Below are 144179 nucleotides of genomic sequence, written 5' to 3' on the forward strand. Positions count from 1 at the left end.
ACAATCAACACAGAGCTCTGAATCTACCAGTATGCTTCTGTAAAACATGACTTGATTGCTTCTGAGGAAGATCTGCCTTCCTGTTTACAGATTTGTCTAATGAAGCTGAGAGAAAACCTGATGGTCCAGAACTGAAAAAAGTGCAAATATTACAGTATTTCATAAGTGCAAAATGATACAACATTTGGTGCATGAAAAACAGAGAAAGCTGCTTCAATAAATAAGATATTTCATAAAGGGCCAGATTTAATCGAGCCCCCATTCTGAAAACCTGCAGTTTTAAACCAAAGAAATTGTAGTGCTTTTTTTTTTTAAGGCTAAATTACACTAAAAGAATCAAGCACTTGAGATGTGGGTTTGTTGATGTGTCTTCTGTGACATTGCATTGGTGTAAAAATGTGTTCAAAAGACAGCCTTCCAGAGAAAGATCATGGATGAGAGATGACCTGTGAAACCAAACAAACATTTCACACATTAGAAGCAAAAAGACTAACCAGAGACACTACATTATGATAAAAGATTACAAAAACAAAATTTGCGTTAATTGTACACAATAAACATGTATTAAAGGGGCAGTTCACACAAAAAATGAAAATTATCCCATGGTTTAATCACCCTCAAGCCATCCTAGGTGTATATGACTGGTGTATCTTCTTTCGAGAAAAAAAAACAACCCTATAGATTGTTTTTCAACCACCTTATTATGACCTATATTTACGTTTTAAAGGTGCCCTAGAACTTTTTTTAAAAAGATGTAATATAAGTCTAAGGTGTCCCCTGAATGTGTCTGTGAAGTTTCAGCTCAAAATACCCCATAGATTTTGTTAATTCATTTTTTTAAATGACTATTTTGGGGCATCATTATAAATGAGCCGATTCAGGGTACGCGGCCCCTTTAAATCTCGTGCTCCACGCCCCAAGAGCTTGCGCTTGCCTCAAACAACATAAAAAAAGTTCAAACAGCTAATATAACCCTCAAAATGGATCTTTACAAAGTGTTTGTCATGCAGCATATCTAATCGCGTAAGTACAGTGTTTATTTTGATGTTTACATTTGGTTATGAATGAGTTTGATAGTGCTCCGTGGCTAAAGCTAACATTACACACTGTTGGAGAGATTTATAAAGAATGAAGTTTATGCATTATACAGACTGCAAGTGTTTAAAAATGAAAATGCGATGGCTCTTGTCTCCGTGAATACAGTGCACATGCATTCCCTGGGATCAAACCCACGATCGCATGATCACATGATTGCATATTGTTATATATTGCAATGCTCTGCCATTTGAGCTACGCGAAACCCGAAATATGACGCAGATAAAAGGGAACAATGCATTAAAATGAAAGTGTCCTGTTGTTGATAGGGGCGCAACTTTAGTAAACGCTCCTATGGGTCGTATTTCAGGGAAGTGACAAACGACCTATATAGGCGTATTGGTTGGAGAACATGTTGCTTCTTTCAGACGAACACAATCAGAGTTAAATTTAAAAATATCCTTGCTCTTCCAAGCCTTATAATGGGAGTGAATGGGGCTCAAGATTTTGAAGCCCAAAAAAGCACATCCATCCATCATAAAAGTAATCCACACGGCTTCAGGAGGTTAAAAAAGGCCTTCAGAAGTGAAGCGATGGGTTTTTCTAAAAAAATATCCATATTTAAAACTTTATAAACTATAATCACTGGTTTCCGGTCACAGCTAGTTCTGGCGGAACAGTGACCTCTGACCCAATGCATGACGTATTGATGAACGCAGAAGTGCAGCGTATAGAGCAAAACAAAACACAGGTCATGCATTAGTGGTCTTAAGAATTAGAAGTCTAAAGCAAAAGTTTTTAAAAGAGAAATGTCGAAAAATTTCAATACAAGAGAAGAGGAGCTTGAGTTTGTTGCACAGCCCTACTTCTTTGAACCGTGAGAGGCTTCAGGAGCTTAAGCTACACCTACATCCCGCGTCATGTGTAGGGTCAGAGGTCACTCTTCCGTCGGAACTAGACTTACATACGGAATATGCTGCTGGAAGCCAGTGACTATAGTTTAGAAAGTTTTAAATATGCATATTTTTCTTACAAAAACCCACTGCTTCACTTCAGAAGGCCTTTATTAACCCCCTGAAGCTGTGTGAAGTACGTTTATGATGGATGGATGCGCTATTTTGGGCTTGAGCCCCATTCACTACCATTATAAAGCTTGAAAGAGCCTGGATATTTTTGTGTTTTTCTGAGAGAAGAAAGTCATATACACCTAGGATGGCTTGAGGGTGAGTAAATCATGGGATAATTTTCATTTTTGGGTGAACTATCCCTTTAAGAAAGCAAATGGGGTTAGTTTTGATTTCATATCTTCAGTTCTGATCTGGTAACTCACCTCTTCAGGACTCCACAATGTCCTAGATGTTCCTGTAGTGCTAAATCTGCAGATTAATAAACGGAGCGAATCCCACGACGTCCTGCAGCAGCACTAGCGCCCTCTGCAGGGGAGGCTCCACATCGATCTCCACATTACGCCGGCGCAGGACACCCAGACTGGACTCGGTTACGTTGTGACAGTGGTTCACTTTGAGAGACTGCAGCTTGGGGCAGTACTCCGCTAACGTCCTGAACACACAAACAAACAGTTATTAACAGGCTCTGTTTTCATAATGTACTGCGCTGCCTATGTAGACACCATAATGAGGCATCGCATTTGCTAAATTACTCTTGTCTAAATGTTGTTACTGAATTTACACAGGCCAAGACTACAGATATCACATAGGGCTGTTATCAAATCGCAAATGCTGCAATTTAATTAAATAAATATATGCACTGCATGTTTCAGAGTGAAGCGCGGTGCTGTGTTCATTCACATGTGAGCAGCTCATGGTCTGGTGTTTGTAGCGAGCGTCTCGGTTCACAGTAAATGCTGCTCAACACGAACTTCATTTGCTTTGAATCTGAGTCACTTATGCATTTGGGAACAATATGTGCAATCATCTTCTCAAACTTGTAATGAGAAGCACTTATAAATCAGCTGTTTTCAACAACAGAGAAGCTTTAAGAGTCCTTGTTTCCACTAAAATACAAATTATAAATTGAATAAAATTAAGAAATTAAGACAATCATACAGTTTTACTGTAAAATAAAATTATTATTTTATTATAATTTTATTATAATATTTTATTATATTATAAAATTATATTTTTCTTAAATACTTAGGTTTTTTGTTGTACAGTGAAATACTGCAATAGTAATATTTCTTATTTTGTTTAATCATTTTAGCAACAATATTTAAATAATAAAAAAAAAAATTTAATTATATATAATACACTTTTTTTTTTCTTAAACAGTAGTTTTGTTATTTTATGGCGGAATACTACAGAAGTAATATTTTTATTATATTATATTTAATAATTGTAGCAATAATATATTAATAATACTATATATATATATATATATATATATATATATATATATATATATATATAATTATATAATTTATATAATTATTTATATATATTAATTATATAAAATATAAACATATATATATATATATATATATATATATATATATATATGTTTATATTTTATATAATTAATATATATAAATAATTATATAAATTATATATATATATATATATATATATATATATATATATATACACATGTGTGTTATTTATAAATATGACTACATATTATTGTTATTATTATTATTATATAATCATATTTATATACAATGACAATTTTTGGCCAAAACAAGCAGGATCTAGAGATTTTATTTTATTTATTTTTTCTATTTTTATTTTTTATTTAGATTTTATTTTTATTTTATATCTTTCTTAAGTACTTGAATTTATTATTTTACAGTAAAATACTACAATAGTAATAATGTTTAATATTTTTATTTAGTTTATTTAGTAATAATATAATATACAAATAGTAATAATTTTAACAGTAGTAATAATCAATTAATAATAATATTAATTAGGCCTTTCAATAGATTAAAATTTTTTAATCGCAATTAAATTTGTGTGATTAAGTGCCATTTATCCGGTTTAACACGTTTATTTTGTCATCATTTGCTATATCAAGCAAAGCAAACCATCAGATTGAGGTGTGATTCTCAAAAAAAAGGAATTTTCTAAATTTAGATGCCTTTCAAAAAAGGACACTCCAAAAAAGGACACTCCAAAAAAGGAGACGCCAAAAGGACACCAAATAACCAAATGATATAATGAAAAATAACTAAATAAATAATTTACAACTGGATCTTTTCCCCCAAAAACATGCAGCCCTATTTAGATATGAGCTTCTAAACAAACTCCTGCAACTGTCTGCAACTAACCACAAACACAAACACACCTGATAGCTTCGTTTCGTACTCGCAGGCACCCCGTGAGGTCCAGCTTCTCCAGCTCTCTGCACTTCTTCGCCACTTCCTCCACCGCTATGTCCGTGATGTTGGCATTAACAGCCACTGAGAGCGACCGCAACGCCGGGCACTTCCCCGCCACATAGCACACGACCTCGTCCTTCAGCTGTCTGCAGGCGGTCACATCCAGCGAGCGCAGGTCCGAGCAGTGATCCGCCAGGCTGCGCAGCGCCAGGCTGTCCACCCACTCGCAGTGCGCCAGGCTCAGGTGCTGCAGGCGCGGACAGCTCAGAGACACCGCCACCAGCGCGTGACGGCTCAGATGCACACAGCTACGCATGTCCACGCGCAGCAGGTGCTGGTTCTGACCAATCACGGGCAGCAGCTCTTTGTCAGTGATCCAATCGGAGCAGTTGGTAACGCAGAGATGGTGGAGAACTTGATTGTGGCGAAGCATGGAGCAGAAGGCTTCTTTAGGAATGTGAGGCCCCGTCTGAGGAGAAACACAGGAAGGATAGGGTGCAAGTTTGATGAAATACAGTGCAACAGAGATATTCCAGTGTCTGTACATACAGTACATTACCGGTCAAAAGTTTGGAAACATTACTATTTTTAATGTTTTTAAAGTCTCTTATGTTCATCAAGCCTGCATTTATTTGATCGATTGCTGATACTGTGCATGCGTATCAAAGGTTTTTTCCCCTCACCTGTGCAGGGTCAAACTTACGGCAGTTGGCCAGGTACACCTGAACGAGAGAACGAAAGCTCTTGCTGACGCGCTGCAGGCTGACCATGTGACGCAGCGGCAGGTAGCAGAACACGTGTGTAACTAACACATCCTCCCAGGGAAGGTCCAGCAGCTGACACCTGTCACAACATAAAACATCATGTCATGCCATAAGACATACGGTAAGAGGAGAGTTAGGTAAGATACTTTTACAGATATCGACTACAATCGACTAAGAGATTCTTCCCGGGTTGTGACATCACAAACCCTAAAATTTACATAAACCCCACCCCCGAGAACACACAACAAAGGGGGCGGGGCCATGTTGGGCTGCTTTAGAGAAGAGGAAGAGTTGTTGTAGTAGAGTGTTGTTGACATGCCGTCATTTTACGCCGGACTGCTTCACAAACGAGGGTCAATTCAACACAAAAGATTAACATGACGGCACATGCTAGTGGATGAGTTGAATAAACTCCACAGCAACTACATCAATTTATCCACTAACCATTCAGAAACGTCTAAAAGTTCTTCCTGAGTCTCTCCATCAGTGTCGACTCCGGTTTGAACAATGTAAGGCTGAACAAAATCGTCATTTTGGCTGCGTGAGATTCTCCAGCTTTGTTGTTGTTGAGCTGTTAAAGCTCCGCCCTCTTCTGGAAAGGGGGCTGGGAAAAGCAGCTCATTTGCATTTAAAAGGACACTCACAAAAACAGCGTGTTTTTGCTCACACCCAAATAGGGGCAAATTTGACAAGCTATAATAAATGATCTGTGGGGGATTTTGCGCTGAAACTTCACAGACACATTCTGGGGACACCAGAGACTTATATTACATCTTGTGAAAGGGGCATTATAGGTCACCTTTAAATGCATGCAGCACGCATACAAAACAACTGAGAAACTGACATACTGCTATCAACATTGACAGTATTTGTACAAAAGCCCTGTTTTAAGTACGAGCAACATGCATCCGTTTTAAAGACAATGTCATGAACATGTTAACTACTTCAAGTGATGACACAAACCAAATGCTTCCTGTTTTTAATGTGCGTGCATGCAAACTAGTGCAGCCACTGTCTCATAGAAAATCAGTGTTTATATGGACGGCACAGATAGAAAAATACAACAGCAATGTTCTGATGCTTTTTGCATGCATTGACTGGCTGCATCTCTGAATGCAAACGTGTGTTTGTGTACATGCAAGCCAAAGGAACGCGCACGTTTCTCTAAATCCATGCACACCTGGATCTCTCTTTATGAAATATACCTGTGGTTTTGCACGCGTTCATCGGGATTTTGATCCATGCTGATACTGCCCTCTGATCCGCGCACTTTATTTATCATGATTGATAAACAGCTGACCGGCTCATCCGGGTTCTATTGCTGCAGAGGATGATAGGGATTCAACAGGACGCCGCTGACTCACTGCTGCCATCTAACGACCCGGAAGAAATCAGAATAGACAAACATCTGTTTGTTTGAACCGATGCACGTCTAGATAGATAGACAGACAGAAAATAACAGACAGACCGATTGTTATGTATGTATGTATAAGAAATAGATCCAACCAAACAAACAGGTCTTCAAACATCCACATAAGTTAATTTAAGCTACAAAAATACTAATTTATTTCTAATATAATACCAAACACTTTCAGTAAATGCATGCATTTTGAATGTTTTATTTATATGGCAGTCATATATAATTTCTAGATGACTCCTAGAAGACAAACAAAACCCAACCTGATTCATCGGCCGTGAGCAGGAGGGCTTCTGTTGGTGAAATACACTATTACAAGCACCTGGCCATTGAAATGAGAACACTCACATGACCATCAGGGTCAGCATACCTTTGCAAACCTGGGACAAAAAATGAACGGCTCAAAACAATAGAGTCATCCATGCAGAACCTCTGCTGAGCCAAGAGAGACAGAACGCTGAATGAAACGCAGCCGAGAGCCAGGGGATAGAGCGTAAAGTCACTCTGATACACTAGTGCAGAAGAACTGAGAATTTACAGCAAATATGGCTGCAAATTCAGTTTATGACTTCACTATGGAGACCCTGGAGGGAAAAGCCGTCCCACTCAGCATCTTCAGAGGAAAAGTTCTTCTCATTGTGAACGTGGCAACCTTCTGAGGGTCCACCATTGAAGAGGTAACTATGCCTAAAGTTTTTGTTTCATTAAGTAGTACAGTTTATTAAATCATTTATTGCATTTGTAGGTTACAGTAAATGTATAGAATTTTTTTTTGAACTATTTACAACAAATGTTTTAAATTTAAAGGCACAATATGTAAGATTTTTAGATTAAAATACCCCAAAACCACTAGAACAATGTTATATATTTTGTTGACTTGTGTGCTTACATTATCCCAGATGTTTCCAAGAATGTTTAAATCCAGAGAAATAAGCAACCCTTACCGTTACCCTTGATATTTTGTAGAAACCAAAAAGACGCTTTAATATATTATGTGTTTATTAGACAGGTGAGCAACTATTTGGATACATTCACCGACAGAGAACTAATCATGTTATATAGCTCAACACAGTAAGTCTTAGTCTTGTTTTCTTGATTTACCGCGAATACTTACCATGCCTAATATCAATCTAACTCACTGCAGTGTGCAACAAGCGTCTCATAGCAGCTGCCGAGCGAACGCAGAGCAGCATTATAACAACTTTCAACACACTCAAACGTATCTAATATGATAAACAGTGCTGCGTTACCCCACATACTCATGACCGGAAGAAGCATAATAAAAGAATGGCATAATAAAAGCTCCGCTGCTCTCGAGCCGTGTGTCGCGCTCGTCTCTCATTAGCAATCGCTCCAGCGGCCTCTTTCAGCTTCAACACCCTGCTTTATACTACAGTAATGTTAATAAATCTTTAATGCATTAGCTCATCCATGAATATGATTTCTGCCCAAGTCCTGATGGATTCTTTTCCACCGGATGTAGACGTGAAGACAACAGATTCCGCGAAATCAAGCTACGCCTTTGTTTTGAATAAGCGACCTCTAGTGGCGAAAATTACATATTGTGCCTTTAATGTGATGCAACTGTCAATTAAAAAACATTTAACTTATTTGTAAAATAGTGTTTGTAAAATAATAAATAAATACAAATTAATTAATGTAAATAATCAGAACTGAAATAAATGCTCTGTACAGTATCACAGGATGAATGCACTCATGGACATGTATGGAGGACTGAACTTCACTGTGCTTGGATTCCCCTGCAATCAGTTCGGCCTACAGGCACCTGGTGAGACCTGTCGCCTTACTTACTGGTTCAGATGTCTGGAGAATCTAGTGTTGTGTGCTTATTAATTAAAAGGGAGACTGGGGCAAGTTCACATCTGTATGCTGGTTTTGAACATTCTTCAAAAGATAATTCAACACCATTTTAAAGTTTGGGGTCAGTAATATTTTTTCTGACCCCAGTAATATAATTTCACCCACTCTTCCACAGAAGAGAACCATGAAACCCTGAATGTTCTGCAGTATGTGAGACCTGGAGGAGGATTTCTCCCAAAGTTCCCCATCTTCAGCAGGATTGAGGTGAACGGCGCTGATGAAAACCCTCTATACGCCTTCCTGAAGGTACTGCGTTTATCTCAATCAATCAAATGTAACTCTGTAGAGCAGCGTATATTGGAAATTATAATTTGCATAAACAAAATAAAGTCTATTTATTTTATAAGGGACATGATTTTCATCACCATTATGGACATTTCTTCCCCACAATTTCTCATTTTAAATGTTTTTTCTTTTTCTAGTTCATCAGATCTGAGAGGGTTAAATTCCCAGTAAATGCATAAACTGATGTAATGTATACCTTGAATGCAATGAAATTCGCTTCATATAAAAGCATCTGCCAAATGCATAAATGTAGATCTCTGCTGTAAACATAAAGTGGAACAGATAATGTTTCAGTTTAACTGTCAGTCCCAGTTTTTGAGCATAGTCCTGAACATTTTGAACATAAATTGTTAAAAACCCTTGAATACTTTGAAGCACAGACTTAAGTTGGTCTCTTTTTAAGGGAGATTCTTGTAGAAGTGAACTGGGAAAAAAAAAGTCAGAAAAGCAACATTTTATATTTTACAAAACAAGTTCGACTCTAAAACAAGGAAATTAAAACTATTAATCTGAACATGTTATGTTCCAAATTTTAGGTTCAATAAAAGATTTTGTTTGGGCGTAATACCAAATTTTTCCACTAGATGACATCCAGACTCTATTGGTGACCATATAAAGATATAATATTTCCATATATGGTTTGAGTGATCTGACTGAACCTTACAGTATTTCTATAATGTTGCTACTATATCATATTCAGAACCAGTATGGGCAGAATGGCAGTATTTGATTTGAACAAAACACATTGAAAACATGAGGAAAGAACCCGTATGTGCGTTACAGTTCGCTACCGCATCACAAATAACTTCTCTAGCCTATATTTAAAACATTTCAACCTTTTTTCTCATGCATTTTATGTTTCACGCTTCAGAAATGTGACATCATTCCTGGTAAGGGAGCATAGTGAGCATCAACGCTTTCTGGTTTTTGTGGTGCATTGTGGGATTTTTGGCCAACTCCCTGGTCAGTGCCCTGAGCTCATTGAGATGCATCCCATGACTTTGTTCTTCCAGGAAACTCTGCCGTTTGTCAACCCTGTCATTGGAGACATCAGGAAGCTCTACTGGTCTCCCATTAAGGCAAACGACATCCGATGGAACTTCGAGAAGTTTCTCATCACTGCAGATGGACTTCCTTACAAACGGTACCAAGATATGCTCACAAATTCACTGTCCAAAATAAAAGAAGACAAGTGTGGATTAAGCGAGACATGAAGTTAGCAAAACTACATGGCCTATTATACAGTTTAGTGTTCACTATGACCAATCAGAATCAAGTATTCCACAGAGCCATATAATAAACAAACAATTACAGTATCATGTGACTCTGCTGAATTGTCTATTGCAGGTATGATCTTCACTGTCCATTTGAAGATGTGGAGCGGGACATTGCAGCGCTTCTGCAGGGAAGACATTCATCATAACACATTCATAACCAGCTCTCTGATTATGATTCAGCTCAGCTGCAACTGTCTGTCTGGATCCATTCATAGACATGAGATCTGTGCTTAGAAGTTATTGATTCTGTCATTCTAATGTTTTAAAGTCTGTATGAGTGAATCTCGTGAAAATGTCTCAGACATATTTCACTTCAAAATGAATTGAAAAAATAAGGATATATATCATTTTCATTTTATTATTTTGTTCATTCTGACATCGGTTTAATGACGAATTAAGAACATTTCCCCCAAATTCTCATGATTGTAATTAAAAAATAATTATAGTATTTTAAACTGTAAAGAATGTTTACATTGTGGTATTATTTGTTATGGTCTTTAATTGATGCCAATTTAATAATAATAATAACTTGTATAACAACATAATATTTTGAGTTTCTGTTGATTAAACCAATTGCCTTCATTGTATTAACTCAAATTTTTAATTTCAAAAAACTAAAAATTTTAAGGCAATCAGGAAACTTACTTTTTTAAGTTAAACCAAGTCTTTTTTACAGTTTAAATAATAGTCCTAAATATATATATATATATATATATATATATATATATATATATATATATATATATATATATATCCCACATATATATTCATTTTCTTTTTAAAATTATATATATATTTAGTTTTTTGGGGTGAAAAATGATCTTGGATGGAATTTTATTGTTTCATGAGATTCATCTCTTCACAGCCACTTGAATCAAAATTCTGCACAAAATTCTAAATTCCGAAGCTCTCAGAATTCCAGAACACTGGCGTGAGAAACGCTGGTTCACCTGCCGTTATGGCTCTACAGGACGGGTTCAGGTTGTGCATCTCTTCCTCAGTGAGGCGGCACAGTGACGATCCCTCAGGAAATGCCATCCGGCAGCTGAGCTGGATCTGATGGGGGAAGAGTAGATCTGATCTTCAGTGCATTCACTCAGATCTCCTCCCGACCCAAGAACCGCCCGCTGACACCAGAGACCCGCAGAACGCCTCACTGATGTCACTGTTACCATGACAACTGCAAGAACAGTAAAGATGTTTTGAACTCTACAGGTGTTCCATTGATTTATTTGGATGCTGAAAGAGAGAAAAACTCAGTCATATATCCTGTTCCATGAGATTCATCCCTCCACAGTCAGACTCATTAAAGGGGTGGTTGATTATGATTTCACTTTTTTAACTTTAGTTAGTGTGTAATGTTGCTGTTTGAGCATTAACAACATCTGCAAAGTTATAACGCTCAAAGTTCAATGCAAAGGAGGTATTTTCTTTTACAGAAATTGCTTTTTAAGGACTACAACAAATGGCTGGTAGAGACTACAATGAGATTCTTCCTGGGTTGGTGGCATCACAAACCACAAAATTTACATAAACCCCGCCCCTGCAACAAAGGGGGCGGGGCCATGTTGGACTGCTTTAGAGAAGAGGAAGAGTTGTTGTAGTAGAGTGTTGTTGACATGCCGTCATTTTCAACGCTGGATTTGCACAAAAGATTAACATGACGGCACATGCCAGTCAATGAGTTGAATCAACTCCACAGCAACTACATCAATTTATCCACTAACCATTCAGAAACGTCTAAAAGTTGTAACTTCTTCCTGAGTCTCTCCATTAGTGTCGACTCCGGTTTGAACAATGTAAGGCTGAACACCGTTACTGACAATCCTCATTTTGGCTGCGTGAGATTCTCCAGCTTTGTTGTTGTTGAGCTGTTAAAGCTCCGCCCTCTTCTTGAAAGCGGGCTGGGAGCAGCAGCTCATTTGCATTTAAAGGGACACACACAAAAACGAAAAAAAAAAAAAAATTGACAAGCTATAATAAATGATCTGTGGGGGATTTTGAGCTGAAACTTCACAGACACATTCTGGGGACACCAGAGACTTAAATTACATCTTGTAAATGATGCATAAATGGATCATCTTTAAATTAGATGAATGCATGATAAGAGATATAACATTTTCAGGTTTTTAATAAAATCCCATTCTGTTTTTTCAAGTTTTGGCATTAATTCTCCACTAGATGTCAGTATTATACAGTCAGAGTACAGCACTGATTTAAAGAGATTAACAAAGAGGTTAAATTATTTAAGCAAATGTAAATAAAATAGAGCTGTGCTTCTCAAATCATAACAGAAAATCTAATAACATTTATCATAGTAGCTAGAAGTAAACCTTTAACTTTTGTAGCAGTAGGTCTATAGAATACACCCCCATTATATTAATTATGAACTGTAAAATACAGTTGCATATGTTTGATGACAGACTTTAGAATTCATACCATACCTTTCAACCATGAAATCTCTTTTGTGGCCTTTGCACGGGCCTACCGCTCTCCGCAGAGACAGACGCCTGATTTCCTGCTTTCTTAATTGCATCTGACTGTCGATTTGAGCAGCTTATAATGACCTGCTCACTAAAGCACATGTTTTAGATGTTTCTGCTGTCAGTACAGGAGCATTTGCATGTTTCTGGCTGGGAAATGTGTGGAACTGCATTTAATGTAATTGTTCTCTTTGGTGAAATATCTCAATTGTAGTGAAAAGGCTGTAATTGCTTCATATGCCATCGTGCAGGTCAGACAGCTCTGAATATTGGGCCTAAACTTGTACGCTGTCATTATTTCTGCCTTTATAATTAAGGCTTTTGAAACCTGTCAGTGCTTCATTAGGGCTGAACTACTGCTGTGCGTTTAGTGAGAAGACTATAGAGAGAATACAGTATTATAATCGCAAACAATAATTGGAGCATATCACATAATGTAAATTTATACATTCTGAGTAGGTTAAAGCTTAATTGTTTTCATTTTTATACATTTAAAATAATCATTTTGATCAAAAACAATTGATGTAGCCTAATGGAAGTCTACGAGGCAAGATATTTTGAAGAAGCCTAAATGTGCAGCTTGTAATTAAAAGCACTTATTTTAAATGTCAAGGTACTTATATTCGTTATTCTGAACAAAATATGTGCTATTTGAGTTGCAAATGTTATCACGTTTCACAAAATTATGTGGTTATACTTTCAAAACAGTGTGTATTTTTACATTTATGCCCCTTAAACTTCCTTTGACATCCAAGTGTACCATTAACAAAGTTTTGGCTTGTTTTTACAAACAGAGAGACTAATTGAAATTCTTTTTGTCCATCAGATGCTGTCTATGGAGCAAATATTATTTTTAAATAAATAAATAAATAATGATTCAGCAGTCCTTCTTCCAAAACTCGTTTTTGTCTTACCCTGATTCACTATGGTAAGCCTATTACACGTGTTTATATTTTTGACCTGACGGGACGGTTTTCCCGGGTAACTGAATACGTATGGGCCTACGTCAATCGCCCGTGAGTGTCTCGTCATATCCGTAAACAGAAAAAAGTTGCTCCGGCTACTTTGACTTGCTTGGTATGGGAGCGGCATAGGTTAGTTGTTAAAACGAGCGAGAAAAGTTGACATGGAGCAGCTAAATCTCCACCTTCCGGGGAATTATCCGTTTTTAACAAACGCCGAAAAGAGGAGAGTCTGCTGGCTGAAAGAGAAAGCGACAGAGCTCGTGATCAGCTTGGCTTTTCGGAGATTGCGAGAACTGACGGATTTAAAATGTTGTAGGCTAAAAGTGTGGCGGACATTAAGTTTTTATTACTCAACAGGTGAGTAAGGTATTTTTTTGAACAGATGAATCGCCATATGTAGCTCTCTGACAGAGTTCATTGTGAATAGTCATATTCATCCGCATTCCGCACAGTCAAGCAGAGCCGAAGCACAACCAAAACAATGTTCTTCCGCAAGATGCATTTAGTTTGTTTTTTTAACTGCTAGAGCGTCAAAAGTTACATAGTGTAGGCTAACTTTAAAATAACCATAATTTCTTACTAAATTGGCATTGCAAATTGCTGTTTAATAGTTTTCTATAGGTCTACTTTGTTAATCATCTCAAGTAGTAAATAAAACATGCCAAGAAGACTTTTATCAAGCCATCAGAGCAGCTGTAGTGACCACAATAGCAGGTTAGATTGATCTCAAAGCGTTGTGAGACAGATTTATCTCCTCATGTTCGGACATCAGCCCTGCACCTCACTGTATCATCCGTTTCATAACCTCAACACAACCTACGAAGAGTTATAACCGCATCTAACACAGAGCGAATGATGTATCCTTGTGCCTGAGATGTGATTTATGAATCCAGAGCTGCCAGTGCTGCTCAATAGTGATGTACGATGTTGGAAAATTGACATGTTACTGTTTATTCAAATATTATTACAAATTTGTTAAAGATTTTGCGTAGTTGTGCTTGGAGTCAATTGCTTTATTTGTGATAATGCAAAGAAACATGCCAAATTGTGCGGATATAATTTTTGGCCAGGCTGTCATACAAAGAAATTATGAATGCATGCAAAAACAAGAGAGAACCAACAACCTTTTTGTTTCCTATGCATAGTAAAATAAAACCTGTAGCTGTAGTTTTTTAATTTGATTAAAATGATTTAATACCGCAAGTTTAGTGTTTTGTTCTTCCCTCATTTTTAAAATAATTTCCTCATAATTTGATTGTTTAATTGGACTTGTTGGGTCATTAAAAACAAATATCCCCTCTGGACATCACTTTTGGCCACTACTGTATGTATATTATCACAGAAAAAGATTTCACATAATATTTTGAGTATTAAGCACATAACATAAATGCTTTGATATGATGACATTCAGACCTTCAGTGTGCAAATGCTGTTTTGCAATGCTATGAAAGATTGGCTTTGCAGACTCATTTATAGATGTGCATGTAATGCATTTCTCATATTATAAAAGCCTCACAGCAGTTGAGCATATCTGTGCAGAAACCGAAGGGCCCTGTAAAGCTGAATCTCTGCGAGAGCTAAAAACCCAGTGAAGTTCATCCATCATCCGTAGTCCTCTCTACATTTCCATTGATCTACACTGAGGATAAAAATAACATGCTGTTATTGTTATATCCCAGCAAGCAATTTCTCCAGGGTGATGGAGTGCACGGCTGCATCTGCCCTGGCGTGGACACACAGTCGCAGTCTGTCTTCCTGTCAATAACATGGCACTTGTGCAAATCACGGATCAATCACGGCTGGAAGCGTAATGCAGTTGACCCCTAAAGAAGATATTTGGAACAGGGCTGTTATTATAAATGAAACTAAAACTAAAACCATTTCCGTTATACCTGAAATAAAATAAAATATTAAAAGTTTTATTTTCTTACCCATTTTCAATTAGTTTAACTTGATGTAGGCTACTAAAATAAAAATTAATAAAAGAAGTATATACAATTTTTTATACACATACACACAAAATTACTAAAACTTTTACTGAACTTAAAATGAAAACAGAAAATATAAACCATCAAATATAAAGTCTAATTCAGAATATTAAAAATAATAGTATCTCGATGATAACACTGAGTTGGACTCATCTTGCTTTTTATTATCGTAAAATCATAGTATTCATTAATTTCTTACTCATATATGAACGTTTCTTCAACTAGGGCACTTTTGGGTTGATTTTTTTTTATTTTTTTTTTTTTATAAAAAACTAATATATTTGGACTTTTCTTATGCAATATTACATGAAGGTCACATTGTAAATGTCTTGGAAATGCATTGAAATGCCTTTTAATATAGATTTTATTGTTTTTGTCCTAGACTCAAATCTTTGTACTACACGTTTAATCTCAAACTATGAAAATCTATAATAAAAAATATTAATTATTGCATTTCATCTCAACAAGCAAGAGCATTAATCAGTCAATATTTGAGTAAAAAAAAAAAAAAAATAATAATAAAATAATATATATATATATATATATATATAATTATTATTATTTTTTTTTTAATACATAAGTCAAATCTGTCTATTAATTGTGGCATAATTTCAACAACACCATAAAAAATAAAAAATCAGAGCAGATGTGTGGACAAAAAAAGAGAGAGAAATCAAGATAAATATCACTTGTGAACAGAATATTTATTGCATATGATTCCCACTCAAGCTGTTATTTTGCCAAATTATGCAAAAACTGTGAAAATAATATTATATTATTTTTAAAATATATAATGCAATACAATACAATGATGATTGAGAGATGAACAAATAAACCTGATGATCATATTTGAAACTCTATATGGTTTATATGATGTATGGATAATCAAGTAAACTGAAGTTGCTTCAGTCCAGTAAGTGTTCATCTTGAAAAATTACTAGCAATACCAAAGTTATTCTTATGTTTACTTTATAAAAATCAGTAAAGTTAAAAAAGCCTTAACTATCAATCAAACGACAGAAGGCATAACAGATTTTTCAGCAAAGTTTTAATCATGTTGATCATTTAGAGGCCTTAGAAATTTGCATATCAAATATATAGGGTTTTCTTCTGAAACTTTAGAGGAGATGTGTAAGATTATTGCAGGAGTGCAATTTGCTCTCCATTTAATCTCATTACCATCTAGAAGAAACTGTTGAGATATTAAAGAGATTGTGACTTTTCCTCCATGTGTACAATTCCTTATGCATTTCAGAAATCTCTTTTCAATCCCAATAAGAGTAAATCCAGCTGACTCTGTGAAAGTTTTACAATGAACAAGCCTCACATAAATTATAAAAGCATTATCATCATGTAAGCAGTGCTTAACAGTCTAAATGAATCCAAACAAATTACAGTCTACACACACACAGATTAATTTGCACCAAATAAATAATTATTATATTATGAAACACACTCAGTCGAGAGCTGACGGCCCACATGTACGCCAGATGTTTCTTCTCATCTGACAGGAATCGCTCCGTGCTTCTCTTCCCTACAGTCACACACTTGAGTGAAACTCGAAAAAAAATCCCAAAATTAATCCATTACATATGACATGGAATAATCACATATATGGGTGTTTCTTTTAGAAAATGAACACTGTCATTTCTGCCGCATCTCAGTGTGTTTGATAGCGTTCTGTGGTTTTAGATATTATTTATAACCATTATTTTAAACTTCATCCTACTAAGGCTAATTTCATTGGAAGCACTTTTGTACACTGTAAAAAAATATTTTCATGAATCATCACAACATTTTTTCTTTTGACAGAACAACTTAGATAATTCATGTGGTTGAGATAGCATAATATTTTTAGTTTCTGTTGATTAAATCAATCGCCTTCATTGTATTAACTCAAATTCTTAATTTTATTCAACTCAAAATTTTAAGGCAACCATGCTTTTTTTAAGTTAAACCAACAATTTTATTTTTTTTTGGCCGTATAAATATCAACATCTGCACCAAATTGCATGTCTTTGAATAAAATTAAGCCGTTTTTTCACCTCAAGTATAATGCATCAGTGATACAAAGCATAAAACACAAACTGCACACTTTTAAAAAAAATGTTTTTGTTCAATAAACTGTTCCATTTATTTTCAATTTGTCAGGTTAATAATGTTTCAAACTTTGCTCAGATTGACCAAAATTCTGCGTCTAAAGTCTGAGATCTCAATATGAACTCAAACATTTAAATGAAAATCTAATTCATCCACACTGGTTTTTGTTAAAATAATTAAATCAAATATTTAATATAATTATGGGGTCCAGAGTACCTTCCTTTAGCATCTTTCTTTGCTCTCATGTCCGGGTCATGTGGTCATTTGTCTTCTGTCAGTTCAAATCTCTTAGCGTCTGAAATGAGAAAGACCCATCTGGTTTACCATAAACACATAACCATAAACGGATAGATCTAAAATGTCAAAGAGTTCTTCAAACAGCTTTGCTTCAAGTTGTGTTGAACATTTCTGGTCAGAGTGAATCTCACGTCACACTGATCAATGTCACAGGTGCTTGGTCCATTTTCATATTTCTAATTAACTGCCTCTAACCGTCTTCAGTCGACGGGCAGCTTATATGATGTGTTTTTATCTTCAGACAGCACTCGCTCAAACCCTCTGTGGTCCGGGGGGAGGAGCGGCCAGCTCTCCGATTCAGCTTTTGACCACCAGAGAAGCAGAACTAATGACAACATTAGTCCGCTTTTGTGTACGAGGCCACCGGATATGGATTAACCAAGCAAGAAATAATCTAGGATTCTACAGTATGCATGAATAAGCACATGGGGTTTTTAAATGTTTCGTTTTCGCCCCAAAATGTGTTTTCCTTTTCTCTTTTTGGACGAGATCCTGCGCTTTGTGGCTCTGAAGATGAAGAGGAACTCAAGCAAGTGTGCTACTCATTAAATCGTTGATTTGTTTAATCTGCAGACCTCACACCAGACAGCTTTTCCTCATGTGACCTTGTCTCTCTGTCTGTGTCTCTTTGTCTTTCTCATATAAAGAGGTTTTGAGCGAGTATTTGACACTGGAACACAAAGCCTCCAGCCTGTGCTGTCTAACTAAAATGACATTGGTTTCTCTGTCTGATGTGTCTAATGATGTGTTCATTGCAGGTCTGTGGTCAGTTTACAGACTTTCACAGGCGTTAAAACACACTTTCCCAAACAACACGAAAAAAATGCTGGTTTAAAAACAACCCAAGTTGGGTTGAAAATGGACAAACCCAGCAATTGGGTTAAATGTTTGCCCAACCTGCTGGGTAGTTTTATTCAACTCAACTATTGTTTAAAAATGACTGTATTGCTTGCTTAAAATGAACCCAAAAGAAATGAACATTTATTAATATGCTTAATGAATGATAATTAAACAATAAACATTCATTAAATTGCTTATTAATAAATATTCACCTTTTGATTATTATTGTTGCCTCTAGTAACTATGTGTGTGATTTTTAATTTTCAACCTATTTTGGATTTTGGGCTCATTTTAAGATAGCCATATAGTCATTTTTAAACAATAGTTGAGTTAAATAAAACTTGTTTTATTTATTTTTAACCCAACTTGGGTTGTTTTTAACCCATATATATATATATATATATATATATATATATATATATATATATATATATATATATATATACACACAATTATTTGCTTGCAAAGTACAACAAATGCTGCTATAATATAGAAATTTATATATTTTAACATATCTTCTTTATTACATTATTGTAATTTATTACATTTTTTTATCACAGTAATGTGATTTTTTTTTTGCATTATGTTAATGAGAATTGAGGGTGAAAATGCTTAATAATCATGAAAATAATGTAACAATGCAATATAAAATGTTTAATTTCCTTAAAACAAAAAATATATATATTTCTTTCTTTTGAATTCAGGGTGAAATGTGGCATGTACATGTTTTGTGAGATTCATTTCTTTCAGTAGTGTTTGTTTAATCTTTAATGACAAAGTACATTGTGACATTTCCAAAATTATATCACATAACTATTATCGTCACATGCATACCTTTATGATTTTTCTCTTTATTTGATGCAAACATTTGATTTGTAATCAGAATTCAGATTGCATTTCAGCCCTTTGTGTTCTTGCTATGTTAGTTTAATCAAAATCAATATCTTATTTTACAAAAACACATCTGACCTAAATCCTACAAGACTTTATAATTTAATTAAATATTACTGCAATCAGAGTAACTTGACCGAAATATGCAATGCACAGTAATGAGAATGCACACTTATTTATGAGTGAAACTGTTTGTGAACTAATTAATCTTTTTGATTAAATTATTTTCTCTAAGGCAGGCTAGTTAATTATTTTCGACCAGGGTCCTAATGATCAAATCAGACTAAGAAAATTAATATAACAGCAAAATAGAAATAACAATGCTTAGATAGATAGATAGATAGATAGATAGATAGATAGATAGATAGATAGATAGAGGTCTTAATATACTATTCTAAAGTTCTGTAAATTAATTTATGTTAAACATTTACAAGTTTTTACTTTTTTCTGTTTCAATGTTTCTCCGTGGCTGTGAAGTGGATTAGTGTTGTTCACATGACAGCTGTCTCTCTTTCTCTCATGGCTGCTGAGTAAATGGCACTTGAGAACAGTTCAGCAACACAAAACATTCTGACATTTAGAAGTGTGTGAACAAGAGCCCCGAGGCATCAGACAGGCTTAAAACAGGAGTGTTTTCATAGTGGGAATCAATGACAGCATCCACATGTGATTTCACATCACACCCTCTGGAAAAAATCACATTCACTATAGGGAAAATGAACTGTAATTGACTCACTGAATGATAAATAAATCAATGAATGAGAAGTGAAGACAAGTGAATATGAGAATGCAAACACCCTCAAATGAAACTGAGATCTCAGTCGTTTCTCATAGTTTTCAACCCAAGGGCTGGCTAAACAGGACAGAACATGTTGGATTTTGGGTTGATTCATTTTTACTACAATACTGGCTTTTTTTTACTTCATACATGAATTAATGTTTACGGATTAACTTAAATCCTCTAAACGTTTTTTAAATGCTCCACAACCTCTAGTTTGCATTATAATTCCTTTATTTTCAATCATACTGCATATTTTATATCGTTATGCCTACATTTAAGCTCGTTTAACAAATATTAGAAGTAAAAATTAAACATTTAGAAGTAATTCAAGTGTAATGGACGTCGTGTTTCCACCGTAACGCCGCTGGATCTCGTACCGGAGATGACTCGCGTTCGGCGGGGAAACTGCTAACTTCAGACCGCCGCCTGCGTTTCACTTGTAGCCTGAAAATGCTGTGACTGATGCAGGTTTTTGAGCCCGTAAGTCACGATTTCAAATCACGACTCACGACTTTGTAGCGTTCCAGGAAAGTCACGCCAAACTGCGTAAAAGTGTAAACAAACCAACATGGCGGACCGTAGCCTACGGGGCTTATGCTCATTAATTATTTCTATCGCCAAAGGTGCTTACTCCTTGCTTATTTAAGGGAAACAGAGGAGGAAAACGGCGCATAAGGCAAGAGAAGCTGTTATACCTTTTATTTTACCGTGCACTTGCATAAACACGGCATCCGTAGGGGCTGCCATTGTTGTTTCACGGGCTATGTGACGTCAGAACTCGTAACTGGGAGTACGTCGATTTGGTAGGAGTTCACGGGTGGGAAGTCACGGTTTTGACTGCTGTTCCAGTGCACTTTCACGGGTAGAAGGTTGGAAAAACGGGTTACGGGTTGCCTGGAACGCGGCATGACTCCGTAACCTGTCCATAAATAACAAGTGTACCAACATCCTAAGTATAGTCTGTATCTTTTTTAATACAATTTTATGCAATGCATCAGGCGTTTTCATCACGTTTAGGTGTCTCATATCGCGCTGTATGTTAAATTAAACGACATACAGAACCATAACGAATTTTTAGATAAAATAAAACATACACAAACCTGTAGTTTACCGAAGACAAGCACCAATTTGACGGAGCTGCACTCGGGATAAATAACTCAACCTCTGGGTTATATCTGACCCAGAATCTGGGTAACACAAAAACTACCCAAACACTAGAAAAATAACCCCCAAAAATGATCCAAAAGGCTCAACCCAGGAGATCCGACCACAAGTGATCATTCACTCATCTTTGCCTCATACTGTTCTGATGTGAACTTGTGTCCTCCAACAAGCAAAGGTCAAAAATCGCCACTGCGATTTCTCTCTTTTATATGTAAACATGTTTTTCTTTCTTTCTAAAATCAAGGGATATAAGAGACTGGGGCTAGTTGTCACAGATTTTACTCCAGTAAAATTTCTCTGAAACAAATCTCAAAGTTTTGTCTTGTACTGTATTGTCAAGGAAAATGAAAAATCCAGTTCATTAAACACACAGAAATACTGTCACACTATAAGGAATACATCTGTTACTGACAACAATAGGACTTTAGCTTGCTAATATATAAAGCAACCAAATGTTGTGAATATATTCATGTCTGTTGTGATTTTGCATGTGTGTTTGTGTGCATGTGCGACTATGAAGGGCCAGCACACAATAGCTAATGATTCTGATCTTTGGGTTAATGACAGATTAATGCTGGTTTAATTAGGGCCAGCAGTTTAACCAACACACCTACATACAAAATCTGGCCCAATTCATCTCATCTAAAGCAAATACACACAAAATGTCAATGCAATAATCTGAGCTGTATAGTTTTATATAAATAAGTATGTATATAGTAGTGAGTTGTGCACATATATGACTGACGTTTAGTGTTTCGCACACACGCGGTCTCTGTGGCGGCAGTTTCTCTCATTAATTCATACACAGTGATGCGTGTACAGCGTGATAGTCCAGTAATCACACAGACACGACTGAATTCTGTCAACAACTGCCAAAGCATCTGTCTCCAGCAGTGAGTGTGTGTGTGTGTGTGTGTGTGTGTGTGTGTGTGTGTGTGTTCTCACAGCAATACAGTGATACTGAACATTTCTTGTTATTTAAGGTTCACTGAATTTTACTTGTAGGTTCACAGTTGATGATGTTATTTCTGGAATTATATTTCTGAATTTATATGGTTGGAAAACATGGTGAAGAAATCTGTGTTCTGTGAAACTTCTTTCTTTCTTAAGTCAAAGTTGTTTGTTGTCGTATGTACAAGTATATACAAAGTACAATTAAACTACAATTACTTGAATGCTTCTCCACAGACCATAGACAAGACAGAATACAGGAGACAGTATTGCTTTGTATAAACATATACATACTATCTATGTAGAGATAAAAAATAATTTATTTAATTACAATTAATGCAGTCCTTATCTGGCACAAAAACAATATGAATCTCAACAGCAAAGCAACAACATTTATTTTACATATAAATAAAATAAGACTTTTTTTTATTAAATACAACTAATAAAAATATATATAAATAAAATAAAAAACAGTGTAAAAATAATAAAAAAACTAATAAAAATAATAAAATAAATAAAACTAATTTATATGACTGAGTCAAGAAGATTATGAAGAATTGCAGCATTTCACTAGATGCTGCAAAAAAAGATATAAAATACTTTTATCAGTGAGTACACACACACATATAAATAAATATATATATGAATACATTAACAAATGAACAAATGAATACATTAACAAATTAATATATTAAGTATAACAATAATTGCTAACCTTTATGTGATGATGCAGATAGCAGTATAAAGTTCAAGGCCATGTCCAGCAAAAAATAGACATAAATTAATTTATAGAAATCATATAAATATGGTTATATAGTTGTTGTTTTCATTGTATATCTTGGATGTAACCAACCACTAACCTTAAATGCTAAAGCTGACGTTTCGCCATTGATGTGTGAGTTATGAAGTTCTCTCAGAGGTGAGTTTTGAGGTCAACTGAGGTGTCCGTGTGGAAAGTCACATGACTGTGTCCATGTTTCGGGGGGAATCTGCACACGTTTCATTAGCCTGCAGAACTGATAAAGACTCATTCCAGTGAATCAGTTTGTTTAAACAATTTGTGGTAACACTTTACAATAAGGTTAACATTAGTTATGAACTAACAATGAAAAATACTTCTAAAGCATATATTACTCTTAATAATAATAATAATAATATGTTTTATTTAGCGCCTTTCAAGAACCCAAGGACGCTTTACATGAAGTTGATAAATAACATGAATATATATACAAGTATACAGTCAGTATACAACACGTACAACACTGTCTTAGTTAATGTGATGTCATCATTTACTAAAAACTATTTAAATCAAAAGTTGTATTTGTTATTATTATTTACCTGAGTTGACATGAACTATAGCAACAGTTCTATCTGTATAACGTTAACAAAGATGATGAAATGTTGTAACAAATTAACTAATTTTGCTTAAAGGGGACCTATGATGCCTCTTTCACAAGATGTAATATAAGTCTCTGGTGTCTGTGAAGTTTCAGCTCAAAATCCCCCACAGATCATTTATTATAGCTTGACAAATTTGCCCCTATTTGGGTGTGAGCAAAAATAAGCCTTTTTGTGTGTGTCCCTTTAAATGCAAATGAGCTGCTTCTCCCAGCCCCCTTTCCAGAAGAGGGTGGAGCTTTAGCAGCTCAACAACAACAAAGCTGGAGAATCTCACGCAGCCAAAATGAGGATTGTCAGTAACGGTGTTCAGCCTTACATTGTTCAAACCGGAGTCGACACTGATGGAGAGACTCAGGAAGAAGTTACAACTTTTAGACGTTTCTGAATGGTTAGTGGATAAATTTATTTATTTATTCATTCTTTTTACACATTTAACTCCAAAAAAATAATTGTATAAATACAGTAAATATGCAAGTAAATAAGCCACTGATTTGTTCAATTCATGATCAACTTGCTTAGTTTAATTTGTGAATAACTTCATTAAAAATCTTTTTCACTATATGCTGCACAGGTGCATGTGTTTAAAAAGTAAGAGTAAGTACCTCAACTTCTGCCTTAAACGAGGTTGACAGGGACCCCACCGGATGATCGTTGTGTGTTGGTTAAAACAGAAGACGGGGCACAACATCATTCATTGACTCCTGCTGTGTGAGGAATCCCAGATATGAGCCTTTTTAAAAGCACACATTTATCTCTCGCTGTGGTCTTTTGCTCCTGTTGGCAATTAGTTTTAGTCATGAATGGGTTCTGTGACTCGAGCTTTAAATATTTCGTTGTCTTGAACACACAAAGCGAATCCACTTACTCCAGCGGATTAGGAATGAAACTTCCTGCTGAAAATCCCAACGACAAAGTCTACAAGCTGAGAGGAGTCGAGCAAACAGGTTTACTCACAAACAGAGTCAGAGGAGTAAGCCAGAGGTCCTTCTGTGAGGAGATTTAACCCTGTTTATGTCACTCAGCACTCATTAAAAACACTAAATGGTTCTCAGGAAGTGGCCCTTCAGAAAAGAGGCTCCATTCATCCTTTATATAAAAAGGGGAGGACTGCACAACACACTCTCAACACACACACACAGAGTGACACCAGCTGATTTGATCTGTCGGGGGACGCTGCCATATGGCTCGATTCGGCTCCAGCTGAGGCCTTTGGGTTCCTCTGTAAAACGTCCCAGTGATCTGAGACACTTAAAACTTCCTTTATTGCTTTTAACTGTTTTGTGTGCACGTTTATCCCATATAAAACAAGAGCCACACTGAAATGAGTATGAGGAGCATGCAGTACCTTCAGTGGCCAGTTGAGGACATGCTTTCCTCAGGATGAGTGCAGATATGAAAACCACACAACAAAACACAAGCAATGACTTTTCACATGTCCCCTGCTTAGGTTTCATTCAACCACATTGATTGTTACAGATCCTGTTATAAATGTATTTGCATAGCAGATGTTTTTTATCCAAAATTACTTTCATAGAGGAATATAAGCAATTCATCACACAGCCAACAATGTCCTTATAAAATTTTTACTATTATCTAATGAACATATTGCAATTTGATTGTCGCTCATTAAGCATTAAAATAAAAATTATTTTTAGGATACATGTTGAATTATGATACATATGTTCTTTAAGGACTTATGGTGACCAGATTTGGTGGAATATGGGATGGGATGGACAGGAACCCCCTACCCAACCCGATCTAACGGCAATTCGTACGTATTTTACAAGGTGGTCGTATGTATTTTATGAGTTGCCAAATTCACATGAATTCGTAGGAATTGCCTACCTCTAACCCTACCCCTAAACCTACCCGTCACTGGAGATTAGACAAATCGTATGAATTCGTACAAATTAGCCACCACGTAAAATATGAAGCCTGATAACGATATATATCATATAGTTATTTTATTTTTGTTATATAAAAAATAACAAAGAAGCAACTTACAAACAATAGGCCTATGACAAATACGATAAAAGTTACAAATTAAATAAACTATGTTTTTTAGGTTTATTTAGCATGTTTACATTAATTTAACATCTCATTTCAGAACACAAATTAAGATATTTTTGATAAAATCTGATGGTGCATTGCCAGCAAGATAATTAACACTTTCAATGCCCAGAAAGCTACTAAAGACATATTTAAAACAGTTCATGTGACTACAGTGGTTCAACATTAATGTTATGAAGTGACCAGAATACTTTTGGTGCACCAAAAAACAAAACAAAACAAAAAATGACTTTATTCAACAATATCTAGTGATGGGCGATTTCAAAACACTGCTTCATGAAGCTTCGAAGCTTTATGAGTCTTTTGTTTCAAATCAGTGTTCGGATCGTGTATCAAACTGCCAAAGTCACGCCCCCCAGTGGTGAACCATTGAAATTTCAAAACACTTATGACGCAACGAAGACTCGTTTACTGAAATCACGTTAGGCTACTTTATGCTTGATATGAGCTCAAACCACGATGATGGACGAAGGTCGTAGGGGTGTGGAACGACATGAGGGTGAGTAATTAATGACAGAATTTTCATTCTAGGGTGAACTAACCCTTTAATGACACAAACTGGTATTTTAGGCTGCTGTCACTTAAGCCATAACCAATTGTATTTACGTGAGACACACATAACGGCCATTTTGACAACAGTGTCAGTATTTGACGATTCACGAGATAAGAGAACTGAATTCGGGATTGTGCGCTACCTGAGAGTGTTAGTTTTTCACAAATAATAACTTGATCAACTCTTTTTTTGTAGATCCTCATTAAATGTACACACCATATACTGTAATAAAAGGTAGGCTACACACACTTCTTTGACGTCTTGAACTTGATCTCCTCCGCGCTCTCTAATTTACCCGCCTTCACTAACGGCAAGTTAACCCAAAGACTATAGAATAACACAAGACGTGTCACTCGTATTGTTTTGAATGGGAGAAATATGGCGGAATAAGTCCCGCCTTCTAAATAAGAGCCAATCACCGACTGGTAAAGTCGTCGCGTCACTTCAGCGGCCGTTAGAATCACCGGTTTCTATAGAAACAGTCAGACGCGCGCCTCCGAAGAGAGGCTTGATCCAGCCTGAAAAATAGTTTTTTTTTTTTTGTCATGATTCGAGCGTTTAGAATCTAAATTTATGAGTCGGTTGTTGTTAGATTTCATTGGTGATTTCAAATATGAAATTTAATCGTAAGGTTGGCGAACAGTTTTGGAGAATTTGATGTTTCCCCATTCAAAGAGATTGCATGATGCCCAGGATGCCCGAGAGGCGTTTCAAGATGACCGCCGAGTGAAATGATTTTTCTTAAAGGGACTTTGGTTAACCATAACGAATTGTGATTGGATGGTAATTTTGTTCTGTCAAATATACTATGACAAGATTGGCTGCCATTGATTAGGCTATTCTCGCTTGACAAAAGACTGCTGCTAGCTTTTAAATGATCACATACTAGAGACAGTTTAGGAAAGAAGAAATACGGGACAAAACATGTTTTGTTTGTTTTTTTCATAATAAGTCACTAAAAATAGAGCTGAAATAGAGCGTCTGGTCATCCTATCTTTAAAGACTGCATCTTTTATGAATATTAACAGAGAGAGAAAGAAATAGGAAGAGAGAGAGATGGAGGGAGATATGAGCTCCTCGCAGGTAATGGAGAACCCTTCACATTGAGCTTTAAAGACTCGAAAGTCTACACAAAAGAAGTCAAGATCTTAGACCACCCAGAAACAGGTAGAGATACACACACACTCAGGGCTTTGTAGCTCGTGTCTCTGTGGGGAGTTGCTGAATGTCTGGCATTGGAAAGTCATAGGTGGATCAGTGTTACACACACATACACAAACACATACACAGAAAATTAGACATTTAGCAGAATGAAAACAGACTGTGACCAGGGGCTGTCAAGCTTTGAAAAGTAAATAAAACATTCATTTGTAATATATATATATATATATATATATATATATATATATATATATATATATATATATCAGACCTTTTTGAAGAATTGCTTCTCTGTTTTTAAAGCTTTGTTAGAATGTCCTTTCCTAACATTTTCAACTTTTTCTACTACAACAAAAGCAGCGCAGTGGTGCATAAAGCAGTGGCGTGTGTGTGTGTGTGTCATGTGGGGAGGCTGGTGTTATTCTTTTCTCTGCGCCAGATCTTTATGAGTCATATAAACACAGCCTGGTCAGAAAACTTTGATAATTGGAGAGTTACATAAATGGCTAAATCCTCTGAAAGGGATTTTTTTGTTGGTTTTGAAAGGGAGGCCCCACAGAGATCCTCCAGCATTAGCGGCTCGCTAAAGAAAACTCGCTAATTACTTCCCGCTGTGGAGTTTCAGAGGAAGGTGTTTTTACAAATTAAATCCCAGCCATCTACTGTAAGAACCAGAGAGAGAGAGAGAGTGTGTGTGTGTGTGTGTGTGTGTGTGTGTGTGTGTGTGTGTGTGTGTGTGTGGTTCAGGTATACCCTACATTATGGGGACTACATTTTTTGGTCCCCATGAGGAAAACGGCTTATTAAATCATACAGAATGATGTTTTTTGAAATGTAAAAATGCAGAGTTATCTGTGATGGGTAGATTTAGGGTTAGAGGATACAATATACAGTTTGTACTGTATAAAAATCATTGTCTTATGTCCCCATTTGTCCCCATTTTAACTATAAGTGGATTTAAATGTTGTTTGGCTCAACCAATCAAGTTAATTTGGTGTGGGGCTATCTGTTTATCTGACCAATGATGAAAGGAGGAGGGGCTGCCTTTGGGAAACCTGTTTGAGAAAGTCATTATTTTCATTATTCCGTGTGGTGCCGCTACTGGTCATTTAACCTTTTCTAAATCCTCTCTTCTCCTCAAGTCTTTTCTTCATTGTGTGTGTGTTTTAGAAGGCCTGCAGCACTGGTTTCCCTCATGCATAAGATCCATGATCTCTTCAGACACAGATATAGGTCAATCGCCAACACCACCTTCGTCATGAGTTTAATTTTATAGTTCCTTTTTATCTGTAAATGAACAGTAATAATATTACATTTCCTTACATGTATTCATTACACACTGTACGGTGCCACCAAGAGCTATTTGTATACTTAAAATATCTTCAAGTAACTGCATTAGAAAACATAATATCAAATTTCCCACAACATATTTCACAAAAAGGAGCTAATTAGGTTTAAAATGATAAAACAATAGATCTAGGGCTCATACATCCAGTATAAAACACGAGTTGATTCAAATACAATGAGCAAAAATACAAAAAAGAAAATTTCATTCTGAGAAAATATCCCAATGCAATGACATTTTACCTTCTTAAATGTCCAAATACATTTTCAGGCCAATATATATTCTTATTCAACGTGGATTAAAGATGAACATGGCATTTTAAACATGCAAAATCTAAAATAAACCAATAATACTAAACCAATAATACAAAGCCATGCATATTTAAAACTAAATATGCATGACTTTGAGTTTGTCCTGTCAAACTGGATCAGAAATGTGACAAATGTTCAAAAATATTGAAATGTGACCTTTGTCTGTAGTTAATCAGTCTTGTGTGTCTTCCCTCTTTCTCTGTCTTTCCATCCTCTTTTCTCAATACTCGTCTGGTACTAAGTGTGTGTGTGTGTGTGTGCCTCAGGCATTACGGTGTGTGTGTGTGTTTCTCTCCAGAGACGCAGTGGGATACCAGTCAAACGTTCATGGTGGGTTGTGAGATTGTATTTGGTTTTACTCAGTTGTTTTAACGGATTTTAGGAGACTAGATCCTATTACTTCAGAGGCCGGCCTGCGGCACTGACTCTCCACAAGACCCCTAATCTGCCATGCAAATTAAATCTTTCCCTCGTGTGTGTTAACATTTCCCTATTACATGTTTTGACTTATTTATGTCCATTAGTGCAGGACACGTGGCCCCTGGCATATACAAAACGTGTGTGGCAGGTTAAGTTTACACACAGAAGGGCCATGATTTAACATCATATTCATATAGTAACATCTTAAATAATTTATTTTATGATCAAAAGAGACTGTATTTTTTACATCTTTAAAAATAACTTATTTTGAAGTTTTGCTTTTAAGTTCACAAAATCTTGGAAAAGAATTTTTTTTTAAAAATTATTTAAAAATAATGCAGTATTTAATATTGTCATATTTATCATATATATTAATAACTAAATTTCTGTTATTTACTCATCCTCATGATGTTCCAAATCCATATGACTTTTGTGCTTCTTTGAAACACAAATGGGAAAATGTGGCAAAAAAAAAAAAAAGAAAAGAAATAAAAATAAATCTTAGGAATATTGTTCTAATTTTTGATTATTTTTGAGGTTTTCTTGTGTTCTCAATGTGTGTGTGTGTGTGTGTGTGTGATATTCCTTTAAAGTTCCTCAGTGACATCATGCACCAGGATGTGACATAATTTTAGAGGGAACACAACAGCACAAACTTTTTTTTTTTTTTTTTTTTTTTTTTTGCAGAACTTTATTGAACAGAGAATTTAACAGCACAAACTTAGTAAGTGTATGAGATTGCCATCATGAATTCTGTGCTATTGTTTTTCTGACTCTTTAAATGATCCAATTTTGATTGATAAAATCAGCATTTCAAAGCATGTTTTTAAATATGAAAGTAAACATGAAAAGTTGATTTCAGTCCCTCACTGAGAAATGGCTAACTTTACCTTTTATATATGTCTTTATTTATTCACATCCGGTCAGACATCCTTCTTGTCATGTTCCTGGTAGATATGAAGATATAGACGAATCAATAAATTGTGAACTGTACATGTAATGGAAAGAGAGAAGTGGTTTGTGTTTGTGTTGTGCATATGTTTATGTCTGTGTTTGATCAGGCTCCAGCAACGTGTTTAGTGTTGAGATGTGTGTGAATATGCGGTTACGTGTGCGGTTGTGCTGGTTAGGCTTAATTAGAAGATGTGAGTCTCTGTAAGGTCATCATTTACCAGTGTTATTCTTGGTATTATGTGTATATGCTATTATATTATTTATTACTATTTTTGAATGAGCTTTTATTGTTATATTTTCAGTTTTCACTTTTAATTTAAGTTTAAAGTTTTAGTAATTTTAAGCCTTTTTTGTTTTATTTCTATACTTTTTAATTAATTTTAATTTTATTTCATTTTATTTTTTTATTAATTTTCATACTTCAACTTAAACTTTTCTATTTCAGTTGACAATAATAACATCATTTATATCCTTATATCATTCCAACTTGCATTTCTTCTGTGAAACAGAGTATCCAAGCTTTTTTATAAGGTTTTTCATACATGTAAATGAAAATGGTGATTTATACTGCCAAATTTTAAAAAGTTTAAAATGCATCTTACAAGCACCATAATATTAATCAATATGATTTTTGCATTATATTTCAAGTCATTTGAAGCCATATTCAGTAGCTGTCAGGAAAAGCACAAAATACACATCTTTATTTGCTGAAAATCAGCGATACAGATACATTTTAGTTTGTTCCTCGAATGACTTGAATGAGTTGTATGAAACACTTTTATGCTGCTTTTTTTTAATAATATATCTACAAACCCGATTCCAAAAAAGTTGGGACACTGTACAAATTGTGAATAAAAAAGGAATGCAATAATTTACAAATCTCATAAACTTATATTTTATTCACAATGGAATATAGATAACATATGAAATGTTGAAAGTGAGACATTTTGAAATGTCATGCCAAATATTGGCTCATTTTGGATTTCATGAGAGCTACACATTCCAAAAAAGTTGGGATAGGTAGCAATAAGAGGCCGGAGAAGTTAAAGGTACATATAAGGAACAGCTGGAGGACAAATTTGCAACTTATTAGGTCAATTGGCAACATGATTGGGTATAAAAAGAGCCTCTCAGAGTGGCAGTGTCTCTCAGAAGTCAAGATGGGCAGAGGATCACCAATTCCCCCAATGCTACGGCGAAAAATAGTGGAGCAATATCAGAAAGGAGTTTGTCAGAGAAAAATTGCAAAGAGTTTGAAGTTATCATCATCTACAGTGCATAATATCATCCAAAGATTCAGAGAATCTGGAACAATCTCTGTGCGTAAGGGTCAAGACCGGAAAACCATACTGGATACCGTGATCTAAACATGATCCAGAAGCGCAGGCGTATTCTCTGGGCCAAGTCTCATTTAAAATGGACTGTGGCAAAGTGGAAAACTGTTCTGTGGTCAGACGAATCAAAATTTGAAGTTCTTTTTGGAAAACTGGGATGCCATGTCATCCGGACTAAAGAGGACAAGGACAACCCAAGTTGTTATCAGCGCTCAGTTCAGAAGCCTGCATCTCTGATGGTATGGGGTTGCATGAGTGTGTGTGGCATGGGCAGCTTACACATCTGGAAAGGCACCATCAATGCTGAAAGGTATATCCAAGTTCTAGAACAACATATGCTCCCATCCAGACGTCGTCTTGTTCAGGGAAGACCTTGCATTTTCCAACATGACAATGCCAGACCACATACTGCATCAATTACAACATCATGGCTGCGTAGAAGAAGGATCCGGGTACTGAAATGACCAGCCTGCAGTCCAGATCTTTCACCCATAGAAAACATTTGGCGCATCATAAAGAGTAAGATGCGACAAAGAAGACCTAAGACAGTTGAGAAACTAGAAGCCTGTATTAGACAAAAATGAGACATAATTCCTATCCCTAAACTTGAGCACCTTGTCTCCTCAGTCTCCAGACGTTATAAGAGAGGATGCCACACAGTGGTAAACATGGCCTTGTCTCAACTTTTTTTGAGATGTGTTGATGCCATGAAATTTAAAATCAACTTATTTTTCCCTTAAAATGATACATTTTCTCAGTTTAAACATTTGATATGTCATCTATGTTGTATTCTGAATAAAATATTGAAATTTGAAAATTCTGTTTTTATTCACTTGATTTTATTCATTTGTACAGTGTCCCAACTTTTTTGGAATCGGGTTTGTAATAAGATACAAAATGGCATGAGGATGAGTAATATTTTCACTTTCATGTGAGCTATTCCTTTAACTCTAGGCTTCTGTGGATGGTTGTGAGCTTCTTAGTAGGTTGATCTGATTTTTGTTTTTGCATAATTACATTAATTGCCATGTGGGAATATCTGTAATTGCTCCGCACATTTCAGATTGTGTTCATCTGTACTGAATGAATGAATAGATAAAAAACAAAACACAGTTAAAATTTCCAAACAAATCAATCAATCAATCTGTCCATCAAGGTTTCTTATGCAGGTAGACGTGTGTGTGAACCTCATTTCAAGGACAATTAAGTTGAAATGAACTGGTGAAGGATCAATAACCTCAGGTTGAGCCCCTTTAGCTGTGTAGAAATGGCACACATATGCTGATACTGCCAGCTGATCAGCAACACATCAGATTTACTGTCACTGCCTGAATGACAAACAGTGGGACGCCCCTCTGGGACTCACGCTCTTTTGTTCCAGCCACAGTTCATCTTCAGGTGGAGCGAACCATTTCATGCTCATCAAGGGGGCATTAGAATTGTATCTCTTTCCAAATAGACTGATGTCTTTTCATTTTTTTTTTTCTTTCTGGCAGTGTATTTTATTGGTTTCACAATATGCTGTTGCTAATAACTTAAACTGTGGAGCAAATAAATCAATCTATTTGTAGTTTTGATGATTTTAAAGTCTTAAATGGACATTATCAGATAGTTTGACTATACATTTTGATTGAATAAGCCACCTTTGAATTTCTAAATATAATATAATCCTGAAAAAAATGGTGTCATGGTTTCCACAGCACAACAGTGATAATAATCATAATTGTTTCCAGAGCAGCAAATCAGCATATTAGAATGATTTCTGAAGGATCATGTGACACTGAAGACTGGAGTAATGATGCTGAAAATTTGGTTTTGCATCACAGAAATAAATTACATTTTAATATATTTTCAAATAAAAACAATTATTTTAAATTGTAAAAATATTTAACAATTTTTTACTGTAAGCAGAAGAGACCTTCACACTTACCCCACACCTTTGAACAGTAGTGAATGTCACTTGCTGGAAATGTAATATTTTTTTTTTAATACATTAAGCTATTTTTGAACATTGGTGTCTTATCCTACTGCTTTTGACATTGTTTTATTAAATCAATAAGGCACTCAAGGCTGTGTGTTACACTCAAAAAAAAAATATTTTTTTGATGCTGTTCAGTTTATTTAAACAATTTATTTTGATGCAACACCATTGAATCAGGTTTCTGGTTTAAATGTGATTGATTCATGTTAAATTGACTTGAAACGATTACTCTTTGACTTAACTTGATGTTTTCATATTCGAATAACATGTTTAAATCAAGTAAACCCAACCAGGACTCAATCAAACAGGATTTTCGCTTCCCATCATGCTTTGCAAAGGGGCTGAACTAGGAGTGTAAATGTTGAAATAAAGTGTTATTTTAAGCAGTTTTTAGGAAGATGAGAAAATGGAAAGACTTTTTAATGTTTACTGTTCTATTATGTTGGTATTTAAAAGTTTCTGTTAATTAATAGTTTTGGGGTTACCATTGTGGTGAATTGTTGCACTTGTGCTTGGGTTGAGGACCTGCTAACAAACCTTCAAATTACTTTAATAAGAAAGTAATCGCTGTGGTAGAGCTCTGGGTTGCATTTCCCAAAAGCATTGTAAGCCTATGTTGATTGTAAAACCATTGCAACCAATGGACTTATGATCAATTTAGGCTTTACAATGTTTTTGGTTAAGGCAGTTTAGGATGAATCCAGTATCACATCTAGATTTCTAACACTGAACATCATGAAAGTTATGTAAATCACAAAATTAAACATGAAGAATTAATTGTAAAAATCAATGTATATGAAAACAATTTATTATTTATTTATTTATTCATTTATTGCTTTTAATTTATTTTCCAAAACATTGCAAATTAGTTGGGCTGACACTATTAAATTAAGCTGTGCCCAACCATAGTAAATAAGTTGAATCAACCTTAATAAATTAAGTTGACCCAACGTAAGTACATTAAATTGAAATAACAGAATTGCATAATGCTGAAATAAAGCAACTTGATCATGTGGAAATCCTTTCCATGATTTTTTTATGTTCGTTCAAAGAGTTATTTTTTTGAGTGTACCCTGATTTTCATGCCAAAAGCACTTTTTGACCTACAGTAGGTAAAATCACAGTATTGCTTCATATAGTACACTTTACATAGCATTATTTTTAGGGTCATGGCCATTTTCCACTCTTACATTGTCCATCGGTTCACCTTATCCTGTTTTCCATGATACGTCCCCTTTAAAAGGTTTTATAATGAAACTGACTTTAGATATTATCACATTCGCAGTAACACTAAACACATTTTCCTGTGTGTGAACGTGTGCCTATATTCCCAGCCCGGTAGTTCCATTAACTGAATCTTCCTGTTACATTTCCACTGAGTTCAGAATTCATCCTCTCGGCTGAAATGAGAAGAGCTGTGTGAAAGAGACTCATGGGAAAATCTGCCCCGTTCCTCAACACACGCTGCATAATGTCTGTCTGAGAGGAAAATCTAGTGAATCCAGCGTCACCTCTGCGCTCTATCAGACGCAGCCTGATGCTCAGAGAAAAGCCTCCTGAGAGGACATTTCAGCTCAGCATCAAGCTCTCTGATGCAGTGTGAGCGAGAACCAGTTTCTTTTAGATCATAGACCTATCACTGACAGTGAGGCCCTATAGAGATGCAGTTTTAATAAGTTAAAGCCTGTTTGTGTGTGTGTGTGTGTGTGTGTGTGTGTGTGTGTGTGTGTGTGTGTGTAAAATATTATAGAATTACATAAAATATTCAGAACTGTAAGAAAATCATTTAAGGCAAAACACTAAAGTATATTTGAATAGGGGAAAATTTAATTTTAACTGATAGATTAACTGTTTATTTATCACAGTAAGACAATTGTATTACAAGATTTTTTTATATGTTTAAATATGCACATGAGGCATTGCTTAATTAAACATGCAATAATTTGAACAAATTTCCAGGACAGAAATATAACAATCAGAGAAAGCCATGTTCAAAATTCTTGTTTTATTTTGTTAACATAATAGATTTTTAATATTTTACAGAGGGGATTTTGGTTCCATACATCAGAAAATACTTTTACCAGCCAGAGAAAAAAAATCACCATGTGTTTAGGAATAAAATGTTATACAAATCAAGTAAATGATATATGAACAAACCCCTCTGGAAAAAAAACCTTCAGAATATCCCCCTACTGGGCAAAGTTGGTACCACAAGGTGAAATATTTATTTTAAAGGTGCCGTAGAACGTCTTTTTAAAAGATGTAATATAAGTCTAAGGTGTCCCCTGAATGTGTATGTGAAGTTTCAGCCCAAAATACCCCATATATTTTTTTTTAATATTTTTTTTAACTGCCTATTTTGGGGCATCATTAAATATGCGCCGATTCAGGCTGCAGCCCCTTTAAATTCTCCTACTCCCCCCCCAGAGCTCGTGCTTGCCTTGAACAGCATAAACAAAGTTTACACGGCTAATATAACCCTCAAAATGGATCTTTACAAAGTGTTCGTCATGCAGCATGTCTAATCGCGTAAGTACAGTGTTTATTTGGATGTTTACATTTGATTCTGAATGAGTTTGATAGTGCTCCGTGGCTAAAGCTAACATTACACACTGTTGGAGAGATTTATAAAGAATGAAGTTGTGTTTATGAATTATACAGACTGCAAGTGTTTAAAAAATGAAAATAACGACAGTCTTGTCTCCGTGAATACAGTAAGAAACGATGGTAACTTTAACCACATTTAACAGTACATTAGCAACATGATAACGAAACATTTAGAAAGACAATTTACAAATATCACAAAAAATATCATGTTATCATGGATCATGTCAGTTATTATTGCTCCATCTGCCATTTTTCGCTATTGTTCTTGCTTGCTTACCTAGTCTGATGATTCTGCTGTGCACAGATCCAGACGTTAATACTGGCTGCCCTTGTGTAATGCCTTAAACATGAGCTGGCATATGCAAATATTGGGGGCGTACATATTAATGATCCCGACTGTTACATAACAGTAGGTGTTATGTTGAGATTCACCTGTTCTTCTGAGGTCTTTTAAACAAATGAGATTTACATAAGGAGGAGGAAACAATGGTGTTTGAGACTCACTGTATGTCATTTCCATGTACTGAACTCTTGTTATTCAACTATGCCAAGATAAATTCAATTTTCAATTCTAGGGCACCTTTAAGGCTGGATTGAAAATATCTTTTATATAGATTCTCATTTTAATGAACTGAAATTGATCTTAAATCCCAAGAATCAATATTTAAGTCTATGCTGTTTTCAGTTTTCAGCGCAAACAAAACTTCTCTAACCATTATTTGTCATGCCTACCATCTAAAAAATTGCGGTAAGCTTTGTGCTCTCTTATTTATGATATGAAAGAAAAAAAGTCTCACCTTTAGCACTCTGTAAGTTGTATTATGAAATTCAAACAATAAATGTCGTTTTGGATCCTCGTGAACTTATCATCTCTTCCGCTTTACTACCAGCACAAAATAAACATGAATGAACATCAGAAGGTATGTTTAAAAAATACAGCACAACTTACTGAAATGTAATCTATCAATCAGTGTTTCAACCGAGGAAAGACGTCGATAGCTTGTAAACAATACATTTACCTCAGAAAAGCCATTCAGTAAACATATAGCCTTAGCATTAGCTAGAAAAATGACCTCTAGAGAGAAGCATTTGGCTAAATATATGCACTGCGTTAGATATTAATTATATTTTTACTTAACCTGTTCTTCAAAATTGAATGTATATTTGAATAAATCTGTTATGAAAACAAACCACTGTTTAAATGCTTATATTTCAAAAACAAATTGGAGTGAAAATATAGTTATTAATTATAAAAACGTACTTATGTACAATTTAAATGTTTGTAGGCTATACACATCAGTTGTTAATTTTAACCTGTAGCCTAATATTACTGACTGACAGAAAATTTCACATGTATTGTACCTGATATGTATCCAAATTAATCGATATCAAATCTAAATTGAAATTATGGAATTGAATCAAAATGCAAGCTTGTGAATCGAAATTGAATCATGAAATTTGTGTCAATACCCAGTGTTAATTTTTTAGTTTATCTTTACATGCATGTAACCTGAACTGTCTGGATTCAAGTCATCTAGTTTTTCATGCATTCACTGGATCCGCTCGTGTCAATAGCATGACCTGTTTTAGGAGTTGTTGAAATTATATTACATGTTTCTATTTAGACACAAGCTGTTGAAATGTTCTCTATATTGGGTGTAGAATTATTATTGTCCTATGATGTAAAATGAAGATAATGCAATCTATGGTATGTGATCATATAGCTGGAGAGATGCTCTCATTATAGCAGACTGCTGAAAACTTTACAGGAAATGGCAGCTGTTACTGTGGCTGAGTGATTTTACCCATCTGCCAGTGGCTACAGGAGGAAACGCACTGGTTTGATCCCTCCGTGGTAGTTGCTTTCTGTGTATTCTTGCGCAGATACTTGGTTGTGCATTAGTTGTGTTCGCATCAAAATAAATGTCTCCATTTTGCCTGGTGGTATATGATTAAACATGCATGCAATGTAAAAATCTTGCTATATTAATCTTTGCTAATCAGAATTGTTACAGTAAGTGTCTGGCTTTGACTTTGAAATCTTATTAACAAACCCAAACAGCAAAGGATATGCCCTTATTCTGTGTACTTGTGTGCATGGACACTAAATTTATCAAATAATTAAGAGAAAAACTGAGGCCATTGATGTAATTAGGAGTTAACAGTAGCTGAATGTGATTTGAGTGTATGATTCAGTTCACTTAAATAGGCCTCCTGTGGTTCAAACAAAAAGGCAAATGTGGGTGTGGCCTACTTCTGATAGCTTGATTGACAGGTGAAAGGAAACAAACAGCAGGGTTCTCCAGTCAAAAAAGACAATTTAGAACGTGAAATGACAACATTGAATCCTAAAATCGAATATGCACTTAACTGATGGTTAAAAAAGCCATTGTTTGAATAAGAAAAAGAGAGCATTTTGTCATTGTGTTCTTCTCTTAAACACAAAGAGATTGGAGGCAGAATGTTTAAAATGGCTCTTTCCAAGCAACTTAAATTGGATGGAGATTTATACCGCAAAGCTCCAAATGAAAGGTGTTGACAATTCTCAGTAAAAATGGGCCATGTGCAAAGACAAGCCATGTTTTTCAAACTTTGTTAAATTGCCGCTTCCAACTCTTTGTAAGTTTAGCATATAAATGGCGATTGCCTAAAGGGTTAACATGAATGAAATGCAAACTGTTACGTGTTTAAATAGACGCCCACCTACAGAGACCAGCCATCTCTCTGCTAGTTCTTATCAGAGTCAGCGGAAAATACCGAGCAACATACAGCCCACCCAACAGGGGGTAAATTAGACCTCCGAGATGAATTATCAAACAATTACACAGTCAAGACTGAGCCAAAAAAGATGGGGCAAAAACATTCTGCCGTTTATTAGAACGGAGGCCTTCGCAATTCTTTCTTTGCACGTCTTTGAAAACCAGAATTACTCTAAAATTGAAAACTTTTCAATTAAAGTTGAACTTCTGCCAGATTGGAGCTCAAATTCAAAAAGGTTCAATTGGCTTTTTGATACCATACGGAGTCGGCCCTTAAGTCATCAGTGCGCACAATGCTGGGAGCAGCCATTGACTTTATAATTCGCAGCTATTTGTTGCCATCTGCCTTCCTTCCACAGTCACTTACGTTCTCCTTCCTGGTCGTATTTATTTTCTTTTCAATTAAAGAGTCTGAATGTGCGACGCTAAAATTGCCAGCCCTTAATTAGCTCTTTTCGTGAAGAAGAGAGTCCATGAATGCAATTGTTACTTTCCCAATCTTGGCCGCCGTTTCATTTTGATAAAGCAGGGATCCCATTTCAGGGTGAAGGCTGAATGAGGACCGCCTCCATTTACACTTTTTCGCCTTGATAAATGTGCTTTTTTCCCCCCTCACTTCCTTTCACCAATGATGGAATGATATTATCAGTATGTTTCAAGCCCTCACGTTTCATGTGCTCTGCTGAATTGTGGGTTTGCCCTTGTGTGTAACGTTCATGTTCATCTGAGTATAACTTTTAATGTTGTAAACGAGTCTATGGGAGTTAAGTTGTGTGTTCTTGAGCAAAGAATTAAAGCTTTGGCTACTCGAGGAGGGCTGTCTTTCTATTAAGTTTTAAGTCATTTGCATATTTTTAAAATATTTTGTTGAATTTAACCATGCTATGAGCTCTATTTTAGAGAGCTTGTGCACTAGTGACATCTTTAAGCAAGTGTTTAATGGCCTAAAATTAACTTGCGAAGCGCCAAATGTGAGTGTTGGCGAGTATGTGAAATAGTCTCAATCGCCAGTTGGCCGGTAATATTTTTATGAATTATAACAATGCAAATTTGTGAGAACATGAATGTGACGCTGGGGATGGTCGGTGCTGCATCGTCACAAAAGTTTAAGCCTTGACAATTTAAATATTAAAGTTGAGTTCCAAGAAATCCGAGTCTCATACGGCACGTGAATACTGAATTGAGCTCTCTTTTACAGCGTCTTGTGCTTGAACAGACATATTCAAACAAAATTGTCAAAATGCCTTCTTGGCAAGTATCCTTGTAAACATAGTTAGTTACTGTATGTCTTAAAGCGTTAGTTCACCCAAAAATGAAATTTATGTCATTAATTACTCACCCTCATGTCGTTCCACACCTGTAAGACCTTCGTTAATCTTCGGAACACAAATTAAGATATTTTTTGATGAAATCCGAGAAATATCTGACTCCTCCATAGACAGCAATTTAACCACCACAGGGCTCAACGCTAAGGATTTTTTCTGCTGGCCCGGTCTAGCCAGTGGTTCAAATTATTACTTGCCCTGCCAGAATTTTCACTGGCCCCACAACAAAAAATTTATACAAGTAAAAGACAAGAAAATGGGCCTATAAAATAGCATAGTTATTGTTTTCGTTGTCTTTGTTACATTTAACCTCAATAGGTTTATGACACCAAAAGCTATTAGATTAACTCACTTATGTTTTAAATATTGTTAGACAAATAAATAGTAAGTAATAAAATAACAAGTAATCAAATTATGAGTAATACCACAAATAAATACAACAGAACAAAAATATAAATTAAATAAATTGTGCTTTTCAAGTTTTTCATGTAGGTTTAAACTAGATTTTCAGGTACAGAAATTGTAATCTAATGTATAGCTAAATATATAACTATAGATTAAACGTTATTAAAGTTAATCAGTCAAGAGCAGTTACAGATGCATAAAAATGTTTTTAATGTTGAAAATATAAAACGTTAAATACTGTTACTTATAACTAATTATTAAAAAAAAAAAAAAAAAAAAAAAAATGAAGACACTTTAAATGTGAAATTAAACCCGTCAGCAGGTGGCAGTGAATCACTGTTAATGAGCGAATCATTCAACCGTTCATTCAAACGGCTCATTCAGGAAGTGTTGCTCAGAGACACAAAACAATTCTGTGGACTTTCGAACTATTTTCGTTGGCGAAATACAGCGAAACAGACGATTAGGTGTGTAAAATGTAAGTCACTTGATATTAAGTTCTTGTTCATTAAACTGTACACTGAATAAAATATCACATTTGTAACTTAGTCATGCTAATATTTGGAGAAAAACCGCGTTCTTTGTGTAATATTTGTTAACTATATTAAATGATATATGAAATGTATACAGGGACATTTTTGCCCCTTATCTTGAATTCTGGGGGCATTCTAAATGTATTTTAATAGACTAAATCACGCAATGAATGCGTGCATCTAAATATTCACTCGCACTAGTCTAACCTACTAACGTTACGTCACGTAGTGCATGCGTGCAGTCAATGGGTATTTTTTTGTTTGTTTTTTGTAAAGTGAGGGACATAATCGATAATATCAGATCGCTAAATCAACAATTACGATATCATAGACTATATATATCGCACACCCTACAGCACTGGCCCGATCGGGCAAGTGACCTTTCCGTCTGCTGTCCCGAGCGTCGTTCACACTGGCCCCAGGCCATCGGGCAGTCCTTATTGTCGAGCCCTGCACCACTTTCAAGGTCCAGAAAGGTACTAAAGACATCGTTAAAATAGTCCATGTGACTACAGTGGTTCAACCTTCATTTTATGAAGTGTTGAGAATACTTTTGTGCACAAAAACAAAACAAAAATAACTACTTCATTCAACAATTTCTTCTCTTCTGTGTCATTCTCCTACGCTGTTTCAGCGCTTCCAGGTTCTAAATCAGAACACCGGCTCGTTATTGGCCGACGCTGTTCACGTGAGCGGCACCACACATGCGTGTGATGCTGACGTAGGAGCTGGCCAATAATGAGTCACCGTTTTGATGTAGAACCTGGAAGTGCTGAAGTCTTATGGGTTTAAAAGGACATGAGAGTGAGTAATTAATAACAGATTTTTAATTTTTGGGTGAATTAACCCTATAAGGTGATGATACACGGGGCAACTTTTTGAACAATGTTGCCGAGCGATGTTACTTTGGGCACTTTCCCATTGAGAATGGGCAATAAATTTCGATCTAAATTTTCCAGATAGAAATTGGTTGCCCATTCTCACAGTGTATCATCACCTTTAGTGTTTTTAGCTCATTGCTATGAAGTCGCTAGGATGTTCTGGGTAGGGTTGCAAAGGACGGAAAATTTTTGGTAAATTTCTGGAAACTTTGCATAGGAAGTTCAGATGGGGAAATTTTGGAAATATTCCAAGTTGGAAACTTAACAGGAATAAATTAGAAATTTGCGATAAATATAAACATTTTGTTTGGTCATAAGCAGACATGCATGCAAAGTAATACATATTTTAAAAATTAAATATTTGACTGATTTAATTTATTTGAGTAGAATTATTATTTTTTTTTTTTTAATTGAAAAACAAAAAAAGCATGAATGTTGAATAAAATAAACATATTCCCTATGGACCAAAAAAAAAAAAAAAAAAAAAATCAATAAAAAATGGAAAATTTGTTCAAAAGCAGATTCAGGGGGAGTGGCCTCAATAGCACTGTGCTGTGATTGAGGAATGCACAGGGTAGAAATTCAACTGAATTTGTATTAAATCTGTTTCTTTTAACCAAGCTCTTTCCTCAAGATGTTTCTTTCCAACTACATTTAAGTTCCCTGTCGTAGGCGAACCTGCAATTTTACAAATTTCCAGTTTATTCACACTAATTCCTATTAATTCTCAATGAAAGTTTCCAATTTTGAAAATTCCTGAAATTTTGTGACCCTAGTTCTGTGTGCTTGATAATGTGTGTGTGTGTGTGTGAGCATCAGGTTTTAGCGCTCTGTCTGATCGTCTTTTGAAGTGTGGCCTAGGCCTTCATCTTTTGGATGTCTAATCTCTATAATCGTTTATTAATGCCTTGTCTCTGCGTGGCGGCCGTATGTCAGGCCATGAGGAGAATAAGGGAAATTAGCTGCACCTGAATGAGAAAGCAGGGACTCCCACTGGGACATTGACTGGGGCACAAACACCCTTTTAATAGACTTACACCTCATTTTGCCCCTAAAGCCGGCTGAAGGGTCCCTGGGGGGAGAGAGACGGAGCATACGGATGGAGGGGAGGTGGAGGTCAGCTCTCTTTTACCTCCTGAAAACCAGCTGCAGAGAAAAACAGGCATTTGATTAGCCAGGCCTTCCCGTCCAGAAGGGGACCGTCCGGAACAATGCGGCGTTTTCCCTTTCAGAAACAACAGGGGCATTATGTCGGAGCTGTCGCTGGTGTGGCAGGGGAAAAAATACACTCCGTGCATTCAAAGAGAGGTTGCCTCCGCTGACCCGACCAAACACTCTACTTATCCCAGACTGAAATTATCGATCTGGTAATTAGAATGAAGGCAGATTAATAATGCATAGCTGAACATCACTTTCACAAGTTTATAATGATCTATCTGAGAGCAGGGGACACTAGTAGGAACACAGAGGGTATTGATATGAGCATCAATCAGAATTAGGATGCATTTACTATCAGAAAGAAAAATGATAAATTACATCCTTTTAATGTCTCTATAGTTCCTCCTAGAAGGCAATGAGATGAAATATTCCAGGATTTTTCTCCATATAGTGGACTTCACTGGGGTTCAACGGGTTGAAGGTCCAAATGTCAGCTTTACATGATCCCAGACGAGGAATAAGGGTCTTATCTAGAGAAACGATCGGCCATTTTCTAAAAAAAAAAAAAAAAAAAAAAATGTATATACTTTTTAACCACAAATGCTCGTCTTGCACTGCTCTGTGATGTGCCACGCATTACGTAATCATGTTGGAAAGGTCATGTGTGATGTAAAAGCAGAAGCAATATTTTTCACTCTCAGGAGGTTGAGCTAAGGAGGCTCATGTTTAATTTATGTATCAACTTTGTCTCGTATTTCCACCTAAAATTCATTTTTTTAAAATTTACATCTCAAACAGTTGCGATTATTGAAGAGATCCCATTTTTGGTTTGTGATTTGAAGTTGTTCCTTCACATTGTGGTAGCTGCAGTATTTGTTCAGACGTTGGAATCTCTTCTAATTCCGTGTTTTCCCTCTCTTCTCCAGTTCACTTGCCTGGAGTTGAGGCTTAATTATATCTAAAGAGCAAGTGCGCATCGCCTGTGTTTCTTGGATGACACGGGCCCTGGTGCTGCGGGTCCCCTTGGGTCCCCCATCTTTGCATTTTAAGCAGAAATCTGCGCAGACAGACCCTGAACTCCCGGAGTTAAACTCCCGTTTAGGTTAAGTGGTCCCCAGGCTCATGACACATATCTCTGCCCAGACGTGACAGCTGGGGACCCCACTGTTGCTATGGAAATCATTGACATTCGCCAACTCCATTCCCCCCAAAACAAACACACACAACACACACACTTCAGATTGATAATGCACCTTCCTGCTCATGTAACAATAGCACATGAGGGTCCATATCATCTTTTACTGCTAACAGGTCTGCTTTTCACTGTGAGTCTAGAGGGTTTCATAAGGGTTTTACTGCTAAAAGGAGAGTGTTTGGACTCTTCAGCACTGCTATGCCAGTCTAGATTGAGAAGAGTCTTTCTCTACTTGTCCTATCTTGATAATCAACAAAAGGGTGAATTTTGTAAAAACATCCTGGTCACATTTCACCTCCAAAATGAGTTAGTTAGCATTTATGTACGCGTGTATTTATGCATGCATGCATTTATTTATATATGAATTAATGCATGCATTATGCCTATTTTCAGGATCATGATTTTGGATTTTTAGATTTTGGATTTTTTTTTTTTTTTTTTTTCATAATTTTTATTTATGCATTTGTTTATGAATTAATGCATGCATGATGCTTATTTTCAGGATCTTGATGCATTATAGATTTTGGATTTTTTTTTTCATAAAATGTTCTTTTTATTTATACATTTATTTATTTATGCATTTATGAATTAATGAATGTATGATGCCTATTGTCAGGATCATGACGCATTTTAGATTTTGGAATATATTTTCAGAACATTTATTTATTTATTTATTTATTTATGAATTAATGCATGCATGATGCCTATTTTCAGGATTATGAAGCATTTTAGATTTTGCAATTTATTTTCATAACATTTATTTATTTAGGCATTTATGCATTTATTTATTTATTTATGCATTTATTTATTTATGAATTAATGAATGTATGATGCCTATTTTCAAGATCATGAAGCATTTTAGATTTTGGAATTTATTTTCATAACATTTATTTATTTATTTATTTATGAATTAATGCATGCATGATGCCTATTTTCAGGATTATGAAGCATTTTAGATTTTGCAATTTATTTTCATAACATTTATTTATTTAGGCATTTATGCATTTATTTATTTATTTATGCATTTATTTATTTATGAATTAATGAATGTATGATGCCTATTTTCAAGATCATGAAGCATTTTAGATTTTGGAATTTATTTTCATAACATTTATTTATTTATTTATTTATGAATTAATGCATGCATGATGCCTATTTTCAGGATTATGAAGCATTTTAGATTTTGGAATTTATTTTCATAACATTTATTTATTTATTTATTTATTTATTTATGAATTAATGCATGCATGATGCCTATTTTCAAGATCATGAAGCATTTTAGATTTTGGAATTTATTTTCATAACATTTATTTATTTATTTATTTATTTATTTATGAATTAATGCATGCATGATGCCTATTTTCAGGGTCATGACACATTTTAGATTTTGGAATTTATTTTCAAAGATTTTTTGTTGTTGTTTATTTATTTATTTTTCCAAAAATGTTAAAAAAAATATACAAAAATATTAAGTACAATATTTTCTATTTTCCTATTTTGCATTTCAGTATTATCTGGACATGATCTTGACAGGTTTTGTGAGATTTGTGACATGTTCTTTCTTCTGCCTACAAAGTTTTTCTTTTAATATTTGCTCTAAACATGCTATATGGATGTTTTTTTTAACTAATACAATGTGTTTTGCTATTTTTTCAGCATCAGGTTAAGACATTGTAATGTTTAAAGCATTGTAACATTTTTAAAAACATGTTTCAAGACCACCAGTTGTATGTTGTATGAACTACTTTTATTATACTTATATGAAGCTTTTTGTCCACAGCCTAATAAGTCCACATTTACCTTCATGGTATGGAAAAGAAGAGCATGCCAGCATCTCCTTTTGTGTGAAGACCGAAAAGTCATACAACATAAGGGTGAGTAAATGAGAGAATTTTCATTTTTGGGTTGAACTATTCCTTAAATCCCTGAAGCTGAATTCAACACAAATATATGAACAGGCTGTTATGTGTAGGCACATGTGGGCTAGTGTTCTCAAACCTCAAGGGCAAAGTAAAGCACACAACAAGGGCAGCACAACACTTTTCTTGGCCAGGTTGATCAGACATGCGGCATACACAGCAGGGGTTTGACTGGCGCATCAGGTATGCCGTGATTGGACAGAAACTTCCCCGAAAACAACACACTGTCACATAGTCAGAGATACTGGATTTGAAGATGAATGTGTGAGTGTGTGTATGTAGAGCAGCAATGACACAGAAGAGTCCACCTTCCTCCCTTGAGTCCCACCAGCAGGTTCACATTAGGGGAAATTTGTTCCACAATATTGCCGCCTCCTGTTTCTCTCCGAGGCTGGCGGGCCGCACAGAAGGTGGAGGCAGAGATTTGGGTGATGGCCAAACGTTTCACGGCCGTTTCTTGTTTTTCGCAGCGTGTGTCGGTGACGGGTTCCCCGCTGCTCCTCCTCTCTCCGTGCAGACTCCCCGCGTATCGGAACAAATGCCGGACGGAAGAAAATAAACCTATCTCATTCAGATGACAACACGTTCCCCCAGGTTCTGATAACGCGCCAGTTTGAGAGTAGCAGCCGGGGTCAATTGCTCATTTCTCGCACAGGGAGGGTGTCTATCGCTGGTAACGACGCTTCCCTGTGTGCGGCTGAACGGAGTGGATCAAATCTCTGCTTTTTGCCAACTGTGGGAACCACGATCATCTATTCTGCAGCTCTGCCACTATGTGAGAGAGCAAAACAAACTATTACAAAGCGGGTGTATTAGATTTCCTCACTAATGGTAGTTTATTGACCATATAGGCTACAGGAAAAATATCCACAATATCTTCACACTTCACACTTACAACTTCATCTCAATTCAGTGGAAAAACAAACACTCTTGTTAGTGCTATCTGTTGATTTACATAAACACACTAAAGAATGCTGGGTTAAAAATGCACAAACCCAGCAATTGGGCTGTTTTAACCCAGCGGTTGGGTTAAATGTTTGCCCAACCTGCTGGGTAGTTGTATTTAACTCAACTATTGTTTAAAAATGTATTGCTTAAATTGAACCCATATGTCAGAAATTAACATTTATTGATATGTTTAATATTTAAACAATTTAGTTTAATGAATAAACATTTATTAAATTGATTATTATTGTTGTCTTGACACATTAATTATGTGTCTGATTTTTAATTTCCAACCTATTTTGGGTTCATTTTAAGCCAGTCATATAGTCATTTTTAAACAATAGTTGGGTTAAATAAAACTACCCAGCAGGTTGTTCAAACATTTAACCCAATTGCTGGGTTTGTCCATTTTCAACCCAACTTGGGTTGTTTTTAACCCAGAATTTTTTAGTGTAGTTCACTTAATAATTCATAAATAAATAAACTGTACCGTGCAAAGATTTGGGGTCGGTACGATTTTTTTTAAAAAATGTTTTAAAAGAAGTCTCTTATGCTCATCAAGGCTGCATTTATTTACAGTAAAAGCAGAAAATACTGTAAAATATTTTTACATTTCAAAATAAATCTCTTCAATTTTAAACTGTAATTTATTCCTGTGATCAAAGCTGAATTTTCAGCATCATTACTCCAGTCTTCAGTGTCACATGATCCTTCAGAATCATTCTAATATGATGATTTGCTGCTCAAGAAACATTTATGATTATTATGAATGTTGAAAACAGTTGTGCTGCTTCATATTTTTGTGGAACTGTGAACTGAGAAAGTTTAGATTTTGTAAAATTATTCTTTAATCCAGAATCAAGGCTGCTAAAAATGTTGTATTCAGGGCTTGACATTAACTTTTTTGCTCACCAGCCACTTCGGCTAGTGCTTTTCCAAAGTTACTGGCTACAATTTTGACATTGATACCATGGGAAAAACTGACATATAGATATTTTTAATATCATCTCATTATTTGGCAACAGGTTTATTAGGCTGCTGTCACTTTAAGACCTGACGCACGGATCCATTATACTGTTACACATGCGTTTTCTTTCTCAACAGTTTACATTCACTTAAAACAACTGACTGGTTTACGTGAATACTCGGCAAGACCAGCATTTTGACATTATTTTGTGGGTATTTGACTGTTTAAGCGCAATAAGCAGTGAAAAATAACTCAATTTAGTACTGAGAGGCGGCTTTATGCCGATATTTTGTCATATTATGTAGATATTTTTGACTCTACATTAGACTTAGTTTATGATTTCAGATGCCTTTTTAAAAGACTACAATTAAAAAATATATATAATATATATAAAATTCAGCCCACCAAAGTGGCCCACCAAAATCCACCCACATTTGGCGGGTTGGTCGATGTTAATGTCAAGCCCGGCTTATAGTGTATTGCTAAATTTTAGCATTTAAAATTCACTGTCATTAACAGATCCTTGTGGAGCATTACTCTTGTCTCCCGTTGCATCAGGGGTTCTGCAGATATGATATGTAATCAGAAATCTGATTATCAAGGTAAAGACCTGCACTGACCATTATGTGAAGCGCAAATTTGACCCTAAATAGTCTGTAGACGAACCCATCGTCTCACATTATTCCCCTAATAGACCAATCTGATCACACAGTTCCTATTACCTAAAGATCTGCTTTCATCTCAGAGCAAAAGTGAGAGAAAAGACAAGTGCAAGTCAACTAAAAAAGTGAAAGGGAAACAAAAGGGACTTCATTAAATCTCCATTAAATGTCCCATGGGCCTCAGCCGCCTCTTTCTTGGAGAAACTCACAGGTCTTTAATTGCGTGATCACCTCTATCTACAGTCTCATTTCATTTGATTTAAAGAAATAGAGCTCCCAAAACGGAAACTTCTGTATTATCTACTTGCCCTCGTGTTGTTCCAAACCTGGAAATCACAGAAAAACATCACTCCTCTCCAAATTCAGCCAATCTCTATTCTCTTTCTCCAGCCCTGAGCAGAGATGCAGGCCTGGAAAACTCTTCCAAATTGGCAAATATGTAAATTAATGAATCAAGAGTGTTTTGATTGCGCCCGAGGTGTGTTTGGAGAGCTCTGCTCCTCTGGATGTAATAGACAGAACATCATCCGCCTCCAGTGACCCACAACATCTGAGGGCCCTGGGATTCATCAGCAGAGTTTATTTCTGACCAATTAGCAGTTTCTGGACTTGAGAACCCCTTAGAACCTAATCAGGATTATAAGAGGTTTGTTAATTAAAGGCGTGTTTCTTCATTAAGGCATTAGATACAGCCGGTCGTGATTGTAGATTTGAAATCCATTGGGAAATTCTGAGATGAATCCGCCCAGTCTGAGAGGATCAAGTCTTTAGATGCATGATAATGTGTTTTTGAATAGGTGTCTTATGAGATATGAGATAATTTAATGAACATTTGTTTTGTTTTACAAGACACATTTAGCTGAATCTTGATTGAAATTGCAACAACTTTAGGGTTGTTGGACATTTGTAGTAAATCCCTAAACTTAAGCATTGAACTTTTTGGTGTAACTCATCCTGTACTTTTTGTGGTACAAGAATGAAAGATATTTCAATTCATGTGGCTATTTTTCTGACTCCTCAGACTCATTTTTTTTTTGACTAAAGAATATAAAAAGTCCAATAGATTTATGCTGAAGCCATATCTACACTGTAGTGTTAAGGGGCCGTTTACACAAATAGACAATGTTGTCTGAAAATGCAAAGTTTTGAAAACGGGTTTCAAAGTGCAAGTTTTTGAAGCAATACCGTTATTGTCTCTGTGTAAACTACATACAGAAAAACGTGAATTTGTGAAAACGGTGAGCATGTGTATTACGTGACATCACCATCTACTGGCCTGGCAGCAGAATACAGTGTTTTTAGTTGTTTTCACGGATCCGTGTGTACTGGGATTGTTTTGACGACCTTATCGTTGTACGCAAAAAACACAAAGGAAAAGCTTTTACGTTTTTAGTACATTGTACATAAACATACCCTTAGTCTCATTAATATACTATTATACTTTTGTTAATATTTTGAATTCAATTTTATTTTATTTTAAATTATTTTTATATTTTATTTTTATATTTATAATTTTAGCTTTAGTTATTTTAGCTTAAACTAAATGAAAATGAAAAATGTTGACTTGGCAACCAGCTGAAATAAAAGGTTTATTTTTTTTTTTTTTTATATTTCACTTAGTTTTAGTTAGTGATGATTATAATTGCACAAAATAATTTTCTTAGTATTTTTGTCTTTCATGACAAATATCTAAAGATTCTTTTATCAAGCTACATTTACTTGAGAAGGAAAATTACTTAAAATAAGTCTTGTTTTCTGAAAAACTAAAATTAAGTGAGATTATTAAAACAAGAATAAGAACTTAAGAAAAATATTTTCTCTTTAAATTAAGTAAGTTTTTCTTACCCCAGATATTGACATTTTCTTGTTTTAAGCAAAAAATGAACTTAATTTAAATTTTAACTTTCCCTCCCAAAACAAGACTTAATACATTATCATTTTGCTTCTCCATCGTAATGTACAGTATTTTGATTTAAGAATGCTTAAGATATTTGTACTGGAAGACAAAAATACTGAGTAAGAAATTAAGAATTTCAAATTATTATTTAATTTTTTTTGCAGTAGAGACCAAAATATAATTGAGTCTCGAGTTTGTATGCAACATATTAAACATTTTTATTCAAATTATGTAAAAATCGAGTTCTTAATTGTTTTTCCCACACATAAGACAGGTCCAAAAAGGAATAGTTCACAATTCATTCTGTCATAATTTACTCATGTCATGTTGCCGGTGACCTGTTTAACTTTCTTCTGTGGAGCACAAAGATGCGTCTCAAGATTTGTTGCATCAGGCCCATCTGAGCCCTTTCTGGAAGAAAATCATATGGGTTCGAAACAACACGAGAGAACAACATGTGTAAACGATGACTGATTTAATTTTTTTTGGGGGGGTAAATGGTTACTTTACTCCAGGCCTAAAGCTAAAGCACTGGTAGTTTATGTATTCCTGATATGAGTCATTGCTGAGGTGTTGAACTTCTGTAGTTAAGAATTCTCTACCTGAAACGCAGGATTGATCCAACTGTCAGCAAGCACTTATTTCGTTCTGCTGTGCACACAAATTGTTAATGGTCGTCCACTCCGAACGTCAGAGAAAATGGCACATCCCTGACTTCTGCTCTCCGTCTTCCTTCTCCTTCCTCTCTGGGTTAACAGGGTTTAATTTAAATCCAAAAGGCCTGACAGCACACTTTCTGACGGTTTGGCCGGAATGTTCTGCATGGCTGTTCGGATCAAAGCTCGACCATCTCTCGTATTGAGCTGTTCTAACCTCTGTCTGGGCTGATTAACAGCGGCTTGCTCGGAGAGTCCTGCATAATCAGGAGCAGCATCAGGGAGAGTCACACACACTGATCATCAATATGGAGAAAATGCAGAGCTTCGCAGAAAACGCCTGACAATGAGCGTAAATCATAGTTGCAGCACGTTCTGAGGCATGCAAATGATTCGGGAAATGACCCAAAAGATTCATTCAGATTGTTTGAATTTGACACAATGTGCTCTCTGGCTAGAGAATAGCAGACTACTCTGAATGCATGCTTACATATTTGCCAAAGTACTATATCCCACAATGCACTTGACTTCATTGAGGTCATGTGACAACAATCTTGCATTGCATACTTTTTATTGTGAAATAATGCCTACTGTTCGTGTGAGAAATAGTCTGAAATTTTAAGAATGATTTATGATTTTAATGTTTTTTGTTTGATTGTTTCTCAGTAACATCCAAAAAACCTTAGATTTATTTGGAAAGCAACATGGCATTAGTGTTTTTTGTTTTGTTTTTTTTTAGTATTGTTTGTATAGAATCTATTAATATTTTGAATGACCTTTTTATATTGTCAATTTTAGTTTAGCTTTTTTGTTTTTATTTTGTTTTTATTTCTTTTTAGCTTTGTTTTTTAGTTTTAAGCTTTATTTAATTTAATTTAAGTTTTTCGTCAAATATTTTAATTTTTTATTTTTAGGGGTTCAAGAACGTAGCACTGAAATCCTATTGTAATTGGCTAAATTTCCAAGGATCAGCATTCTCCCCTAAAACTGATCAGGCAGACCAAACCGCAAGTCTTAGAGACTTACACCATACTACTCACACCGTCTACAACGTCACCAAGGCTCGCCCACATTGGCCTGACGGGGGCGCTACAGCTGTCAAAAGTACGAAATGGCTCATAACTCCTGAACCGTTAGGCGTCGGCTCAAGTCTTAAATCATTGGAATCCTTGTTGGAATCTGAAATTTTTGGGGTTTTTTGGGGATTTTTGAAAAACTTACTTTTGCGAGCTAGTCCTAGGTTTTTGGCCCGATCGGAACCAAACCAGTGCAAGATTCTCCAGAGTCTGATTGTCAATGATTATCAAAAAAAAGTTTTTGAATTGCAATTCACTGTCTCTAAGGGCCACCAAAACTTTCAAAACGGGTGGAGCCACTAAAATGGCTATAACTTGTGAATGGAAAGAGATATTTTCACCAAACTCAGCACACCTATGTATGAGCTCATTCTGTGGTCGTGTGAAAAAGGACGTGGCGACAGGTCCTAGGTGTCATGATTGTCTATGAGGACATTGATGTATCTCAAAAAACATGTCCGCCATCGACCAATGAATTTTGCGCAGCTATCAGACAAGGTTAACGGAGACCGATTGGAATGAAGCTTGCTGGGCCTGTTTGACTCACAGCTCTAGAGGCCTGTGAGAAATTCTAAAGAAATCAGCCACCGGAGGCGCCTTCACATTTTGTGCGTAAAGGATAATTTGTCGTGTGATTGTTTTTTTTTTTTCTTTTTTCTTCGTGCACGCCCATTAAATTTGTACCACATGGTAGAACTCCTCATTAAGAGCAACTTTGCCTCTAGTACCACCTCTGTCCACTGAATAGTTCATTAAATATTGGAGATTATTTCAAAAACTAACTTTGGTGAACTAGTCCTAGGTTTTTGGCTCAACTTCTAACTGTTAAAAAGCTTTAAAAACTGTATATTTACTATGGTAAGTTGCCTGTAAATGGTCTTTTCCATCTATGATCGAGATGGTTACAGGCTTAATTAAAACATAATACCTTTAAATATTAAATATTAAATTATTAGTTTTAGTTAACGATAACAAAACTGTGCCGAAAGGTATATTTTCACTTATTTCTAACTTGTTAATACTCTAAACAAGTCACTGTCAGAAAAAAAAGGTATGGTGCTTGTCACTGGGGCAGTACCCTAAGGTACAAAAGTGAAAAGGTACATCTTTGTACCTTACTTACCCCTAAATGGTGCATATTAGTACCTTAAAGGTACAAACCTTAGGGTACTTTAGGGTACTGCCCCAGTGACGAGCACCATAACTTTTTTCTGACAGTGTGGGGAAAAAATATACAAGTGTAGTAAGACTGAATATACTTGCATTAAAGACAATTTTTTTTATTTTTTTTGCATTGACATTATTGTCTCTCTGCACAAAAGTTAATGCACTAAATTTCTTTCTATTCTTCACACAATTCTGTCGAATGGCCTCATCTCTGCATATTGCGGTTAAAGCTGTGAGTCCTTGTTTTTTATATATTATTTATAATTAAATTCCATGCATAATTCAAACACGTCATAATACCTAAAGATAGAAACGACTTGACTCTGAAAAACTCTGATCGTTTTTTTTAAAATTCACTCCAACAATGTTTCTCTTGTGAAGCTGCCGTGCGTCTCAGTTTCAGCTCTTCTGCTCCTGTAATGCAGCATGTAAATGTTCTTTGTATTGTATATTGTAATTCTTTGGCTTAATACGGCCTATTCAAGATTAACAAGAGCAGAAAATGGAACTATAACAATAACTGGCATTTTAATTAGGTGGTGGATCAGGTCTGAGTTGTAAAGCGTTAGAGCACATTGATATCGTCCCCACAGGCTAATGATGGTCTGGCCGCTGTGTTCGAGGGTTCAGGGGTTGCATTGCACGGTTCAGGAGGTTAGAAAGGCTGTGTGAGGAGTGGGTCAGTTTAAAGACTGAATCACACCAGCTGTGTTTATGACTCTGCTGCACCTGTGGACGTCAAACACACACAAATCATACAGAATAACAGTAAAGCTTAAGCAGAAAGAATGCTTTGGTTTTCTGTTTGCCACTACATATTGTGCACAGGATGTAAATTTCATCATTGTGCATCTTGATGTCTGCGTTTGCATTTGCTGTGAAATTGTCTAAATATATATATACTTTTATATATATACTATTATTAGTCCCTACACTGTAAAAAACCCAACTTGAAAAAAGTTCAAATAACTGGTTTTGTTGTGTTGGCTCAGCAAAAATCTATGAAAAAGTCAGTACAACTATGTTTAATACACTTACTCAACACAATCCAGGTGTTTTTCCATAAACTTAAAATGATTAGTTTTGTGAACAAAGCTTTGCAAGTTCAACCAAAAAACTTCTGCTAACTTATTTATTTGAGTTAAGTCAATCTCGTTTAGGGAACTGCCCTCCCATAAGCAAATGCAAATTTTAGAATAAAATGCAACCATTTGGTTATGGGACAGTGAAGAAAAATTGGTGTTTAGTTATTTTACTTATTTATAACTTAGTTATATCATTTAACGTAGTTAAATGAGCTTAATGTATAATTGTAAATTAATAGTAATTGAATACTATTATTGTAAAATAATGATAATAATAATTAATATTAATAATAATTATTTAAAATATTATATATAAATTATTTATGTTGTTATTATTGTTATAATTATTATAATTTAAAGTATGGATACTGTATAAATAATATTATTTTACAATGATAATAAAATTAGTATAATAATAATAATAATAATAATAATTATTATTATTATTATTATTATTATTATTATTACTACTACTACTACTATTAGTAGTAGTATATTGTGCTCAATTGTGAACCCTTGGAGGAAGACTTTTACTGTGAAGTTTCGTTAACAAGTGTAGTGGGCGCCAATGCTCTCATCCTCTTTTACTGTCTATGCTCTCATCTCAATAGTTTGCGAACTGAGTATGTGGACTGTTAATTTTTTATTGAATTGTTAAATTTATATCAGCAATTATCAGCATGTTTTCCGATAAACGTTATCATTTCCTCTCGCGCTAAACCACGCCCCCAGTAACGTATACTTTCTAATGCGGGAGATATGGGAGAAACATTTAGAAGAGGTTAGCAAACGGCCGAAGAAGAAGAGACAGCACGTGGGTGATAATAATCCAGAGGAATATTTATGGTGAGTGCTCTTATTTGGTTTTTGATGATTGTTGCTCTATATTCCTAAATTATTCAGTTGGATAATGTTCTATATTCCTAAATTAGTCGATGGTAAAAATAGAGACACCGCTGCTTTTTCTTTGTAAGTTATCAACATTACTGCATATTTAAATCTAGTTGTATTTTTAATCCAGTTACATTTAATAATTAAGTTTTTGTCTTTTGTTGCGATGGATTTTTCTGCACAGTTAAATTGCACGTGGAAGTCGTGCATATGACTTGAGTTGCCTCGTTGGAAAAAATGGAAAAATGGAAACTACATTCCTCTCAGGAGAAAAGAAATAGTCAATGAGCAACCATTGCTGTCATCAAAGAAAGATGGCCTGGCCTCGTTTTGGAGGAACAAGTAACAGTTAAGTTACATTTTGTCCATATATTATTTTGTCCTGATTGTATATGAAGACTTCAGATGCAAAAGCCTCTAAGTGCCATCTGAAATTTTCTTAATAATAAGCTTGTATGTTTATGTTCAGTTATTTCACTTTAATGGAAATGAAAAGGACCTATTAATTGCCATTAAAGTGAAATTACTGAACCTAAACATACGAGTTTGATAAAAATGCTCATTTTAGAAGAAAATTTCAGATGGCACTTAGAGGCTTTTGCATCTGAAGTCTTCATATAGATTTAAATGTTAACAGATTTTTTTTCCGTTCACTTCCTCAGGTTTGCACAGAGTTCCAAAGGATCATCAAAATGTATCGAGCAAAGAGTAAAGACCTTGGAGACGAAATGAAAATGGTCCTGGACCATTTTGATGAGCAGGTATGATTCCTATACTTAAGAATCTTTTGAAATTAATGGTTATACAGTGCGTGCAGACTTATTAGGTGCGTTGATTTTCTGATCATTTATTTCCAGGCACATTTTACCAATTCCAAACCACATTAATCTTAATAACTACTATTCATTTTGTATTTAATAACTTATAAGTGATATATAATTGTGAAGGCTGGAAATAAAAAAAAAAATGCCTTATATTCAGGTGTGCATAATTATTAGACTTAGACTTTTTTGTATGTTTGTTTTTTTACATAAAAATATATATATTAAATGTCCATGGGAAGGGTGCAATACTAATGCAATACCAGAAACTGCAGTTTAAGGCATGACCATTGGACAGTGAAATGCTCATTGGGTCAGACAGAAGCAGGTAGAGAAGAAAAGAAACCTTAACTGAAAAGAATTAAGAATTAAAGTGAAGAATTAAGTGTGAAACCACCTGGAACAATTTGGTCTCCAGAACCACCATTTTCCAGAACTGCAACCACCTGGAGTCTCCAGAAGTGTGTCAGGATCTCAGAGATTTAAGTTGGATGAAGAATCCATATTTTTTTATGGGCTTTATAGACAGATGTTTGAAGAATTCATCTTCCAGAATCTGGCAGACTAAAAATGAAAAATTCTGGAAGATGAAAACTTAAGTCTCTGAGATCCTGACACGGAGACTCCAGGTAGGTTGCAGTTCTGGAAAATGGTGGTGCTGGAGACTAAATTGTTCCTGATGGTTACACACTTAATTCTTCACCTTAATTCTTAATTCTTTTGCAGTTAACATTTATTTTCTTCTCTACCTGCTTCTGTCTGACCCAATGAGCATTTCACTGTCCAATGGTTAGGCCTTAACTGCAATTTCTAGTATTGCATTAGTATTGCATCCTTCTCATGGACATTTAATTTTTTATTTTTTTTTTTCAGTCTGAGTTAAATCTCTTTTTGCTAATTGTATCAGTAATAGAAAAGGGGCCTCGTAATTATGTACACTTGAATATAAGGCGTGGTTCATTTCCAGCCTTCATGAACAATTATATATCACTTATAAATGATTAAATACAAAATGAATAGTAGTTAAGATTTAATGTGGTTTGGAATTGGTAAAATGTTACTGGAAAAAGAATATGATCAGAAAATCGAAGTGCGTGCAAAATTATTAGGCACAATCTTTATACTAATGTGACACTTTTGTGACAATTATTTACTCTTTTTGAGTAACCAAAGATATTCTATATATTTTTGGGTGCTCAAAGACAAAATAATTGCCACAAAAATCTGTCACATTAATTATAAAGATTTAAAGATATAACCACTCATTTTAAAAGATTGTGAATGTATAGATTACATTTTAGGCTTTTTGTAATCAGTTTTTGTGGATTATTTTTTGTTGTTGTTGCCCTAAGCCCCACTTCATTTCTGACCCTTTGCCCATCCCTAATACACATTCAGTGACACTCAATGATCTTTAAAGGGTTAGTTCTCCCAAAAATGAAATGATTTACTCACCCTCAAGTCATCCTAGGTGTATATGATATTCTCCTTTCAGATGAATAAAATTTGATTTGCATTCAAAAAATATCCTTGCTCTTCCAAGCTTTATGATGGCAGTGAATGGCTGTTTCTGTTTTGAAGTCCATAAAAGTGCATCTATCCATCATAAAAGTGCTCCTTTTGAAGTGAAGCAATGCTTTCGTTTGAGAGAAATATCCACATTTAAAACTTTATTAACTAAAATAACTAGCTTCAGACAGATGGCCATATGACAGAATGTCATATACACCTAGGATGACTTGAGGGTGAGTAAATCATGGGCTAATTTTAATTTTTGTCTATCCCTTTAAGTAATCATGCAGAAGTAAATCATAATTAAAATGATTTATTTCTCTCTTACAGACAACAGACATTGTATCACACAGATACTCTACGGCTCTACGGGGACTCCCCTTGTACCTCAGGGAGCGAGATGCAATATCAAAGACTTGTGTGGTAGGTTTTCAGCTTTTTGTTCATCTCATATTTTCATTGATTACTGTTATTTTATTAAATGCGTTGTTATATTTAATAAAGTTCCTGATATGGTTTGCATGTGGCTTGTTTTCATCAAGTATTTACGTCAGGTTAGCACATAATGCCATGCTTTGTTTGCAATTTTTATATTTGTATTTCACCATTTTTCATGACATTTATATAATTTCTAAGGACACTGATTTAGAGGAGACGTACACAAAAGGAGTGAAACTGGGCATTCTTGAAGTCATGGAGGACAATCTCTCGCAGGCAACAAAGAGATGTCAAAACCTCGCCATCATCCTGGAGGCAACTGTGGTTGTGGAGGACGTACCTGACTTTCCCACTGCTTTCATGGTACTCTTTGGACTTCTCTATGCGCTAAACATTGAGTATCCAAAAGGACTCAAATACACAAATTTCATTTAATTGCCTTACACATGCTTGTGAAAGTAAATTGCTGTTTGGAATAAATGCTTTGTTGTGTTAACTGGCTGTTTTCAGTTTTTGTCTTGGGCAATGCTATTTTAGTTTCCACCCATAATGTATTATTTCTTAGTACCAATTTCCAATAGCATTTTTTTGTTCACTCAACTTAAGACATTGAGTTCTTCAGACAAAAAATGTTGAGTTGGCCCAACTTAAAAAAGTTTGTTAAAGAATAGTTGGACCTCTCCAGAAAACTAACAATCTTAAGTTAACTCAACTAAACATTTTTTGTATGACTGACAACTTAATTTCAGTCAGTTTAACTGTTATTTACAAAAGTTGAGTAAACAAGAAAAAGCTAGGGGAAATTAGTACCAAGATTTTTTTTGTTGTACTGGCTTAAAATTTTTTACAGTGTATGCAGAAATTGAATATTCCTAGTAAAAGCTGACAACTAGTCCTAGTCCCCCCCCCCCCATTTTTGTTTTTAATTTTCCATCTTATACATGTGAATTCTATGTTGCATGAAAAGTTAAATTATTATTCATGATTTTCTTTATTTATTGTTGTATTGATTTATTTAAGTTTTATTGTTATTATGATTATTTTAATTTCTGCTACTCTGAGTTTGCCATGAAAATAGCCTTTACTGCTGATATGGCATTCAATAAATAAGTAAATAAATCTATAACTAGTTATGCTCTTCAATGAGGACAAATCATTCAATCAGATGTTGGGGGGAAAAAGCCCTGCCGCCACCTGGAGCCAGCTGTTTTCACCAGAGTTTGCTAATTCATGATTAAAACATTGACACTTTACTCAGGATTAACCTGATGACCGTAATTGAATGTTAAAGCCTCTAGTTCAGCATTTCACATGATCAAAAGAGATGGATCAAGACAGATGGATGTCAAATTGAATACTCCTCTCGTTCCCCGCGCTGCTAATTGTGCCGTTTACCTCAGCGAAAGCCTCTGACTGTGGCCCTTCAGACAGGCTAATGATGATTCACGGTGTGAAACATCCCTTGATAATTAAAAGGAAAGAAAAAACATCAATGTGAGTGCTAGCCACAACTGACTCGCACACTCAAAAAATATCGAGCAGTTTTTCAGTGCAGTGACTAGTCTAATTGCTTGTGGTTGACTTTATACTTTAAGGTCTTTTTTTCTGGTGCTTGCCTGTGCAAAAGTCACTATCACAATGATGTTGTTATGGTTGCTAGGCTGTTCTGAGTGGTTGGCAGGGTGTTGCTATGTAGTTGCTATAGGTGGCTGGCTAAGTCTAATGACATTCTGCTCCCTAGATGTGCAAGTTTTCTCCAGCTTTGGCAACCGAAGCGTGAGCTGTTGAAGCTCCGCCCTCTTCTGGAAAGGAGGCCGGGAGCAGCAGCTTATTTGCATTTAAAGGGACACACATAAGAAGGCGTGTTTTTGCTCACACCCAAATTTGACAAGCTATAATAAATGATCTGTGGGGTATTTTGAGCTGAAACTTCACAGACACATTCTGGGGACACCAGATACTTTTATATTACATCTTGCGAAAAGGGGCATTATAGGTCCCCTTTAATATTAACTTAATTTTTTTTTTTGTGTTTTCCAAATCAAATAGCCTATATATTTCTTTAGTAAGCAAGCAGGTTGTATTTCTTAAAAAGAAAGGTAATTGGCATTTCTGCTTCCATGAAGAACCGTTGGAACACCAATGGAACCTTCCATTCCATAAAAGGTTCTTTAGACTATTTAAATGTTCTTCAAGCAAAGAAAAAAAAAAATGGATATTTTAAGAACTGTTCGCTGAGAGGTTCTTTTTGGAACCAAAAAATGTTCTTCTATGGCATTGCTGTGAAAACACCCTTTTGGAACCTTTATTTTTATGAGTGTCTAAAAAGAAAGTCTATGGCCTCTGCAGAAAACTCTCTCTCTGTTTAGCTATTCTGCTCAAAGCACACTCATTCTCAGATATCAGGCCTCATTATTGTCATCACATGCCACATTTGTACTCTGTTAGGGAGCAAATTGTGATAAAATGGAGCGTGGCCTCTCTCTTAGGTGCACTTAAACAAACTGGACTGTCTCTTAACACACAAAATACTCTCTGTCACCAGCTCTCCTTTTTTACTGCTCTCCCTTTTCAGCTGAAAGACTGCAGAGAACCAAACTTCTTACAGTCAACATGAAACGTCAACTTGCGTATATTTGGTAATATTACACTTTTTTCCCATTTGGATTTACATGCATAGATGAATCAAGCACAGTAAGCACAGGAATATTTATTAAGAAATAAATTAAGGTCATTTTAAGTATTCACACCGAGTACTTTCAGTAACAGGGTCATTTACAATGAGAGTTGATGATTTGAGTTTGGTCATTGATGTGAGGGAACATGTAGGAAGTATTTTTGTTGTCGTTTTGTCATTTTTGTTGTCATTTGTTGACAAGAAGTCTATAAAACAGAATGTGAGATCAGAGAGAAGACCCCTGTAAAACCTCATGTCAATAATATCAGAAAAAATTACATTTTATGACATTAAAGGGTTAATTTACATTCTCCACTGTCAAAAAGATAAAACCCCTAAAAACATTATATTATTTCCATGATCCTTTGTTTTATCATTGTACCTCTTTCTTGATGTACAAAAGCAGATTTTTTTTGTATCACATTTTGGTAACTTTATAATAAGATTAGTTAACACTAACAATGAAAAAATACTTCTAAATTATTTTCTAATCTTTGTTAATGTTAATTTCAACATTTACCATTACTTAACATCAAAAGTTGCATATATATAATGGTGATATAATTAATTTTTAAGTTTTATTAAGTGTTAACAGTGAGATTATGTCGTTTTTATAAACAATTAACATTGATTTTGTCCTTTTTTACAAGATGGACAAAAAAAAGTCATTTGGTTTAACCAAAATTTCGGTTTTACCGAATGACACTTGTGGTTATACCAAATGATGATATTTTCAAAAAATGCTAACAGGCTGATATCTAGCTAGCTAGCAAAAGGACAATCAAACATTTTATATTTAGTACAAGTTTTTAAAATATTACAACATTTTCCATGTTTTATAGCGGTTGTACCAAATGACCTGATGTTTCATGGCATGCATATGAGTGAAAACATGAATTTTTCAAATAATTAAGAAAGAGTTAGTTACTTTGCTTTATGACCATGTGATCCTTTGCAGGTGTCTGAATGATGTCACATCCTGTCATATGATATTGACCACATGACTTGATCCAAAATGGTCCCTTTATATTGGTTTCTCCAAATGACATCAATGAAATTCATTTTTTTCTGACATTTTTCTCATAACAAAGCATCGACTTCTACACAATTTTAATACCATTTTGCACTATGTTGATATATGATGTTATAAAATCATGACAGAATAAAAAAATTATACATTAATCACAAATGAAATGGCTGTATTGGCCTTTGGACGGTTAAACCGAATGACCTTTTGACACTTCAAAATCTTTAAAATACCTTTATATGTAGCAAAATATAATTGAAACCTTTTGGATTCAATAAAAGAGATCTAGTTGTACTACCTTACAGACTTCGGATGTCATATCTTTGTTTATTATTATTATTATTATTATTATTATTATTATTAAGGCCTTTGGACAAAAAAATGACCCGTCACATCATTGACCCATTAACTAATGTTAACAAAGATTAATAAATACCGTAACAAATGTATTTCCCATTGTTAGTTAATGTTCGTTAATCCATTTAATTTAACTATTAATGGGATTTTATGTAAAGTGTTGCATTGCACTGAATGTGTAGTTACTCTAGTGTAAATTCTCTTTGAATTTCATGAATGACAACAATCAGAAACTTTGTTGAAATATTTGACCAAAACATAAAACTTTACAAAAGCATTTTAACTTAAAACATTTTTAACTTCCTAATTTTTTCATAAGGCTTCATGTACACCAGAAACTTAAGTCATTATACAAAGAATAACAATGACAGTCTGTAGCACCTGGCTGGATGATGGAACGCAAACCTCTTGAGAAAATGTTGCATCATGTTATGATCAGTCGAGCTCTAGCAGCCATCGCGATGTTGAGCATATGTGTGTAATGATTTGAGGAGCACCTCGCTAGCGCAGACGTGTATTTAACGTGCTTCGAAACCGTCTACAGCTGACCCGCATGTTGCCGAGGTCTTTTCTCTCTGTCATGCTGTATTCCTCTGAGGTTTCACATGACAAACTACAGAAAGTTGTTTTGTCACGCTGTACCTTTTATACGCCGAGGTTTTTTCCATCGGCAGTCGCTGTGCTGTCAACCCACAGTCTGCACCTGCTCTCACATTCCTAATTAGACTTGTTTAATTAATTATATTCAGCAGCAGAGCAGCCTATGAGCGCACATTGTCTTCTTCTGTTCAGCGGCTCTACAAGTTGTATTTTTTGCCTTTTGATCAGCTGGTGTAACAGTTAAAGTATTGAAGGGAATATTAGCATTCAGCAACATTAGAGATAGTCTGCAAGAGCTGTTTCTGTAGTTAAGAATGAAGTTAGCAACATCAAGGGTTTGATTTCAAGGAGACACTCATAGGTCTATCGCAAAACAGCTTAAAATGTAATTTATTTCTGTGATCAAAGCTGAATTTTCAGCATCATTACTCCAGTCTTCAGTGTCACATGATCCTTCAGAAAACATTCTAATATGATGATTTGCTGCTCAAGAAACACTTCTGATTATTATCAATGTTGTGCTGCTTCATATTTTTGTGGAAACCGTGATATGTTTTTTTTCCCCAGGATTCTTTGATGAACAGAAAGTTTAATAAAACAGCGTTTATTTGAAATAGAAACCTTTTTTGACGTTATAAATGTTTAGAAACTGTCAATTTTGATCAATTTCATGCATCTTTGGTGAATAAAAGTATTTATGTATTTAAAAAAAAAATCTTTGTGACCCCAATATTTAGTTTGGGGGTGCATTTCTAAGTGAAGAAACTGGATATGACTTAATTGTATCCATTAGGAATTAATTGGATTGTGAAAAGTGGTTGTTAGATACCAGATTTGAGAATGATAATACATTATTAAAGTACGCTCCCAGAAAAAATAAAAATAAAAAATAAAAATAAATAAAAGTGCAAAAATTTTACTTTTAGGAATACAACTGCTTTTTTCTCGGGCAGTACCCTTAAAGGGACATCTTTGTACTTTATTTACCTGTAAAAGTTCATAGTAGTGCCTTAAGAGTATATAATACCAAAGTCCCTTTAAGGCAAGTCATTTCATTCGGCTGCCATCTTTGAAATGTCTCTTGGGCAGGTGTTTCAGTCATGCAAGTACTGGCTCTTATCCATTTGAATGGGGAAATCTCAAATTCTCCAAAGCTGTTCACCAAGCTTACGATTAAATGTTAGATTTGAAATCAGCAATGAATATATATGCTAAAAAAGCATTAAAAAAGCTCTTTTGTTCAGGCTGGACCAGCTAATGTGCATGTGCGGTCATAAGCGCACGTCTCGGAACGCTGACAGCAGCTGCAGTGATGCGATGACTTTACCGATTAGCAATTGGCTCTTTTATTTAGAAGGCGGAGCTTATTCCGCCATATTGCGCGTTGCACTTTCACCCATTCATAGTAATATGAGTGCACCATCTTTGTATATCTTTGATATTACTACTCTAAGGTACTAAAATGCACCTTTTAGGAGTTGATTTAGATAATTATTTGGCAATTAGTTTAAATTATCCCACTTTGTAGTGGTAAAAGAGGCAAAGCAAGTTATTATATTTTCATGAAGGATTAAAGACATGTTTTTTCAATGTGTACTGATGAATCACAACAAGAGCAGGAATGCATATTAATAATTTACAGTAAATGGGGTCTGTTACGACATTTATTTAATGTTGACTTTAAGGTTTAGGGTTGTACTTTCAAAATGGTGTGATAGATTGTTATGACCACCAGTTGGAGTGCCCCAGTTAACCACTAGAGGGCACTCCAACACGGACTTTTGTCACCTTTCGGAACTTCATTTCCCATAACCCACTTCCCGGACTCATTATCCTTCATTGCACCAGCTGTTTTGAGTTTGTCATTAGTGTTCTGTCTATTTATACTCAGTTGTTTCTGCCTTTGTTTGTGGTTCGTTGTATTGTGTTACATGCACTTTGTGTCTCTGGTTTTCTGTTTTTGTGGACTGTTTCTGTGGAGTTTGACCCTTGCCTGTGTCTGGATTACGTTTTGGATTACCCCATTAAAGCTGCGCTTGGATCTTACCATCTTGTCTGTGTGCATTTCGTGACATAGATGCATAATCATCTTTCCCTGTTTCATTTCTCTGATAAATGTTTGTTAAACCTACACTGTTAACCTAAACAAGTTGGGCTAACTCAAAAAAGTTCAGGTAAAAAAAAAAAAAAAAAAAAAAAAAAAAAAATGTAAGCAGAACTATCAAGTTCTGAGTTTGCAGTACTCATGCATGTTAATTTCTCCTAACTTGAAATACTGAGTTAGCTAACTCATACATTTTGATAGCAATTAACAAAAGGTTTAGTTAATGAACATTTTTTATTTTGAGTTTTTACAAATCAAATGAGTTATTTACTTTACTGTAAACCCTAATAAGTTGTCAGAACTCAAAAAAGATAAATGAGAATTTAAGTTAAGAAACTCAAAGTTTAAGTATGATTTTTTTTGTACTCATACATTTTTATTATTCTTAACTTGAAATATTTGAGTACACTAACTTATACATTTAACTTAAAATTATCAGGTTATCTCAACGTAAATTTTCTGCTAGATATAACAAACCTCCCTTAAATCTCCCTTACCATTAATCTTGCACAATACATTATACATTATAAAACACTTAATTTAGCTTTTACGCTTCCTTTCAAGTGCAAAGCAAAGCATGCTGAGAAATAGAAATCCTAGTTAAACTTAAGTTCGTCTAAATTAAAAGAAATGAGTTCATACAACTCAAAACAATGAAACAGTTCAGTTTACTTTAAATATGTCAGTGCTGTGAACTCAAAAGAAAAAGAAAGTTCTAAATACTCATAACTGAAGTAATTTGTTTAATTTAAGTTTGTCCTACTCAAGCCAATTAAGTATTTTGAGCGTTAGGGTTTACAGTGTAATATTAAACATTAAGTTAGAATATCCCTTACACTAATAGTCTCCCAGATGTAAAATGAACCGGTAAAATGTTCTTGATCTCAGCGACAGAACCCATAAAGAGGTGGAGGCGTCTGTAATCAGGTGCAGCGTCTCCACCCACCTGCTCCAGGTAAAGGACACCTGTCACACTCAGCTGCCTTCCAGCTGTCCGATCGCCCCGTAATCTGCAGGAACAGAAAAAGGAGCCATGAAATATTCACTCCCTGATCAGCCTCAACACAATAGAGGGGAACTTACTTCAGGCAGCACTGTTGGACAACAACCCTATTGAGTTTCCTTCTCGCTGGCATCAGCCATATGGAGGATGGAAGCTCATGCAACATGGTCCTGGTTATCACACCCTGATAGTGACCCTATTTGAGTTCATGTTGAGTGTGAAACATTTTTTCCAAAGCACATGAGGAAATTTCCCTTCTTAAAGTGAGTAGGATGGGGATGAAAGTGACAGAATCTGTGTTTGGCTGTGGGACGCCCCCGCTCTGTTCGCTATAATTAATAAAGGCAGTGCCAGGGGACTCCCGCGATACTGTCCGCTATGACAGGACCTGTCTCCGGTGCACTAAAGCATTAAATGACCAACTCCTGTCAGGCTAACTTCCATTGCTGTCCCTAGAGACCACTGGCTTTTTTGCAATTTTCTTCTGAAAGAGCAACACTTGCTAGTTTTGTTCTCTGTTCCTTCTCTCCTCTTTTTCTTTCTTAAAGACCACAGCTCCTGGTTTTCGCTCTCTCTCTCTCTCTCTCTGCTCTGGGTTTTTCTGTGTCTGATGGCTCTAGTTTATTTCTGCTGGATTAATTGGTCCCTGAATGAATTCAGTTGACAGGGTAATTCATCATGAGTTTACTCTGACAGAGAGAGGGGGAGGAGAGGAAAGATATACAGGAGGAAAGAGTGGGAGGATGGAGGTTGATCATTCTGCTCTTTCTCTCCCTGTTAAAGGGATAATTCAGGCAAAATTGAAATTAAAATCATTTTGCTCACCCTCATGTTGCTCTAAACCTGTATGATATCTTCCTCCATGGAAAACAAAGGTAGGATGTTCACACCGCTGTTTTTCATTCGTCAAAATGAATGAGGATGGACACTGTTGAGCATCAGAAAAGGGCAAAAAGTAGTAAAAAAGGATCTTATTTTTCTTTTTCTCATTTACACCAAACACAACATGCCAAAATGAATATGCAGGATGAAGAATGAGATTTGAGAGCTGCAGACTGCAGTAATATAATCGTTTGGATGCATTTTATGAAACTTTTATTTAAAGGGGGCCTATAATGCTCATTTTACATTATGTAAAATAAGTCTCTGGTGTCCCCAGAATGTGTTTGTGAAGTTTCAGCTCAAAATCCCCCACAGATCATTTATTATAGCTTGTCAAATTTGCCCCTATTTGTGAGAAAAAACACGCCGTTTTTGTGTGTGTCTCTTTAAATGCAAATGATCTGCTGCTCCCGCCCCCTTTCCAGAAGAGGGCGGAGCTTTAACAGCTCAACAACAACAAAGCTGGAGAATCTCACGCAGCCAAAATGAGGATTGTCAGTAACGGTGTTCAGCCTTACATTGTTCAAACCGGAGTCGACACTGATGGAGAGACTCAGGAAGAAGTTACAACTTTTAGATGTTTCTGAATGATTAGTGGATACATTTATGTAGTTGTTGTGGAGTTGATTCAACTCATTGACTAGCATGTGCCGTCATGTTAATCTTTTGTGCACATCCAGCATTGAAAATGATGGCATGTCAACAACACTCTACTACAACAACTCTTCCTCTTCTCTAAAGCAGTCCAACATGGCCCCACCCCCTTTGTTGTGTGTTCTCGGGGGCGGGGTTTATGTAAATTTTGGGGTTTGTGACGTCACCAACCTGGGAAGAAGCTTGTTGTAGTCCCTACCAGCTGTTTGTTGTAGTCCTTAAAAAGCGATTTCTGTAAAAGAAAATATCTCCTTTGCATTGAACTTTGAGCGTCGTAACTTTGCAGATGTTGTTTATGATTAAACAGCAACATTACACACTAACTAAAGTTAAAGAAGTGAAATCATAATCAAGCACCCCTTTTAAATTGTTTGTATTTCACAGTGCACTTTTTTACAGTACTTTTTAATGCATTAGATTTTTGTATTTCATATAAGAGATGGATATGGATGGTGAACTATTTCTTAAATTTCAGTAATAAGACTACAAACCGAAGTTTTCACTGTGACCGAAGCGATAACTGTGAGAGTTCTCTGGAGAGATCACGTGACTGGACGATTAATGCAGCACGCGTGTTGACATTCAGGACCCCTGACTGCCTGTCATTCTGCCTGCGGTAATCACATACGTGCATAACATTAGCTTTTAATTGCATCATGTATCACACAATAGCCATTAGGGCTAATTATTGAGTGGTGAGGGAGAAACGTTTGGCACTGGATGGACTGGGCAGCACGTTGGCAGTGCTGGAGTCATTTAATTCTCTCTCCTTCTCTTTTGCTGTATTGACTGTGAACAACTTTCACCTGTGATGATTTGCTCCATTTGGAAATACTTGTCTATGTAGAGTGTTCAAAGTCAAGTTACTTGAGGATTCATTTTAGCTATAGGATGCAGTCGACAGCAAAGCAGCTCAGAGCTTTTTTTTTCTGGTTATGCATTGCTTCAGATGGTCCGATCATTGAATGTTCGCTCATTATCTCCATCCTCCTGGAAGACCTCGCATCTCCTCAGTCAAAAATCATCCATAATTGTTGTTCAGCCATCAGGCACCTGGGACGCCCTGCTAACGCCCAGCACCATGCGGGGCCACGACTGGGCATGATGGTTCCTTAAGAGGCCCATTATTTATTGCCAAATCCAATTAGATTCTCAGTATTAAAGTGACAGCTCTGCTGTTGGGTTATTCCTGATAGGAACACATGAAACATGATTTTCTTTGTTTCCGTTTCACAATGAAAATGAGCTTATGAGATTCACTGAGAGGACGAACCTGATAACGAAATCTGTAATTATGCCGTAACGGTGGTTTATTTTAAACAAGCTGTGGATAGACGTTGTTAACTGGCGGTCGGTGTGCACTGGGTTGTGAAACTGAGACACATTTATGACCTGATGGGAAACTAATGCTGCTAAAATGACATTGTTTGAATCATGCATGGCTTGTTAATTCATCAAAATGACACCTTTGTTAGACTGTCATTAAAAAAAATATGAAGAAATGTTCAGACATTTATTATAATTTACACCTTTGTAAGATAAGTAGAAAGTAAAAATAATATAAGATCTTATATAATATAATTATATAAGAAAAAATAATCAAGATTAAATTCTTTAATTAACTTGACCCTCTCTAGATTGATTAGATTGATCTTTTTAGTACAATTTATGGTATGTTTGTATGTGCGCTGGGGAAAAATGGTGTACAGAAATTGCTAGTAAATTATGTTTATGTATGTATGTGGGTCATTGACGAATAAGGTTTTTTTAAAGTGTAAAAAAAAAACTAATGGAGATGGAGTTTTGTTAAGTGTTAACAATGAGATTATGTGGTTTTTATAATCAATTAACACTGCTTTTGTCATTTTTTTTTACAAGATGGACAAAATTTGTCACCAAAAAAGTCATTCGGTTTAACCAAAATTTCGGTTTTATCGAATGACACTTGTGATTATACCGAATGATGATATTTTCAAACAATGCTAACAAGCAGATATCTAGCTAGCTAGCAAAATGACAATCAAACAATTTATATTTAGTACAAGTTTTTAAAATATTACAACATTCTCCATGTTTTATAGCGGTTGTACCGAATGACCTGATGTTTCAAGTGAAAACATGAATTTTTTGGTTAAAAGAGAGTTAGTTACTTTGCTTCAAAACCATGTGTTCCTTTGCAGGTGTCTGAATGATGTCACATCCTGTCACATGATATTGACCACATGACTTGATCCAAAATGATCCCTTTATATTGGTTACTCCAAATGACATTCTTTCTCATAACAAAGCAACGACTTCTACACAATTTTAATACCATTTTGCACTATATTGATATATGATGTTATAAAACCATGCCAGAATAAAAAATATATACATTTATTACATTTTAACATATTTTAATCACAAATGAAATGGCTGTATTGAACGGTTAAACCGAATGACCTTTTGACACTTCAAAATCTTTAAAATACCTTTATATGTAGCAAAATATAATTAAAATTTTGGATTCAATAAAAGAGATCTAGTTGGATATCATATCTTTGTTTTTTATTATTATTAAGGCCTTTGGACAAAAAAATTGACCCATGTATCTATATGTATTATGCAGCTTTTTAATGCAGCAGGTTCTCAGATCATTAAGCTGTAAGTTTTTAAGGTTTATAAACCCATTAAGTTAATGACATATCTGATGAGCGTGTGAACACAATGACCAATCAGAGCTGTTTACGAATAATAGCGTCACATTTTTTCAAAGTCAGTACCGACGTGGTATCAAAGTCATTACTTTTGACACTATTCCAGTTATAGCCTGTAGCGACTAATGAATCAGAAGTTCACGTCACACACAAGAAAAGAGCTTAGCGTATACTTCCACATTGCAAAATAAGGTGGAGAGAGTGGCAAATGAATTGGAAGTCTCACACGTTCAGATAAAATATCTTACTTCCGCATTGCAAAACAAGATGGATAGACTATAGATAATCACAAGGCAGCTGTCAAACAGTCTATATGATATTTGTGTGCATGTGTGTGTGTGTGTGCTGCATTTGAAAAGCTCTGACAGTGGCAGGTGCTTTTTTTTTCCGTTCTGATGAGAGCCAATCAGCTCGCACCTCTCTCCGTATCGCCGTCATCTGGCATGCTGAAGTAACGCTCCGTTTGATTGACAGCTGCATCCAGGTTCACAGTTTACTGGTTTCAGTGAAAGAGCCAGAAATGCCAATTTAGACAGGAGTGACAAAAAGTTTCCATCTAAATGGAATAATTTTACCACAGGGAATTCTCCGCTCAGGGAGGGAAGGAGTCAACAGTGGATTTTTTCTTCTCCTAACAAGGCCTGAATGACAAACATATACGACAGTTAGAGGCTGACAGAATGGTCATGTGAGATGCTACACAAGGGAGCGCAGAGATAAACACCAGCTGAAGAGATGAGACTACAAAGTAAACTTGCAACTATCTTGTCTGCTAAACCCTTACACAGATTTACCATGGTAATATGGGCACTTCTTACCCTTAATTTAAAATAATAATTAAAAAACATTTGAATAAAAATTGTTGTATGGTATTTTGACTGAAGTATATAGTAGGTATATAGTGTATTAATAATTAAATAGTATAAGAAAACCTTCCAAATTGTAAAAAAGCCAACAAAAGGCTTCATCTTTTCTAAGAGGAAGTAGTTTAACGGTCATATTTTGTTGACAAATAAAAATATCTCTCCTAGGGCTAGTGATTTTGTTCAAGTGGAATGAACTTACCTCAGTCATTCTGCTCTTTTCTCCTTTATTCATAATCAATAATGAAGCGCAAAACAATTCTCCATAAGCCTGCAGGATTAAGAAATGGGATAAACTTATTTCCAATGAAAATTCATTGCATCCTGCATGTGTGAGAATTCCTGCAGAACTGCCTCAATGCATCTTTTTGTGAGGTCTCCGCTAATTGAATTCATCCCCATTTCTCGAAATAATACTTCTGCTTTTCAGGGCCTGGAGAAGGTTATACATTTTATATGCTCGGTGATCCAAATCATAAAGAAAACATTCTCTGGAGCTCTTCCCAGCCACATTCCGCGCTCTTAAAGAAGTTCATCTTTAAATTTCCTAATTACTTTTTTTGTGAATAAACAAAATAGAATTCAGTCCATTAAGCACTGAGGTGTTTATAAAGCCTCGAGGGGATCATTCTCAGGAGAGCCTCAAAAATGCTTCTGAAAGTGAATTAATGGTAAATTTTATTAACAGACTAACACACGGCCTGTTCTGTAATTGCACATTCTCATAGTTGTCAACATTGTTGGGGGAAAGTTACTTTTAAAAGTTGCAGTATTGCATTACTACCAGAAAAAGTAACTATTTGTGTTTATTTTTATGGAAAGTAATGCATTAAAACCTGGGCTAGGCTTGCTTGTGTGTTTTTTAACAACAAATAATTAAAAGATCGATTTTTGGCAAATGTAAAGGCCCTTTCACGCCAAAAGTGAAACGAAACCTCAGGCTGAAGGAAATGCAGATTCACACCTGTACAGTAGAGGGCGCAGCTCAAACCTTTCGCAGAAGAATAGGATGCAGGAGAAGAACGTTCAACATACTTCAATAAAACCAAACAAAATCTAAATTCATTCATCTAAATTCATTTTTGCTTATGGTTGAATTGGATCATCGAAGTTCAGCAGCAAAGACATTGGTTCATAAAGTGAGATTAAATACACAAAGTATATTTGTGTTATTTAATTATTGCTGGTTTTCGTAATATTCTGAGTTTGCATTTTACTGTTTTTATTCATTTTGAGGAATACTGAATCTGTTTTTGTGCAAGTGAGATGAGTAAATGCATGCTCACAACAACAACAACAACAACAACAACACTACACAACAATCATGTTCACACAGCGTACTCCAGATTTCTCTCAACATGAGGACAGGAGAGCTGTCAGTCAATAAATAGGAAAACAAAGTACCTTGCGTTATTTGAAAAAGTAACTCAACTGTAACTGTAGATATTTTGTTGTAAATTTAAAAGTAATGCATTACTTTACTAGTTACTTGTGTTAACTTGCACTGTAATGACTAAACTGCAATGAAAAAAAATTGCCGGTGTTTCTGACGTCACAAACTACCTTGTAACCAATCATGTCAATGTGTGGGCGGGCTTTAGCATATCATTAACAGCGAACTAGCAGGGGAGTCTCGAGAGAATCCAAGTTATCCCACTATATATTTCTGTTGATATGAAAATTCTGGTAGATTTAGCAATATTGCGGGTATGTGATGTATATTACGATGTTATGGTTTTTTTGTTTTGTTTTTTTTGTTTGTTTTTTTTTCTCCATTTTAACAACTATCTGCCACTTGTTTGCCACCTGATGTCACCTGATGGAGTTTGGGTTCCTTGCCGCTGTCGCCTTTGGCTTGCTTAGTTGGGGACACTTGACATTTGATATTCAATAGTATTCTTGACATTTATTCAACAGTGCTTTGATCTGCCTGCATTGACACTATTCTTTAAGAGCTGCTGTGCAGCCAAATTATGTACCAGTTATCAATGTAAAGCTGCTTTGATACAATCTGCATTGTAAAAAGCGCTATATAAATAAAGGTGACTTGACTTGACTTATGATGAACTATATGCCTTTCTCTACCGACGTTCTGAGTTGTTCAAAGCATTTCTAAGGATATTGATTGTTAGCATGCAGCTTTCTTGACTTGTGAATGTGAACATGGTTTGTGTAACATTAGCAACACAGTATTAGTTGTTTGATAACATAGTCAAGCAAAAGGCTAATCATATTAATTGCCTTTGTGTCCAACGTTGTAAAAAGCGATAAAATTGTGCAGCGTTTACCTCAGTAAGTTGACCGAGTGGATCTCTGAGCTGCGTGTGTAAATTGAGGCGGGGCTAATTTGCATATTCATTGATCCACGTATAAAAAATGAGGCAAGGGTGTAGAGTTTCATTCAAGCTATTTTAAGGCATGCATTTTTTGTCTAAGAGTGTACTGTACACTAACAAATAGGATGGATGATAGATAATTGTTGTAAGAAATGACTGGTAAATCTTGTAAAATTCCTGCAATATTCCCTTTTGCATTACACATTGTTATTGATTGTGCTATAGTAGTTCAAATACTAAATACTATACGAGATAATAACGAGAAACTAATTTTATAAATAAGCATTACAAGGCATTTGTTTCTGAAGTCTGGGATATTTTTAAAGTGGTTTCTGGTTGTCAGTAATTTTAGTGTTCATGTTAGACATCAGAGTCTTCCTGTTTGTATTCAGCCCATGTGTGTTTCACACTGTAAGTTATTTTAAAGATGAGATGCTTGATGAAACCAGAGAGACGGACCAGATTTGATCAGAATGTATTTACAGTACAGAAATGACATTTCACACAAAATTATTTTAAAAATTATTATTTCACAAAATAACATAAATAATGAACAAAACAAACATGTCAGTAGTTTTATAGTTTATGCATACAACAGTTTTTTCTTTGCTCTGCATAGGATTTGTACATATATTGAAGATGTTTTACTATAATACTGTTTGTACAATGCGACAGCAGACTGTAAATAAAAAATACACATCAACAAAAAGTCTTTGGCAAATGTAATACAAGTACATTCTCTCAACTGTAACGTATTTGATGAAAACGAAAGTTGTTTGTCAGAACTGGAGTGTACAGTACATGATTATGAAAAATGTTTTGCTGAATTGCACTTGTTGTAAAGCATTGAACTGTAACAGCTTGACGATCCCAAAATGTATTTGAGTTCTGAAAAGTAAATCATAAAGCCGATAACCAGTGACCAACCCATCTGTTGATTAATTGAACAGCTGCTAACTATTCTGTAAACACGTTTGGAGGTTTAAGTGCTTCATCTGATCAGTAGTACATGTTTGTTTTTTTTCTCAAATGCTTTAAAAACTCGTACCGAGCATCCAATCTGACTGAAGAGTGAGTAAGTTCACTGAAGATATTCATAGCCATCTCATAAAGAGCACAACCCATAGTGCAAAAAATAACACTGAGGGGTGAATTCACTAAACCACTTTTGCATCTGTATTTCAGCACCTGTCAAACCACCTCCAAACCAGGTGCTAAATGTGCTGAAATACTGTTTTACAGTACAGTGTTTCCCGATTCTTATAGGCCATGTACATACTGTAAGTTTCAGGAGTGAAAACCGCATTTAAATGCGGGAGTGAATCCCCTAAATTATCGTTACATGTGTGTACGGAACACGACTCGCTCTCAAAACTGCGATGATTGACAGCTTGGAAACCATAGCGACGTTCTGCCGTCTGGCGTGTTTGGAATCCGTTATTGTGACCAAAGTGATATTACAGTGACAAAACACTCCTTATTTTCAGCAATTTAACTAAATGTTAAACACTGTTTATGCTTGAGCGTCATGATCAAACATTATAAGTGTTTTTGGGCTTGTTGTTTAAGCTCGCTCATAAAGCGATTGGGTTTATGTAGTTATTAAAGTGAACAGAAATGAGTCGTGATAATTTGGTCTTATTTTCAGCATAAAGCATTTGTGTTATGCCGAATGCCTGCGCGTAATTTCGCTGGCTTCCATGGCAGATCACACTATAAATAAACGCGTAATCACTTACTTTAATGCCCTCCACAGGGTTGCCTGGTTTTCAAAACAAAACCCACACAATTGCCCCTCAAAACTAGTCCAATCACATTTCAGGGGGGTCCCACGGTAAAAATTACTTACCGGAGGGTAAAATTTGCGTTTCCAGGGGATAAATATTATGTTATTTTGGGTCGATTCAACCCGCGGACATGAAAAACAACCCGTGGCAACAGTGTAAAAGTAGCCCAATTCTGCGCGAAAACCGCAGACTTGGCAACACTGGCCCTCTGTGTTTACTTCAGTATGACAGCACGCTGTGTGTGTTGCCAAGTCCACAATTTTCCCGCACAATTGGGTTACTTTTTCACTGTTGCCGCTGATTGTTTTGCAACTCCATGGACTGAAGCGATCGCACTAATGCGGTATTTAACTCCGCGAAAAGCGATTGGGCTAGTTTTGGACTAGTTTTGAGAAGCAATTGAGTGGATTGTGTGGTAAAAACCTGGCAACCGCGTTTGTATCGTTCTTTTGCGCATGCAGATCAGTTCAGAACCATGATCTGTTCACATTGGAAATCTGATATTGGCCACAATACAGCTATACAAAAAAATCTGATCTAAGGCTCACAGTGTGAACATATCCATAGAGACATCTCTGATGCATGTTAAAAAATGTCATTAACAACTAGCAGTGAACACTGCATAGAATTTCAGTAAATGCAGTTGTATTTTTCGGGAGTTAATTCGGCTGTAGAATGCGTTTGTCACTCCTGTATTTTACTGAAGTGTGTGTACAGAACAGGATTAAGCACTAAAAGGTGAACTGACAACCGCAGTGTGTACGTGGCCTTAGTGAATCAGGTGTAAAACTATCATATAAGTGGTCGCGATTCAACTCCCTCCTGAGAATTTGATACATAATTTGATCTATGATAAACATTAAAAAATGCATAATGAATGAAAATAATCCATGCATACTGTAGTGTCCTTGTCATTATAAAAACGACATACAAAAAATGCATCTTCGAGTATTTCCACTTATAATCAAATCTGGTCTCAGTAGTACCAGGATTGACAGCAGGTCAGTTTTCTCTGTTTGATGAAATATTTGTCTCCTCGCTTCTTCTCTTTCAAGTTTGTATCTGATTGTTTCTCACAGAAGTGTGCTAGCAATCTTCTGCTGGCGTTGAGAGGGAGGAGTAGGTCTGCTTTTATTTCCATGCTGAGTTTGAGTACACACTGTATTGAGTAATAGGGAGTGGAGTCCGTGTGAGTTTTACTGTTCGTTTTTGCGAAGTCCACAGACACACACCGAGAGAGAAACCTGTTAGGAGAATCTGCTACCATGCGTTGGAAAGGTTTTCCTTGTCAGAGACTCTCCAGATGTGTTCGTATTGTAGGTATTCGTAAATGAAGTGTAGGTACATAGACATTTTTTTTACATTTGGATAGACACTGAAAAGTACATTATCAGCACACTGACAGCATCTGAAATGCTTTTACAAATGAACAAGACTTTACGTTTGTAATACGGCGATATTGTTCATTTCAGTGTCTATCCAAACTAACAAAAAGAACCACTTTAAGTATGAATGCCTATGAATATAAATGAGAGGACAAAATATAAAAGTGTTACAAAAGCAGATGTTAATTCCATTGTACGTTTTAAAAATCATATTTACCCTCAGTCCGTGAGATATACATTTATTGTTCATTTTTTAAGAGTTTTCCCTCGTCACGTGTGTGAATGGCTGAATTGTCGTTGAGATGTTTTTGTTCCTGATTGGTCTGTTCTTCATCATGTGACCGCATGAAACCACTCTGTCCAATCAGCTCCACTGCTCACACTGGCAGAATATGAAGTCCGAGTCCATGGGCGTGCCGCCTAATTTGGTTTCCGTGGTAACTAGTGGCGGTCATATGCAGCGGCAGCAGTTGGGGGGGCGGAGCCTCTGGATGCACTATAATAATAGGGGGAACCTGAAAGTTAATAAGAAAGGAATGTACCATTTCAATACACCATGAAAGTGACTGCATATTTGCTTTAAGCATGATATAGTTTTGATTTCATGTATGCCAGTCCTTCACAATAATTAATAATTCCACCAATTCCTTCATTGTTTGCAATAACTTGCAATTTTGTCTTATTTTTGCATATAACATGTACTTTAGCATGATCCATGAATTACAACACAATCAAATTGAACTGATTAACACAATTGTGAACACAAAGTGCTGTTTTTATTTACAGTGTTGTTTACACAAATATATTTCATGTTGTTTCAACTAACATTTAATGGCTTACGACATTTAACTTGTGCACTAAAACATTCACACTGACATTAATTACGCAATGATTGGTGAATATTCACTGCATAATACCACAAAAAAAATTAGATTAAATCGATTTAGACCGGAAAATCAATAAGATCCAGGTGGGACTGTTAACTAATTTCTAACAAATAAATAACCTGTTAACCAGTTCAAGTTACTACAATTATGGTTAAATTCATTTGGGATCTTCTTTCAACTGCTTAGCTTAACTATCTATGTATATTATGTATTACTGTTACGTTACATTATGTTACGTAATGTTATGTTACGCTGTTATGTTAACGTGTTACGTTATGTTGTTACATTGTTGTTACATTATGTTATGTTATGTTATGTTACATTGTTATGTTACGTTACGGTACATTGTTACGTTAAGTTATGTTACATTAGGTTATGTTATATTACTTGGTGTTACGTTAAATTCTGTTACATTACGTTATGTTAAGTTATGTTACATTATGTTATGTTACGTAATGTTATGTTAACTTACATTACGTTATGTTATGTTGTTACATTGTTGTTACATTATGTTATGTTATGTTGTTACATAGTGTTATGTTACGTTACATTATGTTACATTGTTATGTTACGTTACAGTACATTGTTACGTTAAGTTATGTTACATTAGGTTATGTTATATTACTTGGTGTTACGTTACATTATGTTACATTACGTTATGTTACGTTGCATTGTGTTACATTACGTTATGTTACGTTATGTTACGTTACATTGTTCCGTTATGTTATGCTACGCTGTTATGTTAACTTGTTATGTTATGTTGTTACATTGTTGTTACATTGTTATGTTATGTTGTTACACAGTGTTATGTTACATTACATTATGTTACATTGTTACGTTACGGCACATTGTTACGTTGTTACATTAGGTTATGTTATATTACTTGGTGTTACGTTAAATTGTGTTACATTACGTTATTTTACGTTATGTTACATTGTTACGTAATGTTATGTTATGTTATGTTAACTTACGTTACTTTATGTTATGTTGTTACACTGTTATGTTAAGCTGTTATTTGTAGTGCTGTAAAATCGATTCATTGTGATTTAATCACATCTAACATAAGTTTGTTTACAATAATATATGTGTGTGTATACAACGGATATATACGGTATTGACACGACATTTTTGTAAGAGACAGATGGTTGGTGACACTCACTCAGTATTGCTGGGTTGCTGAATCTCCAGGCTTCATTGTAGGTTGTGTATTGTGGATGGCTGTAGGGATTCCCTGAAAATTCACTCCCTGAAACGGCAACATACAGGCATTTTAAAATAATGCACCAGATTTTAAATCACATTTGCTGTTACTTTGGGAGTTTATGATAAAACCTCAAACTTGTTCAGAAAATGTAAAATATATTTTCACTCACATCGTAATGTCTGATTTCTAAAACCCATTGTGCCCTGTTGCCCTTTTTTTCCTCTCAAGTTTCTTTCTCTATTGTGGAATTTGATTGTGCAGGAAGAAAGGCAGAGCTTTTGTGTTGGTATAACACTGTTTCTCTTTTATGGGATAATAAAGAGGTGTTTTTATATGCTCTGGCTGAGGGATGTGCACTGAGGGCTGTCAGTAAATCTCTCTCTGAAGCAGCAGGTGTAATGGACACGTCTGCCGAGAGCTGCTGCTGCTCCTAATACATGGAGCTGCTAAAAATAATGCAAGATCGAATCACATTTTACGAATTAGTTTGAGCTCAGTGATCACAAAATGCCTTTCGTCTGGAAGTCTGTTGGACCAGTTAATTCTTTAGTCAATCGAGGTTTGATGGTCAATAGTTAAAGGTTTCCTGGATTCACACACCAGTGAAATGCTATGAATGTCTGCAGGCTGTTGTAAACACTACAGGACTTCATTTATTGGTATTGGTGTCTGGTCAGTTCATAAATGTAAGTCACACTAATATTTTATTATTTGAGCTTTCATCAATGTAGAGATTTTAAAGTGAAGTGTAATGTTAAAATACTTTATTGTGTTCCAGTTTAATTTGCATAGACAGCTAAACTATCATTCAAAAGTTTGGGGTCGGTATGATTTAAAAAAAAATGTTTTTATAAAAGTCTCTTTTGCTCAACAAGGCTGCAATAACTTGATCAAAAATACAGTAAAAAAAAAATATTTTGAGTATCTCAACACTAGCTGCATTTCCAAACTCCCATATATCGCAAAAAGTTTTTATGCTCGAATGAGATGGTTTTTCAGGCAACTCGAAAAAGGAATATTGCGCAAAACTACAATGGAAGCAGTTTTTCCACATTTACAGGTCACCTGGTGTCCGTAAAAGTCGATATGTTTGGACAGAAGACGAAACAGAGTTCTTTATTAAACTCATAAAAGAAAAAGAATTATGGGAATACTGGATTCTAAATGACAAAGAAATGCCACAATTTATCAAGACCTCGAAGCGGATAGGAGGGAGAAACACCTCATACTTGGCCGCTCCCAAGTATAAGCGGCTTTCCTTTCCATTAATTCTTGGATAACACACCTATGTCTTCTTCGATTTAAAATAATGGCGATATACTTAAAGTGGACCTATAATGCCCCAAGATGTAATATAAGTCTCTGGTGTCCCCAGAATGTGTCTGTGAAGTTTCAGCTCAAAATCCCCCACAGATCAATTATTATAGCTTGTCAAATTTGCCTCTATTTGGGTGTGAGCAAAAACACGCCGTTTTTTTGTGTGTGTCCCTTTAAATGCAAATGAGCTGCTGCTCCCGGCCCCCTTTCCAGAAGAGGGCGGAGCTTTAACAGCTTGTGCTTCGGTTGTTCAACAACAACAAAGCTGGAGAATCTCACGCAGCCAAAATGAGGATTGTCAGTAACGGTGTTCAGCCTTACATTGTTCAAACCGGAGTCGACACTGATGGAGAGACTCGGGAAGAAGTTACAACTTTTAGACGTTTCTGAATGGTTAATGGATAAATTTATGTAGTTGCTGTGGAGTTGATTCAACTCATCCACTAGCATGTGCCGTCATGTTAATCTTTTGTGCAAATCCAGCATTGAATTGACCCTCGTTTGTGAAGCAGTCCGGTGTAAAATGACGGCATGTCAAACTTGGCTAGTGACTCAACTAATAGTATTAGTTGGGGTGGGACTATGTTTGCTTGACCAACGACAGATTGAAAAATTGGCACATGGCACGAAGACATCTTTCACAAAGCTGAATCATAATGATTACATTTGTTTTTAATGCATTTGAAGGTAAATATAAACTCCATAGCATTGTTTTTGTACTGTGCATTTAAAAAAATAACATCTTAAGCAGTTTTGTCAATTGCAAAAGATACTCACCAGGAACCATTCCAGCCAGTGTGGACGTGGGGTAGCTGCCCTGCCCGGTGGGTGGGACGTGAGGTGGATATCCAGGTAAGGTTGTGTTGGCCATATCCCGACCTGCACACATAAAACACAACAACACTCACTAGATGTTCCATCCATGAACAAGCTGACACTAAACTGATTGCAAATGCATTTTGAACTTGCTGTAGAAATATAGAACAGAATCCGTTTTTGGTCACATATAGTGAGTGCAACTTTAGCAACTAAATTTGCAGAAAAGAAAAAAAAAAATGTGTATCAAAGGATTTATTCTTGTCCTTTCGAGGTCAGAACAGAGAACAGATGTAAGCCTGGGTCATACTGACCGGCCCATACCGGCCTCCATTAAACAGTCAATGTCTCTTCTTAGCACCAAGAAGCTCCACATTCAGAGCAGTAATTGGGACTGACGCTTGGCTGTCCTACCCAACAACGCAAAGCCCGGACCCAGCCGAGCGCTGAAGCCTGACACCCCTCACAGACTAATGTTTTTGTTCAAGAAAGGGGGGCTTTGGAGGGTTTACTGGGGACGCTGGGGGAAACTTGGCCAGCAGTTCAATTCTAATGAGCAGGACAGTGTCCATCAAAGCTCAGCGAGTGTAATCCTGTGTGGACCAGGATGGTTTGCCAATGACCAGAAATAACATGCAGGCTAAACAGCAGTTAAAAATGAACTTAAAGGGACAGTTCACCCAAAAATGCCATCCTAGGTGTACATGACTTTCTTCTTTCAGATTGACACAATCGGAGTTATATTAAAAAAAACAGTGATTATAGTTTATAAAGTTTTAAATATGGATATTTTTCTAACAAAAACCCATTGCTTCGCTTCAGAAGGCATTTATTAACTTCCTGGAGCCGTATGGATTACTTTTATGATGGATGGATGCTTTTTTGGGCTTCAAATTCTTGAGCCCCATTCACTACCATTATAAAGCTTGGAAGAGACTGGATATTTTTTAATATAACTCCGATTGTGTTTGTCTGAAAGAAGATAGTCATATACACCTAGGATGGCTTGAGGGTGAATAAATCATGGGATCATTTTTGGGTGAACTATCCCTTCAAGATTGAATCTTTTTTTTTAACGTGCAATTATAAAATGGATATTATTACTCTAAAATCTGAAATTCATGCTACTTAAGCTACAAACCATGAAATCACCGTAAATAGCCTGTAGTTAGGCTAACAATGTTGGATTTATTATTCATAATAATCAATTATTTCGTGAATGTTGTTGTCTTAGTGATGTGTTGAATGATGTGTGTTTGTTTCAAAGATATATTATGGACAACTTGTGAAATGTGTCAATTCATAATGCAGTGTTAAGTATGCATTGCATTCTCGGAAATTGCCAAAAGGGGACCGTTAGCATAAACTGTCTTCTTATACTGTATGTTTTCTCATTTATGGCAGAGAAGCAGTTTGAGGAAGATCTTGCTGAGCAAATTTGTTAAAGTTAGTAAAACATTCGACATACAGTAGTGTATTTATTTATTGTTACGGCCAAAAGCATGCACATTAAAGTGCCCCTGTTATGCTGTTTTAAAGGCTCCTAATGCTGTTCTAGAGTCTCCTGCCACAGGTTTACATGCATCCAAGGTCAAAAAACACTTATATTGTCTTATATTATACAGCAATAATGCAGCATCAGCTCTTTTTTCAGAGTGTCTGAAATGATTCGATAAGGATTCAGTCTCTCTAAACCCCTCTGCTCTGATTGGTCAACTGCTTACAGAGTGTGTAGGAAACAAAACGCTTATTAGCATATCTGAATTTAAGCTTTCCCTCAGCACTTGATACATAGTGATATGAACATAAACGATGGCGTCGGAAGTGCATCAAAGTGGATTTGCTTTTGCATCGCAGAAAACAACGTCTTCTCAACACAAACAACATGAACCAAACTCTTTAAGTCTCAGCTACAACTACAGTGTTTGAGGGTGGGGCAAAGTAGACGTTGTTCACCGGCAGCCAATGAAGACCATAGGCTGGCATTATGCAAATTTGTTACAAACCTACATAGATATGGAACAGGAAGTTTCATTTCAGGCAGTTCAGAATTGCTTCTTTCTTTTGGGAGACAATAACTCCATTTATCTACACTTTGATTTTGACAAAGAGCCATATTACACACTACATGAAAGGTAATATCCCAAAAAAGCATAATAGGGGCACTTTAAGTATGTAAAAGAAAGCCATGCTTCAATGCATTGGGAAAGCATTCAGGCTTAAGAACTGCCGCAAAATTACACAGCTAGACTTGAGCTTTTTACCTTCCTCAATAATCTGTCAACATACAAGAAACACACAAAGCCTATTGAATTTTCCTTAAACCGCTATGCTGAAAATCAGGGTGACCTTAGTAATATCTGAAAAAGTCGAAAGGGTTGAGTGCAAACACTTGCTTCAACATCTCTGTATTAAATTCGCCACGACAGGGACACCTTAATGTTCCAACAACGAGGCTACGGGAAACGTTTGACCTCTATTTTCTACATTCAGGATGCAGCAATTTATCACCAGCCAAAAAACACGGCACCCTAATTAATTACAACTAAGCAAAGGATGTTTGGAGAGCCAAATTGCCCAAATTCCCTGGATGCACAGTGAAAGTCGTTTGTTATCAAATGTGTGCTCAAAGGTTAGTTTGCTTTTTGTGAAGATGGAATAAGCATTAATTTGTGTGACTAGGAGCGTGGTGCCCTCAGGTGCGGACACGGATAGCCAGTGTGTCAGGAGAGAGAGAGAGAGAGAGATACTATTGCTTCTTTTAACGGTGACAAATTCATTGCATTTCCCAGAAGCTTTTTCCATATAACTGTATATATATATATATATATATATATATATATATATATATATATATATATGGTTGATTGATTAGTTTTTAATGGGACAAGCCAAGGACTTAAAAGATGTCTATCTGTGAGGTATTCACAGTTCACCAAGAACTCACATCTCCTCTGGCACAGACTGCTTCATGAATCATTCATTTTTAATAGATTATGCAAATTTCTTTGCATAAAATCAACAAGATCAATAACTGTGGGCATTTTAATTGGGGTTGGAAAACATTTTAAGGATGAGCGTAATCTGTGTTTCTTTTCCGTTAAAGAAACTATTCAGCTGAACACTGGATCTCAGCCTAACCATTGGAAATCATTTAAATATTTTTGTTTTGGTTCTATTTGGCAAGTCTATCGTGCATGTTTAAACAGGAATACATTCATATTTAGAGGTAGTTCAACCAGTTTGTTCCATACTTGTGCATTATAGTCACTACTTTTAATGTGCTTTGGCGGTTTTGTCTTCTTTTTTTTTTAAGATTAATATGGGATAATAAGACTAATTATATAGAAAAGACTATGCATATTCTTCCTAAAATCTCTTTTTGTGTTCCACAGAAGAAATAAAGTCATATGGGTTTGGTTTGAGGGTCATGAAGGTGATTAAATTACGACAGATTAGCATGCTTATTATATTCATACTTGATTAATACGAACAATGCACAAATCTGTTGTGATTTGAAACTGCCATGAAACAGATAATCAGTCTGTCAACTATAAACTCACATTCTCTCTCTCTCTCTATTGCTTTCTGTCACCAGCCAAACACACAAACACAGTAATGGCCATAATGGCTTCCACATAATTATGTGAATTTTAATAAAAGCGGTGTATATTTATCTTTGACCTGAAGACGATCGTAAAACTGTCAGTAAACTTCACACATTTCACATTAATAACTGGCACAACAAGCACACTACGTTTTAATTAACTGTCCCATCATTTATTATTAACAAGAGCACGCTAGCAAGCGAGTGAGAGAGAGAGAGAGATACAGAGAAACAAATACCCCACGTTCCCTGTCTGCCATGAGCAAATGATGAATTTGTTTATGTAAATGTTAATATTTGGTATCGTTTTGAAGCTCAGCTCTGTGATGGAGCAGTTAAGGAACAAACATCCTCTGTGCAACAGCTCGTTAGTCTGAAGTTGGTTTAATTATGTCCGTTATAAGACCAACATCACTACGAGAATTGAATCTTCTAATACATGCATGTAAATAAAACATGATTTACACATAGCGGCAGAGTTCAATTTCACTTCCAATCATATTCAATATTTATATTCAATTGCAATACATAGACACTGGCTTTACTTTAGATTTTAGAAAGGCTTCAGGAACAGTTGCCTAAATAAATGACTATAATTGACTATTGGTGAACATTAATAGGTCTATAAAAGCAACTGGCCAAAAAGCAAAGCCATTTCAGAAGTGGAGCAAGTTATTATTGTTTTTTGTGTATATTGCAAAGACCAGCACAAACCCTCAGATTGACCAGTTTATCTCATTTTTAAATGCATTTAGTTATGACAAGGCCGCAGGATGAGAATTTGTATTCTTCATAAATTAAAGGGGACCTATTATGTCCTTTTTCAAAGCTTTGGTGTTGTTTTTGGGTCTACTAGAGTAGGTTTTCATGCATGAATGTTAAAAACACATTACTTTTCATTGTTGCAGCTGCTCTCTTTCTAGTCTGTCAGTAACGCTCTGTTTAGTTCCTGTCTCTATGAAGCCCCTCCTTCTGAAAAGCACAATGTGCTCTGATTGGTCGTCTGGACCAGTGTGTTGTGATTGGTCAAGCGCTTCTAGCATGTTTGGAAAATGTCCTGCCCCTTACCATAACCATGAGTTTCAACACACTACTAACTCAACCAGGCCCCGCCCCTTTATTTAGCAAAATACGAGAAATATTGTGACCGGAAGAAAACTCAAGACTACAATGGAGGCGTTTCGGGAAACAGTGACACTGATATAGAGAATAACTCCTGCTGGAGGGACTTTGGAGAGCTTTTTCAAGCTCAAACAGCAACATTACACACTAAAGAAAGACGAACATGTAAAAAAGCATAATAGGTCCCCTTTAATTAGCCATTTGAGCTTAATGAGGGGTAAACTGTCATTAAGGTTGGTGACATGGATCATGTGATCTTACCTACAGGGTAGCTCTGCGACACGCTGGCACCCAGGTCAGAGGTCGTGCTGGAGGATAAACTGGGTTTGACTTCGTCCAGGCCTGCGTTTAATGCAGGGAGGCTGTACTCACTCGCCTGCAGATCAAGAACATCAAGATCATGTCAACATCGCTCAACCCAAACACTGCATGTACAAGCCTTTGTTACGTTACTGACAGACATTCAAACAATTTCCTCTGTAAATTAATGTTCTTCCCTCTTTCAGATCAAACTAAAAACTCACTATAATATGTTTATATAAACATATTTCAGTCATTTGACAAGACAACATCTCTAATTGTTCATCTAATATTTTTATTTTAATTTATTTCAGCTTTATTTCAATTAACAAAATTTTTTTAATAGTTTTAGTTAATGATAATAACCTGGCAACCTCTCACAGCATCCTAGAATATTTGTCAGAATCCTTTCTGTCTTATAAAATAGGGGATAAAATCATTTTGCAACAAGCCATCGTTAGAGACGGCTGCATTTCCCACGGGCAAAATACAATTTCTGAGACTAAAAATGATGATATATGCTGTTGTTATGAATTTAAATGAAGGCCTTACTGATTAGTTCACTTCATTTTGTAAATAAGATCATTGTGAAGTTTTAGCATTTGCTAGTTCGAAGGCCTTCAGAAATGACATTGATAAGATTTATGATTTTCACAACCCCCTTCCATCACAGACATGCTCCTCAGACCGTGTCAGCAGATGGGGGGGATTTTTTTCTTAAACTCTTTTGTTATTTAATGAGATGAGACTTCCGGCGTCTGCATGTTGAGAATGTGTGTGTGTGTGTGTGTGTGTCACAGGGGAGGCCCCTGACCCCAGCCATGTCTGTCTCTATCACAGATAAACTCTAATTGTGGGCTACAACTGTTTGTGGCGGCTATGCCTGATGTTTGGCTCTTTTCGGTGGAGGTCGTGGAGCAGAACAGGGCTTTTCTCATGCAGATGGAGGGGAGAGTGAAAAGGATGAGCACATGGCTGGCAGAAGTGTGGGAGGAGAGCCTGTCACATTTAGCATCTCCAGAATGGCTTTTTAATGCCTCTAAACACAACCAAAACACTGGCTCTGTTCCAAAACCTAGTGAGCTGCCTATGTAGGCAGCGCTTTAGACATCATAGGAAAGCAAAGGCTGCTCCAAAAGTTAAGATGCATTCTTTTGGCCAAATTTGAAGGCAGTGAGCTCAGTGAAGTATATATATATATATATATATATATATATATATATATATATATATATATATATATATATATATATATATAGGGGTGTAACGAGATTCAATTCTGACGAGATCAAAAAGACGAGATTTCTTGTTGAGGTGAAAAGCTGTCTTGTGGTATTGCTATGCTGGGGTGTGAGGGTGAAATTAGGATAGAATATGCCACTGCTACATTTACATTACTCCTCCACTCTCCTTTTGATTTTAGAAATAATATAGAAATAAAAACCATTTAATTCAGTTGGATAACGGTCACTTCAATTCCATCCAGCTCATCCAACATGAGCAGCAGAGTTTATTGATCATGTGATGAGAGAAAGTGACGAGATGACTGACAAGACCATGGCGGAGGATTCGTTGCACAACAGAGCCTAAAAGCATGATCTGATCTGATCTTACAGAATGCGTGCTCAGAACCAGCGCTCCCTATTCACACAGCACCCGTGATCGCAAAATTGAAAGCGAAAGTAAAACGCGAGCATGCATTCAAACGCGATTTCAATACCCCGCAGTTTGAAAGCAGCTCTCTGATGCATGCAAATATCTCCCAATATGAAAGCTATGTCAGGTTGGGTTGTGTAGTTGTAAGCATCTCTCAGCTCTGTATCATGTTCGAAGAAAAATTTGGTCTCTTTTTGCACTTTGAATATTGAGAAAGTACTTTGATTATAGTTGCACTTACACACTCTAAAAAATGCTGGGTTAAAAACAACCCAAGTTGGGTTGAAAATGGACAAACCCAGAGGTTGGGTTAAATGTTTGCCCAACCTGCTGGGTAGTTTTATTTAAACCAACTATTGTTTAAAAATTGCTATATGGCTAGCTTAAAATGAACCCAAAATAGTTGGGAAATTAAAAACCAGATGCAATTAGAGGCAACAATAAAAGGTGAATGTTTATTAATAAGCTTTAATATTTTATTAATATAAATTTAATAGTTTAATAGTTTATTAATATAAATTTATTAATAAGCAATTTAATAAATGTTTGTTCTTTAATAATTATTCATTGAACATTAATAAATGTTCATTTCCAACATACTTTGGCTTAATTTTAATTAAGCAATACAGTAATTTTTAAACAATAGTTGAGTTAAATAAAACTACCCAGCAGGTTGGCCAAACATTTAACCCTACCGCTGGGTTTGTCCATTTTCAACCCAACTTGGGTTGTTTTTAACCCAGCATTTTTTAGAGTGCAGTATTGTTTGCACTAAATAAGACTAAAAGAAAACTGTTATTCATTTTTATTTATACTGTTTTTATTTCTATAATCAATTTGTGGAGAGGAGTTCAGTTAGGAGATCAAAAGTTGTATAAGTGCATAAATCATGTACTTCTAAGGTCTTAAGAGACTCATATGAAATCATACAGGAAAGAAGCCAGTCAGTTGAGTTTGTGGCAAAACATATATATGTGTGTGTATATATATATATATATATATATATATATATATATATATATATTCAAAACACATTGTACTTTCGTAATGTGACTTATTTAAAAATGTAAACAGTATATTCAACAACAAAAAAATATATCCATGGAGAAATAAAAAAACAACACTGAATTGAGTTATGTGCACTTCACATGAAGTGTGCTATTTGTTTGATACACTAAATTGTAAACACTAAAAGTGTTCCAAACTCCACCTGAGCAGGCAATAGACAGCAAGGCTTAGTTTTGGAACAAAGCCACTAATACTAATAGCCCGACATAGAGAGAAAGAGACAGAAATAGAACGGTGGTCTGGTATTGTGAAGGAGGAAAAAAAAAGGTCTATGAAGGGAGAAAATAGTCTGATTAATATTGCTTTAAATTAAAACTGATTTTTCTAGAGCGTTCCGTTCGTCCATTTTTCCTTCAAAGGCTTTCCGTGTTTCCTTCGTCTTTTTTTCCTCCTTTTTAATACCCTCTTTGACGGCCTTTGTGATTGCGAGTCATTTCCAATTCATTTCGGTATTGATCTTGCAGTGAAAATCAGTTTTGTAATTAGCTGCAAATTAGGCCTTCTTCTGGAGGTGAGTGCTGTCGGCCTGATTAATCGCTGGAGTAATGTCTCCCGATCGCACCCAAATTAAAATGAACTCAATTAGGCTGTTCCCTTTGCTTTATGGCTGCGACTCGCTCTTTCGGGGAGAGAAATTAATCGTCACTTGTTGTTTAGTAGTCTAATGAAAGTAAATAAAGGTTATCCATTATAATAAATCCAACACTTTTAATACAAAATTGTACATAAAGGGTTTCATATGGTGCTGTTTGTGTGTGTGTGTTAATTGCTAACATTGTTCTTTTGTGAGTGTTTTGCCACATTTAGATTTTGTAAACAGCTCTGAAGGAACCTTACAGGAAATGACATCATTTCTCATGTGTTCATGTTATCTATGGTCAGTGAGTGGGCAGTAGCTCATCTCATGTTGTTTTTCCTAAGAATGTATTTTTATTTCCATCAGAAAATCAATAAACCGAGGGAGTTCTGCTCTTTGATCCTCAATGCATCACTGCAACGCTAGCAAATTACTGATAAACAACACATTATACAACACAACAACACAAAATACATTATATATATATTTATATATATATCATGGTATTAGTATGTGATACCTATGGAAGCTTGTTTCTGCCACTAAATAAAAAAGGTAATTGGGACTTTTTATCTCACAATTCTTAGTTTTTTCTTAGAATTGTGACATTTAAACTTTCAATTGCAAATTATAAAGTCAGAATTAAGATATATAGTTGCGATTCTGACTTTTTCCTCGCAATTGTGAGTTTTTATCACGCAATTCTGACTTTATAATTCGCAATTCTGACTGTATATCACGCAATTCTGACTTTATATCACACAATTCTGACTTTATAACTCTAAATTATGATGTTATAACACACATCTGACTTTATAACGCACAATTCTGACTTTATAACTCGCAATTCTGACTTTATATCACACAATTCTGACTTTATACCTCACAGTTGTGACTTTATAACTCTAAATTATGACTTTATAACACAAATCTGACTTTATATGACACAATTCTGACTTTAACACACAATTCTGACTTTATATCACACAATTCTGACTTTATAACTCTAAATTATGATGTTATAACACACATCTGACTTTATAACGCACAATTCTGACTTTATAACTCGCAATTCTGACTTTATATCACACAATTCTGACTTTATACCTCATAGTTGTGACTTTATAACTCTAAATTATGACTTTATAACACAAATCTGACTTTATATGACACAATTCTGACTTTAACACACAATTCTGACTTTATATCACACAATTCTGACTTTATAACTTGCAATTTTGACTTTATTTTAAGCAATTCTGACTTTATAACTCGCAATTCTGACTGCCACTGTATTTTTTGTATAAATAGGTCTAAATATCAATATGTTTAGTTTCAGCAGCACACAGAGAGCACAGAGGGTAACGTCACTCACCTGCTCCGGTTTGACGTGTTCAGAAGTGGGAAAGACGTCGGGGAATGCCGGCCTCTCGAACACTCGGTCCAGGGCCTCTAACTGCTGCTGTGTGAAGGCATCGGCTCGCAGATGTTTCCTCAGGCTCTCCACGCTGCCCTGAGAATCACTGCTCTGCGCTGAACCCTCAGAACCATCTACAGACACAGAAGAAACTGCTTTCTACTCCTCTGGGGTGAGAGAGCAACATTCTACAACAACCACATGATGTTAAGAATATTCTAGAACCATAATATTCTAGAATCTATAAGAGTCAAATGAGAGAAGGTAACATTTCAGGTCATTTGAGTTGTTCTCTACGAAAGCAAACTCTCTTTCTGTGCTTTGAATGGGAAGCTCAAGTAGATTAAACACAAGATAAGCTCTATATTTTGTAGATAAAATAATTTAAAGGGATAGTTCACCCAAAAATGAAAATTTGATGTTTATCTGCTTACCCCCAGCGCATCCAAGATGTAGGTGACTTTGTTTCTTCAGTAGAAGACAAGTGATGCTTTTTAACTCCAACCGTTGCGGTCTGTCAGTCAAATAATGCGTGTCAATGGGAACTCTATCAATAAGAGTAAAAAAAACATGCACAGACAAATCCAAATTAAACCCTGCGGCTCGTGACGACACATTGATGTCCTCAGACACAAAACGATCGGTTTGTGCGAGAAACCCAACAGTATTTATATCATTTTTTACCTCTAAAACACCACTATGTCCATCTGCGTTCAGCACTCAGTTAGTGAGTTCTGATCACACACAAACCGATCGTTTTGTGTCTTAGGACATCAATGTGTCGTCACGAGCCGCAGGGTTTAATTTGGATTTGTATGTCGTGTTTTTTTACTCTTATTGATAGAGTTCCCATTGACACGCATTATTTGACTGACAGGCGGCAACGGTTGGAGTTAAAAATCACCATTTGTGTTCTACTGAAGAAACAAAGTCACCTACATCTTGGATGCGCTTGGGGTAAGCAGATAAACATCAAATTTTCATTTTTGGGTGAACTATCCCTTTAAAGGGGTCCTTGATTATGATTTTCACTTTAGTTAGTGTGTAATGTTGCTGTTTGATCATAAACAACATCTGCAAAGTTACGATGATCAAAGTTAAATGCAAAGGGAGCTTTCTAAGGACTACAACAAACAGCTGGTAGGGACTACAATGAACTTCTTCCTGGGTTGGTGACATCACAAACCCCCTTCTGGAAAGGGGGCCGGGAGCAGCAGCTCATTTGCATTTAAAGGGACACACACAAAAAAGCAGAAATTTGCAACTTATATTTTTGTTAAAGAACTTATATTTTTAGCACAAAAACATATGTTATTTGACCACAGGTATGTTACAGAAGTGAGATTGGAATTGCTGATGACTGGTTTCGGGAGTTCAGAATCAATTCTTTCTTTTAGGAGACAACTTTATTTGTCATGCACTTTGATCTTTATAACTTTGCAGACCTTTTACATTCACAAACAGCTATATTACTCACTACATGAAAGTTAATACTCAAAAAATCACAATAGAGGCACTTTAAATTGTCTTTTTAGCGTTAGGTCTACATGAAGATCTCAATGACAGTAATTTGAAATCTGCCATCTTTGGTCATGGGAGTAAACAACATATGTTTGCATGTATCTTGCAGAAGTTACTAGGTTTACCCAGTTTAGATGGTCATAACCACAGATGGATAACTTTACACAGACTATGGCTAGACTAGTCTAAGAATGAATCTATGCTGTCAGAAATGATTAAATTAATTTAAAGCCAGGAATATTTTTGTAATATATACAAAAGTAAAGTTAAAATAGGAAAATATTTCTATATCATAATATGTTGGAAGGGAAATAGATAAATGTAAAAACTCAAGCATGACAGAATATGAATATGTCAGAGTTATTGATTTGTTCCAAATAATCAGATTTTATGGTTTGTGTCCGTCAAGTAATTCTACTGGGATTAAGTACCTTTCATTAATTTTCTGTTAATTTAACTACATGGTTATTTAATATATAAATAATTTTAAATTGATTTTTCAGCCCCCCCAGAAACCCAACATGCGTATTAGCTGAATGTGTGTTTACATGCACACTGCATTGCACGCTCATCTCTCCTGTTTTCTCCAGGTGTGTGCAAGGCTGATTTGATTTCACCAAAACCTCTTTACTCTGAACCTGACACACACTTGAAGAAAACCTCTGCTATTATAGTTCAATCTCTTTACCGGTTAAACAACGCTCCACAAACACAGCAGCACTTTCTCTTGGTTTTCCTCTGACCTGATTACCCTTGTGCTGAGTAAAAGACTCTCTCACACCTTCCTCCCTCTCTTTCTCCTCTCCTTTTCACCCTGCCAAACTGCTTTAGAGCTCCTTTAAATATCTTCACATCCTGCCTTCTCTGGGAAGTCGTGTCTCCCTTACAAATCTGTCACTCTGCATTCGCAGCATATTATGTTCTCGGTGCGGCCCACAGGCACCGTGATGTATGACATGCTCTGCCTGTATTGATTGACCCAACTTAGAGAGAGAGTAGATGAGAGTTAGAAAGATGACCTGAGAAAAATAAGAACTCTTAGTTTTGACACATGGGATAAAATGTTTAGAATAAAATATTATTTAATAATTAATTCCAACACACCCCAAAGCTGCTCTATTAACTCTTAAAAAATGCTGGGTTCAAAATGGACAACCCCAGCGATTGGGTTGTTTAAACGATATAAACGAATGAATATCATTGAACATGTTTTTAAATAAAAATCCCGTTTTATAGCCTGTTTTGCTCAAGAATCAGTGAGAAGAGAGATGAAAGGATAAATGCAGAGGGGATGAAAGCGAAAGAGAGAGGGACGGATGGATGGAGTGATAGAGGCTCAGGCTGGAATGAAGTCTTGATGAGTATCCTGTCCCAGCTCATCGTGTCGGTAATACTCTTCTTGATCGCACATTTTTCACTGCCGCTGAATTCAATTGATCAATCATGTCTGTCTGATGGCACCATTTCAGCTGGTTATTACCACTGCGCTTGTCACGGTGACCTTTTCTTTCTGCACAGCGCGGGTTTTCACACACATACACTGGACACTTGCTCTGTGTGTGTATCCAAGTAGATTTTTCTGAAGCTTGCAAAACTTGACACTACAATGCTAGAATTCTGTGGATGATTGCTGAGGTTATTAAGGTTAAGATACTATGAGATTCTGAGTATTTTTTAGTACGTTGTTATGTTGTTGCTAGGGTGTTCTGAATAGTTGCTAAGGCATTGTTATGTTGTTTATAGGGTGTTCTGGGTGGTTGTTAACCTGATGCTATGTTATTGCTAGGGTATTTAGTAGGAAATATATTGCTGTATGATTGATTGGGTGATCTAGGTGGTTGTTAGGGTGTTGCTATGTTGCTATGCTGTTGCTAGGGTGTTCTGAATAGTTGCTAGGGTTATTATGCTCTTTGTAGAGTGTTCATGGTAGTTTTAACATGATGATATGTTGACTATTTAGTGGGCAATGCATTACTATACGATTAATTAGGTGATCTACGCAGTTGTTAGGGTGTTGCTATGCTGTTTCTAGGGTGTTCTGAATAGTTGCTAGGGCATTATGTCATTTCTAGGGTGTTCTGGGTGGTTGTTTAGCTGTTTCTATGTAATTACTAGGGTATTTAATGGGCAATGCATTGCTATATGATTGATTAGGCGATCTAGACGATTGTTAGGGTGTTGCTATGCTGTTGCGAGGGTGCTCTGAATAGTTTCTGGGGCGTTGTTATACTGTATATAGAGTGTTCAGGGTAGTTTTAACCTGATGCTATGTTTTTGCTAGGGTATTTAGTGGGCACTGAATTGCTATACAATTGATTAGGTGATCTAGGTGGTTGTTAAGGTGTTGCTATGCTATTGCGAGGGTGTTCTGAATAGTTACTAGGGCATCATGTTGTTTATAGGGTATTCTGGGTGATTGTTTATCTGTTGCTATGTGATTACTAGGGTATTTAGTGGGCAATGCACTGCTATACAATTGATTAGGTGATCTTGGCGGTTGTTAGGGTGTTGCTATGCTGTTGCTAGGCTAGGGTGGTCAGAATAGTTGCTAGGGCGTTGTGTTGTTTATAGGATGTTCTGTGTGGTTGTTTACCTGTAGCTATGTGATTGCTAGGGTATTTACTAGGCAATGTATTGCTATATGATTAAGTGATCTAGGCGGTTGTTAGGGTGTTGATATGCTGTTCTAAATATAGTTTCTAGGGCATTGTTATGACGCTTGTAGGGTGTTCTGGGTGGTTGTTAACATGTTACTATGTGATTGCTATGGTGTTTTGTGGTTAATGCATTGTTACATATATGATTGAGTGGGCGATCTAGATAGTTCTTAGGGCATTGCTATGCTGTTGCTAGGGTGTTCTTTGTGGTTGCTATGGTATTGAGTTTTGTTTCTAGGCTGTTTGCAAAGACAGTTGCTAAGGTGTTCAAAAAACACAAGAGTTCACCTTCAGTTCTTTGAGCAATAGTAATAGTGATGCTTGACTTAGCCATGTGTTTTTCCCACTTCAGCCTGTTAAAGCTGCATGTTTCTGAGCAGGCGCTCTGTTTGGACAGCTCCCATGGGGGTCCTTGAGGTGGAGTGGGTATTTGCTGTATCGGGCGCAGGGGCAAATGAAGTCATTAATTAGGTGCCATTAGGGAGCCTGGGCCACAAACCTGATCAATACAACTGCATTTGTCATTCACACCAGTGACAACAGCTTCCCACTCACTGGATGAGCAACACGCACATGTGCGCCCATTACTGCTCCGGCTTGCTGTGGCGTTTTGGCAGGAGCAATGAACGTAACGCCTCAACTGCTTAGAGAAAATCGACTACTGAATCCACACATGACTCTTACTGTGACCGGGAAACCAACATCTTTACATTACAGATAAATCCAATGAACTGAAATAATATATATATATATATATATATATATATAGCAAAAACTGAACAAAAATAGTATAAGAATCAGACCCAACAATTATTGGCTAGAAATCTTAGCTTCTACAGCAGCTTTCGAATCTAATTTGTCCACATATGCAGAAGTGCAAATGAGATTTCATATGACTTTAGAAGAATCACATGCAAGTCATATTGACTACTATTAAGATACTTGAGTGCAGTCTCTATTATGGCGATATATTGCGTTTTGCGTCTCAAAGAATAACGACAAACACATTTGCAACAACATGCAATTGGTGAGTAAATGACAGAATTTTTGCATTTACTTCTGCTTTACTCTCAACTTTTGCTCTATTTCTTCTGTCTATTAAGTTACCAAAGTAAAGTGCGCAGTTGAGTTTCTTTCTTCTGTCACACAATGATTCAGTGTTTTGTCCCACTCGTGCTTATGTAATGCCTTTCACCTGGAGCCTCTGGCACCGGCTTTGAGGCGCTGCTGCACAGTTGCGATGTGTGCTGCCCCGCTGCTGTGGTATTGATCTGAGACTGAGTGGAGCGGATTCCTTTTGACGTGAGTCAGTATTAAGACTGAGGTAACGAGGGAGCCCGCTCTATCAGAGCAGATAAGCAACTCCATAACACCGCAGGATTCACACCCACAGGCCCTGACCCCATGGGAAAGAGAGAGAGAAATACTGTGTCTGCACTAGAGATTTTCACGTTTCGCTTTAAGACCCAGATTTTACATGACTTTCAAGCGCAGAACTGACACAGATCCAAAACTGTTTAATGTATGAAAGCAAACTAGGGCTGGTATCAATTTGCATACTTATACTATATTGAAGTGTGTACTTCCCATATTTTGAGTGTGCAATAAGACCGTATGCAGGGATAAAGACACTTTCATGTAACGTTTGCATGTTAGCATCTAGAGAAATTTATTACATATATAGTGTATTACATTTAGTTTATATGGATTTTGGAGGGTAATAATAATAATAATAATAACTTTATTTTGTATAGCGCTTTTAAAAGTAATTTCTCAAAGCGCTTTACATAAGTAAAAATTAAAATAAATAAAATAAGCAAAATAAAAACACATTACAAAAGGTATTTATAAACAATAGGGAAAAACATCCCATGACAACCACAAGAATTACTTTTCAACCAAATGCTTCCCTAAAATAATGAGTTTTAAGTGATGATTTAAACATTTTTAGGGATGCTGCATTTCTAATCTCGGAAGGCAGAGAATTCCATAACTTTGGGGCAACTGAAGAGAACGCCCTATCACCCATTGTTCTTAACTGTGTTACCGGAACAACTAAAAGACCAGCATCAGCCGAACGAAGTTCACGTGTCGGAATGTATGGTATTAAAAGCTCAGTAAGATATTGAGGAGCAAGTCCATTTAATGCCTTGTAGGTTAACATTAGAATTTTAAAATCAATACGAAATTTGACAGGCAGCCAATGCAAGGTCTCTAAAATAGGTATTATATGATCTCTTTGTCTTGTCCTTGTCAAAATACGCGCAGCAGAGTTTTGAACCCACTGTAGTTTGTTCAAAGTAGATTTTGCTGCTCCTGCTAACAGGGCATTACAATAATCAATTCTAGAGAAAACCAGGGTATTAACTAATTTTTCAGCTACAGGAAAACTCAGCATGGACCGTAAAATATCCTATGTAGAAAAATAAAACTAATATACACTTAGAAAAAAAAGAGAGCAAATTTTGGAAATAACATTAGAATAATATTTTGGAAAATTGCAGTGCATGTCCATAACCAGATTTACCATGATAACCATAGTTCTCATTAAAATAATGTCCTTTCACAGTTATTCTTTCTACAATTAATGTGTTGTATGATGGTATTATAAGCGTCCATTTGAAGGACATATTAATGCATTTCTGTTTTTTTTTTAGTTGTTTAGTTGTTAAAGGAGACCTATAATGCCCCTTTTATAAGATGTAATATAAGTCTCTGGTGTCTCCAGAATGTGTCTGTGAATTTTCGTCTCAAAATCCCCCACAGATCATTTATTATAGCTTGTCAAATTTGCCCCTATTTGGGTGTGAGCAAAAACACGCTGTTTTTGTGTGTGTCCCTTTAAATGCAAATGAGCTGCTGCTCCCGGCCCCCTTTCCAGAAGAGGGCGGAGCTTTAACAGCTCAACAACAACAAAGCTGGAGAATCTCACGCAGCCAAAATGACGAAGGTGTTCAGCCTTACATTGTTCAAACCGGAGTCGACACTGATGGAGAGACTCAGGAAGAAGTTACAACTTTTAGACGTTTCTGAATGGTTAGTGGATAAATTTATGTAGTCGCTGTGGAGTTGATTCAACTCATCAACTGGCATGTGCCGTCATGTTCATCTTTTGTGCAAATCTAGTGTTGAATTGACCCTCGTTTTTGAAGTAGTCCGGCGTAAAATGACGGCATGACAACAACACTCTACTACAACAACTCTTCCTCTTCTCTAAAGCAGCCCAACATGGCCCCGCCCCCTTTGTTGCGTGTTCTCGGAGGCGGGGTTTATGTAAATTTTAGGGTTTGTGATGTCACTAACCTGGGAAAAAGCTCGTTGCAGCTGTTTGTTGTAGTCCTTAAACAGCGATTTCTTAAAAAGAATATATATCCTTTGCAGATGTTGTTTATGCTCAAACAGCAACATTACACACTAACTAAAGTTAAAACTGAAATCATAATCAAGGACCCCTTTAATAATTTATTTATAGGATTCTCTAGCCTCAACACTACAGTATATGAAATCCGAGCCATCATGTTCATGACAATAATCATTGCAAAGTGCAATTTTACAACTAAAAATTAAACATGCATAAACACAAGACAGTCAGGTTAATGTTAAAACGTAAGCACAATTTAAGCATAAACTGCACAGCACCAGTGGTGTCTTGGGTTGGCCGGCGTAAAACTGCTCTCATCTTTTTAATGGTCTGCTCTTATGAGACAGCTGTAGAGGGGGGTGCTGGGATGTGTGGATGTTAGATGTTAATTTGTGCCGTAATAGCTTTTCTCGGCGGAATTGCAAATTCTCTTAAATGTCACTTGCAGCTTCGCAGCTCAGACAGCCAGAGTCCGTGTGGATACTATTGCTGTCTCTCTCTCTCTCTCTCTCTGTATCGTGCTACTTTTAATTTGCAGTAATACAGTAGCGCTGTCAGATTAATGGCTGGTGTGACACCTGTGTCCCCGCGGCCTGCTCTCTCAGCTCCGCCGTGTACATAACGCGTGTCACAGCGCATTATCTCTCTGCTCGGCTCGTAATGGGCCCTGCGTCTGAGGCCGCTGCTGACTCCAAACGTACTGTAAGAAGCTGTTTGCCTCTCTTGGCATGCGTGCCGCCACAACCGGGGCACAAAAAACACACTGCTTTTACCACTGAGATCTATTATGTTGCATCTGACAACGCGCCGTTTAAAATCTCACAGTGGTTTTCTAAGAAAATAGTTGTTTGTGTTAGTGTGGTGATTTAAGAAACTGTTCAAAATGCACATTCATGCACGTGTTTTCCTGTTTGACAAGGAAAAAAACATCACATTATCAGAGTAAAATGCACTGTATAAAATGATTTTTGGAGAACGTTTTACGGTCTTTCTACTTCAAAATGCCATATTTAATTCTGTGTTAATTGCTTTTCCTTTGTAATTTTATTTATGAAATTTATTAGAAGTTTCTGAGTGAAAACTGTTGCAAAGTAAATCCTAAGTATTTACAGTGCATTTTACCTCCATAATGTGAAAACTAGGAAAAATACATCACATTATGGAAGTAAAATGCACTGTAAATTGCACTGTTTTTGAAGAAAGAAAAAAAAAATTGAAGTTTTAAATAAAATGATAAAAAAGATTATTGGAGTATGTTTTACAAGAAAATGCTATTCTTCAAAATTTCATGTTTAATTCAATGTTACTTGCTATTTCTTTGTAATTATTTACTCAAAAATTCATTTACTCATTTGTTTAAAATGTAGAAACAATTTCGGCAAAAATTGCTAGTAAATTTCACAAATAATTACAAAGAAATAGCAAGTGAACATGAAATTTTGAAGTAGAAATACTGAAATAGTATATATATATATATATATATATATATATATATATATGTTGTGTACATTTAAAAAAATATATATTTTATTATTATTATTTTTAAATGTACGCCAATAATGTTTGTTTTGTGTACAAAAAAAAATCTATTTTTTTCAGTGTATTATGGGATTTTATATTCTACATTTTGCTGCAGGGAAGACGTTGTTTTAAAAGCATCGTTATCAGGCAACTGTGTGTGTGTGTGTGTGTGTGTGTGTGTGTGTGTGTGTGTGTGTGTGTGTGTGTGTGTGTGTGTGTGTGTGTGTGTGTGCGCGCATGTGTGGCTGCAGGTTTGTCTGGCAAAGATAAAGTACACCTATTCTGGATTCCAGGTGTCTACAGTCCGTGAGCTGTGTGTGTGTGTGTGTGTGTGTGTGTGCATCACATGAACGTTTGTGAAGTTATACATAACATACACTGCCCTCCTCCTCTCCTCTTTCTCTCTCCTCCACCTCTTCATCCCCATCGCTTAAATCAAGAAAATGGCCACGCATCAAGAGGATCATTTGGGACAGAGAACAGCCCCCAAAACAGTCAATCATCTTAAAGACACGCACACACAGACACAAGATCTGAAGTCTCCCATCATTTCCTCCTCTGCTGATGTCACCCCTGCGCCCTTGCAGCGTCTGACAGCAAGAAAACCAATGAACCCCAATGCAACACAAATGACTGCAAGTGTACCGCGCTCTAATCACAAGAAGGACTCGTTCTGTGTGCGGTGGATCACGTGCGCACTGAATGCGAAACACACCGCATCAGTTACATGTCAAGAAATGGTAGTTGCACGGTTGGCACACGACATGCATGCTGCTGTCATTGCTTTGTTTTTTAGTTTATCACCTATTACCATAGTAAAATCTCTCTATACCCACAGGAAAATGATCTCATGATAACCACAAGAATGCACACCGCATACAGAACCAGCACTAGAGAAGATTGTGAGCTGTGTTTTCAAAGTCAGCAGACAGGGAAATATGTAAGTGCATTTATCTCATTCACTTTTTATAGGAGAAAGACCCCATTGCATGATGGTCTCGGTCTCACATGCCATTCCAAATGAAAACAAACTGTACATTTGTGGGCATATATTGTGCACAAGCTGTAAACTGATTGCACTGGTTCACACAACTTCTGTAAGTTAAGACACAAAGATCTAGCAGTTAATCTGTGTTTTTGCAGGTAATGCATTGCCAGAATGAAAAACTACTCACTGGATTTGCCAGCATAAATAATAATAATAATAATAATAAACTGATAAATTAATTAAATTAAATTAAACTAAAATAATAATAAAATAAATAAATAAATAAATACATAAATAAATTAAATTAAATAAAAAGAAAATTAAAAATAAAATGAAAAGTAAAATAAAATAAAGTATATATATATATATATATATATATATATATATATATGTACTTTATTTTACTTTTCATTTAATTTTTAAATTTTTTTTATTTAATATATTAATAATATATATATATATATATATATATATATATATATATATATATATATATATATATATATACTAAAATGTATATGATATATAATAATATTTTGTATATTTATTAATAATAATTTACATTCTAAAATATTATTGAGAACATTTTATTTATACACTACTGTTCAAAAGTTTGGGATCGGAAAGATTTTTTTAAAAAAATGTTTTAAAAAGAAGTCTCTTCTGCTCACCAAGGCTGCATTTTTTTGATCAAAAATACAGTAGAAACAGTAATATTTTGAGATATTATTACAATTATTATTATTATTACAGAATAACTGGTTTCCATTGCAATTTATTATAAACTGTAATATATTCCTGTGATCAAAGCTGAATTTACAGCATCATTGCTCCAGTCTTCAGTGTCACATGATCCTTCAGAAATCATTCTAATATGATGATTTGCTGCTCAAGAAACATTTATTATTATTATCAATGTTGGAAACTGCTTCATGTTTTTGTGGAACTGGTGGTACATTTTATTTTCAGGATTCTTTGATAAATAGAAAGTTTGAAAGAACAGCATTTATTTGAAATGGAAAGCTTTTTTCACATTATAAATGTCTTTAGTGTCAGTTGAATGTGTTCTTACTGAATAAAAAAAGTATTATTATTATTAATAATAATAAAAAACGAACTTTTGAACAGTAGCATATTTGAAAATCTATTCTATAAAATAATATTTATACTTTTGTATGGACAGAAATCCTTCCCCATAAAAGGAAAAGCAGTCTGATTGTAGATGTGTGATTGTTGGTCAGAAAAAGCTGCAAAGTGAAGTAAGCAGTATAGAGAGAGAGAGAGAGAGAGGTCCTTGAGCTAAATGTCCTCTTAAGACTGTCGTTCTTGTTTGAGAAGTTTGTTAGTTGGCTACATCATCTTGACATGTAATTACTGAAGCTCTCTTAATCACTGCAGTGCAGATTAATAACGGGGGGCTCCTGTGGGGGTCACATGACCACATCAAAACCCTCTCAGCCTCCCTCACAATCACACACATGATAAATACTGCGCCCAATCATTACACATTCAAGGACAATCTTGTATGTAGTAAATTCAACATGAAAATAAATATTAATAATTATGAATGTATACATTTAATGATAATAATAATAATAATAATAATAATTATTGATAAATAAAGTTGGAATTATATTGTTTGCAGCCTTTGTGGCCTATATTTTGGCCACAAATATTTTGCATATCCTTCACAAAAAAAAAGGAGAAACCGCAGACTTACCAGCATCTCTTTTCCTCTTTTCTCCATTGGAGCGAGGGATTCCCAGAATGCCGTTGATGGAGTAGGAGCCCACGGGGTCGTTGGAAGAACTGGAGACAGGAGGAGATGCTGTACTGGGGACTATAAAGAGAGAGAGAGAGACGATCAAAACTCTTCTCATGAGTATAACATCACATCAGAGTCTGATTACAGGACAGAAAGGTTTATTGCATCTTATATCGCTTGCATTTGGTCTGTTTTCCAAGATACACTGGGTTCAGAAGTTTGTGACCACTAGTGAAGTTTCATTACAGATGACACTAAAAACATAATTTAAATGTAAAAATGAACATGAAGCCTCTTTTGCATGAATAGCAGCAGCACTGGAGCTACATGAACAAAACCTGATGATCATGATCTCCAGCATGAATTCAAAGCATCTCAAGCTTCACTGGATGCAAGAAAATTTGACCGTCTGTCACACGACTGATTTACGTGCATTTGATTTGTCACTTACAATAGCGAAGAAGAATTGTAAATATTTCTTCGTTAAGTCTGGATGTGTGTTTAGGTGTTGCTGGGTTGCAACAATGAGCAATTTTGAGGTAAAACTCTCACTGGATTTGCAAAGAAAATAATGTAGATGGCAAAATAGTATGTATTTCAGTTTGTTTTTAAATTAGGAATATTATAAATAAATATGGAAAATGTTATATTTATATAGATGTATACTGTTCAAAAGTTTGTGGTCGATAAGATTTTTAAGTTTTCATGTTTTTGAAAGAAGTCTCTTCTGCTCACCAAGGCTGCATGTATTTTAACAAAAAATATAGTGTAAACTTTCGAAAAAAAAAATTACAATTTAAAATAGCTGTTTTCTATGTGAATATATATTAAAGTGTAATTTATTCCTGTGATCAAAGCTGAATTTTCAGCATCATTACTCCAGTCTTCAGTGTCACATGATCCTTCAGAAATCACTCTAATATGATGATTTGCTGCTCAAGAAACATTTATGATTATTATCAATGTTGCAAACAGTTGTGCTGCTTTATATATATATATATATATATATATATTATATGTATATTAATTTATTAATATTATTAGTATGTGTTATTAATATTATTAACATATTTATTTTTAATATGTTATTTTGTATTTATATAAAATTTAATATATAATATTTATATTTCATTATATATTTATATATATATATAATTATGTTTTATATTTATTTATTTATATTTAATTTTTATAATATTTATATTATTTTATTAATATTTTATATTATCAATAAAAGGAACAGTATAAATGTATTTAATGTCATTCCTTGTCATTCGCAGGTTTAAAGTAGTTTTTGGATTTAACTGTTGCCTCTCCTGTTCTGTCATCATTGCTTTGTACAAATGTTAGTTTTACTTCTTATGTAACTTTATTATTTTGAGTTTGATGAACTTAAACCATTTAAGGCAATCAGTTTCCTCAAACCATTTAAGTAGCTATATAGTTGTTAAGACTTAGTTAGATTTGTTACCCGAATTCAAACTGAATGAGTGGAATAAACTTAAAATTTTTAAGTTGAGTTAATGATTGACTAAACCAACATTAAAATATAATATACATGTGTGTTTACAGTACTCATACGTATTGGTTTTAAAACTTAAATGGTTTGAGTTACCGTAACTTGACGGGTTTTATAGATTCAGATATGATTTATAAAGAGTAAAAGATTAGTGTGTGTACTTCTTTCAATTAAATCACTAAGAAATAGTAAACAGGGAATGGGATTTTGTTTTTTATTTTCCCCCGGAGCAGAACGGTTTGGCCCTTGATTTGATTTGGAGGGGTTGACCTTGTCCAGAAAGGTCCAAAAATGGCCCCTGGAGTTAATGATGTGATCTTACCTATAGTGTGTCCTGGGGTGGAAAGAGATGTCCCATCTGGCGAGGGGTGAAACGGTTGCTGAACCTTCGTCCGAATGATCCTGCACAGTAAATACAGTACGTTCACTCACATGGAACTCCAGAGCCAATGTCTCAGTCTGTCTGTCTCTCTCTGATAATCTCAGATTTACTTTATATATCCCCGAGCAGGGGGGATCTGACAGAACGGATAACCGCAGACATCCAGATCCCGTTTACCCGAGCGAGAAGCAGCAGACTCGCTGTACCTTTAAGGTGAGATATAGCGAAAAGCTCTCTGAGCTCTTTTGCCTTGAGTGATCTTGCAAACAAAGCATGAAATCACAACAATTCACCTCGATAATCGTCCTCACGGCGCTCTCGGTGTGCGTTTCGGTCCTGAGGAGAGCCTCAGGCTCGGTTCTAGTGTGGATGAGGTTCTATTGATCTAGACTCTAGGATAAAAAGTTCGGAATTAGCCACATGGGTGCCTGGATGCAAATGGAAAGCTATAAATTATATGTGACAGGAAAGCAATAGTTGCTCAGTGCGGTGTACAAGCTTACGCCAGCATTTGATTCTGTTAATCTGAACGGCACTTTGGGAAAAGGGCCCGCTGTCGTGCTCATTTGTAAACTTTAGATCTATTCATCACCGGTGGTGCTGCTTCTGTTTCAGCAGACAAATGCAACATACATGCAAAAACCATGGCATAGTTTTCATTTCATGCCCCATGAAGATTATCGATTGTAAAAATATTTAGAATATACACTGTGACCGCGGATACTATTCAAAGAGCATATGTATTTCCATTTAAATGAGCGTGCTGCTAATATTGATATCTGCTGAAATAAACACCAGCTTTAGGGATGTGTCCTCGGGGCTTTGAAAGGAAAGAACAATGACAACATATCGATATTATATTTCATTTCTCTCTTTAAAACCATTGTATGACCCCTCTCGCATGGCCTGGGGAGAATAAATCTGCAGACTTTATCCAGAATCTATGTTTCTGTTATTGAATAAGTCATTTGGGAGAGCGAATTAATGTCTGGGTTGTGTCTGAAAATCCTCTTAAGAAATATTAAAAATGCTTTACATGTGAATCAATAGTATTGAGTGCCGTCGAGGTGGTTTTTATAAGTCTGGCGGTTTCAGTGCTGTCACTTGTTGGCTGTGGAGACACTTTAGTACAACAGGAACTCTGTAACACTTAATAATGTATGTTAAAGAAAAGTGCTTGAGGTCTGAACATCCTCTCACTGTCAACAGGCCGGGCTCAGTTTGCACACAACTTTGCAACAAGCAACATTTCTCTTTAATGAATAAAAGGTTGCGGGTGAAACTGACTCTCTTCTTGTATTTCATCAAACTGACTTCAGAAATGATTCCCAAATTATTATATGTTCTATCAACAGACTGAGTTTGGTTTCAGCCTTATTCAAGGATCCAGACAGGGCTTCATTCATGAGTATATCAACATATAAAAACAGACATAAAGATGGAATAAATTGTGCTTCATCAAAGTCTTTTACCCACATTCATATTTTAATTTTCCTCATAAACAAAGACCTGTTTCCTGTTTCAAAATATCCAGACTGAATTCAATTAGACTTTAGAGACGTTTAAGGGCTTCGGTAATTACATTAACGTACATTTTGCATTTATCTCACAAGTTCATGTCAAAAGACATTCAAACGGCCCTTTTTAGGTGACCATGAGGCATGAAATGAATTTTTTCTAGCCTTCTCTTCTGTTGTGTGAGGCGCTCTATTCTTCGCCATCGACTCATTAAAATGTAATGCAGAGTCTGGTTTTATGGAAGAGTGAATCTTAACCAAAGTTCAGCGCCTCACTGCTTCTTTTTACCGTTTTGATTTTCCACACAAGTCTAACATACCACCCCAAAACACCAATTTAAGGATGTAAATAGGATCATATTGGATTGTGGATTGTGCATACTGTAGATTTCCTATATTGTAATTTATAGGTGTGCATTATTGATATCATTCCAGTTGGAGGGAAAAAAATGTTAAAAAATAAGGTCCCACTTTATATTAGGTGGCCTTAACTACTATGTACTTACACTTGAATGAGACTTTTGATACAATGCAGTTATTGTTTACATATATTGTACTTTATATATATACTTACACCTCCCCATACCACCAATCCTGTCCCCAATCCCACCTCAGTAGAAAATACACCACACACAATGTGAACACAATAAGTACATTGCACCATTTTTTTAAGTAGTTAAGGCCACCTAATATAAAGGACCAAAAATAAAACCGTCTTATATAATAACATTTTCACTCACAGCATTAAAACGTATGCATTAAGAATTTATTTTCTAGATTAATAATTATGTAAACACAAATAAGCATGAGAATACATCCTTTATCCCATTAGTCTATTGGAAAGGGGTGAAAATATGAAAAGCCTCGTTACTTCTTCTTCTTTGGAAAATAGAAGGAACCGATTAATAACGGCATGAACTCTAATCGAGCAGCTCTGTGTCTCTTTTACCAGGTCTGATCAGCGTTCATTGATCGGTTTTCACTCGGTCAGATGAGATTTTAGAGCTTCAGTCTGTCATTGTTGCGGTATTTTGGAGCAGGGGGTTGAATTACACACAAGACCACCGGCAAACCACAGAACAAACCTCTATGCTGACACAACAGACAGACTAATATCAACCAAAATACCTGATGACTACTAGAATGTATTATTTCAAAATTACTCTAAAAAGCGCTGGGTTGTTTCAACCCGTGTTTCGGTGAAATATGGACAAACCCAACCGTTAGTTTAAAAATTTAAACCCAACGGTTGTTTTTGTCCATATTTACCCAACGGTTGTTTTGAAATTTAAATGAAAAATTTAAACCCAACGGTTGTTTTTGTCCATATTTACCCAACCGTTGGTTCAAAAATTTAAATGAACAATTTAAACCCAACGGTTGGGTTGGTCCATATTTGACCCAAACATGGTTTGAAACAACCCAGCATTTTTATAGTGTTGAAAAGCAGCAAGCAAATAGTTAAACGTTGTGTAAATAATTTTCTTTCTTTCTTTTTTTACCTGAATGGCGATCAGACTGCGTATAAAAAAGGAAAAGCTGCTCGATTAAAGTTTATACGGTTGTTTTATCCTTGTTTGCCCCAATTGAGGAGTGTTAAATGTTACTTAAATTAGTTAGTTTTTCATTTAAATATAGGTATGTTTCAAATGTCTGGGGTTTCTTTTTTCATTTAAAGGTTTAAATCCACGATTACGAGTTGAGCTAAATAGACGCTCGCTACGTTGCTTTCACCTGGTAACCATAGCAACCATACGCAGCTCGTGCACTTTCGGTAGGATCAGTATCGGGACAGAACACAAGCCTATTGTCAAATAATTGTAGGCCTATTGCAGATTTACACAACAAAAGAATATCACATACATGTTTTGTTTTGTAAAAAATGTCTAAGGCAGTTTGACGCATGATATTAGAGACGCCAAATACAAGTCACTGAATAATTGACACACTGGTTATTGTTAAATGACGGCTTCGGTTCTTCTGACCTGTTTATGGAGGAGACGCTGGGGACGGTGTCATTATCACAGATCCCCTCCGCCAGCAGCCTGTCCCGGATCTCCCAGGCGAACATGGTGGGATTCTGTCTTTTATAGTCCGCTATTTTATCCACCACCTTCGGCGTGGCGACTTTGGGTTTGGATCCTCCGATGACTCCAGGCTTTATGCTGCCAGTCTCGTAATATCTGCAGAAACAAGTGTAAATCTGACTTTCATAACCTGGCCAAACCTAATGACAATAAACAACAGATGCGTGCTAACAAAGCCATGAAAATGTTTTATCTAAGCTACTTAACACGGCCCATAGCAGTACTAGTAGGAAATTATCATATGATTAGAATACTAATTTAAAATTTTGCGCAGCAGGACATTAAGCAGACCATCTGTTTTAGTTACTTATTAATCTCAGATAAAAAAAGAAGCTTGAAACGAATTTTACGTATTTTTGTCTGACATGTTTTTTTAATACACTTAATAAAATGGACAAGCGATGACTGAACAAACTCATTAGCATTTGTACTTCTGGTTTTGACCTTGTTGAAATACCCTGAACTATAACAAATTAATTTTAATAATTAATTTGATCCTTTCAAGGCATTCAAATCAGTGGTCAAATATTTGGTCTTTTTAAGGCCCAGTTCTGATAGACTAAAAGCAAATGAATTGCTCTTTTTTCTATATGAAAAACAAAGGGCATTTAAAATATTTTGGGATTTTTAGTCTGAGATGAAAACAGTTTTTGTGGACATAATAATAATAATGATCACAGATCTCATAATGCTGAGTTTCAAAGCTCATTAGGCGACTCTTTAGTTTTTGTTTATCTCAGATTAGGATTTAGTAATCAAGGGGAAAAAATGCACATTTCTATGATTCTCAATTCTGTGCTGTTAAAACGGCAAATGTTTTAATTTGATGACAGTGTATTGGGTGCGTCAATCTAATGCAGCATTTTGCTAATTCTTTATACAAGTATTATTATGCATCCAGTGTTTTATGAGCTCAGTTTAATTGATGAATAGGCTACACTCTAAAAAAACAACCCAAGTTGTATTGAAAATGGACAAACCCAGCGGTTGGGTTAAATGTTTGCCTAATGTGGTGGGTAGTTTTATTTAACACAACTATTGTTAAAAAATGACTATATGACTGGCTTAAAATGAACCCAAAATAGGTTGGAAATTAAAAATCAGACACATAATTACTAGAGGCAACAATAATCATCAAAAGGTGCACATTTAGCCTATTAATAAGCAATTTAATAATTGTTTGTTTCATCATTATTCATTAAACTTATTAATACATTATAATTTATTAAACATATTAATACATGTCAATTTCCGACATACTTTAGGTTCATTTTAAGCGAACATTACGGTAATTTTTAAACAATAGTTGAGTTAAATAAAACTACCCAGCAGGTTGGGCAAACATTTAACCCAACCGCTGGGTCAAAACAACCCAGTCACTGGGTTTGTCCATTTTCAACCCAACTTGTGTTGTTTTTAACCCAACATTTTTTTAGAGTGTACACTTTAAAATTGGATTGTAAATTAGTGACGGTTAAAAAGATTAAAAATGTGGAAAAACCAGATGTGGGCACTCGGTCACAGCACAAAACATATACACGACCTCAACTGATGCGTTGATCTTAAATGGTAGGCTAAATATCACGTTGTCGTATTTCGTATGAGGGTCTCACCTGCCCAAGATCTTGCTGACGCAGCCGTGACTGACCCTCAGCTGTCTCGAGATGTCACAGGGTCTGACCCCTTGATGCGCGAGCTCCACGATTCTCTGGCGCACAACGTCAGGTAAAGGCCTTCCGTTCACGAACACCCCGCCCAGCTGGTTCACTCCCCCGTGCCCTATACCGGAGACAACAGCAACAAGCACCCAAAACATAACATTACATACAGGCCGTCGGTGACGTCCGGCAGAAGTCATGTCACATTCATCTAATTAACAGACGACGCGTTCTGTGTGGCGACACACGAATTATCAACCATCAGAAAGGTTCATTACAATCAAACGCAGTTTGTGATAATGAATTCCTGTCTGTACTCACATTAAATTACTGAATAAATAGACGGTGCAATGATTAAAATAATTAGTCTGCATTATTTTCACAGCGAAAACCTACACAAAAGTATTATATTTAAATGCTATTGTTTAAAACATTAATAGGCCTATATGTATGCGTATATATTTATTTTAGAAAAAAGAGTAATGTTATTTTACTGTCCCTAAATCCACACTGGCGGAAATATAATCACTATCAGAAGCTTTTTAAGCGTTTATCAAATAAAATAAATGTTTATTTTCATTTTTCTTTTCTAGTGATGTACATTAATCTATTCTGGTTGGATGTTCTTGTTGAAATAATACTGTTGTTTGTTAGTCGTAGGTGAGCGATTAAATTACACGAGCATTTATTGTTTTCATTCCCTAGATATGAATTATTAAACAGTTGTGTTTGATCAAATTACATAGTTAATCCCAATTGGTTGTTTAAAAAAACATTCCATTTGAATTCAATTAAAAGTCCATAGATTGATGCAGAAACATTAAGCATGTACAGTTTTTTGTTTTGAATATATTTTCTACTGTAAAGCTAAATGGAATTATCCCAATATGCTTACAATATTTTGGCATTATCTTGCATTCCTTTTTGTAAATAATAGTCACATAGTGATATGCACATCGCATATTTTAATTTTCTCATCTCAGCCGCATTTATTTTGATTATTAGCCTACCCGAGTTCTTTATTGTTTCTGTTTTATACTATTTTATTTATAGTATAAATGCAATATAAGAAGAGTGTAATTTAGGTCTTTTTTCCAGGGAGCCTAATAATTTCCTATTCCAGTGACGATCTTAACATCATTCTCCAGATAAACTCCAGTGTAACTCACGGTGCATGGCGGAGAAGGGGTCTGCCTTACAGTGAATATCCATCGGATAACCGAGAAAAGACAGATAGTCAACTGAAGTCGCCGTCTCGTCTTTCTTACACTCAGAACAACTGAAAGAAACGAAGATGTAACGTGAATCCAGCCGAGGAGCGGGGAACTTCGGAAAGTTGCAAATGGACGCAGGATTTGTCAGGTGTCAGACATGACCGTATATTCGAGGTCAGCAGGAAATGTTTAAATGTTTTCAGCATGCATGCTTTCCCCAGAACTCATTTCCCAGCGTTCGTCCCATCCATCCGCGTGTTAGTATCTCTTATATCCCGGTGGTCTCGGTTAGCAGGTGCTGGGCTGCTGTGTTTCGGTTCTGCGCATGGATGACAGACAGCAGAACCATCGGAGACTGCGGGTTTCCTGCGCCCACCTTTCCCTCAATAACAACGCGATGCGTTTGCATGCGCACACGGCCCGGGACTGAAGGACTTGGGTCGGTTGTGTTGGTTTGTAAAAGCTCCAGCCCCCTCCTTCACGCGGACCCCCTTTCGCCACTACGGGTGAGTGTATCAGACAAAGGCAGTAGATTCCAGCACTTTGTGATTCGCTCAGATGAAGCTCCATCCGCCTGTCACTCCAAAAAGGGGAGGGAGAAACATTCACCTCCGAGTGAATGAGAGTTTAGTGGAAATTGAGAGCAAATCATTTGCTTTTCTTTGTGATAATAGTTTGAAGAAGTCATGTTATCAATGAATTAGCCTGTATCAGTTGTGTAGCGAGGTTGGTACAGTGACAGCACACAGGTAATTACATGCGTAATATGAGCATTTGTATTAACATGGTCACCTTAAACATCTCATATTAACACTCAGAATAAAAGCTCACAGCTGTGGCCTTCGAAATATAATGCCAAATAAGCATCTTGCTGGAAAAGCACAGCGCTAATGTCATTAATGGGGAGGTCGATGGTGTGATTATGGTTTGATTTAAACACCATCTTGTTTTGATTTGCTGCGCTCGTCTCTGCGGTGATGAGCAGCTCTGGATCGGGTCACAGAGACACAGACTGACTATAGGTGGCGCTCTATCGTCTCCAAACCCTCCTGAGACACGGTTTAGTTACATTATACATATATATGATGCAAAGTTACACAAATATATATTACATATACGGTGCATTTAGGTTGATTGGAACACTTTTCCCCAGTGGAAAAAGTGTCCCAATCACCCTGAATTCACCCTATAGTATTTAGTTACAGACTTTGAAGGCAATATGTATTAAAAACGATATAAAATAGTCTATACTGTAAAATATTATAGGAATTATATAGAGGATTTAAGTTAATCAAACATTGTAAGTATGAAATACGAAATGTATGAGGTACAAAAAGCTAGTGTAAAATGAATCAACCCATTATGCTGGGTTAAATTACCCAATTTGTCGGGTAAAATGAACCCAACATGTGTTCTGTCCTATATTTACCCGGCCATTGGGATAAAAACATTTAACCCAGTGTTTTTTAGAGTGTGGTTTTTCAGTTTTAGGTGCAATGATTTTTTTTTTTTCATGTAAATATTATTATAATGTTATTGCTGCAATTACATGTCCTTTAAGAAATGCAAATGCATGCAAATGTTATTATATTAATATTATAATATCTTTTTGGCCACAGAAAAACTCAGAAATGACCTTTTCGAGATGCACCTGTCTAGATCAGCCGAAAAAAATGGACAAAAAGTAAACTTTTTCCAACTTTTTTTGTAAGTATTTTACGTGTTTAGTGTTCGATGTTGTTCCTGCAAAGGATTCACATCGCTTTATTTGTAATTTACAAAAAAAAAAAAAAAAATACAAAAATAATAAAATAAAAATTTAAAAATAAATATATAATAATTTGTGAGTGCTAATGTAATAAACGAACTGTATTGCAGAATGTTTTTGTTATTTGATGGGTGTCATTTAAAAAAAAAAATAATAATAATTGAAAATTAAATAATTTAAAATATATATATTCAAATAAAAATGTAATTTCAGCTGAAATGGATCGGAAAATATAATTTTATTTAAAATATTAATGCACACAAAATGACCTCATACAATATTTAACAATATGACAGGTTTTTTTTTTTTTTTTATATATTTTATGTTTACGAAATATAAACAAAGACTGAAATACTTCCTCGCCTCTATAAAGACTGGCGGAAGCGGCGGTAAAGTGGAAGTGTTTTGGACAGATCTCTGAGGGACGCAGGGGGCAGGTCGGCTAGTCTGCCTCCTAGTTAGGTTAGAGGATGATTTTTCTTTCTCCTGGTGTTTTTGGAGGAGCTTCTGGTACAATATGTAGCACTGCGGGCTCTAATTTCACCCTCCGTTGCACACCTTCCCCAAAGCTAGGGCTTTTTCTCTGTGAGACCCCCTCCCAGCCTTTCCCCCCTGCCCTCGTGCTCTCTGCGCTTTTTTGTAGACTTCTAAAATTAAGTGTTAGTGTTTTTGTCACCCTTGGAGAAATTTCACACTGAATTTGAGCAGACACTGTAAATCATAGCAGGCGTTGTGTATTTGAGTCCGTCAGGGGTTTACAGACATGATGAAGCCAAACATGTTTTTTACAGATTAATGCCACTTATTTATATATGCAACAGTCACATTTTAACATACATTTATGATTTTATGTATCTAAATAAAAACTCTTAATAATCCCACGTGAGGATGTGCAACTATATATATATATATATATATATATATATATATATATATATATATATATATATATTAGAAGTCTACAAGCGATGCGAAGTCAAATGTAGAATCTTAAAAAAAAAAAAAAAAGATATTGGTTCTTGATTTGATTATGGCCTCGCGAGCTGACAGTGAGTAATCCATCTTCTCTCCAGCGCTGTTCGGAGTCTGTGAGCTCCAGCCGAACCACACACACACACGCGTCCCGAAGATGAATCTCTCCGCTCCGGTTCTCCTCTGTTCTCCGCGCCGTTCTGCTGAGCATTGAGGAAGCTCGTTTCGCCAGAGGTGAAGATATTTCCTCCTTCTCTCAGCCTCCCGTTCTCATGGTAACGTCACTGATCGATCAGAGCGCGAGCACTTCATTACCGGGTCTGACTCCAAACGACATGTGTGCAACTCTATAGATTTATATGTGTGTCATCTTATGTTTTTGATGGCGAAGAGTTGATATTCGTCCATTTTGTTTTGTCGTTTTAAGTTCATAACGCTTAATATTGCCATCACTCTAAAAAATACTGGGTTAAAAATCCAGTGATTGGGCTGTTTTAACCCAGCGGTTGGGTTAAATGTTTGATCCAACCTGCTGGGTTGTTTTATTTAACCCAACTATTTTATTTAAAAATGACTATTGCTCGCTTAAAATGAACCCACAATATGTGGAAATTAACATTTATTAATATGTTTAGTAAGTGAACATTTATTTAATTGCTTGTTAATAAATGTTTATCTTTTGATTATTATTGTTGCCTCTTGTAATTATGTGTCATTTTTAATTTCCAACCTATTTTGGGTTAATTTTAATCCAGCCATTTTTACCCAGTCATTTTTAAACAATAGTTGAGTTAAATAAAACTGTCCAGAACATTTTGGGTTAAAACAACCCAATCGCTGGGTTGCCCATTTTCAACCCAACTTGGGTTGTTTTTAACCCAGAAGTTTTAGAATGTAGCATACAAACATATATCCATATAGGCCTACTAAAATAATTATTAATAAAATATTATTTCTTGTATTTAAAATATGTTATTCCCTTTGTAATTTATAGTAACAATTCGTTAATTTATTATTCATTTTATTAATGCATTTCTTTCATAAAATATATCTTAGTGACAGATATGGGCACAATATATCATCAGTGCTGTTTTTATTTTTGTATTTATTTATTTTTTGGCTTTTGAACTTTAAAGTGACATTACAATCTTTTAACAAAAATAAACCCCCATTTGCTGTACAATAAAACGAAAATACAGCCCATAATAAACCCCATAATCTCAAAGACGAGAGTGTCAAATAAAGGGATTTGGCCCTCGAGCTTGTGTTGTGAGGGGACAGATGGAGGCTTCACGCGAGAGATTGATTCTGCGCGCGCTTTTAATTTCGACATAATTAATTAGATCATTACAACAGTTTTCCATTGATCTCGCCATTTAGGCCCAAAATTAAAAGGTGAATCGGTTAGCTGTTAGATATATGTTGTCTATTAAAAAAGGCATATTAGTGAGTAAATGGAAGCACGCGCACGTACACGCGCGCGCACACACACACGTGCGCGATGCGTTTGTAGACCTAAAGGAGAGCTATATGCATATATACCAGAACATATTAATGTGACAAATGAGGCGAATTATGGCACACTTCATTCATTCATTCATTCATTCATTCATTCATTCATTCATTCATTCACTAAATTATGAAAATGTAGCCTAATTTTCATTCAACCGAATTTGCAAAGGAATAAGGAAATGTAGCCTATATAAAAGTATGTGAAAATGTTATTATGTGATATTGTTAATATTAGGCCTACTCCTGATCAATAAAAACTCGTTACAGCACTTTATAATGAAAGCAATGTACTCGATATATTATTATATTTATCTTCAGTCGTGGTTGTTCAGTGTTTGTGTCGTGAGGAGTGTGTGTGTGTGTGTGTGTTCGGCTCGTGTCGACTTCATTCACCGGCTGTTGAAAGTTACTGCCACCCATGAAAAGCACCAAAAATTACGCCGCGAAATGAAAGTTCAATATTTAACTATACTACTGCTCAGCCCACGTTTTAGATCATAAACCTGATTTCGCAGAAATATGCCTTTTAGAGCCCGGTCGTAAAACGCAATACGCCGAAAATATAAATTAGGAAACGAAATGAGAAATTCTTCACAGATGAAACAACAGCAGGATGACGATTCCTGTCTCTGTCCCTCCTTCTCGCTCTCTTTTTATGTCTTTAATACTCCAAATCAAAGAAGCCTAAACATAAAACCTGGTAAAACGATTCTATGAGGAATATAATATAATATAATATAATATAATATAATATAATATAATATAATATAATATAAACTATGCATGTGCTTGTTTTCTTATTTTGTGACGTTTTGCAGGTAGAAAAAAAAAACTTAAAACAACTTTTAAATGTGACCTTGGACCACAAAACCAGTCATAAGGGTCGATTTTATTAAATTGAGATGTATACATCATCTGAAAGCTGAATAACCAATCTTTCCATTGATGTATTGTATTGTATGGTTTGTTAGGATAGGACAATATTTGGCTGAGTTTGAAAGGGTGCAAAAAAATCTAAATATTGAGAAAATCGCCTTTAAAATTGTCCAAATGAAGTCCTTAGCAATGCATATCCACTTTTAAAAAATACATTTTTGATATATTTACATACAAAATATCTTCATGGAACATGATCTTGATTTTTGGCATTGAAAATCGATAATTTTGACCCATACAATGTATTGTTAGATATTACAATGCGACTTATGACTGGTTTTGTGGTCCAGGGTCACAAATGATAATAATAATAATAATAATAATAATAATAATGATGATGAAAAAATATATAGTGTAACTTGCAGCTCATGTCTCATCTCGTCCCACAGGCTAATAATCAGGTTAATCTGTCTGATATTAAACACACAGGGGAGGTAAGATCCAGCACATGAGAGTCAGTGGTTCATACAATATGCAGATTTAGAAAGAATTCCTAAATGTGCCCTGAAGTGTTTAAATATAAATAGTGTTGGGGTTATGCCTGGGCTTTTCACTGCTGCTGTCAAGGGAAAATGGAAAATTATAAGTCCTTAAACCGTTCACGCTTTACTGGTCAAATTTGTCTCTCATCTGAACTAAAAAAGCATTCTTGTGAAATGAGCAGATCTATTCTTAGCACATCTCAAATCAGAGATGTTTTATTAGACATTGACTGTAGTCACTAGCTAATGATCTCAAGTTTGAAGATGGTGACAGACCAGTTTTCCCAGTGCTTGCCCTAAAGCAGGTCCATAGTGACTGTGTGTGTGTGTGTCACACAGCTGCGCTGCTCTGAAGCGACAAAAAACAGCTTTTTTGCACCCCGGTGCAATATGGGAACCAGCCCGTCTGTCCAAGTCGGCCCTTGGGCATAATCTCTCATCCCCGCGGCCCGTGGCATCAGACACGGTCTCTTCTAGAGCCTGTAGTTATGCTAATACTCTCATCATTTATCCGGACACAAACATTCCACTGTTGTGTGAATCATTTGTAGTTAATTCTTTGAAAGGGGAATGTAGAAGAGTGTCCTCCACCCCTCACTGAGAGACGAGGCTTTGACAGGTAAACAAATAAATGTGTTTATCAGTTGAATAAATAATTGGGCTCTGTCTATCTTTCTCACTATTTCTCATGTAGTTTTTCATACTTGCACACAACATGTGCTCTTCATAGGCGAGACAAACTATTTTTATTACGCAATATAAGAAATAAAAACCTCATAAATATTTAAAATTGTTCTCCTGGATGTCACAGCGTTATCCTTAATACTTATTTTGGCTATAAACTTCTCAGATTTTCTCCTCTAGAGTTTCAGAAGAGATCTCCATCATTTTATACACTTATAATATGGTCTCATTTGAGTCCGTTTTTTATTTCTCCTTTTGAAAAGGTCTCTTCTGCTCACCAAGGCTGCATTTATTTGATCAAAAATACAGTAAAAACAGTAATATTGTGAAATATTATTACAATTTTAAATAACTGTCTTCTATTTAAATAAATTTTCAAATGTAATTTATTCTTGCGACGCAAAGCTGAATTTTCAGCATCATTACTCCAGTCTTCAGTGTCACATGATCCTTCAGAAATCATTCTAATATGATGATTTGACTTAACTATTTTATGAATATTTCTTATGAGTATTTCATTACTTTTAAGTTAATGTTTTCAATTAAAATAGCTTGAATATGGCTTAAATGATTCTTAGAAGGCAGCATCATTTTACTGCCTAAATATAGTCTTCTTGCCAGAAGTGTGCATGACATGTAGTACCTTAAAATCCTGCCTACATAGACAGCTCATTAGGTTTTGGAACAGAGCCAGACTGTGTCCACTGCACTGACTTCAGTGTTTAAATTGAATCTGTGTTTAGTTCATTTTACAATACATACTTGCATAATGAATCATGAAATGAAAGTTGCTTGCCTTTTCTTCCCTATTGTGCCGTATATTCGAGTGAAACGGCTTCTGGAACAAGAACAAATGTAAGGCGGGGCTTGATTTTGTCTGTGGGGAACTGGTTGGATGGTTGTGGTTTGCTATTGGTGGATCTCATGTGAGTGACAGGTTGCCCCGCCCTCATCATCAGAGTACAGATGTTGCTGCAAGAGGAAAAAAAAAAAATTATATATTTTTTAACCACAAATGCTCGTCTTGCACTAGCTCTGCAATGTGCCACGCATTACATAATCACGTTGGAAAGGTCACGCGTGACGTAGGTGGAAGTACCGCGGTAGGAGGAAAAACTCAATCTCATTTTCTCCTCCAACTTCAAAATCATCTGACATCATTGTTTTACCTTTTTTTGTAAAGGCCGTTTGACTTAGTCTTTGCACGTTTACTTTGTAGACACTGGATCGGTGCTTCTGTCTACGTCATGCATGTAGGGGATTAAATTCCCGCCTAAAGTATTGTGGTCACGGATCAAAAAATAATAAGCGTCGCACTGAAGTGATGTCCCTCTCTGTCAATCTAGAACTAGTGGACCAATGGTGACGCTTAAGCCCGCCCTAATTTACATGAAACTCAAACTGCAACATTTGGAAAAGCAAGAGCAGAACATGGAAAGAAGAGCAAAGAGAAAAACAGCACAAGCGTACAAAAGAGTAAAATATGAGCAGAAAATGTAAAGTACAGAGAAATAAAACCAAGGAAAACAACTTTTAAGAACACAAACACAAGTTTAAGATTTGTGCAATATCATTTTTAATGTGTTTAAGGTTTTGATTCATGCTTGTTATTTTTTTTTTAAATGTGCCTTTAATTTTCTGATTCATGCTTATTATATTTTGAACGTTCTGATCATTTTGCATAATTTTTTTTTTTTAGTTTGTGCAATATATTTTTACGTGTTTTTCAATTTTTGATTCACGCTTATTATTTTTTGATCTGTGACCGCAATACTTTAGGTGGGAATTTAATACCATACGCGTGACCTTTCCAATGGGATTTTCCAACTAGCATTTGCGGTTAAAAAGTATATAAATGTTTATTTATTTATTTATTTAGAAAATGACAGATTGTTTCTCTAGATAAGACTCTTATTCCTCGTCTGGGATCATGTAGAGCTCTTTGAAGCTGCACTGAAACTGACATTTGGACCTTCAACCCGTTGAACCCCAGTGAAGTCCACTATATGGAGAAAAATCCTGGAATGTTTTCCTCAAAAACCTTCATATCTTTTTGCCTGAAGAAAGAAAGACAAACATCTTGGATGACATGGGGGTGAGGAAAGTGAACTAACCCTTTAAAGTCATCATGAAATGGAGTAGTCTTTTCTTCCCTATTGTGCCGTATATCCAAGTGAAACGGCTTCTGGAACAAGAACAAATGTAGGGCGGGGCTTGATTTTGTCTGTGGGGAATTGATTGAATGGTTGTGGTTTGCTATTGGTGGATCTCATGTGAGTGACAGGTTGCCCCGCCCTCATCATCAGAGAAGAGATGTTGCTGCAAGAGGGAGGGGGAGTTATTTTGTTTCAAGATTATAAGGCCACATGATTTAAATAAATAAAACAAAATTTGTAATAAATACCGCAATATTTCATAAACTTTAAGTTAAGAGAGCGAAATTCTATTTCTGAGATCACAGAGTTAAACTGCCAAGATCAATAACAAACAGACTCTGCACATTTGTCACCCATAAGTCTGTAGTGTGAATCTAACCTGTGAACCCCAGAGCGGGCGGCCCAATATGGCTGCCGTGGGGCGGCACTCTGTGGCGCAATCAGTCCATCACGAGTAATTAACTGCCCCCTGCATCAGCGTGACGCAACGGGCTCGCCGCTCTCATCCATCCTGTGACACGGAGGCCGTCAGAGGAAATGAGTTCTCGTTTATCATTCCTCCCTCACTCCCAACTCGCACAAACAAACAAACAAATAAACACATAAACAGCCCATTACGAGGAGTCTCAGGCCTCAGCGGGCTCACGTACGCTCCATACAAACGTGTCTCTTTTCTAAAGAAATTCAAGTATTGTGGATTTGTGGTAAATGTGTTCAGCGCTGTATACGGCTCAGTGCGCAGTCTGACAGGCTTCTCAGCACAGCTGTATTCTGCTCCTGTTGCCGTGTCTCAGTGTGTGTGTGTGTGTGTGTGTGTGTGTTTGCTGTACACATGCTTTAACACTTGTTTGCTGTTCTCGTCTCATCTCAGGTTCTCACCTGTGCCAGGTAAACATCTGTCACGCTGCTGCCAGGCTCCCAGCAGGCATTGCTCTGGGTGAGGGTGTGGCGTGCTCGTCTTGTGTGGCGGTACTGCAGGTGGGCACCGGCGGGCGCGAGGGACTGATAGAGTTATTAACAGGTAAACAGGGCAGGAATGGCACATGGGTGACATCAACCCTGCCAGCCTGAAGAAAGAGAAAAATTGATGTCATTAAGCTCCACCCACCAATATTATCATCCAATAAAAAAACTGCAGTTAAAGCTACTGGCATATAGACTGCTGTACAAAAGTTTAAAGAATTTGATATTTTATTAGGCAAGGATGCATTAAATTAATCAAAGGTGACAGTAAATGCATTTTCATTTAAAAATAAAAGCACTAAAAGAATCCAGGGGAAAACATATCATGATTTCCACATTAAATGATGCAGCACAATTGATTTCAACATTGATAATAATCAGAAATGTTTCTTGAGCAGCAAATCATCATATTAGAATGATTTCTGAAGGATCATGTGACACTGAAGACTGGAGTAATGATGCTGAAAATTCAGCTTTGATCACTGAATGACATTTTACAATATATATATATATATATATATATATATATATATATATATTTTTTTTTTTTTTTTTTTTTTTTTTTAATGTAATAATATTTCACAATATTACCGTTTTTACTGTATTTTAATTAAATAAAAATATATAAAAGCAAGTGCAAGTGATTGGACAAAAAGGGAAGCAGTTCACAAAAAGAAGCATATAGTTTACAATAATAAAATGACCAAAAGACCAAAATGAGAAACTTCAGTAGAACATGTTAATGTGATTCTATGTGAATTAGCTTGTGTTGTCCATGTTTATGAGTATTTTAATGTGTGTGTGTTTGTGTGTGTACCTGTTTAACTATATTTTGGGGACAAATTTGTACCCAGAAGTGACCAAAACCTGATTTCCTCATTTGACATCCTCATTTGTAAAACTGGTATAAAAATAAAATAATTAAAGGCTTTTTAAATATGTAAAAATGCAGAAAGTGTATAGGGATAGAATACACTTTGTACAGTATAAAAATCATTTTGTCTGTGGAGAGTCTCCATAAAACATGGAAACCCAGTGTGTGTGTGTGTGTGTGTGTGTGTGTGTGTGTGTGTCATGCTAAGCTGTTTTACCAACACTATTGATTGCAGGTGATGTGCTGGACATAGTCCATCTGACCCCACAGAGCCTTAAATACATCACTGTCCAACAGGGACCTCCAGAGATGATGCCTCGCTGTGTGTGTGTGTGTGTGTGTGTGTGTGTGTGTGTGTGTGTGTGTGTGTGTGTGTGTGTGTGAGTGCATGTTTATTCATGCCTGTTTGCCTATAACATTAATATATTTTCCTTTTCTAAATGGTTCCTTGGTGGGATGCTACTACTAAATGCTACTAACTATAAGTAACTTTGCAACTACATGTCAAATAACTCTCATTAGAGTATTAGTAGACGCTTAATACACTTTATTTTGATGCTCCCAACAGACATTCTAACATTGCAACTACATGTTAACTTATCCTAACCCTAACAGTCTACTAATACTCTAATGAGAGTTAGTTGACATGTTGTTGCAAAGTTACTTATAGTTAATAATCTAAAATGGACCATCAAAATAAAGTGCAACCCTTCCTTGTATTAAATTGTTTCTGTATGCACAGAATATCACGATCACTATGATTTTGACAAGTAAGACATGTTTGTGGATCAACATCTTTTGCAAATCTTACCCTATTCATAACTTATCCCTAAATTCAGAGGGAAATGATAGATGAATAAGAATGGTGTAGAAGCACATAACCAATGTTGTAAGCCTAAACTTGACATTAACTGTAAACTTATACCTCAAATCTGATTGGTTGATTGGAATGTTTTTCCAGGATCAACAAGGAAATCACATCCACCAATAAGCCACCCACCCATACATTTATCATGACACTTTCCATTTACTTTTATTGTTTTTATACTCAAAAAAATGATATATTCTGCCCCTAAAACTACAGCTAGAACTGTAGCTTCACAGATGAACAATATTTATTGCATTTTTGCATTACTTACTCATTTTCCATTTTTTTTTTTTTTTTTTTTTTTTTTAATTAATAAGTTGAAACAAAACTTTACATGAGTAATTAGGCTTTTCCCTCCATCAGTTTTTAACCTAAACGTGTTTACTGTGTGTCTCTGTGTCAGTTTACTCATGTCAGGGCTGAAGGGTGAATTAATTATGGAGTTGTAGACTAAAAGAGCATTTACTTGAAATTACATAAAAATGCTAATTAGCCCAGGGTTATGAACTCCCATTTAACCTTGTGAATGTGTGTGTGTGTGTGTAAACGGCAGCCGAGAGCTCTGGGTCGCCTGAAATCGTCACCTAATGGCTTTTACGGGACACACACTCTCTGCGTCTGTGCTTCTTTTGTCTTCATTCAGATTGAAATGGACCGCTTGCAGCTCACGTGAATCCATCTCACAGAACCCCCAGCTGTTCTGGTGTCTGCGGCCCAGCTTCCACGGGTCGCTTTACAAATTGTCTGTGAATAGTGTGAATAAGCCCCCCCACACCACCCCATTATCGCTGTGTCCTGACAAATGGTCCATGTTTCTCTGAGCGTGCACGTGTGTTTGTTGATTTCAGCGGCTGTTCTGTTGATATCAAACCTAAAATATCAAAATATCAGTCTGACTGACTCAAGCTTTAGAATATTGAAAGGAAGGAATCTTTGAATACTATGACAGTTTATTGTGGCCATAAAAATGGCATGAAAACACTATCCTAACCTACTAAAACATGGAAACAGTGATTTGCAATGTTTCTAAAATGTCCAGTTTTCTTGTCGTGATTAGAACTTTATTTAAAAGGTTACAATAATGTAGAACATTATCCTTATTTTTACTCTTTGAACATTGATTTTTAATATTTCAAGAATGTTAACATTCAGCATACTGAAAATGTTGTCCTCAGAACATTCTTTCAACGTTATGAGAATGTTTATCAAGTAAAAACATCATAAAGGCGTTCTCAGAATATTTTCTCTCAAAATCCTGAGAACACATTTGAAATTCTACCAATGTTATAAGATTGTTCTATAAATGTTGTTTAAAAACGTTTTAAACCTTTACAAAATGTTAGTGGAAGTTGTGGGAACAACCTGAAATCATTCAGCACTCTAAAAAATGCTGGGTTAAAAGCAACCCAAGTTGGGTTGAAAATGGACAAACCCAGCAAATGGGTTGTTTTAACCCAGCTGCTGGGTAGTTTTATTTACCTCAACTACTGATTACAAATGAACCCAAAATATGTTGGAAATTAACATTTATCAGTAAATGAACATTTATTAATTCATTAAACAAAGTTTAATGAATAATAATTAAATAAACATTTATTAAATTGCTTATTAATAAATGTTCACCTTTCGATTATTGCCTCTAGTAATTATGTGTCTGATTTTTAATTTCCAACATTTTGTTAATTTTAAGCCAGCCATATAGTAATATTTAAAGAATAGTTTGCCCAGCATGTGGGCCAAACATTTAACCCAACCCCTGGGTTTGTCCATTTTCAACCCAACTTAGGCTGTTTTTAACCCAGCCTTTTTTTTAGAGTGTGTGTTTCACATATTCAAATTATTGCATCCATATTTGGTTCCACAAGAACCAATGGCAATTTGCATCAGTGACATCACACCTGGAATTTCACTTCAACGTTCCATTTTAGAATCTGAACGCAAACGTTATTTCGAAAGATTCCAAAATATTTGGAATCTTTTTGAATGTTCTCAGATGATTATATCAGACTGAGCTCAGGTCATCCAGTCTGTATTGGGTGTTATACTTCACACATGTCCATTATTTCATGTGTCATCGGCCCTCCTGGTTTGTAAAAAAAAAAAAAAAGAAAAAAGATAGAGTTTGATGGAATGGAAAGGAAACAGATTATAGAAAAACTGCAACTGCGAGGCAAACAAATTGTCCTGCTTCCCTTTGTGAGAGTTTCAGAGGAAATAATTCAGACGGATGGGAAGATGAACGACCCGTCAGCTGAGGTCACATGCTGATTAGCCTTTTTCTCTGCTATTTCACTCTTCGCAAACCATTATCCCTGACACACTCTCCTGTTCTATCCATCCATAAAAATGAGGGAGGGCAGAAAGAGAGCGAGAGAGAAAGAAAGAGAGAGATGGACGCATTTGGTGACTTGCAGTAGCATCAGTTAGTGTGCAGGTCCACAATTTTAAAAATTACTAATTGTACAATTAAAAAATTCTATCAATTATGAACGATATTCTCATCCCTAAATGAAAGACTGATCCCTTAGTAAAGTAACAACACATGATTTAATGCCTTTCAGGCCTGTAGTGCAAATGATGCAACACAAATTGCATGCCAGAGGTGTGTACATTTTACTAACTGTAAGTATAAGCGATATTAATGGTGCTGTCATACTTAGTGGACATCAATGAAGACATCTAATGCTAAATTCCTTGTGTTAAGCGAGTTAAGGAATGGCAGGAAAAGAACAGGGTAAAGCATGACACATTTTGTTTTCTGACTCAGAGGAAAATAATATCTGAATGCAGTAATGGGAGCTGTAGAAAATGACTCAGGCTCATTATGATCTCCATTTCTCTCCACATTTGCTCTGATGAATGATTCGGGACGCTGTTTTCTGTGACCTACCTGTGCTTTCATTCCACACTGATACAAGCGGAAGAAAAATTAGACTTTATTTTGATTAAAACAAGTTTAAACAAGTGAAAATTGTCAGATAACATCAGTAGATTTCTTATTATGTCCAGGTGTTTTAAGTATTTTTTTGTTGATTGAGTTGAGTGAAAAGCAAATGTGTGTCTTCTAAAAGATTTCTTAGGCTAATCGAATCTGAAGATATATTTACGCCAAACATTTTCGGACTGCTTTCGGGTCATAGATCAGTGAATCTCTGATTTGCTATTGCTATTGACATGATTTTCTATAGATGAGAGATGTGGGCAGTTTTGAAAAGTCAGACTTACAGGAAATCAATTTGCCCCAAATCATCCAGAAGACCAAATGTGATTTGTTTTCCTCATGTTATGTCTTATATTTTCTTTTACTTACATGAAATCATATCAGGCACACTGAAAAAAGTGATTTTGGAGAGTGGTAAATATAATCTGTGGAAACCATATAAAATGTACATGATTATTGCAGCCAGCCAACGAATTCTAAAGTAATGGGTAAATTCTACATATGCTACCCATTCGTCAACAGTAAGAACCATCACATAGAAAAATGCGGTAAAATATACCCTCAAACCGTGAGTTTTTTTGCTTTAAATTGCGCATGCGTCAGCCCGGGTTTTTGAGTGAGTGTGGGCGACGCTGGATCCTCTCTCTGGCTGCCATCGAACAGCAGAAGTAAAGGTAAGCTATTTACATATGAGTGCTATATATTTTTTAATTATGAGATATTACACTTCACTTCGGCTTTCGTTTGTTTAACATGCCATTACTTGAAATTAAAGTTTGAATCTGTCGCTGGCGTCACCATGGCCCGGGACACATCAAGCCACGTCGGACTACGTCGGACCGTAGGTCAGGCAACTTGGTTTATTGTGTTCCACGCGTCGGTTTGGTGTGTTCAAATAAACAAATTGACCCCGACGAAAGCAGACGTGCCGTTGCTAGGATGAGAATGCGTTGACACGCAACGGCACGTCTGCTTTCGTCGCTGCTAGTTCTTTGCCATCGGTTTGTTGTGTCCCGGGCTTTCAATGTCTGCACAACTGCCGGTAAGTTGAAATCTCGTCGTGGTGTGCTTTTTACAAGATTAGTCAGCATGCATGACTGTGTCTGACCGCTGGTTTTAAGGTTAGAAACTAGTCAAAGCCAGCTTTTTCTAATATATTGAATGGGCGCAGGATTAAAAATAAAAACATAGTAACGTTACCACTGTATCCCACGAGTGTGTGTGAAAACACCAACTGTTGCTGCACCTAAGTTTTTTAAGGAATTGTGGGATCACGTACAACATTTTAGAATTGATTTTATATTATATTTGTTATTGTTAGAACATCAGTGCTTAATAAATGTTTTCATAATTTTGTAATATGTTCTATGAAACACATTACATCTATGAAGCTAATTATATGAAGCATGAATATTAATATATGTAATTGCAATGCCTTTATTTAAGTCAGTACACAGTCTGTTATTTCTGCATGACCGGCCCTTGTCAGACAGACAGACTGCCCAGATCAGAGGAGCACTGATAAACTACCAGATTTTTGAGCCAACCCAGCATTTATCAGGCGAAGGGGCAGGGTTCACTCTGGACAGGTAGCCAGTCTGTTGCAGGGCCAGAATTTGGTCTTAGTATATGTAAATCATTCCCCACACCGCTAACAGTCTTATCACTAAATTGTATCTCCCTACAGACACAGAAAATTGAGGAAAAAAAGAGATGCTGTTGTCTGCTGCCTCATTAACTACCTCGGTGAAAGACAAGAAGATCTTTTCCATGACTGCCAGGTATGTCATATTGATAACAGATTTTTGATTAACTCAAGGGATCCTCCTCTCCTCTCCTCTCCTCTCCTCTCGTATCCACCTTCTCTTTTTGCCTTCCACTCCCCCTCTGCTCTCCTTTTAGATAAACTGAAATATATTGAAACAGCATCTTAAATAAAATAAAAATGTGTATGCTTTTTGTTTGTTTCTTTTTAACATGTAGGAATGTGAGGACTACTCAGACAAAACGATGAAGGTGATTGTGAAGCACAATGTCATGGCTGAGGAGGATCCATCAGATTTGTCTATTGTGATCGAGGGAAACCAAGAGATGGAAGGATGTGGAAGCCGAACAAAGGCATGCATACTGCTGATGGGACTCATTTATGCAATCAACATCGAATATCCAAAGGAGCTGAAGAACACGTTTGAAACTTTTCAAAAACTTTTTTTGGAAATTGACGGGGCAAAACTACTGAAAAAGGTCCACAGCCTCAAAAATAAGCTCATGCAGTAGACACACATTTCCCCTGTTGTTCTAAGAGGATCTTTTGTCTGGACATACTTTTAATGGAGTTGTAATGGAGTGTAGTTTTATATTTTTCTTCTTTTCCCTTATTTGCTCCACACACAGACACAGATCCATCCACTCTCTCAGCCCACTCCATTGCTCTGTGATTTCCCCCAGATTGACAGAAAAGGAATACCAATAGAAAGTGGCCTGAAGAATTTTGATCTCTCCTTCTACCCTCTTTCCCTCCCCATTTGTTTGTTTCTTTTATTCTCATCCTATCTTTTGAGAGTGAGAGCAAGCTCAAAAACTAAAGAAATATCTTTATCCAGATATTTGATACTGTACATGCACAGAAACAACCATGTGGAGTTTGTGTGTGTGCTTTTGATTTTTAAAATAGAATAAGTGGCATGTGTTGTTTGCAGTAGCCAATTATCCAGAAACAACATTTGAAACTGTTATCTTAGTGAGTTATAAAAAGTCAATTCGTTCATTGTTGTGTGAAGCTGTTGTACTTTATTTAGCACTTTATTCTGTGTTTTTTGATAATTTGGTGCATCATTGCTGCATATAAACATGGCTGTTCGGTTATTTGTTATATGAATACCTGGACCACAGATTTGGTCAGTCACTGTTGTGTAAATCTGAAGAGACACAAAGAGTTTAGTCTAAGAGTTTAGATACAAGAAAATCTTAATGTGATTGGATATCCAGCACTGCTTTGATCTCCTCACTTCTCCTTTCCGCTCTGATCTGGATGTCCTAAAACAGGGATGTGTTTTATTATCCAACATTATTGAAACAACATTTGATAGATCAGTGAGTTATAAAACAGGTTCATTACTTGACATGTTGTGTAAAGCTGTTGTGCTGCACTATATTTTGTATTCTAATATCTACACTATATTCCTATGTTTCATAGGATTTTTTGGATTAAAAACATTGATCTGATGAACCATCTGAATGTCTTTATTGTGGGGGGTACATTTTACCTTCTCTGAATAAGTAATTGTTATGAACTGATATTAATTAACTTTGATTTGAAGAGATAATTTTTACCTAATTTTCATGAGTAAGTAGCTGTTGAATATATACATATATGTGAGGTATTGTTACCCAATTTATGCAAGCGTTTAATAGCTTTTTACTTCAGATAGTTTATACTCAATAAATGGGATTAAATCTACCCCACCAAAGTCGATGCAAATTGTTACCTCACATTTATTGGGTAAATTCTATAGATTAGTTTTTACAGTGCATATTCATGTAAATTATAGCAAGATATTGTAGTTAGTTGTCCACCGAAAGCTTCACCAACATCCAGACTGCGGCTTGTCAAAAAGATAAATTACATTATGTTGAATGCCACTTAATTACAAATTAAAATTTTCTGAACATGGTCATTTTCTAGCTAGCGAATCAAGTGTAAGGAGCTAATTAGGAGCATTTCATTGGGAAAAATAGCTCCTCGTTTTCAAGGATAATGAAAGTGAAACACTCTGGATTAATGGCACTATTTATCTTTTTTAAATTTCTATCTTTCTCTGCTGATGCCTGCCACCCCTAAGGAAAATATTCATAAAACGAAATTGAAGTTGCAGCTTGATAGCATATTAAAATATTCTGAGCGCACATCACTTCTGCTTTGCACCGGCTGTAAACTCAAATTTTCTTGATGAAGGTTTGAGTGGGCTTGCATGCAGATCATGCAGAGTATATTTAGTATATAGTGTACAAGTTGTCCTTTTTGGAGCTGGACAGATGTGGTCACTATAAAAATTATATGGTTGGTAAACAAAAAAAGAGCTTCTTCAAAAATTCTCATTTTGTGTTCCCCAGGCAAAACAAATGCAAACAGTTTCAGAGTAAATGATGCCAGTATTTTCATGGACTTTTGTGTGTTTTGCATTAGTCTGACATCTAGAGGTTCTGCCTGATATTATGAGTCTGAACTCATCTGGTGCTCCTGCTGAGAACCTACTAAGTGAGAAAGAGAGAGAGAGAATATTTGTTTCAAGGTCAGGGAGGTAAATCTGTTCCTCTCAAACTTATGGCGAGGTGTTTTTACGAAGCGTTCTGTGCTTACGACGAGCCTGCCGTAAATTTGCAGCCGTTATTTAGCACCAACGATGAAACAATGTTTTATTTGGCCTGCAAGGACACACTGGCACGTATCAGTTTACAAGCAGGGTCATATTAAATATGACATGATTATCTCAGTGCATTTGGAAAACAACAGGGAGATAAAAGCATTTATTGTCCTAAAAAATGACTGCGGTGTATTTGGGTGTGTATGCAATTACTTTGTGAGGATAAACTTGAGGATAAGTTTATTTTTGATTCTGTTAAGGATAAAGGGCTGTCAACTGATTAAAAGTTACATGCAAATGATTACAAATTTTATAAATATATATAGGCTACTGCTTCAGATAAATTCATAAGACTTATTTTAATACCCGTAAGATATTTTAATGAAATTTTTATTGAATGAGAGCATTCTGTCCCTCCATAGACAGCTAAAGTTCACAAAGATATTGTCAAACGAACCCTTATTAATTGAGCATTTTAGTCCAAAAATTCTGAAAAGACTCGACCACTTTATATAATGAATAGATTGAATTTAGGCTTTTTTTTATTTATGCTTGCGAACATAAACAGAAGCTCAAAAATAAACTGGTTCTCGCAGAAGTTCAAACGTGCTGCGCAACATGAGAATGAACCTCACTGGCTTTTGTAGAAGCTCAAAATGAACCTCATTGGTTCTTACAGAAGCTGAAACGTCCTGCGTAACACATGACAATGAACCTCGCTGGTTCTTGTAGAAGCTCAAACGTGATGCGTAACACGAGAATGAACCTCACTGGTTCTTGTAGAAGCTCAAAATGAACCTTTTTGGTTCTTGAGGAAACTCAAAAGTGATGCATAACATGAGAATGAACCTCATTGGTTCTTGTAGAAGCTCAAAATAAACCTCCTTGTTTCTTACAGAAGCTCAAATGTGCTGCTTAACACAAGAATGAACCTCTCTGGTTCTTGAGGAAGCTTAAAAGTAATGAGTAACATGAGAATGAACCTCATTAGTTCTTGTAGAAGTTTAAAATCAACCTCATTGGCTCTTGCAGAAGCTCAAAATGAACCTCACTGTTTCTTACAGAAGCTCAAATGTGCTGCATAACACAAAAATGAACCTCTTTGGTTCTTGAGGAAGCTCAAAAGTGATGCATAACATGAAAATGAACCTCATTAGTTCTTGTAGAAGCTCAAAATAAACCTCATTGGTTCTTGTAGAAGCTCAAACAGGCTGTGTAACACGAGAATGAACCTCATTGGTTCTTGAGGAAGCTCAAATGTGCTGCATAACACAAGAATGAACAACTTTGGTACTTGAGGAAGCTTAAAAGTAATGAGTAACATGAGAATAAACCTCATTAGTTATTGTAGAAGTTTAAAATCAACCTCATTGGCTCTTGCAGAAGCTCAAAATGAACCTCATTAGGTCTTGTAGACGTTTAAAATCAACCTCATTGGCTCTTGCAGAAGCTCAAAATGAACCTCACTGTTTCTTACAGAAGCTCAAATGTGCTGCATAACATAAGAATGAACCTCTTTGGTTCTTGAGGAAGCTCAAAAGTGATGCATAACATGAAAATGAACCTCATTAGTTCTTGTAGAAGCTCAAAATAAACCTCCTTGGTTCTTACAGAAGCTCAAACGTGCTGCATAACACAAGAATGAACATCTTTGGTTCTTGAGGAAGCTTAAAAGTAATGAGTAACATGAGAATGAACCTCATTAGTTCTTGTAGAAGTTTAAAATTGGCTAAACTTGGCCTCATTGGCTCTTGCAGAAGCTCAAAATGAACCTCATTGGTTCTTGTAGCTCAAACAGGCTGCGTAACACAAGAATGAACCTCTTTGGTTCTCGTAGAAGCTCAAAATGAACCTCATTGGTTCTTACAGAAGCTGAAACATGCTGTGTAACACAAGAATGAACCCCCTTTGAGTCTTGAGGAAGCTCAAAAGTGATGCATAACATGAGAATGAACCTCATTAGTTCTTGTAGAAGTTTAAAATGAACCTCATTGGTTGTTCTTCCTGCGTAACACATGACAATGCATATATACTTATATATAATGTATATATACTTTTGTAATGTTTTTGCTAGAGTAATAATAATAATTATTATTATTTTCAGTTGAAGAGAGATTTATGAATTAATTGTGATCAGTGTCTTTATCTCTGTGGTTAGTTAGTACACAGGGTTAAAGTTAGTCTTCATACTGAACAGAAGATGCCACACAAGAGCTGACACATCCTTTAGAGAAATAGCCACTGTCATTCACCTTCTCCTGACAGGAATATTACTTACAGTCTGGGATAGTGTTATACGCTGCCCTGCCATCAGTTTGTAAATTAATAACATTTTGTTCACCCATTTCAAGAACGGATGGCGTGCAAATTTATCATTTCAGAGCCCCACCACCTTATTCCCCCAAGGCTTGTCCGCTCGGTCTCTACTTAGAAATTCTGCATGCTGAAAACCTTCAAGTAGAACATATTGAAGTGCTCAGACAAACCGGCCCTGTTTATGCGGGAGGAAGCAGATAGGCTGTCGGACCCCCAGCGGGCAGGTCCTGAATGGAGAGGAACGATCCTTTAAACTGCCGAGGTGATACCGCTGGATAATGTAGCAAATAAATCAGACAATAGGGTTGAATATTTCATTTCACATCCATATTCCTCATGGGCAGAAATGATGGTGAAATGTAAAAACAGCGATTGCGGCCCCTCTGGAGAGGGAGCGTGTGAGATGCTGTTTTTCTGTTTGAGGATAGAGGAGGTTTGATGGCCCTGCCTGAATCACATCCATCTCTCAGGCAGCTGGAATCGCATCTTTTAATGCAATTGCATGTGATCCCTGTTTCTCCACAGCCCTGAGAGATCTGCTATGCATTCAATTTTACAGGTTAAACCTTACTGTTTTAATGGAAGCAAAAGCATTAATACCATACAGTGACCCTAAAACACATCTGAACACTTAAACCGGTCTTTAAATAGTTGAATTTCACTGCATTAAACAACAAAATATCAAACCAAGTTTTTGATAACAGTTTAAAAGTACAATAAATAGTGTTGTCAAATCACTTAATCACGAATAAGCGCATCAACAAAAGTTTTTAAATTTATATATACGGGTCAATGACGTGACGGGTCTTTTTTTTTAGTCCAAAGGCCTTAATAATATTAAAAAAACGATGATATGGCATCCAAAGTATGTAAGGTAGTACAACTAGATCTCTTTTATTGAATCCAAAAGGTTTTAATTATATTTTGCTACATATAAAGGTATTTTAAAGATTTTGAAGTGTCAAAAGGTCATTCAATTTAACCATCCAAAGGCCAATACAGCCATTTAATTTGTGATTAAAATATCTTAAAATGTAATAAATATATATATTTTTTTATTCTGGCATGATTTTATAATGATATCATATATAGTGCAAAATGGTATTAAAATTATGTAGAAGTCATTGCTTTGTTATGAGAAAGAATGTTCGGAAAAATGAATTTCATTGATGTCATTTGGAGTAACCAATATAAAGGGACCATTCTGGATCAAGTCATGCGGTCAATATCATGTGACAGGATGTGACATCATTCAGACACCTGCAAAGGACCACACAGTCATGAAGCAAAGTAACTAACTCTCTCTTAACTATTTGAAAAATTCATGTTTTCACTTGCTTATACGCATGTCCCAAAACATCAGGTCATTTGGTACAACTGCTATAAAACATGGAAAATGTTGTAATATTTTAAAAGCTTGTACTAAATATAAAATATTTGATTGTCATTTTGCTAGCTAGCTATATATCCACTTGTTAGCATTGTTTGAAAATATTGTCATTCAGTATAACCAAAAGTGTCATTCGGTAAAACCGAATGACTATTTTGGTGACAAATTTTGTCCATCTTGTAAAAAATGATAAAAGCAGTGTTGATTGATTATAAAAACCACATAATCTCATTGTTAACACTTAATAAAACTTAAAAATTAATTATACACTTTTAAAAACCTTATTCGTCAGTGACCCACATATGTGTGTGTGTGTGTGTGTGTGTGTGTGTGTGTGTGTGTGTGTGTATGTATACACACATATATATTTACACACTTTTATGATTTACAATTTGACAGCACTAATGAGAAAATACAGTTTTATGTTACATGTTATTATGTTTTAAAGAAAGAAAGAAATATATGTTAAAAAGTAATTTGATAAAATAGCAAAGTTGAAAGGAGTAGTTAAGAATAGTGATGTTAATTATGAGAAGATGCTGCTCGGTTTGATATTTTGTATCTAATACAATGATCTTCAGATCTTTTTAAGTTTTATTAAGCATCCTAATATTTTGGGGCCACTTTTTGGACATTACCTGCATATATTTTAGATGTTTAGATTATTCCTCTCAACTTTGATTTCACTAGTTCATTTTTTTAATAGTCCTGCATAGTATTTCTCTCATTGTTCGGCATTAATTATAAGCTGTATTTAATAGTTCATGAAGAGGACAGTAATATTGCAGCAATTGCCACATTTTATTTATATCTTCCCAAATATTAATAGACAATTTGAGTTTTTGCTTTACAGCCAAATGATGACAATATAAGATATGAATATGACAGAATGATTGGCCTTTTTTTCTTTCAGAAATCTACACATAGAGGCTTAAAGTGAGCAATGCTGCAGATGATGACATCATTTCCTCTAAACTGCGAGAGCCCTGATTCTTTCGCTTTTCTCTGATTCACCTTCCCAGCTGCCCTCCTGCAATCTCTCACCTCCTCCTCATAAACTTTCAGCTCATTTTCCGCCATCTGCTTCAGCATCTGCTTAGGGGGCAGATAGAGGAATGAAAAAATGATCATGAAACAGACCGTCTTCTTTCTTTCTTTTGGATCCTTCTATTATTTTCCTCCTCTCATCTCTCGTTGCGTCATCTATTCTTTCTCTCTGGCCTGTCTCGGGGGGCTCGATGTGCCCTCTGCTCTTAAGCCTCCTTTAAAGTTTAATTCAAGATTTAAACCTCAGCGAGGGGCGACTTACCAGCAAAAAGAAAGGGATTTTTGCTTTTTCATTTGCTTGGGGGGGTCACTTCCTTTCCATGTCCAGTCCGTTTGGTCTGTAGGCACAGTCAACAGAAGGCACAATAGATCAAAAAAAGTGTTATTGTAATATTTGGACAAAAGCTTGGGGTGTTTTCAGAGAGAGGGCCAGTAGAACAGACCGTGTGGGCTTCCCAATCCAAAGCTTCCTCCCTCTTTTCCCTTTGAGTGCAGCAGACAATGGGACAGAGAGCTTCAATGGTGAGGGGGGAACAGGCCTGTGAGGATTACACATTCTTGCGGAGGCCCTGGGTATCACTAATACCTCAGCTGTTGTTGGTAAATACACACTGAAAAGTTTTGGAAGTTGCACACTTGGTTTGGAGCTGAGTTTGATTCCAGCATCCTTCACAGGTTTGATTTAATGCTGTATTTTTGGGTTAGAACCCAAAATACTGTACATATATTTTGGCTTGTATTTAATACACTGTTCAAAAGAAAGAAATGGATCATTTTATTCAGCAAAGATGAATCTTTTAATTTGATAAGATTCATATAAATGTCGTTGAACTTTCTATTCATCAAAAGATCCTGAAAAAAATGTATGATGGTTTCTGCAAAAATATGAAGCAGCACAACTGTTTTTGCCACCGATAATAATCATAAATGTTTCGTGAGCATGCAAATCAGCATATTAGAATGATTTCTGAAGGATCATGTGACACTGAGGACTGGAGTAATGATGCTGAAAATTCAGCTTTGATTACAGGAATAAATTACAGTTTACAATATATTCACATAGAAAACAGTTCTTTTAAATTGCAATAATATTTTACAATATTACTGTTTTTACTGCATTTTGGGTCAATTAAATGCAGCCTAGGCAGGGTTGCCAGGTTTTCACACACACACACACACACACACACACACACAAAAACGCCCCATCGCTATTCAAAACTATCCCAAAACTATCCCAATCATGTTTCAGGGGGTCCCTTGGTAAAAATCTGTGTTTCTGTCGGGGGTTCCCTGGTAAAATTGGCATTCCAGGGGCTAAATATCATGTTTTTTCGTGGACATGAAAAACAACCATACATGGCACATAAACAGTGTTAAAGTAGCCCAATTGCGCAGGAAAACGGGCAACTTTGGGAAGACTTCAAAAACATTAATAAATGTGCACAGGTGGTTTTCAGGAAGTGAGTGATTAGAAGATTAAATTAAATGGTACATTTGCATTAAGCTGTAATGGCAGGTAGGCCTATGCATTTTCTATCAGTGGTTGGGGCTCTATGTAAGAATGAGAGCTTGTGGTTGAAATGGGTACTGCAGTCCAAATTTAAAATATTGTTTGCCCCGCCCCCTCCTCCTCAGGCTCAACGCTCTTGCGGGTTGCCAGTTTGAAGACACGCAACAGGAGCGAGCTCAATTGACTTTGGAAGGCGAGGAGACTTACACACTGTAAGATAATTAGTTGATTAGTTGATTTATGATGAATTGATATCGCGTTTTAATATGCTCCTGTTCATAGAGATATTTAGATGGATGCTGAGGCTTTTTAGGTCGAGTAGAATCTGCGATCTCTGACCCAGTTTGTTCGCTGGCTTCCGTGGCTGCAATTCGCTGCATGTGTTTTCCGCCAACTGGCAACCCAGGGTGGCGAAATACTATTGGGTAAATTGGTAACATGAAGTCTTGCACAGATGGAAACAAAAACAGACATTCCGACACAAAGCAAATTTCAAAGTAAAATAACTGGCTGTAGTAGCAATGGTTTTCAGAGAAATGAGTATGTGAACTCAGCATGTTTAATAAATATCTGCAAACATATTATAGAATTTTTATGCTTTAATACAGTCAAAAACTTACATAGAGCCCCTTTAAAAGTTCAGCGTTTGGTGAAGTAATGGAATCCATGAAAACGATTTGAACATGGCGCCCGCCAGAGTGACGTTTTCGTGACGCAGGATCAAATTTGCATTGAGCTGATTTACTTACATGGCCATTTGTTTAGCAAGCCCTGGTAAGTTTCAGTTCTTTCTTTGCAGTTTCTCTCTCCCTCTCTCAGGGCCAGCTTCATAATTGTGACGAGGAGGAGATGCCCCTGGCGATTCCTGTGCAAATAAATAAAAGCTGACATAGTCCTTTCCGCAGATCCTCTCTCTGCCTCTGTGCCCCCTCGTGAGATTACCCTGCAACAACAATTATTCCAAATGTCAGTGATTCGTGCCCAGAGGGCCTCAGGCAAATGAGGATTAAATCTTTAACTCTGTGAGGAATTAAAATATGCTGCTCTAGACGAGGGGACATGAGGTGGTCTTCGCCATCAGAGGCGCTTTTGGCTGAGTGGTGTTTTCCTTTCCTGAGTCGGACATTATGCGCAGTGTATTACTCCCCCTGATGGCTGTTAACCCCGCCGTAAGAGGGGCATCGTGTTTGATCATGAGCGGAAACTGAGCTGAGACAGTCACGCAGTCAGCGGAAGCAGAGGAAAGATTAAAGATCTGCTTAGACGTAGACATCACATGACCAAAGTTAGCAGTTTGTGCAGTTTATTTCGAACCAGTACTGAACCGAACTGTAATTCAACACAGTGAATGCGTTCTGGAAAAGTGTTCTTTCATCCTGATCCACAATGGCACACTCAAGGTGATTATTTTAATGGATTTGCAAAGTAAACATCGTAAAAGTAAACATGCATTAATAGTTTTTTTTTTTTTCTTTTTTTTTGCCAATGTGTGAACAGCTTGTAACGCACACTTAAAAAATGAGACCTTTTCTGTCTACGAAAGCATGTAGACTGTTTTTTTTTTTTTTTGGTGAAGGACTGGGGTCGTTTTTGCCGGGAAAATCAAAAGAATGTTTACGCTCGCTCCCGCGAACCTCTCTTCCGTTCTATGACACTTAAAGGATGCGTACAATGCTATTCTGTACTGTGTCATGAAAAGAAAAGAGATTAATTTAAACTATAGTCTCACATAACCAGATGTATAGTCTCAAATATAGACTACTTTATAATTCAACTATAATAACAGTGTAATTTTAATTACCTCATCTGATGCTGATGAATTGCAGAGCTGGTCCAAACAGATCCACATCGCTATCATCAGATGCTTTCTTTCTGCTGCTTTCTCACCTCTGTCATTTTTCTGTTGCTGTTTTTATTTTGTTATCGAGAGGAAAGCGTGCAGCACATATATTCAGCGTGAACGGCGTCTGGATGAGTGTTGCCAAGTCCGCGGTTTTCCCGCGCAATTGGTCTACTTTAACACTGTTTAAATGGCATGTGCCTACAGTTGTTTTTCATGTCCGCGGGTTGAAGTGACCCCAAATAACATGATATTTAGCCCCTGGAAGGCGAATTTTACCAGGGGAACCCCACCAGAAATGCGGATTTTACCCTTCGGAACGCGATTTTTACTGGTGGACCCCCCTAAAACGCGATTGGGCTAGTTTTGAGTAGCAATTGGGTGGGTTTTGTTATGAAAACCCTGCAACCCTTAACAATATATAGCTGCAAAGGTATTTCCAACTTCTTTTCACTTCTATGCATCTATGGTAGGCTACTGTTACTAAACTAAATTGAATCAGCATTAGACCGGAATTGAGCTGAATAATCACACTATTGTGTTGTTAGAGTTACTTTTTCAGCTAAAAGTTGTATTTGTTTCATAATTGAAGAACTTTGCAACATTAATAATGTTATTTTTCTCTTTATTACTCTGACACTGCTTTAAAACAATCTCTATTGTGTAAAGCGCTATATAAAGAAATGTGACTTGATCTAACTTGACATTGTAGGCCAGGTTTAAAATGCAGAACTCAATTTTATACTAAAATTAATAACTCTTTGTTCTCTCTCTATCCACAATGGAATCATGTAAAAGAAATTCACATGCTTTTTGCCACTTTAAATGCAAAGTTATACAGACATGAAACCCATTTAAATCATAAAATATTCTGTTGTTACTTGCAAATAATAATTAAATAATATATCTCCCTTAACATATATATATTCAAAGTGAGAAAATTATGATTTTTTTTGCTAGTCAGCAAACTGTAAGGTTGAATGAATAAATGGGCAGTTTGCGCAGAATTGCCCAGAAGTCATAAACATTCTTAATTACTTTGCTCAGCCAACCTCAGTGTGGACTTTGCTGTTTTAAAGAAATCAAGGCAAAGGTGCATATCCTTGTGAAATCATCCAACTAGTTTAGTAATTACCTAATCTTCCAACAATATAGTCACTTTGCCATGTTTGCCATTTTAATAATCATTATATTATTAGCCAGTATTGGCTGCTGTTTGCACAGTACCATAACATCGTGGATGCGGGCTGTCCCAGATCCTCTTATCAAGAGACAATGAGAGTGTGTCAAGAGTTCAAGTGCTGTCAGAGGAGGTGGAACACTCCGTATATTGAGAATAAGTGTGCGGAGAGGCCTGTTTTCCATTTTAATTGTAAAACAGATAAACGCTAAACACTCCTCAAGAATAAATGACTTCTGAGTAATTATTGTCTAATAGCTCTCCTCCCTCGGGAGCTGTTTACGTGGCCCAGATGGCTACCAAAATGGGATTTAGGGAGAAAATTGACAACATTATTCACCCAGGCATTATCAATTACCTGGGTATCAATTGTACTGTAATCAAGTTGAATATGAGGAGGGATTCTAAGAGTCACCGTAATTAAACCTTTTTGAGACTGTGGACATTTGGGTGTCGTTCGTTATTGAGATTTATAAGGCAGCGCAGGACAGCCCTCCTTCTTTTGTGCGTAATGGATGAATGTTGAGCAGAAGACACGGATAGTCCATAAAGAACAAAGACAATGGCTTTTATGTGCCATGTACGGGCTCCATTACCACCGACGGCCTCGGCAGGGCAAAACATAGCCGCCGCTATTAAACCAAAGTACCACAATTCCCCACGAGCATTGCCGAGAAGCTACATTAGATCCTGCTTTAGTAGCCTCATTAGAGAGGTTTAATTAACCTACTCAACTCAAGTGTGACTTTCATTTTCCGGAGAGCTAGGTGCGCTATTTGTGTTTTATGCCGTACTGTAGCTCTATATGATCATGACGATAATTCTAACCTGTAATGGCTTTGATATGATAATGTCTTTGCGGCATTGAGATGAAAATCTCTCAGACCGACCGATTTAGCTTTTGTGTGTTTTTGTTCTTCGTATTGTTACCCCAGTTTTGTTCCATGGAAGATCCACATGAGGGTGAGTATAAACACCTAGTGCCAAAATATGCTGGCAATGTTGAGTCTTTCTTGATCAAACAAACAAACAAAAAGAGATTGCATTTCTCTATGGTGCCACTAGTGGCTCAGAAAACACTTCACTTCAAATAAATATTCAACCTCTCACAGAATAACAGAAAGTGTTCAAGTGGCGTTTTTATTTAAATAGCAAGTCTAGTGCATTATTTCATCAAATATAATCCAAACATATTAATGACACTGATAAATGCTTATAAATCTAAACATTTCTCATAAGATTTGTGAACCTGAGAGCACAATTAGACCCCGAGATCATAATTCCTTTTAATTTCCTCTTGACGTGGAGAGGTTTCTAGTTAGTTAATTAAAATCATAGCAGTGTAAATGATTTGTTCAGGGCATTTGACAGTGATATATATTACACCCTTCATCCTCAGTTGGTCTGACTGGCTAATTAATCAGTATTATTTATGCAAGAACATTATGTGTAATAACTTGATTTATCACAACAGGATGGCTGTGGAATCATTATAGGCATTTAAGGGACAAAACCCCAAATGATTTCAAATACATCTGCTTCAGATCAGATCTATCCTAAAGTCTGTGTTTTTCTATACCTATATGTAACCAAAATCAAATATGTTCCTCAATACACAGTAAGGGAGTTTTAATCACTGTATAGGCTGACAGCATAAAGGCTCTTCTTATTATTACTAAAATTACCAATCATATCGGATATTCAAATAATGCACCGTCATATGCTAAATTTGCCTCTTTCCACATATATAACCAATCACTGTCAAACATAATTTAAACCAATTAGATTTCCATATTTAAGTTAAGAAACTTTAGACCAAATATTGATGAAATACAAATGAAATACAATGAGATGGAACATCAGGACTATATGAATTTGTTTTCACATAAGTGATTAGATGTTAGATGAAATGGGGCTCTCCATTCATGTATTAATGTTTATAACAGTCATAAATGTTGTTTTGGTCTATTTTACAGGTGTTTTGTTGGTGGCTGGAGAGGTTATAGTGCATCATTAATTAGCCTATCATTTGTGTAAGTGAGGATAATTATCTGTAAATATATAAAAATATGCTGCATTTTTTTATCGGTTATGACTTTTGGCACTCCGAACAACTGATTCGAATCAAATGATTTGTAAAGCTTCGAAGCAGTGTTTTGAAATCACACATCACTGGATATTGTTGAAAAGTCATTGTTTTGATTTTTTGGCACACAAAAAGACATTCTCGTCGCTTTATAATATTAAGGTAGAACCACTGTACTCACATGAACTGTTTTAAATATGTTTTGAGTACCTTTCTGGATCTTGAGAGGTTCAGTGACATTGCTGGCAATGCAGGCCTCACTGAGCCATCAGATTTTATCAAAAAATATCTTAATTTGTGTTCCGAAGATGAACGAAGGTCTTACGGGTGTAGACCGACATGAGAGTGAGTAATTAATGACATTATTTTCATTTTTTGGGTGAACTAACCCTTTAAAGCCTACATGAAAAAAATCTGCTAGTTCTTCCATTTGCCCCTATTTGGGTGTGAGCAAAAACATGCCGTTTTTGTGTGTGTCCCTTTAAATGCAAATGAGCTGCTGCTCCCGGCCCCCTTTCCAGAAGAGGGCGGAGCTTTAACAGCTCAACAACAACAAAGCTGGAGAATCTCACGCAGCCAAAATGAGGATTGTCAGTAATGGTGTTCAGCCTTACATTGTTCAAACCGGAGTCGACACTGATGGAGAGACTCAGGAAGAAGTTACAACTTTTAGACGTTTCTGAATGGTTAGTGGATAAATTTATGTAGTTGCTGTGGAGTTGATTCAACTCATTGACTAGCATGTGCCGTCATGTTAATCTTTTGTGAAGCAGATCATTTGAAAACACATTATCAATGTTATGCCAGGCTCAGAGATTAACAGCAAAGTTTACTTTACAACCTATTGAACACTATAGAAATACTTCCTCACAGTACATAGAAAAAATGATCAGCACAGGGGCATATAGGGGTTTCATTAATTCCAGAGCCACCGCAGAGTCGGTGTTTCTGTGCACAGTAGGGCTATCCTTTTTTATAATCTCTCTGCAATTATAAAGCAACCGCTAATGAGTTGTCCAAACCTTACAAATGAAGAGAACACTCATGCATGGAGGAAATAAACCTTATGAGAGCCAGATAAAGAGGTCTATCTTAGTGTGAGTAACTGGAAACTGGACCATTAGATCTCTGACTGCTCAACTGACCGTGTCTCCGCATCATGAGTCACTTCTGTAGTGAACTTATCAAAAACTCACTCTGTAACAAAGCAGTTCACCACCATCCATCTTGATGATCTCTCTAAGCGTTCAAAGCACATAGTTGTTGATATGTCATAATCAGTATAGAGTTGTCCTTGTTGCAGTGCCGGTGTGTGTGTGTGTGTGTGTGTGTGTGACCTTGTGTTTGGAATGGTGCTGTTCTGTATTGTGTGGCCTTGAGCACATGAACACATTCTCAATCATCTCAGCAACACTTCAAGTGACCCGAACTACAGCTGTGACACCTTTTCTACCTTCTCTTTTTGTATGAGGCACCTTAGAGAGTGAAGGTTTGACAGGAAAATGGAGGAATTTATCTTCCTTTGTTAGCTTTGCTTCAGGGCCTTAAGGTCTTGGAAGAAGAACTTGATATAAGCAAACTGATAAGAGCAAAGAGAGATAAATGAATTGATAGAGCATTCCAGGCTTTTGTCATTAATAATCTTATAGTTGTTATGAATGTGTGAAAAAGAATTTTTTTTTTGCATATCTATCTATCTATCTATCTATCTATCTATCTATCTATCTATCTATCTATCTATCTATCTATCTATCTATCTATCTATCTATCTATCTATCTATCTATCTATCTATCTATCTATCTATCTATCTATCTATCTATCTATCTATCATATCTATCATCTATCATCTATCATCTATCGTCTACCCAACTACCCACCTATCTATCCATCCATCCATCCATCTCCCCAACTACCCACATATCTATCTATCTATCTATCTATCTATCTATCTATCTATCTATCTATCTATCTATCTATCTATCTATCTATCTATCTATCTATCTATCTATCTATCTATCTATCTATCTATCTATCTATCTATCTATCTATCTATCTATCTACCCACATATCCATCCATCCATCCATCCATCCATCCATCTCCCCAACCACCCACATATCTATCTATCTATCTATCTATCTATCTATCTATCTATCTATCTATCTATCTATCTATCTATCTATCTATCTATCTATCTATCTATCTATCTATCTATCTATCTATCTATCTATCTATCTATCTATCATCTATCTATCTCCCCAACTACCCACATATCCATTCATCCATCCATCTGTCTACCCAACTACCCACCTGTCCATCTGTCCATCCATCCATCCATCCATCCATTCATCCATCGCACAAATTATGCAAAGCATACGACAATCTGCAAAAAGTACATTTAGTTCATTTTTTTTTTTTTTGTATTAATAAGCAAAAAATTTAAAACGGAAAGAAAATGCTTTTATTCATAGCAGTTTTATAATAAAAAACTTTTAACATAGTTTATTTAACAATTCTAACTCTCAGTAGAATACTGAATTATGTGAAAGACACTCATAAGGTCTTGAGCAGTAGAGGATGTCTCACGGGCGTTGGGAGGGGGGCAATGACAGCACAAGGTGCAGTGCAGATGAGGTCAGCAGCAGTGTGGGGTCACCTAGGCCTCACTGGAATGGGCCGTTGGGCATGCATGGGTGATCCAGGACAGAAAGGGTGATTACAGCATGATTTGTTGGCCTTTGATAGGTTGTGCCTCTCCCTTGAAGGCCAGAGCAGCCAGGCTGGCTAGAGCATTGAGCAGTGCTGTTTTAGTATTATTTATATAACCTACTATCAGAGTATTTATTAATAATTTTATTGGACTTTTACTTTTTTTTT

At 36.0% G+C, this 144179-nt stretch overlaps 3 protein-coding genes and 3 long non-coding RNA genes across 11 annotated transcripts in view; 3 read left to right on the top strand and 3 right to left on the bottom strand.

Annotated features, from left to right (window-relative positions):
• fbxl15 (F-box and leucine-rich repeat protein 15) overlaps positions 1-6489 on the bottom strand; it is a 7096-nt gene extending 607 nt beyond the window's left edge. Inside the window, exons 1-5 of the mRNA XM_048171295.1 lie at positions 6339-6489; positions 5053-5212; positions 4336-4838; positions 2366-2595; positions 1-446 (exon numbers count right to left, since the gene is read on the bottom strand). The exon at positions 1-446 is cut by the window's left edge and continues 607 nt beyond it. Coding sequence (XP_048027252.1) covers positions 2406-2595; positions 4336-4838; positions 5053-5212; positions 6339-6415 — 930 coding nt within the window. The 5' untranslated portion in view covers positions 6416-6489 and the 3' untranslated portion in view covers positions 1-446; positions 2366-2405. The remainder of the gene's footprint in view (positions 447-2365; positions 2596-4335; positions 4839-5052; positions 5213-6338) is intronic.
• A 52-nt stretch (positions 6490-6541) lies between these two features.
• Positions 6542-10564, top strand: gpx9 (glutathione peroxidase 9). 2 transcript variants are annotated; one of them, XM_048171296.1, is made up of 5 exons: positions 6542-7227; positions 8246-8339; positions 8547-8677; positions 9730-9860; positions 10064-10564. In XM_048171296.1, exons 2-5 carry the CDS (start codon positions 8255-8257, stop codon positions 10137-10139), a joined length of 423 nt encoding a protein of 140 aa, XP_048027253.1. In that variant the 5' UTR covers positions 6542-7227; positions 8246-8254; the 3' UTR covers positions 10140-10564. The 2 variants fall into 2 exon arrangements, with proteins under 2 accessions (XP_048027253.1, XP_048027254.1); XM_048171297.1 differs by having other exon boundaries at positions 8547-8635.
• A 2837-nt stretch (positions 10565-13401) lies between these two features.
• On the top strand, positions 13402-18552 carry LOC125255885. The gene is made up of 2 exons (XR_007182021.1): positions 13402-13798; positions 18068-18552. It is a non-coding gene; the product is annotated as an uncharacterized LOC125255885 (long non-coding RNA).
• Positions 18553-26312: 7760 nt separating this feature from the next.
• On the top strand, positions 26313-47926 carry LOC125255579. 2 transcript variants are annotated; one of them, XR_007181941.1, is made up of 3 exons: positions 26313-26423; positions 46627-46720; positions 47236-47926. It is a non-coding gene; the product is annotated as an uncharacterized LOC125255579 (long non-coding RNA). The 2 variants fall into 2 exon arrangements; XR_007181940.1 differs by lacking the exon at positions 26313-26423 and adding an exon at positions 27383-27644.
• A 26598-nt stretch (positions 47927-74524) lies between these two features.
• Positions 74525-112366, bottom strand: pax2b (paired box 2b). Of its 4 annotated transcripts, none has more exons than XM_048170914.1 (10): positions 111370-112366; positions 110156-110321; positions 108441-108638; positions 104879-104958; positions 102993-103112; positions 91183-91358; positions 86468-86582; positions 81439-81540; positions 79300-79386; positions 74525-77749 (listed from the first exon to the last, which is right to left on the bottom strand). In XM_048170914.1, the coding sequence occupies exons 1-10, from the start codon at positions 111410-111412 to the stop codon at positions 77631-77633; spliced, it is 1206 nt and encodes a 401-aa protein (XP_048026871.1). In that variant the 5' UTR covers positions 111413-112366; the 3' UTR covers positions 74525-77630. The 4 variants fall into 4 exon arrangements, with proteins under 4 accessions (XP_048026871.1, XP_048026873.1, XP_048026870.1 ...); XM_048170916.1 differs by having other exon boundaries at positions 74525-77768; XM_048170913.1 differs by lacking the exon at positions 111370-112366 and having other exon boundaries at positions 110156-110439.
• Positions 112367-134449: 22083 nt separating this feature from the next.
• On the bottom strand, positions 134450-137783 carry LOC125255848. Its single transcript, XR_007182006.1, has 3 exons — positions 136947-137783; positions 134950-135025; positions 134450-134732 (listed from the first exon to the last, which is right to left on the bottom strand). It is a non-coding gene; the product is annotated as an uncharacterized LOC125255848 (long non-coding RNA).
• Between the last annotated feature and the right edge of the window lie 6396 nt (positions 137784-144179).

Source organism: Megalobrama amblycephala, linkage group LG20, assembly GCF_018812025.1.
Source record: "Megalobrama amblycephala isolate DHTTF-2021 linkage group LG20, ASM1881202v1, whole genome shotgun sequence".
NCBI lineage: Eukaryota > Metazoa > Chordata > Actinopteri > Cypriniformes > Xenocyprididae > Megalobrama > Megalobrama amblycephala.

Coding starts and splice junctions, on each gene's coding strand:
- gpx9 (XM_048171296.1), top strand. CDS start 8,255: ATGAATGCACTCATGGACATGTATGGAGGACTGAACTTCACTGTGCTT. Junction 8,340..8,546: donor GTTCGGCCTACAGGCACCTG/GTGAGACCTGTC, acceptor ACTCTTCCACAG/AAGAGAACCATGAAACCCTG. Junction 8,678..9,729: donor CTCTATACGCCTTCCTGAAG/GTACTGCGTTTA, acceptor TTGTTCTTCCAG/GAAACTCTGCCGTTTGTCAA.
- pax2b (XM_048170913.1), bottom strand. CDS start 110,400: ATGACTTCTGCCGGACGTCACCGACGGCCTGTATGTAATGTTATGTTT. Junction 81,541..86,467: donor GTCGCAGAGCTACCCTGTAG/GTAAGATCACAT, acceptor TTATGTGTGCAG/GTCGGGATATGGCCAACACA. Junction 79,387..81,438: donor ACTGGCTGGAATGGTTCCTG/GTGAGTATCTTT, acceptor TTGCCGTTTCAG/GGAGTGAATTTTCAGGGAAT.